Source organism: Electrona antarctica, assembly GCF_951216825.1.
Source record: "Electrona antarctica genome assembly, chromosome: 21".
In the NCBI taxonomy this organism is placed as follows: domain Eukaryota; kingdom Metazoa; phylum Chordata; class Actinopteri; order Myctophiformes; family Myctophidae; genus Electrona; species Electrona antarctica.
The window spans coordinates 2811900-2956078 of NC_136802.1; the positions used below are offsets into that span (position 1 = coordinate 2811900).

General features: G+C 44.9%; 2 protein-coding genes across 2 annotated transcripts in view; one reads left to right on the plus strand and one right to left on the minus strand.

Annotated features, from left to right (window-relative positions):
* Window positions 1-813: 813 nt before the first annotated feature.
* camk1a (calcium/calmodulin-dependent protein kinase Ia) lies at window positions 814-109261 on the minus strand (the record flags this gene model as incomplete). The annotated part of the gene is made up of 11 exons (XM_079490963.1): window positions 814-917; window positions 6995-7166; window positions 7777-7864; window positions 13374-13452; window positions 14420-14532; window positions 16035-16110; window positions 21517-21643; window positions 22962-23100; window positions 26928-27002; window positions 35829-35960; window positions 109176-109261. 11 exons carry the CDS (start codon window positions 109259-109261, stop codon window positions 814-816), a joined length of 1191 nt encoding a protein of 396 aa, XP_079347089.1.
* A 21076-nt stretch (window positions 109262-130337) lies between these two features.
* LOC306913801 (protein polybromo-1-like) overlaps window positions 130338-144179 on the plus strand; it is an 89718-nt gene continuing 75876 nt past the window's right edge. Inside the window, exons 1-6 of the mRNA XM_079490614.1 lie at window positions 130338-130465; window positions 134509-134667; window positions 136367-136464; window positions 140352-140499; window positions 141751-141903; window positions 143278-143394. Coding sequence (XP_079346740.1) covers window positions 134530-134667; window positions 136367-136464; window positions 140352-140499; window positions 141751-141903; window positions 143278-143394 — 654 coding nt within the window. The 5' untranslated portion in view covers window positions 130338-130465; window positions 134509-134529. The remainder of the gene's footprint in view (window positions 130466-134508; window positions 134668-136366; window positions 136465-140351; window positions 140500-141750; window positions 141904-143277; window positions 143395-144179) is intronic.

Here is a 144179-nt window from a genome sequence, read left to right on the forward strand (position 1 = left end):
CATTCCCTTCTGCCACCTGATGTGAACTGGACACACTGAGCAGAAACCCATATATATATACAGTATATATACAGTACAGGTACGTTGTTGGACTGGGGGGGGGGGTCTTCAGGGCTCTGTACTTGGTCCCTTCCTTTCCCCCCTCCGTCAACACCAAGTCTCTTTGCCCTGTCTACAGGCCTGTTGTGAGGCTTGTAGACTCATGGCTACTTTCGCCGAATATAGGCGCATTTCGCCTACAATGACATGCTCAGAATAACGATAAGGGTTAGATAGATAAGGGTTCTTATTGTGACTAACATCGTTCTGCAAAAAAGAATAAAAACCAGGACACTGGTCTTCATCCAGGAGGCGTTTGGTTTTGTTCCTGCGTTGGACTCGTAGTGGACGCTGCCTCAGACTCCAGGCTCCATTTACACTATCAGTTGAACGCTGGTGTTGCATGCCGTAAAAAAAACAAAAATAGCAGATCTACAAGCTCACAACGCGTCACGTCCGTGACGCGTTGTGAGCTTGTAGATCTGCCATTTGAAACCGAGCACGAAACCGGCACGCAACTAAAAAAGTATACATCAGGCTTTTAAATGTATACTCTGGCATTCCTTCCTTCCTTCCTTCCTTCCTTCCTTCCTTCCTTCCTTCCTTCCTGGCCCGAATGATGGGTGGGTGTGCTACGGGGGAGGGGCAGGGGGGGTGGGCGGGGCTAGGACAGAATCGGGGCCTCCGGGCGGCGGGTAGAAGGGAGACGTGATGTCACCACCGCAGTGACCCAATAAGGACGGAGGCTGTATTAGTGTAAGCTCCTCCTCCTGGTCAGACCCGGCTAGCGGGTCGGCAGCAGTAGGTGCAGCTCCGCAGGCTGTCCCGGTCCACGCTGCCCTCCGCGCTGCCGCGGCGGACCTCCTCGCAGCGGGACACTGTGGGGGGGGGGGGGGGGGGGAGGGGGCAGAGGGGACAGTACGACAGGTTGAGACAACAACTTTTTTCACCTAAACGTCATCATTGATGTTCATTGCAATGCCATTGGTCATGATATTTGCATATAAATACCCCCCACAGAGGCTGAAATTCACACAAATTAAAAATGTCTGTAATTTTGAACAATTTTGAACATATGACATTTGACCTTTAATCCTGATAAAAGTAAGTCAAATAACTAATGTTTTTTTTGTGATCATTAGAATGTCTAGAACATGTTTTATTCATTATCGTGAAAGATATATCCCCCAAATGTAAATTATTAATGTGTTATTATTCTTTTAATTATTATTATAAATGTGCATAAAATGTCACAAAGTAGTAGTAAGGTTGAAATCTCTTCAATTCTGAGCGATTCCGATATCATACAGAGGACCACAATGGAAACAAGCCTATAGGCCCTGTAGGGGCTTAATTGGCTCAAAGCCTGTTAATAAAGTATTCAATCAATCAATCAATAAACAGCCTGTACTCTTTTCCAAGTGTCTGTTTTCACAACTGAATGAGACGAGTACACATTAATTAAATGTAGAAAAATGTAAAGTTTGTTTTTACTTAAGATTTTACATCATATTTGATGTGGCTTTTGTTCTAGACCAGAGGTACTAGAAACCTTAGATTTATATTGAACTCATTGATGATTCTTTACCTTTTTCATTTTTATTTATTTTCGCTGGTGAAAAAGGTCCTAAAACCTGATCATAATAGAGCACCGAAGTCCTGACGTCACTGCCCTCTACTACCAGTAGAGGGCAGTGAGCGCCATGGTTCATGTATGTTTTTATAAGCATTGTACTCTCCATAGGGGGATTTTAGATCGCCTCATATAAGAACTGTGTTTGAAAAATAAACCGATCACCCCGGCCTTTTCACTCATATGGATATGAAGCATCGACTGAAGGTGGAAATGTACAAATATACCCAAAGAGTAACAAAATAAGCGTTAGAAACGAGCCAAACAACCCAGAGACTACATTTCCGGGTAGGCTGCTTCTGCCCGCAGCCCGTCGCACAACAGAAACTGAACGTTAATTACATTTATTTTTATTTTTATTTTATTGATATATAATGTATCGTGGTTAGTACGAGTCGAGTCACCACCAGCTGAGCTTACGTCAACAAGGAATCTCAGGAACGCAATATGTTGACAGCTGGGCGTGACGTATATGCTCAGCGACATTGCATTCATATGTAGTTTCAAGGCTTTTGCGGTCACATTAATTCCATTTTCTCTAGAAACTGGCTGTATCAAATATGAATGGACATCATTAACGACGCACAGCCACTCCCCTGACAGAAACGCCGAGGTGGTCGGTTTATTTTTCAAACACAGTTCTTATATGAAGCGACCTAAAATCGCCGTTTGGGGATCTCAATGCAAATAAAGAAATACATGAACCTGGAGATTGACGCCCTCTACTGAAAGTGACGTCAGACTTCGGAGCTCTATACACTAACTACTACAGCAGCGTATTTATTTAAAGACCTTATAAGCGTCGTACGAAGCCAACTCGAGTTGTGACAAATCATGACAACAAACACAATATTTAAGACCAAACAAATAATTACAAAGAAGAAAAACAAGCATCAACAGCAGCAGTCGGATCCATAATAGTTTTGAGCTCAGCTACCTTTTTTTCTTATTTGAATCCTAAAACGTAACTGTGTTTTTTGAACATACTGTATGAGGTTTCCACTCGAATGAGACGACACACAATCTGATACAAATCACCAACAATATACCAGACGCAAAAATAGGTATTATTATTTTCATAAAGAAAGAGAGGGGAGGGAGGAGGGGCAGAGGGAGGAGGGGCAGAGGAAGGGGCAGAGGGAGGAGGGGCAGAGGAAGACACCATCTGAGGGGAGGGAGGAGGGGCAGAGGAAGACACCATCTGAGGGGAGGGAGGAGGGGCAGAGGAAGACACCATCTGAGGGGAGGGAGGAGGGGCAGAGGAAGACACCATCTGAGGGGAGGGAGGAGGGGCAGAGGAAGACACCATCTGAGGGGAGGGAGGAGGGGCAGAGGAAGACACCATCTGAGGGGAGGGAGGAGGGGCAGAGGAAGACACCATCTGAGAGGGGAGGGAGGAGGGGCAGAGGAAGACACCATCTGAGAGGGGAGGGAGGAGGGGCAGAGGAAGACACCATCTGAGAGGGGAGGGAGGAGGGGCAGAGGAAGACACCATCTGAGAGGGGAGGGAGGAGGGGCAGAGGAAGACACCATCTGAGGGGAGGGAGGAGGGGCAGAGGAAGAGGAGGAGGGAGGGGAGGGAGGAGGGGCAGAGGAAGACACCATCTGAGAGGGGAGGGAGGAGGGGCAGAGGAAGACACCATCTGAGGGGAGGGAGGAGGGGCAGAGGAAGAGGAGGAGGGAGGGGAGGGAGGAGGGGCAGAGGAAGACACCATCTGAGGGGAGGGAGGAGGGGCAGAGGAAGACACCATCTGAGAGGGGAGGGAGGAGGGGCAGAGGAAGACACCATCTGAGAGGGGAGGGAGGAGGGGCAGAGGAAGACACCATCTGAGGGGAGGGAGGAGGGGCAGAGGAAGACACCATCTGAGGGGAGGAAGGAGGGGCAGAGGAAGACACCATCTGAGGGGAGGAAGGAGGGGCAGAGGAAGACACCATCTGAGGGGAGGGAGGAGGGGCAGAGGAAGACACCATCTGAGGGGAGGAAGGAGGGGCAGAGGAAGACACCATCTGAGGGGAGGGAGGAGGGGCAGAGGAAGACACCATCTGAGGGGAGGGAGGAGGGGCAGAGGAAGACACCATCTGCTCGCTGCCGGGAGTGTGACTGATTAACCCATTCTCTACGGGAACCCCTTTTGGTGTTTTAAGCATTATGTTATACTTTAGCTATTGAAAAATAGCACATCTACAAGTTCATAGAACTTGAACTTGTAGTTCTGTTATTTTTGAAAAATGGCGCAAATCTTTGAATATATATTCTTTCAGAGCGAACGTTTTTTAACTCAAATCTTTGCTTCTGGGGTGGGTCCCTGGAACAACATATTTTCAGATGGGGGTCGGCAGCCAATTACACAAAAAACTTGGGGGTCCTTGACATGAAAATGTTTGAGAACCACTGACATAGAAACATAGTTTTTTCAGAGAATTGTCATGATTTAGAAGACTTTTTTTTTATTTCGACGTCAGGTCGAAATGGGTTAACTCAGCATGGAGGTTAGAGTTATCTGAGTCCAGGTGGAATCTGAGGACATCTGCTTTTTTTATTTTATTTTTAGGTCAGTGTTGAATGTGGATTTCCTGCTGTCTCTCTCTCGTCTCTGTACTACTGTATCACTGTTGAAAAATAGCAGATCTACAAGCTCACAGTGCGGCACCGAGTGCCGCACTGTGAGCTTGTAGATCTGCTATTTTTGAAAAAATCGTGAAAATGTGGCCCAAATGTTTGAATATATTGTTTCAGGGCAAACGTTTTTAAAGGACCACTTCACCACTTTTCAACCTATCTTCATATAATAGGTCGTCACTAATAATCATGATAAAATGGCACGACTTTTTTCTACTCAGTCTGTGTCTCATAGAAGGGCTGTGGGCAGTTTAGAAACCGTCTTCCAGTGACATCATCATTAGGCAGATTTTTTTTCGCATTGCAACTTTTCAGGACTAGAAAGCTTCTATTAGCTTGGATTCCCCATCGATGATGTCACTGGAAGACGGCTGTCTGCTCTCTAGGTTATATAGATAGAGCACCGAAGTCTGACGTCAATATCGGTAGAGGGCGCTAAATCCACGTGTTCGTGTACTTTTTATGTGCATTGTAATCCCCATAGGGGGGATTGTAGATCACCATATAAGAACTGTGTTTGAAAAATAAACATAAATCATCCCGGCCGTTTCACTCATATGGATACTCATCCATCGCCAAGGACTTATTTAACTTCTTTTTCATGATGTCCTGGAGCGCCAAGGACGTGTTTTTCGTGTTTTATAACATGGTAAAAAAAATATTTTTTTTTTTAGACTTTTTTTTTTGAAAAAAATAAAAAATATATAAAATAAAATAAAAGATATATGGTGGCGGTCAGGGCCTTTTGGCGCCCCCTAGTGGCGATGGATGAGTTTTAAGAATCAACTGACTGAGAGAAAACGCTATTGTTACTGCTGCTGAATTAGTTACATTTTCGCTAGAAACAGACTGTAGGCCTATATCTATTATATGAGTGACTGACTGTCGCAAACGATTCAGAGACAATGACAATAACGCCGAGACACCTTGTTTATTTTTGTTATTGTCCATAGAGAAATCCTCTTCGATTTCGACTGATACCTGTCCATTTAAACTCTAGACGGGCCTGTTGACTGATACCTGTCCATTTAAACTCTAGACGGGCCTGTTGACTGATACCTGTCCATTTAAACTCTAGACGGGCCTGTTGACTGATACCTGTCTATTTAAACTCTAGACGGGCCTGTTGACTGATACCTGTCCATTTAAACTCCAGACGGGCCTGTTGACTGATACCTGTCCATTTAAACTCTAGACGGCCCTGTTGACTGATACCTGTCCATTTAAACTCTAGACGGGCCTGTTGACTGATACCTGTCCATTTAAACTCCAGACGGGCCTGTTGACTGATACCTGTCCATTTAAACTCTAGACGGGCCTGTTGACTGATACCTGTCTATTTAAACTCTAGACGGGCCTGTTGACTGATACCTGTCCATTTAAACTCCAGACGGGCCTGTTGACTGATACCTGTCCATTTAAACTCTAGACGGCCCTGTTGACTGATACCTGTCCATTTAAACTCTAGACGGGCCTGTTGACTGATACCTGTCCATTTAAACTCCAGACGGGCCTGTTGACTGATACCTGTCCATTTAAACACCAGGCGGGCCTGTTGACTGATACCTGTCCATTTAAACTCTAGACGGGCCTGTTGACTGATACCTGTCCATTTAAACTCTAGACGGGCCTGTTGACTGATACCTGTCCATTTAAACTCTAGACGGGCCTGTTGACTGATACCTGTCCATTTAAACTCTAGACGGGCCTGCCCCAAAGTTATTTGTGCAGCCTCGTCCGGCAGCCGGCGAAAAACTAGAGTTCTCAACAGGCCCGAAAATTAAGGCCCGGCCGGCCCTATACCTGCCCTCATCAAACCCTGTACACTCAAGACACTGCCACCGCTGTCACCCTTAGATCTCCATATATGGAGCTGACCTGTTCCATATGTTGATCTGACCTCATCAAACCCTGTACACTCGAGACACTTTCACCGCTGCCACCCTTACATCTCCATATATGGAGCTGACCTGTTCCATATGTTGATCTGACCTCATCAAACCCTGTACACTAAAGACACTGCCACCGCTGCCACCCTTACATCTCCATATATGGAGCTGACCTGTTCCATATGTTGATCTGACCTCATCAAACCCTGTACACTCAAGACACTTTCACCGCTGCCACCCTTAGATCTCCATATATGGAGCTGACCTGTTCCATATGTTGATCTGACCTCATCAAACCCTGTACACTAAAGACACTGCCACCGCTGCCACCCTTAGATCTCCATATATGGAGCTGACCTGTTCCATATGTTGATCTGACCTCATCAAACCCTGTACACTCAAGACACTTTCACCGCTGCCACCATTAGATCTCCATATATGGAGCTGACCTGTTCCATATGTTGATCTGACCTCATCAAACCCTGTACACTGAAGACACTGCCACCCTTAGATCTCCATATATGGAGCTGACCTGTTCCATATGTTGATCTGACCTCATCAAACCCTGTACACTCAAGACACTGCCACCCTTAGATCTCCATATATGGAGCTGACCTGTTCCATATGTTGATCTGACCTCATCAAACCCTGTACACTCAAGACACTGCCACCATTAGATCTCCATATATGGAGCTGACCTGTTCCATATGTTGATCTGACCTCATCAAACCCTGTACACTCAACACGCTCCATATATGGCCAGTGCTTGTCGCCCTCAGGCGTCGTACTGGTATACAATACAGTATAACTCACGTCTCTCCTCTTCGCCCTTCCCCAGGTCCTCTTCGTCCTCCTCCTCTTCCTCGGGGAGCAGGTGAGCAGCGTGACAGGGGCTGGCGGGGTGACCGCAGGCTCCGCCCTCCAGGTTGGTGGTCAGCTGGAGCCTCCGCATGTGACGCACCACCGCCGTGGCGTTGAAGGCTTGCTGTGGGGGGGGGAGGGAGGGGGTCATGCAGAGCAGTGTTAAAACCGTTTGACCGCCAGCATTAATTAATCTATCTATTGCGCATTGCCAAGGTTTTATCGCACGCAACCCTTATTATGGAGCCAAATATCCGTAACCGGATGTTATGTTGTGACAACATGCTGTGTGTGGTGTCTTGACCGGTTGTTGTTCTCTCGGTCGGTGGTGGAAAAACCCGACCGCGAGTATCACAGTCGGCCGTTGAAAAACCTTGTTTTGACCAGAAACGACATTCATTGCGTCGATTTGGAGATGCAGGCCTTTGAAAGCAGCACGTAGAGTGCAAGTGGATGCGCGCGCATCATCAAAATTGCCGCGGCCACTAGGTGTCGCACTTGTCCCACTGTTATGCTAACAAACGGCAGCTAACGATACGATCGGATCAAAACATGGATTAAAGAATATAAACCCTGGAAAACGTAGCTACGGGTCTGGCAGGCTAGGCGATTAATTTAATCCCACGGTTACTACGGTTCTGGCGGGCTGCGTGTTTTAAATGTGTCGACTAAAACCGTCAAAATAATGTTCGGCGACTACCGTATTTTCGCTGGCAAAGATGAAATACACTGACCTTCCATTTACTTTTGGCAAAGTTCTTCTTGATCTGAGCGCTGACGGACTCTGCGATGTTCTTGTCCAGAGCCGTGTCTCCGCAGATCCTACAGAGATAGACAGTGAGGTTTAGACATGGGACTCTTATAGGACTGTTATTCTCCCCCCAGAACATTCTGCAGTCTGGATCTGCATTGAGAATATCTGTTATTATGAACATAATAATAATATACATGAAACACTGTAATGTAAAACATGTTTGTTACCTTGGTTTATACAGTACCGTCTCCCTATAGCTGTATTGATGATGCTTCTTGGTTTATACAGTACCGTCTCCCTATAGCTGTATTGATGATGCTTCTTGTTTTCTTTTCTTTTACCTCGTTATGCTGACTGTACACGACAGTACTTTTTCTTTGTCATACTCTTACCTTTTATCTCTGTAACCTTGTATCTATAGCCCGTAGCACTTGGACTGGACTCCTCTGAAACAGGTTGATGACTACAAGTATTTGGGTTCATGTATATCTTCTTCCCAAAAGGACTTTCAAACTAGGAAGCGTATGGCCTGGTCAGCCTGCAATGACATGTATACGATCTGGTCATCCCAGCTTAGCAAGATGTTCAAAGTAAAAATATTTAGGACGACCGTTGAGACGATTCTACTCTATGGCTCCGAGACATGGACACTTTCAAAGGAATTAGAGAAACGGCTGGATGGCACTTACACCCGCCTTCTAATGAGAGCACAAAATCTCTCTCGGAAGAGCCATCCATCAACTAATCTAATATACGGCAACCTTCCCCGTGTTTCTTCACTAGTCCGATCCAGAAGAACACAGTTTTCCGGCCACTGCTACAGAGCTGACAATGAGGTTATATCTTCCCTTCTTCTCTGGAATCCTGGCCTCAAAGCAGACCAGAGGTAGAAAACTGTAGTTCCCTGATGTCATCGCTAGGGACACAGGCATCAGTAAGCAGGAACTGGGGATGGCAATGAAGGACCGGGAGGTCTGGCGTGGCATTGTGACATCCATGATCTCGACCGCGCTCGAAAAATGATGATGATGATGGACCTTACTGGCGTATGCAACGGCTAAACTTATGTCATTTAGATATCATGTAATTTAGATTGGTAGATACTTTCAGATATTCTGTATGTATGTGTGTAATGTTATTGTGCTTTAATGTTTGTTTGCAACACAGTTAATGTTGGCCGGTGCTCAAACGTGACTCCTCTGGTTGCTTACGGTCTAGATGAATATTGGGATAACTAAGTTTGGAATAATTTGGACTAACGTACTTTGGTGAAGAGGGTAAGACATGAGCTCCAATGGGAACCTTTCCTTCCACTGTTATCACTGAGCTATATTAGCTCAGAGATGACAGCGCCGGGTGCCGGAAAATAACGACACCGGCGAATATTAGCCAATATTGTTGATTCTTGGTATTATTGAATCTTGAATATTGATTTCGCAGCCGAGTGTACGGCCGGCTGGGATGAGGATCAGCGTCTCCGAATCTGAGGCCATGCAGGTTCTCAGCAGGAAACCGGTGGATTGTGCAGTCTGGGTAGGGAATGAGACATTACCCCAGGTGAAGGAGTCTAAAGTATCTGTAGGGAATGAGGCATTACCCCCAGGTGAAGGAGTTTTAAGTATCTGTAGGGAATGAGACATTACCCCAGGTGAAGGAGTTTAAGTATCTCAGGGTCTTGTTCACGAGTGAGGGGAGTACGGAGAAGGAGATCAGCCGGAGCGTCAGAAGGCGGTATTGCAGTCGCTGTACCGCACTGTTGTGACGAAAAGAGAGTTGAGCCAAAAGGCAAAGCTCTCTGTCTACCGAGCAATCTTCGTTCCTACTCTCACCAATGGTCAAGTGTGGGTCATGACCAAAAGAATAAGGTCGCGAATACAAGCGGCCGAAATGAGTCTTCTTCGACGGGTGGCTGGCATCTCCCTTAGAGATAGGGGGAGAAGTTCAGTCACACGAGAGACTCGAAGTAGAGTCGCTGCTTCTTCGCCTGGAAAGGAGCCAGCTTAGGTGGTTAGGGCATCTGGTAAGGATGCCTCTCGGGCGCCTCCCTAGGGAGGTCCTCAACGCACGTCCCACTGGGAGGAGACCCCGGGGCAGACCAAGGCGCAGTTGGAGGAAACACATCGACTCACTGGCTTTGGAACGTCTCGGGATCCCCCAGGAGGAAGTTACTACTGTTGCTGTTGAGAGGGAAGTCTGGAGCTCTCTGGTGGAGCTGTTGCCCCTGCTACCCGACTACGGATAAGCGGTTGAAGATGGCTGGATGGATGTTGATTCTTTTTTTTCAATTTTATTCACCCAGTGTCAATTATCTAATGTAATCCTGGGCTATAGACTCTCTCTGCCAACCTGGGGAGAGCAACAGACTGACCTCATGCTTCCTTCTATGCATTAGGAGTTCTTTTCACCTGGCAGGGGGGAGTTCCCCCCCCCCCCCCCCCCCCCTAAGAATCAACCATATTGACCGGTGTTGTTGTCATCTGCCGGCACCATGACGCTAGAGCTCTTCACGGGCCCCCTGATTCCGAAAAATAACCCGAGACCCGTGACACGGGTCGCACCCGTGTTTTATCAGAATCACTCGATCGGGGGCCGGGTCGGAATCGAACAGTATATCCCGCAGAACTCGGGTCTGTTTATCAATAAGTGACTCGTTCGGATGACATGAGGCTTCTGGGAAATTGAGGCCCAAAGCACTCCAATGGCGGCACTCTGTTGTTGTTGTTCAGCACTTTGTTGGATTATTTTTCAGCCGAAAAGGACAAAGGATTTTAAGGATCACACCATTTTAAGGCGGATTTCCATGAAAAGGAACAACGATGCCAGCGCGGTCGTTCTTCAGAGGTTCGTGAAATATAGTCAAACAGAAGACCTGCAACCTAGTGTCTGCGTCTGCGTCTGCCCTGATGAAAGAGAAACCCAATGAACATGCTGTTTAACTTTGTCTGGTTTGATTCATTGATTGAATAGTTTTATTAGACAGAAATGTGAAACAGTCAAACAGTCAAACAGTCAAAACACTTCATGGTCTTAAACGGATAGCACCAAAAATAAGCCCTTGCGGTCTTTAGTTTCCATTCAGGACACTGCAATCAATTCATAGACATCATGACATGACAAAATACAAGATCATCACAGAAAAATAAAACACTATTATATAGGCCTATATGTACAAAGTGGAAGAAAAATAATCACACCTGTGTGAAGTGAGGGGCGCTCTTATCATCATCATCATGACGTAAAATAAACACTATGCCTATATATTTGCTCAGACAATATGACGTAACATTCTCCATTCATTGTCAATGGGAATATTTTGTGTAGGACAAAAATAGACACTTAGACGATTTGCTCAGACACTATGACGTAAAATTCAATGTTTGTGTAGGACGAAAATCTACTATATAGCTGAATATAGGAGGGGCTAGCGCCCCCTCAAAAATATATATATATATTTTAAAGAGGTGGGGTGATCACCCGTCTTCCGTCTAAGGGAGAAGTGATCATTTCCTCTCCCTGTCAGGCCAGCTGAAAGGTGGATTTTCAGGCCTGTTTTAAAGGATGCCAGTGATCTGGTTCAGGATCATGATTAGCCTATAGAGCGTACCAAAATCTCCTTGAGGGGGCGTCAACATATGTGTCACGTGGTGGTAGCGGCCGCCATACTTCTGGGATTGTCTGGTTTGTTTACACAGTGAGCGACTATCCGTGTGCGTTCTTTTTTTTAAACACCAGAGGGAGTTCAACAAACGACATCTCACAATGGTGCCCTGTAATGCTTGTAAGGTATTATTATTGTATTTCACAGTGGGTTTAAAAAACACACCCCTTAAGGCTAAACCCCACCCTTTCGCCTGAAAGGTTTTGAAAGGTACCTATCAAAATCTTGGAGGAAGAAACGGACAGAACTGGACTGTATGTCGAGCCCGACGTTTTTTTTCCATCCTGGTGTTGGCTCACTGGGTTGTCGCCAGGAACGAGCTCAATGTTTACAAAAACAGACCACCGTCACTCTATTCTGAGTGATGTGGGCTAGAGTTTAAATCCCACAAAAATGGCGCCGCACGACCAAATGAAACGTTGAGCTACACAATGCACGCGTAGCGTACTACATGGTACTACATGGTACTACATGGTACAGTACGCTGACATACTGCAAGGCCAGCCGCAGCTGCCACTGCCTGCCTGGGTGATTAGAATGGAAAACACCGGCGTTACAATCATGGCTTTACTCGTCGGGTGTTTAAAATCGGAAAAAACAAATCAGGTCCGTAAGAAGATAAAACAAAGTCTGGACGGCTCGCAATCGGACCAAACTGTCACGGGTTGTCCACTCTGGGCTCGGTGCCGTCGCATCTGAAAGAAATCTCTGAAAGGGGTCGGAATCGGGGGCAAATTTCACAGGTCCATTTCGGGTTGGGGTCCATTTTGGTTTTTTGACCCGTGAAGAGCTCTCTGTACCGACCAGACGCTGTGGAACCTCATCATCTCTGAGCTCTCTACAGCGGAGGGAGATGGAGGTCCCAAACGGGCCTGGTCTCTGTATTACCATCATGGGTTCTGAAACATGACTATAATGTGACCAGATTGGACTGAGGGACTGCCATCCTGCAGCCTCCGGAAAAACTGATTTTGTTGTATTTATTTATTTTTATCCAAAATGAGATAATGGCACCGGCAGACTCTTCACATATACTACTAGAGCATGTCTGAAATAAATATCAGAGCTGAAATAAATGCTTAGTTAATGTAGCTAGGTGTAATGTTAGAGACCCCAGAAGTGAACCTTTTCAAGCCTGTATCCTCAATGTCTCTGCAAGACATTACTCTATACGCCATATCTCCAAAACTGGTGGGTCAAACTGAACAACCAATATGTCAATTTGAAGCTATGATTCCCTGCTTTCAAAATATCCAATGGCAGCCTCTCAGTCAAATTTGGTCCATGGGTGCTGGAATGTGACTCTATTCGGTATTTAAGTCCGACATCATTTTGTAGTCCTACGTTACGTCCGGGTCCAAGTGGCACCAGCTCCCGTCCGCTTCTCATTGTAAATAGCAATATAACGTTATTTTTCAGAAAGGAAGCCATTGAGGGTTAAAATGGGTCTTAATGCATCCAACTCGAGTAGAAGTTGAAGGTGGTAACAGTCCATTTGCTCAGTGCAATATGTCAGGTGCATATTTAGAATGTGTGCAGGGTTGAGTACAGTACGTTGAATCTAGTTTGCATAAACACGAACGCTAATGGAGGATTCAGTTGACACAATGAAATAAAATGGCGGTAGTATTCCGTGTGGGGCAGACGGCCTGTCAGCCAGATTTGTGAGACCAGTATCTTCGTTGTTGCAAGGAAAGGAAAGCGGTAAAATGAGTCTTCTCCGTGGTTGTTTTAGTCTCATATTTAGTCCGACGGAGCGACACAGTGTAACTCTATGGAGACACAGTATAACTCTATGGGGACACAAAAGCGACACAAAAGCATAGGACCCGGAAGTATCTCTGGAGGGGGGCGCTTACGTGACGTCAAATACTGAATATTACCATGAGGGGGCGCTTACGTCAAATACTGAATATTACCATGGATGCTGCAGGGCCTGGTCACACGTGTTTCGCTTCAACGGGTCCTTCTCCATCAGGTGGCAGATAAAGTCTTTGGCTGCCGAGAAAAAAATAATAATAAGGTAATTTTGTTCTCACTAAAAACACACACGACCTGCTATAGAGCGTCGCAGTCCCGCCCCCTACCACCAGGGCCCAGGAAATGATTCCCTGTTCATTTTCCTCATAGACATTTCAAAAAGTATTTATTTTAAGACCTTTTGAGCCCTCGTACAAAGCCAACTCGAGTTGTGACAAATCATCACAACAAACACAATTTTTCGGGCCGAACAAAATAATTAGAAAGAAGAAGAAAACGGCAGGTTTAATACAACACTTTTTTGTTGTTTTTCTTCTTTGTAATTCGGCCCAAAATGTTGTGTTTGTTGTCATGATTTGTCACAACTCGAGTTGGCTTTGTCCGCGGCGTATAAACGTCTTTAAATAAATACTTTTTGAAAAGCCTATGGAGAAAATAAACAGGGAATTCACCTCTGGGTCTCACGTTGCCATGAAAGGGGGCGGGACTGCAACGCTCCATAGCAGAAACACAAGATGTCTGCTATAGAGCGTTGCAGTCCCGCCCCCTTTCATGACGACACCAGGCCCAGGAAATTAATCCCAATGCATTTTTCCTCATAGACATTTCGAAAAGTATTTATTTAAAGACCTTTTAAGCGTCGTACGAAGCCAACTCGAGTCGTGACAAATCATGACAACAAACACAATATTTTGGACCAAACAAATAATTACAAAGAAGAAAAACAACAAGAAAAAGTTTTTTCTAATTATTTGTTTGGCCCAAAACATTGTGTTTTTTGTCACGATTTGTCACGACAAGAGTTGGCTTTGTCCGCGGCGTAAACGTCTTTAAATAAATACTTTCTGAAAAGATTATGAGGAAAATGAACGGGGATTTCTTTTCCGGGTCTCTCGAGGGGGCGGGGCTGCAACGCTCCATAGCAGAAACACAAGATGTCTGCTTCAACAACACGTCTCAGAGATCCATGAATGGTTATTATTACCTGAATCTGAGATGTCGTCCCAGTACGGGGAGTCAAACTCGTACTCTGCCTTCAGGATCTGCTCAAACAGCTTGGAGTCGTTTTCGTCGTAGAACGGCGGGTAGCCACACAACCTGGCGGAGGCGGAAAAACACACCGTCTAAACATCGTCTAAACACACCATCTAAACATCGTCTAAACACACCGTCTAAACATCGTCTAAACACACCATCTAAACATCGTCTAAACACACCGTCTAAACATCGTCTAAACACACCGTCTGAACATCGTCTAAACACACCGTCTAAACATCGTCTAAACACACCATCTAAACATCGTCTAAACACACCGTCTAAACATCGTCTAAACACACCATCTAAACATCGTCTAAACACACCGTCTAAACATCGTCTAAACACACCATCTAAACATCGTCTAAACACACCATCTAAACATCGTCTAAACACACCGTCTAAACATCGTCTAAACACACCGTCTAAACATCGTCTAAACACACCGTCTAAACACACCGTCTAAACATCGTCTAAACACACCATCTAAACACACCGTCTAAACACACCGTCTAAACATCGTCTAAACACACCGTCTGAACATCGTCTAAACACACCGTCTAAACATCGTCTAAACACACCATCTAAACATCGTCTAAACACACCGTCTAAACATCGTCTAAACACACCATCTAAACATCGTCTAAACACACCGTCTAAACATCGTCTAAACACACCATCTAAACATCGTCTAAACACACCGTCTAAACATCGTCTAAACACACCGTCTAAACATCGTCTAAACACACCGTCTAAACATCGTCTAAACACACCGTCTAAACATCGTCTAAACACACCGTCTAAACATCGTCTAAACACACCGTCTAAACACACCGCCTAAACATCGTCTAAACACACCGTCTAAACATCGTCTAAACACACCGTCTAAACATCGTCTAAACACACCATCTAAACATCGTCTAAACACACCGTCTAAACATCGTCTAAACATCAGATTCCTGTTTCTGTGATCACAGAACCACAGATTCCTGTTTCTGTGATCACAGAACCACGGATTCCTGTTTCTGTGATCACGGAACCACAGATTCCTGTTTCTGTGATCACAGAACCACAGATTCCTGTTTCTGTGATCACAGAACCTTGGATTCCTGTTTCTGTGATCACGGAACCACAGATTCCTGTTTCTGTGATCACGGAACCACAGATTCCTGTTTCTGTGATCACAGAACCAGGGATTCCTGTTTCTGTGATCACAGAACCACAGATTCCTGTTTCTGTGATCACAGAACCACAGATTCCTGTTTCTGTGATCACAGAACCACAGATTCCTGTTTCTGTGATCACAGAACCACAGATTCCTGTTTCTGTGATCACAGAACCACAGATTCCTGTTTCTGTGATCACAGAACCACGGATTCCTGGGGGGACTATTTTTGGGTCATTACGTGCATAGTCTGTGACTATGTATGTTTATCTAAAAAAGGACATTATGTGGATGACGTAACAAATTTGAGTTTCGGACGGACGGACGGACGGACGGACGGACGGACGGGACGGACAGACAGACAGACAGACATCTATAGACAGATAACTGTTGGACTCACAGAATGTAAGAAATGACTCCTATGGACCAGCAATCCACCGCTTTACTGTAGGGCTTCTGGGCCAGGACCTCAGGGGCTGCAACACACACACACACACACATGCACGCACGTACATGCACGCAGCACACGCACGCATGCACACATGCACGCACGCGCGCACACACACACACACACACACACACACACACACACACACACACACACACACTGCTCAGGTCACCGTATAGCCTGTGTGTGTGCAGATCTAGACTTAGATAGTATAGACTTAGATAGCATTTTATACACACTTATAGGATGTTATGTAGACATACAGTAGCACTTTATAGTATATGTACTGTTTCCTTATATAGATATTCCACTGTTATGTTTTTAGCTTACGCATGTTTCATGATAACTACTTATCATGTTATGTATGTGATGTACAGTATTGCCATGCTTTTTTGTTCTTGCTTAATGTAAATCGCTCTGGATTAAGTGCCTAAATTAAATGCCTAAATTGTAAATTGTAGATCTATATGCAATTAACTGGCTTATTGCCACCCTAATTAACAGTGGATTGTGCCTTCTACCTGCACTATTCATATGTTTAATTAACAGTGGATTGGTCCTTCTACCTGCACTATTCATATGTTTAATTAACAGTGGATTGGTCCTTCTACCTGCACTATTCATATGTTTAATTAACAGTGGATTGGTCCTTCTACCTGCACTATTCATATGTTTAATTAACAGTGGATTGAGCCTTCTACCTGCACTATTCATATGTTTAATTAACAGTGGATTGGTCCTTCTACCTGCACTATTCATATGTTTAATTAACAGTGGATTGGTCCTTCTACCTGCACTATTCATATGTTTAATTAACAGTGGATTGTGCCTTCTACCTGCACTATTCATATGTTTAATTAACAGTGGATTGGTCCTTCTGCCTGCACTATTCATGTGTTTAATTAACAGTGGATTGGTCCTTCTACCTGCACTATTCATGTGTTTAATTAACAGTGGATTGGTCCTTCTACCTGCACTATTCATATGTTTAATTAACAGTGGATTGGTCCTTCTACCTGCACTATTCATATGTTTAATTAACAGTGGATTGAGCCTTCTACCTGCACTATTCATATGTTTAATTAACAGTGGATTGGTCCTTCTACCTGCACTATTCATGTGTTTAATTAACAGTGGATTGAGCCTTCTACCTGCACTATTCATATGTTTAATTAACAGTGGATTGAGCCTTCTACCTGCACTATTCATATGTTTAATTAACAGTGGATTGGTCCTTCTACCTGCACTATTCATATGTTTAATTAACAGTGGATTGGTCCTTCTACCTGCACTATTCATATGTTTAATTAACAGTGGATTGGTCCTTCTACCTGCACTATTCATATGTTTAATTAACAGTGGATTGGTCCTTCTACCTGCACTATTCATATGTTTAATTAACAGTGGATTGGTCCTTCTACCGGCACTATTCATATGTTTAATTAACAGTGGATTGTGCCTTCTACCTGCACTATTCATATGTTTAATTAACAGTGGATTGGTCCTTCTACCTGCACTATTCATATGTTTAATTAACAGTGGATTGAGCCTTCTACCTGCACTATTCATATGTTTAATTAACAGTGGATTGGTCCTTCTACCTGCACTATTCATATGTTTAATTAACAGTGGATTGTGCCTTCTACCTGCACTATTCATATGTTTAATTAACAGTGGATTGTGCCTTCTACCTGCACTATTCATATGTTTAATTAACAGTGGATTGGTCCTTCTACCTGCACTATTCATATGTTTAATTAACAGTGGATTGAGCCTTCTACCTGCACTATTCATATGTTTAATTAACAGTGGATTGGTCCTTCTACCTGCACTATTCATATGTTTAATTAACAGTGGATTGGTCCTTCTACCTGCACTATTCATGTGTTTAATTAACAGTGGATTGAGCCTTCTACCTGCACTATTCATATGTTTAATTAACAGTGGATTGGTCCTTCTACCTGCACTATTCATATGTTTAATTAACAGTGGATTGTGCCTTCTACCTGCACTATTCATATGTTTAATTAACAGTGGATTGGTCCTTCTACCTGCACTATTCATATGTTTAATTAACAGTGGATTGGTCCTTCTACCGGCACTATTCATATGTTTAATTAACAGTGGATTGGTCCTTCTACCTGCACTATTCATATGTTTAATTAACAGTGGATTGGTCCTTCTACCTGCACTATTCATATGTTTAATTAACAGTGGATTGGTCCTTCTACCTGCACTATTCATATGTTTAATTAACAGTGGATTGGTCCTTCTACCTGCACTATTCATATGTTTAATTAACAGTGGATTGGTCCTTCTGCCTGCACTATTCATATGTTTAATTAACAGTGGATTGAGCCTTCTACCTGCACTATTCATGTGTTTAATTAACAGTGGATTGAGCCTTCTACCTGCACTATTCATGTGTTTAATTAACAGTGGATTGGTCCTTCTACCGGCACTATTCATATGTTTAATTAACAGTGGATTGGTCCTTCTACCGGCACTATTCATATGTTTAATTAACAGTGGATTGTGCCTTCTGCCTGCACTATTCATATGTTTAATTAACAGTGGATTGGTCCTTCTACCGGCACTATTCATATGTTTAATTAACAGTGGATTGTGCCTTCTACCTGCACTATTCATATGTTTAATTAACAGTGGATTGGTCCTTCTACCGGCACTATTCATATGTTTAATTAACAGTGGATTGGTCCTTCTACCTGCACTATTCATATGTTTAATTAACAGTGGATTGGTCCTTCTACCTGCACTATTCATATGTTTAATTAACAGTGGATTGGTCCTTCTACCTGCACTATTCATGTGTTTAATTAACAGTGGATTGGTCCTTCTACCTGCACTATTCATATGTTTAATTAACAGTGGATTGGTCCTTCTGCCTGCACTATTCATATGTTTAATTAACAGTGGATTGGTCCTTCTACCGGCACTATTCATATGTTTAATTAACAGTGGATTGAGCCTTCTACCTGCACTATTCATATGTTTAATTAACAGTGGATTGTGCCTTCTGCCTGCACTATTCATATGTTTAATTAACAGTGGATTGGTCCTTCTACCGGCACTATTCATATGTTTAATTAACAGTGGATTGGTCCTTCTGCCTGCACTATTCATATGTTTAATTAACAGTGGATTGGTCCTTCTACCTGCACTATTCATGTGTTTAATTAACAGTGGATTGGTCCTTCTACCGGCACTATTCATATGTTTAATTAACAGTGGATTGGTCCTTCTGCCTGCACTATTCATATGTTTAATTAACATTGGATTGGTCCTTCTGCCTGCACTATTCATATGTTTAATTAACAGTGGATTGGTCCTTCTACCTGCACTATTCATATGTTTAATTAACAGTGGATTGGTCCTTCTGCCTGCACTATTCATATGTTTAATTAACAGTGGATTGGTCCTTCTGCCTGCACTATTCATATGTTTAATTAACAGTGGATTGGTCCTTCTGCCTGCACTATTCATATGTTTAACAGTGGATTGGTCCTTCTACCTGCACTATTCATATGTTTAATTAACAGTGGATTGGTCCTTCTGCCTGCACTATTCATATGTTTAACAGTGGATTGGTCCTTCTACCTGCACTATTCATATGTTTAATTAACAGTGGATTGGTCCTTCTACCTGCACTATTCATATGTTTACTTCATCATTTTAATGCCATAGAAAAATCTGTGACATACACACTACATCTCATTTTAACATGGTAATCCTATAGTATTATACCCAGTCCTGATGATGGCGGTAACTTCACCATTATGACGATTTTTTTAGCGAATCTGGCGATATCACTTCCGGTTCAACAGATCACAACATCCGCTAGCTTTTTTCACTGTGTTGTGTTGTCAGATGTCCGGGATGCTAAGCTATCATCGTTTATTTTAATAACTAAGTCAAATTAAGCTCTAAAGCCCCAAAGATCGCATTTTACGCAGCGATGCACATAAAGACCGCGCGCGTGCGTGCGAGAGAGTGCACTCGCGGATTTCGGCTGGTTTTAGGTAATTACCGGCCGTTAGCCAAACAAGCTAGATGTTGCTACATTTTGCTACATTAAGCCCCCGATTACAGGGAATGAAACAATTACGTCAATAGCGTCAGTGGCCATGAGGGATTTATTGATTCATTACGTCAATAGCGTCAGTGGCCATGAGGGATTTATTGATTCATTACGTCAATGGCGTCGAGGGCCATGAGGGATTTATTGATTCATTACGTCAATAGCGTCGAGGGCCATGAGGGATTTATTGATTCATTACGTCAATAGCGTCGAGGGCCATGAGGGATTTATTGATTCATTACGTCAATGGCGTCGAGGGCCATGAGGGATTTATTGATTCATTACGTCAATAGCGTCGAGGGCCATGAGGGATTTATTGATTCATTACGTCAATAGCGTCAAGGGCCATGAGGGATTTATTGATTCATTACGTCAATAGCGTCGAGGGCCATGGGGGATTTATTGATTCATTACGTCAATAGCGTCGAGGGCCATGAGGGATTTATTGATTCATTACGTCAATAGCGTCAGTGGCCATGAGGGATTTATGGATTCATTACGTCAATAGCGTCGAGGGCCATGAGGGATTTATTGATTCATTACGTCAATAGCGTCGAGGGCCATGAGGGATTTATTGATTCATTACGTCAATATCGTCGAGGGCCATGAGGGATTTATGGATTCATTACGTCAATAGCGTCGAGGGCCATAAGAGGGTTGAGACCAATAGGCTATTTGAAGCGCTGACTCTGGTCAACAGCAGAGTCTCTACGTCTACACACTCCTCATTCACTGGAAAAGAGCTACACTAGCTGGAGCTACACAGCACTGGCTACCTTTTCAGGACACGAGCCCCCAAACTGTATTTGAACCCCAAACTAATCATATTTGAACTGGGGACCCCCTGAACAGGCTGAATTAATCATATTTGAACTGGGGACCCCCTGAATTAATCATATTTGAACTGGGGACCCCCTGAACTAATCATATTTGAACTGGGGACCCCCTGAACAATCATATTTGAACTGGGGACCCCCTGAACTAATCATATTTGAACTGGGGACCCCCTGAACTAATCATATTTGAACTGGGGACCCCCTGAACTAATCATATTTGAACTGGGGACCCCCTGAACTAATCATATTTGAACTGGGGACCCTCTGAACTAATCATATTTGAACTGGGGATCCCCTGAACTAATCATATTTGAACTGGGGACCCCCTGAACTAATCATATTTGAACTGGGGACCCCCTGAACTAATCATATTTGAACTGGGGACCCCCTGAACTAATCATATTTGAACTGGGGACCCCCTGAACTAATCATATTTGAACTGGGGACCACGTATCCAGGCGTACCGCAGGTCTCTAACCCACGTATCCAGGAGTCTTACCAACGTATCCAGGAGTTCCGCAGGCCGTGGACATCACGCTGCCCGTGTCCTCGATCTTGGACAGCCCGAAGTCACTGATCATGATCTTGGAGTCTTCCTCCATGCTGTAATACAGCAGGTTCTCTGGCTGCAGGGAGAGAAGGGGTTAACGTTATAATACAGCAGGTTCTCTGGCAGGGAGAGGAAGGGGTTAACATTATAATACAGCAGGTTCTCTGGCAGGGAGAGGAAGGGGTTAACATTATAATACAGCAGGTTCTGCAAGGAGAGGAAGGGGTTAACATTATAATACAGCAGGTTTTCTCTGGCTATACAAGGTTGGAGACGTTTGTGAGCTTGTAGATCAGCTATTTTCAGCATGTAACCATGTGTAAAATTACTTTTGTCTTTTACTTATACTGGATCTCTTGTCCACTATAGTACCTTCCTAACATTTTAGTCTAGTCTTTTATTTGTTGATGAAATTGTCTATAGAGGGAATGCGCGTGACATCATCATCATACCCGGAAGTTATGCGGGAACGCCTAATGAGTGGCAAAAAAACTACATTTTGTCCTTGACAGCCCATACATCACAACAGAAAAGTCCTATCTGATTGACAGCCCATACATCCACACAGAAAAGTCCTATCTGATTGACAGCCCATACATCCACACAGAAAAGTCCTATCTGATTGACAGCCCATACATCCACACAGAAAAGTCCTATCTGATTGACAGCCCATACATCCACACAGAAAAGTCCTATCTGATTGACAGCCCATACATCCACACAGAACAGTCCTATCTGATTGACAGCCCATACATCCAATCAGAACAGTCCTATCTGATTGACAGCCCATACATCCAATCAGAACAGTCCTATCTGATTGACAGCCCAGACATCCAATCAGAACAGTCCTATCTGATTGACAGCCCATACATCCAATCAGAACAGTCCTATCTGATTGACAGCCCAGACATCCAATCAGAACAGTCCTATCTGATTGACAGCCCAGACATCCAATCAGAACAGTCCTATCTGATTGACAGCCCATACATCCAATCAGAACAGTCCTATCTGATTGACAGCCCATACATCCAATCAGAACAGTCCTATCTGATTGACAGCCCAGACATCCAATCAGAACAGTCCTATCTGATTGCATTAGACGATGTTAAGCGACGTTAAACTCACTTCTCCACTCGATTTCCCATTCCCTTTATGCATGCACATACCCTCTATATACCCTCTATATACCCTCTATATACCCTCTATATACCCTCTACATACCCTCTACATACCCTCTATATACCCTCTATATACCCTCTATATATTTAGTCTTACTTTTAGTCATCATAGCGTCGTTTTTATGTAGTTTCCATTTAGTTTTAGTCTGTGAAAAAAGGTAGTCGACAAAATGGCCGTGTGAACTATATGGCCATGTGGTGTTGGTACCACCATACCTTCAAGTCTCGGTGGACGATGCCCATGTCGTGCAGGTACTTGACGGCGTCCAGGATCTGGCGGATGAGCTGGCTGGCGTCTCTCTCCGTGTAGAAACCCTTCTCCACGATCCTGTCGAACAGCTCTCCTCCCGACACCCTGCAACGCAACGCAACGTTAACGTAACAGCTCTCCTCCCGACACCCTGCAACGCAACGCAACGTTAACGTAACAGCTCTCCTCCCGACACCCTGCAACGCAACGCAACGTTAACGTAACAGCTCTCCTCCCGACACCCTGCAACGCAACGCAACGTTAACGTAACAGCTCTCCTCCCGACACCCTGCAACGCAACGCAACGTTAACGTAACAGCTCTCCTCCCGACACCCTGCAACGCAACGCAACGCAACGTTAACGTAACAGCTCTCCTCCCGACACCCTGCAACGCAGCGCAACGTTAACATAACAGCTCTCCTCCCGACACCCTGCAACGCAGCGCAACGTTAACGTAACAGCTCTCCTCCTGACACCCTGCAACGCAACGCAACGTTAACGTAACAGCTCTCCTCCCGACACCCTGCAACGCAACGCAACGTTAACGTAACAGCTCTCCTCCCGACACCCTGCAACGCAGCGCAACGTTAACATAACAGCTCTCCTCCCGACACCCTGCAACGCAGCGCAACGTTAACGTAACAGCTCTCCTCCTGACACCCTGCAACGCAACGCAACGTTAACGTAACAGCTCTCCTCCCGACACCCTGCAACGCAACGCAACGTTAACGTAACAGCTCTCCTCCTGACACCCTGCAACGCAACGCAACGTTAACGTAACAGCTCTCCTCCCGACACCCTGCAACGCAACGCAACGTTAACGTAACAGCTCTCCTCCCGACACCCTGCAACGCAACGCAACGTTAACGTAACAGCTCTCCTCCTGACACCCTGCAACGCAACGCAACGTTAACGTAACAGCTCTCCTCCCGACACCCTGCAACGCAACGCAACGTTAACGTAACAGCTCTCCTCCCGACACCCTGCAACGCAGCGCAACGTTAACGTAACAGCTCTCCTCCTGACACCCTGCAACGCAACGCAACGCAACGTTAACGTAACAGCTCTCCTCCCGACACCCTGCAACGCAACGCAACGTTAACGTAACAGCTCTCCTCCCGACACCCTGCAACGCAGCGCAACGTTAACGTAACAGCTCTCCTCCTGACACCCTGCAACGCAACGCAGCGCAACGTTAACGTAACAGCTCTCCTCCTGACACCCTGCAACGCAGCGCAACGTTAACGTAACAGCTCTCCTCCCGACACCCTGCAACGCAGCGCAACGTTAACATAACAGCTCTCCTCCCGACACCCTGCAACGCAGCGCAACGTTAACATAACAGCTCTCCTCCCGACACCCTGCAACGCAACGCAACGTTAACGTAACAGCTCTCCTCCCGACACCCTGCAACGCAACGCAACGTTAACGTAACAGCTCTCCTCCCGACACCCTGCAACGCAACGCAACGTTAACGTAACAGCTCTCCTCCCGACACCCTGCAACGCAACGCAACGTTAACGTAACAGCTCTCCTCCCGACACCCTGCAACGCAACGCAACGTTAACATAACAGCTCTCCTCCCGACACCCTGCAACGCAGCGCAACGTCACGGCCAGCGTTCATTTAGACGGAACATCTTCATTTAGTTTATATAGAGAAAATAAATGCTTTTTTTATCAACTAGTGTTACTAGTCAACTAGTACCAACAAGGTCAACTAGTGGATTTACTAGTCGACTAGTTGAATAGTGGACTAGTTGAATAGTGGACTAGTTGAATAGTCGACTAGTTGCTTAAAGCCCTGGTATGTACTATGTGACAATAGCAGGGCTACAATATGCCGTTTAAAAAAAAACAATTGTTCATTAATCGCAATCGAGGCAAATGTTTGGAAATAGTGGTGATTATTGATTTAAAGTGTTATCGCCCAGCCCTGACCCTTGAGTATATCTGAATGTTTGCCTCCTTTAATAGTATATAAATCAGAAGTACATTAGGCAGAAACAAAGAGCAGGAGAGAGAATAGAGACTAGACTCACAGCTACATGACCAGATACACAGAGAATAGACTCACAGCTGCATAACCAGATACACAGAGAATAGAGTGTAGACTCACAGCTGCATGACCAGATACACAGAGAATAGACTCACAGCTGCATGACCAGATACACAGAGAATAGAGAATAGACTCACAGCTGCATGACCAGATACACAGAGAATAGAGTGTAGACTCACAGCTGCATGACCAGATACACAGAGAATAGAGTGTAGACTCACAGCTGCATGACCAGATACACAGAGAATAGACTCACAGCTGCATGACCAGATACACAGAGAATAGACTCACAGCTGCATGACCAGATACACAGAGAATAGACTCACAGCTGCATGACCAGATACACAGAGAATAGAGTGTAGACTCACAGCTGCATGACCAGATACACAGAGAATAGACTCACAGCTGCATGACCAGATACACAGAGAATAGAGTGTAGACTCACAGCTGCATGACCAGATACACAGAGAATAGAGTGTAGACTCACAGCTGCATGACCAGATACACACAGAATAGAGTGTAGACTCACAGCTGCATGACCAGATACACAGAGAATAGAGTGTAGACTCACAGCTGCATGACCAGATACACAGAGAATAGAGAATAGACTCACAGCTGCATGACCAGATACACAGAGAATAGAGAATAGACTCACAGCTGCATGACCAGATACACAGAGAATAGACTCACAGCTGCATGACCAGATACACAGAGAATAGAGAATAGACTCACAGCTGCATGACCAGATACACAGAGAATAGAGAATAGACTCACAGCTGCATGACCAGATACACACAGAATAGAGTGTAGACTCACAGCTGCATGACCAGGTACACAGAGAATAGAGTGTAGACTCACAGCTGCATGACCAGATACACAGAGAATAGACTCACAGCTGCATGACCAGATACACAGAGAATAGAGTGTAGACTCACAGCTGCATGACCAGATACACAGAGAATAGAGTGTAGACTCACAGCTGCATGACCAGATACACAGAGAATAGAGAATAGACTCACAGCTGCATGACCAGATACACAGAGAATAGACTCACAGCTGCATGACCAGATACACACAGAATAGAGTGTAGACTCACAGCTGCATGACCAGATACACACAGAATAGAGTGTAGACTCACAGCTGCATGACCAGATACACAGAGAATAGAGTGTAGACTCACAGCTGCATGACCAGATACACAGAGAATAGAGTGTAGACTCACAGCTGCATGACCAGATACACAGAGAATAGAGTGTAGACTCACAGCTGCATGACCAGATACACACAGAATAGAGTGTAGACTCACAGCTGCATGACCAGATACACAGAGAATAGAGAATAGACTCACAGCTGCATGACCAGATACACAGAGAATAGACTCACAGCTGCATGACCAGATACACAGAGAATAGAGAATAGACTCACAGCTGCATGACCAGATACACAGAGAATAGAGAATAGACTCACAGCTGCATGACCAGATACACAGAGAATAGAGAATAGACTCACAGCTGCATGACCAGATACACAGAGAATAGAGTGTAGACTCACAGCTGCATGACCAGATACACAGAGAATAGACTCACAGCTGCATGACCAGGTACACAGAGAATAGAGAATAGACTCACAGCTGCATGACCAGATACACAGAGAATAGAGTGTAGACTCACAGCTGCATGACCAGATACACAGAGAATAGACTCACAGCTGCATGACCAGGTACACAGAGAATAGAGTGTAGACTCACAGCTGCATGACCAGATACACAGAGAATAGAGAATAGACTCACAGCTGCATGACCAGATACACAGAGAATAGAGAATAGACTCACAGCTGCATGACCAGATACACAGAGAATAGAGTGTAGACTCACAGCTGCATGACCAGGTACAGGTGGGACGTGCTCTCAAAGATGTCCTCCAGCGTCACGATGTTGTGGTGCTTGATTCTGAAGGAGAAGAACAAGACGGTCTGTTATAGAGCAGTCTGTTATAGAGCAGAGCGGTCTGTTATAGAGCGGAGCGGTCTGTTATAGAGCGGTCTGTTATAGAGCGGTCTGTTATAGAGCGGAGCGGTCTGTTATAGAGCAGAGCGGTCTGTTATAGAGCGGTCTGTTATAGAGCAGAGCGGTCTGTTATAGAGCGGAGCGGTCTGTTATAGAGCGGAGCGGTCTGTTATAGAGCAGAGCGGTCTGTTATAGAGTGGTCTGTTATAGAGCAGAGCGGTCTGTCTGTTATAGAGCGGTCTGTTATAGAGCGGAGCGGTCTGTTATAGAGCGGTCTGTTATAGAGCGGAGCGGTCTGTTATAGAGCGGTCTGTTATAGAGCGGAGCGGTCTGTTATAGAGCAGAGCGGTCTGTTATAGAGCGGTCTGTTATAGAGCGGAGCGGTCTGTTATAGAGCGGTCTGTTATAGAGCGGAGCGGTCTGTTATAGAGCAGAGCGGTCTGTTATAGAGCGGAGCGGTCTGTTATAGAGCGGAGCGGTCTGTTATAGAGCGGAGCGGTCTGTTATAGAGCGGAGCGGTCTGTTATAGAGCAGAGCGGTCTGTTATAGAGCAGAGCGGTCTGTTATAGAGCGGTCTGTTATAGAGCTGTCTGTTATAGAGCGGAGCGGTCTGTTATAGAGCGGTCTGTTATAGAGCGGTCTGTTATAGAGCGGAGCGGTCTGTTATAGAGCAGAGCGGTCTGTTATAGAGCAGAGCGGTCTGTTATAGAGCGGTCTGTTATAGAGCAGAGCGGTCTGTTATAGAGCGGAGCGGTCTGTTATAGAGCAGAGCGGTCTGTTATAGAGCTGTCTGTTATAGAGCAGAGCGGTCTGTTATAGAGCGGTCTGTTATAGAGCGGAGCGGTCTGTTATAGAGCAGAGCGGTCTGTTATAGAGCGGTCTGTTATAGAGCGGAGCGGTCTGTCTGTTATAGAGCGGAGCGGTCTGTTATAGAGCAGAGCGGTCTGTTATAGAGCGGTCTGTTATAGAGCAGAGCGGTCTGTTATAGAGCAGAGCGGTCTGTTATAGAGCGGTCTGTTATAGAGCAGAACGGTCTGTTATAGAGCAGAGCGGTCTGTTATAGAGCGGTCTGTTATAGAGCAGAGTGGTCTGTTATAGAGCGGAGCGGTCTGTTATAGAGCAGAGCGGTCTGTTATAGAGCAGAGCGGTCTGTTATAGAGCGGTCTGTTATAGAGCGGAGCGGTCTGTCTGTTATAGAGCGGAGCGGTCTGTTATAGAGCGGAGCGGTCTGTTATAGAGCAGAGCGGTCTGTTATAGAGCGGTCTGTTATAGAGCGGAGCGGTCTGTCTGTTATAGAGCGGAGCGGTCTGTTATAGAGCAGAGCGGTCTGTTATAGAGCGGTCTGTTATAGAGCAGAGCGGTCTGTTATAGAGCAGAGCGGGCTGTTATAGAGCGGTCTGTTATAGAGCAGAACGGTCTGTTATAGAGCAGAGCGGTCTGTTATAGAGCGGTCTGTTATAGAGCAGAGTGGTCTGTTATAGAGCGGAGCGGTCTGTTATAGAGCAGAGCGGTCTGTTATAGAGCGGAGCGGTCTGTTATAGAGCGGAGCGGTCTGTTATAGAGCAGAGCGGTCTGTTATAGAGCAGAGCGGTCTGTTATAGAGCAGAGCGGTCTGTTATAGAGCAGAGCGGTCTGTTATAGAGCGGTCTGTTATAGAGCGGTCTGTTATAGAGCGGAGCGGTCTGTTATAGAGCAGAGCGGTCTGTTATAGAGCAGAGCGGTCTGTCTGTTATAGAGCAGAGCGGTCTGTTATAGAGCAGAGCGGTCTGTAATACAGCAGAGCGGTCTGTTATAGAGCAGAACGGTCTGTTATAGAGCGGTCTGTTATAGAGCAGAGTGGTCTGTTATAGAGCGGGGCGGTCTTTTATAGAGCAGAGCGGTCTGTTATAGAGCGGAGCGGTCTGTCTGTTATAGAGCAGAGCGGTCTGTTATAGAGCGGTCTGTTATAGAGCGGTCTGTTATAGAGCAGAGCGGTCTTTTATAGAGCAGAGCGGTCTGTTATAGAGCAGAGCGGTCTGTTATAGAGCGGTCTGTTATAGAGCGGTCTGTTATAGAGCAGAGCGGTCTGTTATAGAGCAGAGCGGTCTGTTATAGAGCAGAGCGGTCTGTTATAGAGCAGAGCGGTCTGTTATAGAGCGGTCTGTTATAGAGCAGAGCGGTCTGTTATAGAGCAGAGCGGTCTGTTATAGAGCAGAGCGGTCTGTTATAGAGCGGTCTGTTATAGAGCAGAGCGGTCTGTTATAGAGCAGAGCGGTCTGTTATAGAGCGGTCTGTTATAGAGCAGAGCGGTCTGTTATAGAGCAGAGCGGTCTGTTATAGAGCAGAGCGGTCTGTTATAGAGCGGAGCGGTCTGTTATAGAGCGGAGCGGTCTGTTATAGAGCAGAGCGGTCTGTTATAGAGCAGAGCGGTCTGTTATAGAGCAGAGCGGTCTGTTATAGAGCGGTCTGTTATAGAGCAGAGCGGTCTGTTATAGAGCAGAGCGGTCTGTTATAGAGCAGAGCGGTCTGTTATAGAGCAGAGCGGTCTGTTATAGAGCGGAGCGGTCTGTTATAGAGCAGAGCGGTCTGTTATAGAGCAGAGCGGTCTGTTATAGAGCAGAGCGGTCTGTTATAGAGCGGTCTGTTATAGAGCAGAACGGTCTGTTATAGAGTGGAGCGGTCTGTCTGTTATAGAGCAGAGCGGTCTGTTATAGAGCGGTCTGTTATAGAGCAGAGTGGTCTGTTATAGAGCGGAGCGGTCTGTTATAGAGCAAAGCGGTCTGTTATAGAGCGGAGCGGTCTGTTATAGAGCAGAGCGGTCTGTTATAGAGCGGAGCGGTCTGTTATAGAGCAGAGCGGTCTGTTATAGAGCAGAGCGGTCTGTTATAGAGCGGTCTGTTATAGAGCGGTCTGTTATAGAGCGGAGCGGTCTGTTATAGAGCAGAGCGGTCTGTTATAGAGCAGAGCGGTCTGTTATAGAGCAGAGCGGTCTGTTATAGAGCGGTCTGTTATAGAGCGGCGCGGTCTGTTATAGAGCAGAGCGGTCTGTTATAGAGCAGAGCGGTCTGTTATAGAGCAGAGCGGTCTGTTATAGAGCGGTCTGTTATAGAGCAGAGCGGTCTGTTATAGAGCAGAGCGGTCTGTTATAGAGCGGTCTGTTATAGAGCGGTCTGTTATAGAGCGGTCTGTTATAGAGCAGAGCGGTCTGTTATAGAGCAGAGCGGTCTTTTATAGAGCAGAGCGGTCTGTTATAGAGCGGAGCGGTCTGTCTGTTATAGAGCAGAGCGGTCTGTTATAGAGCAGAGCGGTCTGTAATAGAGCGGAGCGGTCTGTCTGTTATAGAGCAGAGCGGTCTGTTATAGAGCGGTCTGTTATAGAGCAGATCGGTCTGTTATAGAGCAGAGCGGTCTGTTATAGAGCAGAGCGGTCTGTTATAGAGCGGTCTGTTATAGAGCGGAGCGGTCTGTTATAGAGCAGAGCGGTCTGTTATAGAGCGGTCTGTTATAGAGCAGAGCGGTCTGTTATAGAGCGGAGCGGTCTGTTATAGAGCGGAGCGGTCTGTTATAGAGCGGTCTGTTATAGAGCAGAGCGGTCTGTTATAGAGCGGTCTGTTATAGAGCGGTCTGTTATAGAGCAGATCGGTCTGTTATAGAGCAGAGCGGTCTGTTATAGAGCAGAGCGGTCTGTTATAGAGCGGTCTGTTATAGAGCAGAGCGGTCTGTTATAGAGCGGAGCGGTCTGTTATAGAGCGGAGCGGTCTGTTATAGAGCGGTCTGTTATAGAGCAGAGCGGTCTGTTATAGAGCGGTCTGTTATAGAGCAGAGCGGTCTGTTATAGAGCAGAGCGGTCTGTTATAGAGCGGTCTGTTGTAGAGCGGTCTGTTATAGAGCGGAGCGGTCTGTTATAGAGCGGAGCGGTCTGTTATAGAGCGGTCTGTTATAGAGCAGAGCGGTCTGTTATAGAGCGGAGCGGTCTGTTATAGAGCGGAGCGGTCTGTTATAGAGCAGAGCGGTCTGTTATAGAGCGGTCTGTTATAGAGCGGAGCGGTCTGTTATAGAGCGGAGCGGTCTGTTATAGAGCGGTCTGTTATAGAGCAGAGCGGTCTGTTATAGAGCGGTCTGTTATAGAGCAGAGCGGTCTGTTATAGAGCGGTCTGTTATAGAGCGGAGCGGTCTGTTATAGAGCGGAGCGGTCTGTTATAGAGCGGTCTGTTATAGAGCAGAGCGGTCTGTTATAGAGCGGAGCGGTCTGTTATAGAGCAGAGCGGTCTGTTATAGAGCGGAGCGGTCTGTTATAGAGCGGAGCAGTCTGTTATAGAGCAGAGCGGTCTGTTATAGAGTGGAGCGGTCTGTTATAGAGCGGTCTGTTATAGAGCGGTCTGTTATAGAGCGGTCTGTTATAGAGCGGTCTGTTATAGAGCGGAGCGGTCTGTTATAGAGCAGAGCGGTCTGTTATAGAGCGGTCTGTTATAGAGCGGAGCGGTCTGTTATAGAGCGGAGCGGTCTGTTATAGAGCAGAGCGGTCTGTTATAGAGCAGAGCGGTCTGTTATAGAGCGGTCTGTTATAGAGCAGAGCGGTCTGTTATAGAGCGGAGCGGTCTGTTATAGAGCGGAGCGGTCTGTTATAGAGCGGAGCGGTCTGTTATAGAGCGGTCTGTTATAGAGCAGAGCGGTCTGTTATAGAGCGGTCTGTTATAGAGCAGATCGGTCTGTTATAGAGCGGAGCGGTCTGTTATAGAGCGGAGCGGTCTGTTATAGAGCGGTCTGTTATAGAGCAGAGCGGTCTGTTATAGAGCGGTCTGTTATAGAGCAGAGCGGTCTGTTATAGAGCGGTCTGTTATAGAGCGGAGCGGTCTGTTATAGAGCGGAGCGGTCTGTTATAGAGCGGTCTGTTATAGAGCGGAGCGGTCTGTTATAGAGCGGTCTGTTATAGAGCAGAGCGGTCTGTTATAGAGCGGTCTGTTATAGAGCAGAGTGGTCTGTTTTCCAGAAATAACACAAGGCTGAGTGAATTTGGCGATTGACCAATCAGAATACAAGCATTCAACCAAGCCCTGTACAGTAATAACTTGTTTCAGCACATGAATTCCATCCATTCTGTCGTAGGGGTGATGCATTCAGCATGTTGTGTGCGTCGTCATCCAACGTGCTTTAGTTTACGGATGACACAGTTTTCTGAAAAACCTCATGTTTCTATATCAGTGGTGCTCAATATTTCATGTCAAGGACCCCCAAAAAATATATTTAATTGGGCCACCGACCCCCATCTGAAAATATGTTGTTCCATGGACCTCCCCCCAGAAGCAAAGATTTGAGTTAAAATGTTCACTCTGTAATAATATATATTCAAAGATTTGAGGCACATTTTCACGATTTTTCAAAAATAGCAGATCTACAAGCTCGTAGCGCGGCACTCGGTGCCGCGCTATGAGCTTGTAGATCTGCTATTTTCCAATAGCTAAAGTATAACAATGCTTTAAAACACCAAAATGGGTTAACCATGCATGGAGGCCTTGATGGACCTGCTCATCAGCAGCAGGTGTGTTCAGTCACAGTGTCTCGCTCAGTGAGTAAAGGTCAATGTGGCCTTAACCCGTACACGGAAAGCCATGGGGGTGTGTCTTAACCGACCACTCATGTGTCTTAACCGACCACTCGTGTGTCTTAACCGACCACTCATGTGTCTTAACCGACCACTCATGTGTCTTAACCGACCACTCATGTGTCCACTCACTCTGTCTGTCTGTCTGTCTGTCTGTCTGTCTGTCTGTCTGTCTGTCTGTCTGTCTGTCTGTCTGTCTGTCTGTCTGTCTGTCTGTCTCATCCCCAGCCTGTCTGTCTGTGTGTATCTGTCTCACCCCCAGCCTGTCTGTCTGTCTGTGTGTCTGTCTGTCTCACCCCCAGCCTGTCTGTCTGTGTGTCTATCTGTCTCACCCCCAGCCTGTCTGTCTGTCTGTCTCACACCCATCCTGTCTGTGTGTCTGTCTGTCTCACCCCCAGCCTGTCTGTCTGTGTGTCTATCTGTCTCACCCTCAGCCTGTCTGTCTGTGTGTCTATCTGTCTCACACCCAGCCTGTCTGTGTGTCTATCTGTCTCACCCTCAGCCTGTCTTTCTGTGTGTCTATCTGTCTCACCCCCATCCTGTCTGTCTGTGTGTCTATCTGTCTCACCCTCAGCATGTCTGTGTGTCTATCTGTCTCACCCCCATCCTGTCTGCCTGTGTGTCTATCTGTCTCACCCTCAGCATGTCTGTGTGTCTATCTGTCTCACCCCCAGCCGGTCTGTCTGTGTGTCTATCTGTCTCACCCCCATCCTGTCTGTCTGTGTGTGTATCTGTCTCACCCCCATCCTGTCTGTCTGTGTGTCTATCTGTCTCACCCTCAGCATGTCTGTGTGTCTATCTGTCTCACCCCCAGCCTGTCTGTCTGTGTGTATCTGTCTCACCCCCAGCCTGTCTGTCTGTGTGTCTATCTGTCTCACCCCCAGCCTGTCTGTCTGTGTGTCTATCTGTCTCACCCTCAGCCTGTCTCTCTGTGTGTCTATCTGTCTCACCCCCAGCCTTGTCTGTCTGTCTGTGTGTCTATCTGTCTCACCCCCAGCCTGTCTGTCTGTGTGTCTATCTGTCTCACCCCCAGCCTGTCTGTCTGTGTGTCTATCTCTCTGTCTCACCCCCAGCCTGTCTGTCTGTGTGTTTATCTGTCTCACCCTCAGCCTGTCTGTCTGTGTGTATCTGTCTCACCCCCAGCCTGTCTGTCTGTGTGTATATCTGTCTCACCCCCAGCATGTCTGTCTGTGTGTCTATCTGTCTCACCCTCAGCCAGCCTGTCTGTCTGTGTGTATCTGTCTCACCCCCAGCCTGTCTGTCTGTGTGTATCTGTCTCACCCTCAGCCTGTCTGTCTGTCTCATCAGGGGACTCCACACACATGCTCCGCCTCTGTGAGCTGTTACCGTGGTAACAGGGACACTAAAAATAGGTCTATCTTCTTCTTTATGTTCCTGACATTTCTGGTGCACGCACGCACGCACGCACGCACACACGCACGCACGCACACACACACACACACACACACACTCAAGCACACACATTTTAGGCTGGCAATTGTATTATTGCAATTTATTTTTAAACTGCACTGAAAATAGCGGATCTACAAGCTCACAGCATGTGGCGCTGCGAGGCAGTATGAGCTTGTACATCTGCTGTGGGTGGCGTGCGATCCCAACAACCCCAACCTGGCAACCTCAATCTGTTCCTGATTGTTACTAAGCCGACCTCCCCATTCTGTTTAATACTGTACACACACACGCACACTCCACACGCATGCACGCATGCACGCACACACGCCCACGCCGCACGCACACACTGAAAATATGGAGATAAGAGTTTTCTGCCTGACAGCGATATCTTAACAGGGCTGAAATTAAGTGGTTTGAAGATATCTCTCTCTCTCTCTCTCTCTCTCTCTCTCTCTCTCTCTCTCTCTCTCTCCCCCTCCCTCCCTCTCTCTCTCTCTCTCTCTCTCTCTCTCTCTCTCTCTCTCTCTCTCCCTCCCTCCCTCCCTATCTCTCTCTCTCTCTCTCTCTCTCTCTCTCTCTCTCTCTCTCTCTCTCTCTCCCTCTCTCTCTCTCTATCTCTCTGTCTCTCCCTCTCTCTCTCTCTCTCTCTCTCTCTCTCTCTCTTCTCTCTCTCTCTCTCTCTCTCTCTCGCTCTCTCTTCTCTCTCTCTATCTCTCTCTCTCTCTCGCTCTCTCTCTCTCTTCTCTCTCTCTCTCTCTCTCGCTCTCTCTCTCTCTCTCTCTCTCTCTCCCTCCCTCTCTCTCCCTCTCTCTCTCTCTCTCTCTCTCTCTCTCTCTCTCTCTCTCTCTCTCTCTCTCTCTCTCTCTCTCTCCCTCTCTCGCTCTCGCTCTCGCTCTCGCTCTCGCTCTCTCTCTCTCTCTCTCTCTCTCTCTCTCTCTCTCTCAGACTCTATATAGCATTCAGGACATTGTGGAATAGTAACTGCATCGAAAGGTCAATGTATTTTAAATAGTTACTGTATCGATTTCAAATCATTGAATCGTATCGAATCGCCATATGGTCCATGTATCGTATCGTCAACCATGTAACGTGATACGTATCGTATCGTTGTCAACCCATTCTGGACGGGAACCCCTTTTGGTGTTTTAACTAAGCATTTTGTTATACTTTAGCTATTGAAAAATAGCAGATCTACAAGCTCATAGCGTGCCATTTTGTTATACTTTAGCTATTGAAAAATAGCAGATCTACAAGCTCTTGTACGAGCTTGTAGGTCTGCGATTTTTGATATCGTGAAAATGCGGCACACATCTTTGAATATATATTCAGAAGACTTGTTTTTTATTTCGACGTCAGGCCTAAATGGGTTAAAATGTATCCTTACACCCCTAGTTGTAGCCGATGTCTGTCTGTCTACGTGACACCAACCTGTGCAGAACGGTGATCTCGTTCTCGATGTTGTTCTCCTTCCCCTCCAGGGCCTTCTGTCTGTCTGTCTGTCTACGTGACACCAACCTGTGCAGAACGGTGATCTCGTTCTCGATGTTGTTCTCCTTCCCCTCCAGGGCCTTCTGTCTGTCTGTCTGTCTACGTGACACCAACCTGTGCAGAACGGTGATCTCGTTCTCGATGTTGTTCTCCTTCCCCTCCAGGGCCTTCTGTCTGTCTGTCTGTCTACGTGACACCAACCTGTGCAGAACGGTGATCTCGTTCTCGATGTTGTTCTCCTTCCCCTCCAGGGCCTTCTGTCTGTCTGTCTGTCTACGTGACACCAACCTGTGCAGAACGGTGATCTCGTTCTCGATGTTGTTCTCCTTCCCCTCCAGGGCCTTCTTGGGGATGCACTTGATGGCCACCAGTCTGTGGGTCCTTTTCTCCTCCGCAAGGACCACCTCACTGAACGCCCCTCTGTGGACACACACACACACACACACACACACACACACACACACACACACACACACACACACACACACACACACACAGTGTTAAGCTTGATGGCCACCAGTCTGAGCTTTAATATGGTAAATGGTAAATGGTGCATTTATATAGCGCCTTTATCCAAGGCGCTTTACATAGATTGTGCATTACATTCACCCATTCACACACACATTCATACACCGATTGCGGCGGAAGCCATGCAAGGTACCAACCAGCACATCGGGAGCAATTTGGGGTTCAGTGTCTTGTCCAAGGACATGTAGACAGGAGGAGCCGGGAATCGAACCGCCGACCCATGGATCATTGGACGACCTGCTCTACCTCCTGAGCCACAGCCGCCCCCAGCCCCCCATATTGTTTGCAGAGTATCCATGAAGGAACCTCTGTGTGATTCATACACAACGCATCGTCTGTCTGATACAAACTGGACCACAATGTCAACAAGCTGTGTCTTGTTTTCTGATTCATCCATGTTGGCGTATTACTGAGAACTACTCCAGTAACGTTCCCTTGTTTTTGAGTGGTGCTGCTAGTCTGTCTGTCTGTCTGTCTGTCTGTCTGTCTGTCTGTCTGTCTGTCTGTCTGTCTGTCTGTCTGTCTGTCTGTCTGTCTGTCTGTCTGGAGGAGTTGAAAGTCTCATGACAAATAAAACCAATATCAGACATCTGTATGATGTCATCTGTATGATTTCATCTGTATGATGTCATCTGTATGATGCGTGGATATTCTGGAACCTGTACAGCTACACATACTGTAGTTTGCATACTGTAGTTTGCATACTGTAGTTCGCCATATGCCCGTGCCTAGATCTGTTCTCAGCAAATCACCAAGAAATCCAGGGTTCCTCTGAGGTAACGGATAGCGTGAGATAGAGTCTTTATAAATAACACTTTCCCAGCCTGCCTTGGCCATCGTGCGTGCGTGCGTGCGTGCGTGCGTGCGTGCGTGCGTGCCTGCGTGCGTGCGTGCGTGCGTGCGTGCGTGCGTGCGTGCGTGCGTGCGTGCGTGCCTGCATGCGTGCGTGCCTGCGTGCGTGCGTGCGTGCGTGCGTGCACATGCATGAATAATTCACCATGGTGAACATCGGTGCTTTCAGGGATTTTACTTTAGAGTTTGGGAAGAAAACCTTTTCCCAAACGTTTTCATGGACCCTCAGATTGACCCTAATTAGCCCCGCGGACCGCCGGACCCCCGTTTGAAGAGATCTAGCAGTGATTCTCAACCCGTTTAATTTCAAGGACCCCCACAGTTTGACATGCATTACTGTACGGACCCCCATTTAATGGCATTTCTATCTCTGGGACCCCCAATTTATATTGTAAAATCAATGTTAATTGAACTCTGAGAGTGTACAAATGGAACCAAACGGACACGTTCCGTTTGGTTCCACAAGGGTCCTACAAGGGTGCATTTGGTTCCAAACTACTGTTCTATCCTATACTGACTCACCTCTACCAGTGAGGAGCCCCCACCGGGAGGACATACAGTTATAACCTTTACTGGCTCACTTGCCAGTGAGGAGCCCCCACCAGGAGGACGTACTGTTATATCCTTTACTGGCTCACCTGCCAGTGAGGAGCCCCCACCGGGAGGACGTACTGTTGTATCCTATACTGACTCACCTCTACCAGTGAGGAGCCCCCACCTCTACCAGTGAGGAGCCCCCACCGGGAGGACGTACTGTTATATCTTTACTGGCTCACCTGCCAGTGAGGAGCCCCCACCGGGAGGATGCACTGTTGTATCCTATACTGACTCACCTGCCAGTGAGGAGCCCCCACCGGGAGGATGTACTGTTGTATCCTATACTGACTCACCTGCCGGTGAGGAGCCCCCACCGGGAGGACATACTGGCTTAGACGCGCCACCACTCCAGTCCGGATGCATAGAAACCCTTGCTTAAGACACGCCCACCACTCCAGTCCGGATGCATAGAAACCCTGGCTTTAGACACGCCCACCACTCCAGTCCGGATGCATAGAAACCCTGGCTTTAGACACGCCCACCACTCCAGTCCGGATGCATAGAAACCCTGGCTTAAGACACGCCCACCACTCCAGTCCGGATGCATAGAAACCCTGGCTTAAGACACGCCCACCACTCCAGTGGTGGGCGTGGCCAAAATGTATAGGGTTAGTGGTTAATGTATGTTTTCTAATCAAAATTATAATCACCAAAGTAACTAGTAACTAAAGTTTTCAAATAATTGTAGTGAAGTGAAAGTACAAAGTTTGGCTCTGAGATGTAGTGGAGTAGAAGTAAAAGTACTGGAAATTGGAAATACTCAAGTAAAGTACAAATACCTCAACATTTTACTTAAGTACAGTACTTAAGTAAAAGTACTTAGTTACTTTCCACCACTGGTTTCCTTATAAGCAATTGTTTAATGTACTCATCATGACTCTTTGCGCTGCGTAAAATATTCCCTCCGTCTCCAACTGTGTTTCCTCGTCATGTAATCCGCCACATAGTTTGCTTCATTTCCTTTATTTGCTGCGGATTGCATTTTCACACCTGCACCGAATCGGAATCAAGTGCGATTGGAAGCGAAGCGAAACCCCCGTAGAATGTGGTTCTTTGATGCGCATTAAGGGATCGAATGAGGCTTCACACCTGGCAAAATTAAACAAAGTGCACTTTCCGACAATGTGCAGCAGGATTCGTTTTAATGGCAGTAAAGCTTTCTGGTGTGAAGGTGACCTAAGTGCACATTACTATACACACAAAGACACAAGGTCACAGAAACAGCGGTAAAGGTCACTACACTACAATAACAACCCTATTTGTATCCATAATGGATTCAAGTCAATGCAGCGAGCTCCTTTGTTGTTGCTTTTAGGGGTTGAAATGGACAGCATTATGGATCACTGGTGCCGGTATATACGACATGCTAATTTAACTTGGGAGGACCAAAGGGTCCATTTGGTTACATTTATACGTTCTACACAGTTACAAATGGAAAGATCAATGACTGGACTGCCCAGATAGCAAAAGATGTTAATTCAACGTTGACTTTTGGTCAGATTGGTTATTTTTGGTTGAGGTTGAAATACCTATGTTGATTCAATGTCTAATTACAGTTAACCATTTCAACGTTTGAAAAGCTGTTGTTGAATCAATGTATTATAGATGCTGATTTTTCAATGTTGAAATGCCCTACAATTAATTGACATTGTTTCAATCCTATGGTTTCAATTGTGCTGGGGGGGGGGGGGTAGGTTGAAATACCTATGTTGATTCAATGTCTAATTACAGTTAACCATTTCAACGTTTGAAAAGCTGTTGTTGAATCAATGTATTATAGATGCTGATTTTTCAATGTTGAAATGCCCTACAATTAATTGACATTGTTTCAATCCTATGGTTTCAATTGTGCTGGGGGGGGGGGGGTAGGTTGAAAAACCTATGTTGATTCAATGTCTAATTACAGTTATCATTTCAACGTTTGATTGATTGATTGATTGATTGATTGAAATATTTATTAACAGTTTGCAGAATTACAGTACATTTCAAGCACAACTCAATACAAAGACTGTCAACTGTGAGTGGACGACCCAATAACGCATTACACTTGTTTACAAGAGGGTCCACCTTGTTCAATTCATCAAAACATTTAGAGACATACGAATATACACTTCTATAAAGCCAAATTATATATTGTTGAAAAGCTATTGTTGAATCAATGTTGAAATGCCCTACAATGAATTGACATTGTTTCAATCCTATGGTTTCAATTGTGCTGGGGTGGGGTGGGGTGGGGTGTTAACGAGACCATGCGAGATCTCGCGGGACTTGAGTCAGTTCAAAGTTCACAATCACTTAAACACTGGTGGCTGGCGGGCTTTTGCAGTAGCAGGAACTTTTGGAACGTGGCTAAACGGCGTGTGAAATAAACAAGAAACAAACTGGTAAGTCGTTACGGAATATCATTTATTATCCCATTCAGATACCACCACTTCTTTTACCACTGTTTACGTTTGTATATTGTTATCATGCCGTAAAGTCCGAGGTTTTATGCTGGCTAATGTCTTAACTGGTGAGCCATGCTACTATTGTTTTATCCCGTTCAGATGCCATCATATGGCTGTCATCGTTTAAATACATGTTACTTACTTTTTGTAATTATCCCCGGACCCCGTGCCGTGAAAAGTTAGTCCGGAGTCTGTTGCTTGTAGGCCTACTGTGCATCCAATAGTAGATGGCATGCTAGTTATCCATGTTATCGCCGCCATTTTGCTAACGACTCTCGCGTTTAAAACTTACTTAATTTGTTTATATGTGCATATATGCGTATATATTATTAGCGTTTTTAATTGTTACATAAGCATTGATGTAACCAGCACCACGGTGAAGCAGTTCTTCATTTATAATGGTGAACAAAGCTGCGGTACCTCCATGGAGCTAATGCTAAGGAGAGTACTAGCCGCCATAACTGGCTGGGTTTAATTTGTTCCGGCCTAAAACGGATATGGATTAATACGGAAACGGCATGAGTTTGCATGCATGTGTGTGGGGAAAGTTTACCGGATATAGTCACATGAGACTCATCAAGGTGGCCTTACACTAGCCGATAATCGGGCATTTTTTGACGCTCGGTGGGTGCCCGACTCAATCGATCTGCTCGGGGCCGCTCAAAGCGCGATCGGGATCGGCCCGATCAACATCAAGAATGTTTGATATTTGCTCTGCCCCGCTCCGATTATCCTGTAGTGTGTGGTGCTATCAGATTTCAGATTGAAAAAAATCGGCTAGTGTAAGGCCACCTTAAAACTCTGTAATTCAAGTTTCATAACAATGTATGTTATTATAGTGAGCTTGTAGATCTCTCTTTTTTTAAGAACTACTTCTCAACCACGGTTCTTTCTGAAAAGCTTATAAATGGTGAATTGATATATTGTGTGGGTATAAAAATAAATATTATTAAGACACTATAAAATAATTGTTTGTGCAGTCATAGGACAGGCTGGTTTTGGATCGTCTCAACAGGTCTCAGACTGCAAGTCAAGTTTCATAACAATGTATGTTGCTATAATGAGGCTCTGAGCTTGTAGATGTGTTCTTTTAAAAAACTACTTTTAAACCATGGTTCTTTCCAAAAAAAAGCATATAAATGCTGCATTTATATATATTGTAATTTGGCTGTGTGTCTGTGTGCAGTCACAGGACACTACGGGCGCTGCAGGTGTTGGATCGTCACAGGACACTACGAGTTGGATCGTCTGTGTAAGTCAAGTTTATAAATGGTGCATTTATATATTGTGTACACACACACACAATATTTTATTCTTTGTTTCCCTATTTTTTTTTCAGGGTTGTGGTACAAGAGGACTACAAGCAATACACAAGGCCAAGTAAATTAATAGCAGCACCACCTCACTTTACCTACATTAATAAGAGATGGCCTCTTATTGGGCCAAAAGACGTAGAGTAGTCAAAACTGTAAGGGACATAGAGCGAGAGATCCTTCATGAATATGAGGAAACCATCTCACACATTTCCCAACTACCGGTAGATGCACCACCAGATTCCCATTTACACTTTGAAAATGACCTTATAGATGGCAGTGTAGCTGAAAATGACCCTATAGATGTAGCTTGCTACGATGTAGTTGATACAGAGTATGTACAAATGGAAAATTCTCATATTGATAGCAGTGTAGCTGACTATAATGAAGTTGAATCAGATCATGAGCAAATGGAGAATGATCATACAGATGATAGTGTAGCTGGAAGTGATGGAGATGATCTGAGTGATGTAGATGATCTGATTCATCGCCACTCTGACAGTGATGAGCATCAACCTAGTCAGGATCTGCTTATAAAGAGCCTAAGATATTGGGCATCCTCTTACTCTATCAGTCTGGTTGCTTTGTCTGCTCTGCTGTCCATCTTAAAGCTATTTCACCCTAGGCTCCCTAAAGACGGAAGAACTCTGCTTAGAACGCAATCCAAGGTTGCAACCACTCAAATGCAAGGTGGCGAGTACTATCATTTTGGATTGGTGCGAGGAATACTTTCACGATTGAAATGTCTGAGATTACCAGTGAACCTCAAAACTCTTACTTTACAGTTCAACATGGATGGTCTCCCCCTCTTTAAGAGTTCAAGACTTCAATTCTGGCCTATACTTGCAATGCTGAAATGTGATTACACGAAGTCCCCATTTATTGTCGGTATATTTTGTGGTTTGACCAAGCCAAAGTGTGTTGTTGAGTATCTGCTGCAATTTGTTAGCGACCTTAAAGATGTACTGGCTAATGGAATTATTCATAATGGTAAGCATTTGAATGTAGAGGTTTCCGCATTTGTGTGTGACGCTCCCGCCAGAGCCTACATTAAGAATATTAAGTCACATAATGGGTATTCCGGATGCGACAAGTGTGATCAAGAGGGTGTGTGGAGGAACAAAATGACGTATCCGGAAACAAATGTCAGGCTGAGGACTGACTTGAGTTATAGTGATATGATTGATGAGGGACATCACTTGAAACAGACACTCAGTCCTTTAACAGGGATTGTAAAGATGGTATCTTCATTTCCAATAGATTATATGCACCTCTGTTGTCTTGGGTTGATGAGAAAACTGTTGAATATCTGGTTAAAGGGCAATCTAGCCACTAGACTTCCTTCACACGTGGTTAACAGTATGACGAGCAAACTGTTGGTGTTGCATTCCCACACCCCTGTTGAATTCAATCGCAAGCCAAGAGGTTTGAACGAGCTTGATCGTTGGAAAGCTACTGAGTTCCGATCCTTTATGTTATACTGGGGTCCTGTAGTTCTGAAGGATTGCCTTCCCAGTGAGTTGTATGACAATTTCATGTTGTTTTCAGTGGCCATGTATTTGTTTTTGTCACCTGAAATTTCTGGCCAAATGGTTGAATTTGCCCATAAGTTGACCATTTCCTTTGTGGAACACTTTGGAAAACTGTATGGTAGAGATCAGATTGTGTTCAGTGTTCACCAGCTTATACATTTAGCAGAGGAATACAAACGATTTGGACCCTTGGATAATGTTTCTGGATTCCCTTTTGAGAATTATCTTGGCCAAATAAAGCATCTGTTACGCAAGCCAAACCAACCTCTACAGCAGGTAGTCAAAAGATTATCAGAAAAGCCACAGGTTGAGTTTCCATTAGCAACAGATGAACCAGTATTACAGAACATCCATACTGATGGTCCACTTCCTCGGCATTTCAGTGCTGCTCTACAGTATAAAAAGGTCTCCAATAGTCGTTTCACCTTGTCTACAAAGCAAGGGGATAATTGTATTCAGGTGGGAGATACTATTGCAGTAGTACAGAATATAGTCCAGGAAGAAAACGAGGTCTATGTGATATACAGAGCCTTCAGACAGCGTGAATCATATTACACTTATCCCTGTGAGTCCTCATGCATAGGCACATATAAGGTCAGAGAGTTGTGTGACAATATTGGGGTTGGTAAACTTAGCTGTATTAAACGTAAATGTGTTCTGTGTCCAGAGGCTGAGGGAGATGGCCTCATAGCCATTCCAATAGCTCATATGCAGTAGCATAGCAAGTTTATGATTTGATTAATGTATGTAAAAAATACCAACCCCAATATCATAATATTTATATTCTAATGTCATTTATTGTACAGAATGGAAAGGGAGGTGGTGCTGTGGGCCGTGGTACAATTTCCTAATGGAGGAACTGCTACAGTTCCTTCCAGTTGGTTCAATCCAAAGGATAGTACCTTGTTCTGGCCCCCAAAAAACATCAACTTTTCGAAGGCCCTCAAAGAAAAAATGATGCCTCAAAACGGATGGACCATGCATGAAAAAGTTCGGCTCTTAATTTCTTGTGGTAAGTAGACACTGCATCATTGTCTAATGTGAATTATATCCACATCTAGGGCTTGTCAATCAGATCCATTTATTTTCCATTCTGGTCTAGTAGGAGAACCATAATTGTGGGTGTGAGGGGGTAGAGTATACGTGGTAAGTGGTGCATTTATATAGCGGTTTTATCCAAGGACACTTCAACACAAATTCAGGGGGACCCCGGGATCAAACTGCACTTTCCGGTTCCCAACCGACAACTCTACCCCTGAGCCACCGCCAACTATTGGTAGTTGCCTCATTTAGCAGATGGTATTCTGGTTGCCATTTTCAAAACCCTGTTTATATTGCATTGTTTAAGTATTAGTCACACTTCTTTAAATGGCATACTGTATTTCCGACTTGTTTTACAGACTCACTTGAAAAGGCCAAGCAACATGAAGACAAGTATGTAACTACTGGATGTCCGACCACTGATTTAGAATCTGAGGAGGAAACGGATGCACGGCGTAAAAGACGAATAAGGTACAGTGCCCACACTGAGATTAGGAGGCCAGGGTTTCCATCTCTGGCCGAGTCAGAGAGACTAATCCGTTCCTCACTGCTTGGAACTCTGCCTCGAGGGTTGGATTAGATGTCTGTCCTGTGATGGACTAGTGTCATGTCTGTGTGCTTGTACGTCAAGCTGTCTCATTTTACAGAAAAGGGCGATGGGCTCCTGACCCGAGAACAGTGCATCTCAAGGCTTGCTCATTTAATGTAATTATACTGATAAATGTTTATTTAATTTTAAGGCCAAATACTGTGTACATGGAGTCAGATGAGGAGCCAGAAACCATCAGTGCTAAGAGAAGATTTGCCAAGCCACCTGCTATTCATTTTTCAGGTACAGTGGCACTGTCAGTTATGACACTAATGGCTACCCATTTAAGTATTTGCATGTATAATTCTTTCTACTTTGTTAATCCAGTGCTGCCCGACTCCAATGTACCAACACCCAACCAGTACCCACCTGCACCAATACCAGTGCGGCAAACTAACCAGTCTGTACCAACCCCTAGTGCAATCAGTGGTATGTTATTACAATTTAAATTTGCAAGCATGTAGTTCCTCTGTCAATACATGCAAACATATCAGTCATGTGATATGTGTTAAAGTTTCTGTCTTGTGTTCCCTTTTAGCCTCTGAAGGAAGGTGCTTGGAGGACGTGCAGACATTTGACCAGCCTGATAATGGTAACCACTTCACATTACTACCGGGGTATGTGCTTTGTCAGAGTTATAACTTTCATAGTTCATGTTTTATGTTTTCATTTTAGGCTTTTGTGGAAGCTACTTGGAAGAGCTACAGTCAAGAGACCTCTTTAATGATGGTAAGTACTAATGGGCTACATATATGTGATGCCCTGATCGGCCACTCTTATTGCGTGTAAAGTCTGTTTAGATGGGAGGTGGTATTGGGGGATTAATACTACTACGTTACAGGAGAAGACCTTATTGACTGGAAATGTTAATTCAATTTAAAACGTTGAGTTGATAATACAGTAGCTTATTCAGTGACTCACTATTTTGCAAGGAGCTGTTTGTGTTGGCATGATATCATGACTTCATACGAGTTATTTTACCTTGACTAATTAGGTTTATTTGTATTCATTTCAGGAGGGCACCATAGTGGACAAGCAAGAAATGGTATGTCCGTTGTCTGTCAAGAGCCTGTTATAACAGTTGTGCCGTTGCTGTGCTATTGCACCATGACATACAGTAACTAACTTATTAGAGACTGAAATATTTCAACTTCTAGCTCTTTTTTCTTTACTCCCAAGTTAAATCCCCTTGAATAATTTGATTGTTCTCTTTTTTTTTGGTTCACCCCCCCCAAGGCTATCCCCAAGATCAAGGTGAGTCTGAATACAGACAGTATTACCAGAAACAAAATAGTGATAGCCTGAATGACGATAAAAGGTCTGTAACTGAGTGTTCAAATGGACTTGTAAGGGTCCATTTGGTTCCATTTGTACACTGAGTTAAGGGGGTAGTACTAGTGGGGAACTATTCTTCAACTATTCACTTGGTAGTCGAGTGTGTTCATCCCACATCTTCTAAAACTGGAAATTGATGGTGCTCATTCATAACAATACAAGATTGATGGTGCATATTTCTTTTATTTCTCTAGGAATGCCAATGTATACCAGCCCCTACCACACTGTGCCATCAGAGCAAGCAAGGAACAGTATGTATTTCTCATCCCATTCAGGACAGGAACCCCTGTTGGTGTTTTAAGCATTGTTATACTTTAGCTTTTGAAAAATAGCAGCAAAATAGCAGCTTGTAGATCTGCTATTTTTGAAAAATTGTGAAAGTGTGGCGCAAATCTTTGAATATATTTTAGAGCAGACGTTTTTAACTCAAACCTTGCTTCTGGGGGGTCCCTGGAACAGCATATTTTCAGATGGGGATCGGTGGCCAAATACAGATTATTCTGGGGGTCCTTGACATGAAAACATTTGAGAACACTGAGATCTGCCTCAGGTCTAAATGGGTTAAATGTTGTTTGTGCAATATTCCACAAATCATGTTCAATGATGCGTCCTTTCTTTTAGCCTTCAGTCCCAGCTATGCAAATGACGCCAGATCAGCTGGAGTCAGGACACCTGACCAGGGTGCAAATGGCACCAGATCAGCTGGATTCAGGACTCCTGACCAGGGTAAAGATACCTATATTCCCCCCCACACACAGAATTACATAATGACCTATGTGCAATGTCATGTCTGATCCCATGTTGTCTGTTTCTTAAAGCTTCAATGCCAGAAACGCCACAGAGAAGAGAGTCAGAGAGAAGAGTGCATGGAGGGGAACCCAGCCAGATGTTGCAAGGCAAGTATCATTTTCTGATCAATGTCTTAACCTTTCTGATGACATCTGAATTGACAAACATGTCCCTTCGTCTTTACTGTCTTTGTTAAGCATTTAATGGTTACTATAAGCGAGGGGTCATTTGTCATTTGATTGAAAATGGTCAATCTATCCTTGAAATTTAATGTCAAATTGTTTTTCTTCCAAGACCTTTCTTCCCAGAAAAACACAAAAATGCTGGCAGAGATACTTATGGAGGTGAGGCAGATGGGGAGGGACATTCAATTCCTCAAAACCGAAATGGCCACATTGAATATACGAGGTGTTCCTGAATCCCAGCGAGAGGAGCCCTTCCCCATCAATCTGCCTCTCTCCAACGAGGAGCAGTTTGATCAGGCGGAAGCTGCGCTGCGGGAGGAGGGAGTCCGTCGCAAGATGGTGAGCCATAGGCCTATTTATTTTTTGTTGTGTGGAGTGGAGGCATGAAATTAGTTTTTCACTTAGATGTGTTTGGCATAGAAATATTTAAGTTTAGATCGCCATGTGATAGGTTGAATGATTCTTTCTTGGACAATATTTGACTTTCTTTTGCCAATTTTTGGCATTGTTTCATATTTGAAACTAATGGTCTTAGGTAATAGAACATCTTAATTCAATACGTTGTCGATTTGACATGGCATGTTCTACACTTGAGCACACTAACTATTTTATCTCTCTGTTTAAGATTGCACGCCTGGCATTAGTCGGCGGGACCAATAATGAGAACATGATCCGGCGAATGCTTGGCGCCACCCTGACAAACAACCTGGCATGCCTTTTCAACTGGGCTGGCAAGGGAGAGAAGAGGGCCTTCAAAGACACCCTACTTCAGGACTGCATTTTTGGTGAGTCTGCAGATCAAAATACTTGGAGTTGTTGTTGTTGAGGCATTCAATTTGACTCTGTAGATTGGCTATTTTCACAATATTTCTGTGGAACTCTTATCGGACCATAGGCCTGATTGACACCGCAGGAGTGATTGATTTGGCCAATGTTTGACCAGTTTTATAGTATAAATTGACTTTTCTAATGGTATTTATTTTTAATTTCTGAGGTATTCATTATTCTTCACTGTCATCTGGGGACACCCCATATTCATGTGGGGGCGACCCACAGGTTGATAACTACTGCTCTAATGCTCACAATTAGACTGCACAATTTGTCTACTCGCTCTGCATCTCAGAGGTGGTCTGTGCCTGTGTACAGTTAAGAATGTCACTGGTAGGCAGGTTTCAGAACTGTCCACTGCCCTCTGAGACAGAGTAGGCAAACTGACATTTATTTAATGAGCATTAGTGTGGATCAATTGTATGTAGGTTCCTGCCTGAACCTAGTACACAATGGACATTTATGTCACTTTGAATGGAACTGCAGCTTTATTTATCTTTTATTTAGGAACGCCTGTTTTCTTTGTTTCAGCGGCTGCTCGTCAATTTGACCGCAAGTTGACCGAATTGCAGTACAAGGATGCACTGCAGAAGTGGCTGCGTTATGCACCCGAGAGGAGTGGCGGGGTATCCAGGAAAGACAAGGTTGCCACACCCGCAGGTCCTTAAAGTCTTTAGGCCTGTCGTCAAAATTTAAAAAATGTCTTCTAAATGACAATGTTCTGAAAAACCTCATGTTTCGGTGTTGGTTTCTGTGTGGTTCTCAATATTTCATGTAAAAAATGATATGTAATATCAGAAGCAAAGATTTGAGTTAAAAACTCAACGCACCTGTCACTTATTCATGCGTTTCAATCTAATAAATAAGTAAATGAATAATGGTCTGTTTTGTTTTTGTTCATAGAGAATATATACCATTAATTGATTAATTGATTCTTTTTTTTAATGAGACATATTAGGCTTACAGAGGAAGGTTGAAATGGCCCTTTAATAATAGCATTGTTTCAATGTATGATGGATGGATGGATGTATAGTTGAATCAATGTTGATGGATGGATGGATGTATAGTTGAATCAATGTTGATGGATGGATGGATGTATAGTTGAATCAATGTTGATGCAATTCTACGTTCTTTCAATGTTGATATAGTCATAGTTGAATCAAGGTTGATTCATTGTCACAATTGGTTGGACGTGCAACATTATTTCAATGTGGATCATAGCGAGCACTTTCAACATCTTCTCAATACCTGGCATCAATGTTGATTGCAACCATCATGGCTGACTAATATCACAACGTTGATTCAATCATCATTTGCTATCTGGGTGTGCATGGGATGATTGCCCAAAGCACTCCTCGAGCAAGCAGACTTTATGTTCTCACCGTCGGGACCGAGTCGCTTGCCAAAGACACAGTGTTCAAGTGAAAAACACAGCTTTTCATGTTTTTATTTCTTTAGAGTAGAAACTTAGTTTCACTTTTCTTCTCCCAAATGTATTTGTCGTCCAAATTAATTCCTGCCCACACATTTCTGCATTACTTGCCACTGCTGTGTGTGGCAGTGAGGAGCCCCCACCGGGAGGACGTACTGTTGTATCCTATACTGACTCACCTGCCAGTGAGGAGCCCCCACCGGGAGGACGTACTGTTGTATCCTTTACTGACTCACCTGCCAGTGAGGAGCCCCCACCGGGAGGACGTACTGTTGTATCCTATACTGACTCACCTGCCAGTGAGGAGCCCCCACCGGGAGGACGTACTGTTATATCCTATACTGACTCACCTGCCAGTGAGGAGCCCCCACCGGGAGGACGTACTGTTGTATCCTATACTGGCTCACCTGCCAGTGAGGAGCCCCCACCGGGAGGACGTACTGTTGTATCCTATACTGGCTCACCTGCCAGTGAGGAGCCCCCACCGGGAGGACGTACTGTTGTATCCTATACTGACTCACCTCTACCAGTGAGGAGCCCCCACCGGGAGGACGTACTGTTGTATCCTATACTGACTCACCTCTACCAGTGAGGAGCCCCCACCGGGAGGACGTACTGTTGTATCCTATACTGGCTCACCTGCCAGTAAGGAGCCCCCACCGGGAGGACGTACTGTTGTATCCTATACTGACTCACCTCTACCAGTGAGGAGCCCCCACCGGGAGGACGTACTGTTGTATCCTATACTGACTCACCTCTACCAGTGAGGAGCCCCCACCGGGAGGACGTACTGTTGTATCCTTTACTGGCTCACCTGCCAGTGAGGAGCCCCCACCGGGAGGACGTACTGTTGTATCCTATACTGACTCACCTGCCAGTGAGGATCCCCCACCGGGAGGACGTACTGTTGTATCCTATACTGACTCACCTGCCAGTGAGGAGCCCCCACCGGGAGGACGTACTGTTGTATCCTATACTGACTCACCTGCCAGTGAGGAGCCCCCACCGGGAGGACGTACTGTTGTATCCTATGCTGACTCACCTGCCAGTGAGGAGCCCCCACCGGGAGGACGCACTGTTGTATCCTATGCTGACTCACCTGCCAGTGAGGAGCCCCCACCGGGAGGACGTACTGTTGCATCCTATACTGACTCACCTGCCAGTGAGGAGCCCCCACCGGGAGGACGTGCTGTTGTATTCTATACTGGCTCACCTGCCAGTGAGGAGCCCCCACCGGGAGGACGTACTGTTGTATCCTATACTGACTCAACTCTACCAGTGAGGAGCCCCCACCGGGAGGACGTACTGTTGTATCCTTTACTGGCTCACCTGCCAGTGAGGAGCCCCCACTGGGAGGACGTACTGTTGTATCCTATACTGACTCACCTGCCAGTGAGGAGCCCCCACCGGGAGGACGTACTGTTGTATCCTATACTGACTCACCTGCCAGTGAGGAGCCCCCACCGGGAGGACGTACTGTTGTATCCTATACTGGCTCAAATGCCAGTGAGGAGCCCCCACCGGGAGGACGTACTGTTGTATCCTATACTGACTCACCTGCCAGTGAGGAGCCCCCACCGGGAGGACGTACTGTTGTATCCTATACTGACTCACCTGCCAGTGAGGAGCCCCCACCGGGAGGACGTACTGTTGTATCCTATACTGACTCACCTGCCAGTGAGGAGCTCCCACCGGGAGGACGTACTGTTGTATCCTATACTAGCTCACCTGCCAGTGAGGAGCCCCCACCGGGAGGACGTACTGTTGTATCCTATACTGACTCACCTCTACCAGTGAGGAGCCCCCACCGGGAGGACGTACTGTTGTATCCTATACTGACTCACCTCTACCAGTGAGGAGCCCCCACCGGGAGGACGTACTGTTGTATCCTATACTGGCTCACCTGCCAGTGAGGAGCCCCCACCGGGAGGACGTACTGTTGTATCCTATACTGACTCACCTGCCAGTGAGGAGCTCCCACCGGGAGGACGTACTGTTGTATCCTATACTGGCTCACCTGCCAGTGAGGAGCCCCCACCGGGAGGACGTACTGTTGTATCCTATACTGGCTCACCTGCCAGTGAGGAGCCCCCACCGGGAGGACGTACTGTTGTATCCTATACTGACTCACCTGCCAGTGAGGAGCTCCCACCGGGAGGACGTACTGTTGTATCCTATACTGGCTCACCTGCCAGTGAGGAGCCCCCACCGGGAGGACGTACTGTTGTATCCTATACTGACTCACCTGCCAGTGAGGAGCTCCCACCGGGAGGACGTACTGTTGTATCCTATACTGACTCACCTGCCAGTGAGGAGCTCCCACCGGGAGGACTTACTGTTGTATCCTATACTGACTCACCTGCCAGTGAGGAGCTCCCACCGGGAGGACGTACTGTTGTATCCTATACTGACTCACCTGCCAGTGAGGAGCTCCCATCGGGAGGACGTACTGTTGTATCCTATACTGGCTCAACTGCCGGTTAGGAGCCCCCACCGGGAAGACATACTGGCTTAGACGCGCCACCACTCCAGTCCGGATGCATAGAAACCCTGGCTTAAGACACGCCCACCACTCCAGTCCGGATGCATAGAAACCCTGGCTTAAGACACGCCCACCACTCCAGTCCGGATGCATAGAAACCCTGGCTTAAGACACGCCCACCACTCCAGTCCGGATGCATAGAAACCCTGGCTTAAGACACGCCCACCACTCCAGTCCGGATGCATAGAAACCCTGGCTTAAGACACGCCCACCACTCCAGTCTGGATGCATAGAAACCCTGGCTTAAGACACGCCCACCACTCCAGTCTGGATGCATAGAAACCCTGGCTTAAGACACGCCCACCCCTCCAGTCCGGATGCATAGAAACCCTGGTTTAAGACACGCCCACCCCTCCAGTCCGGATGCATAGAAACCCTGGCTTAAGACACGCCCACCCCTCCAGTCCGGATGCACAGAAACCCTGGCTTAAGACACGCCCACCACTCCAATCCGGATGCATATAAACCCTGGCTTAAGACGCGCCCACCACTCCAATCCGGATGCATATAAACCCTGGCTTAAGACGCGCCCACCACTCCAATCCGGATGCATATAAACCCTGGCTTAAGACGCGCCCACCACTCCAATCCGGATGCATATAAACCCTGGCTTAAGACGCGCCACCACTCCAGTCCGGATGCATAGCAACCCTGGCTTTAGACACGCCCGCCACTCCAGTCCGGATGCACAGAAACCCTGGCTTAAGACACGCCCACCACTCCAATCCGGATGCATATAAACCCTGGCTTAAGACACGCCCACCCCTCCAGTCCGGATGCATAGAAACCCTGGCTTAAGACACGCCCACCCCTCCAGTCCGGATGCACAGAAACCCTGGCTTAAGACACGCCCACCACTCCAATCCGGATGCATATAAACCCTGGCTTAAGACGCGCCCACCACTCCAATCCGGATGCATATAAACCCTGGCTTAAGACGCGCCCACCACTCCAATCCGGATGCATATAAACCCTGGCTTAAGACGCGCCCACCACTCCAATCCGGATGCATAGCAACCCTGGCTTTAGACACGCCCGCCACTCCAATCCGGATGCATATAAACCCTGGCTTAAGACACGCCCACCACTCCAATCCGGATGCATAGCAACCCTGGCTTAAGACACGCCCACCACTCCAGTCCGGATGCATATAAACCCTGGCTTAAGACACGCCCACCACTCCAATCCGGATGCATAGCAACCCTGGCTTAAGACACGCCCACCACTCCAGTCCGGATGCATATAAACCCTGGCTTAAGACACGCCCACCCCTCCAGTCCGGATGCATAGCAACCCTGGCTTAAGACACGCCCACCACTCCAGTCCGGATGCATAGAAACCCTGGCTTAAGACACGCCCACCACTCCAGTCCGGATGCATATAAACCCTGGCTTAAGACGCGCCACCACTCCAGTCCGGATGCATAGCAACCCTGGCTTTAGACACGCCCGCCACTCCAGTCCGGATGCATAGATTTGTTTTCTACTATTGTTGTATTGTTTATTGGATCTTGTTTAGTCGATACACTTAATTGTTTTAGCTCATGCTCATTTGATTTAGCTATTTTGTCTCATCTGTTTAAGGAAATAGGTAGCTGATATATTGCACTTTTACCTTAGCGCTAGGTATACTCTTGGTTGCTTGTTTTTGCAGAAAATGCACTAAAGACTTCTGGTGATTAGTAGTTTTTGTTCCCTACCTATGTTGAATACACCTATTGTAAGTCGCCTTGGATAAAAGCGTCTGCTAAATGACTGTAATGTAATAGAAACCCTGGTTTAAGACACGCCCACCACTCCAGTCCGGATGCATAGAAACCCTGGCTTTAGACACGCCCACCACTCCAGTCCGGATGCATAGAAACCCTGGCTTAAGAAACGCCCACCACTCCAGTCCGGATGCATAGAAACCCTAGCTTAAGACACGCCCACCACTCCAGTCCGGATGCATAGAAACCCTGGCTTAAGACACGCCCACCACTCCAGTCCGGATGCATAGAAACCCTGGCTTAAGACACGCCCACCACTCCAGTCCGGATGCATAGAAACCCTGGTTTAAGACACTCCAGTCCGGATGCATAGAAACCCTGGCTTTAGACACTCCCACCACTCCAGTCCGGATGCATAGAAACCCTGGCTTAAGACACGCCCACCACTCCAGTCCGGATGCATAGAAACCCTGGCTTAAGACATGCCCACCACTCCAGTCCGAATGCATAAATTAAGTGAATAAATAAAAAGCTGGCAGCTCTTTCCTAGCTGGAGGCGTTTGGACAGAACGGACCTGATGCTCACAGAGGAGGAGGAAGATGTCCTCGGATTGGTTACCTAACCTATTAACCCATTTTGGGCGGGAACCCCTTTTGGTGTTAGCATTATGTTATGCTCTAGCTATTGAAAAATAGCAGATCTACAAGCTCGTAGCGCGCCACCGAGTGGCGCGCTACGAGCTTGTAGGTCTGCTATTTTTGAAAAATCGAAGAACGACTGACATAGAAACATAGCTTTTTCAGAAAACTGTCAGGATGTAGAAGACATTTTTATAATCTGAGACCTGAGCCCTACTCTGTGCCAAAGCACAATATAATACCCTGTATGTGTCTCTGAGATGCTAGAAGTATACGGGATAGAGGAATTGGAAATCCTCCAGAAAAGTAAAAGTATACCTAGGTCTGAAGTGGTTAGTGTATTTTGTAATAATAATCCAAATCTACAAAGTACCGGCAACAATTTACAATTTACAATTTAGGCATTTAGCAGACGCTCTTAATCCAGAGCGACTTACAATAGGCAAGAACAAAAAGCATGGGAATACATCACAACTATAGTGCAATGCCCAGGGATTCAAACTCGGGTCTCCCGCATGAAAGTCCAACATCTTAACCACTAGACCAAAGGGATATCCTAGGGATTTGATTTCTGATTTGTATTAAGGATCCCCATTAGCTGGTGCCATAGCAACCAGCTAGTCTTCCTGGGGTCTACATACGAATAAACATTACAGTAGACATACAATTACAATTACAAATACACATTTGTTAAAAAGTCAGTATTCAACTTGCATTAGTTCTGATAAAATAACAATCAAAAATGCTAAGATTACAAGTGAGAGCGTGAAAACAACAACAAAACAAAAACAAAACACACAACACTTCACTGTATCAAATGGAATTTTAGATGCTTTTTAAACGTTAATTTACTGTAAATGCAACAGAGGTTTCGAGGCAGGTTATCCCAAAGTGTCAATGATCTATAAATAAAATTAATGATCTCTTTAGAAAATTATACTTTGGGCGAGGTAACACAAGCTGACCATTACTGGAACCTCTAGTGTCATGATCATGCACAGTATTACTAAAAACAATCTGTGAATTTATGAAAACAGGAGTTTTACTACTCTTGACTGTTTTGAACAACACAAGAGTATTAAAAGATAACCTATTCTCAACTGTAAGCCAGGAGAGGCAGGCATGCATACGACTCAACAGGTGACTCAACGGGTGACTCCCGGGAGATCCAGGGGAGATATTAGACTTTTGAGGCCATCAGGTTGAGGCTCTGATCCACTCTGCTACACTTGCAACTACAGTTTTCACATAATCGTAGTGGAGTAATAATAGCACCGTATTTATCTCTGAGATGTAGTGCTAGTATAGAAGTAAAACTATATAGAGGAATTGGAAATACTGTCTCCAGCAAAGTAAAAGTATACACAGTCAAAATTCTACTTAACCCGTTCTTTACGGGAACCCCTTTTGGTGTTTATGTTATACTTTAGCTGTTGAAAAATAGCAGATCTACAAGCTCATAGCGCGGCACCGAGTGGCGCGCTACGAGCTTGTAGGTTGTAGATCTGCTATTTTGTTTTAAATAAAATAAAATATGGCACAAATCTTTGAATATATATATTCTTTCAGAGCGAACGTTTTTAACTCAAATCTTTGCTTCTGGGGGAAGGTCCCTGGAACAACATATTTTCAGATGGGGGTCGGCGGCCAATTACATATATATTTGGGAGTCCTTGACATTCAAATGTTTGAGAACCACTGACACAGAAACATAGGTTTTTTTCAGGAAACTGTCAGGATTTGAGTTAAAATGTTCACTCTGTAATAATATATATTCAAAGATTTGAGGCACATTCAAAAAAGATCTGCTATTTTTCAATAGCTAAAGTATAACATAATGCTTTAAACACCAAAAGGGGTTCCCGTACAGAACTGGTTAAGTATTTAGTATTTACACCGCCACTGACTGACTGTGTACCAGTGTGTGGTTCGCGTGCAGCCAGCCCCGCCCCCATGGGAACAGCTTGCATGTCAGAAGGAACACGTTCTTATCTCAGCTGTAGAGAAGAAACCACTTAACTCCAGAATGTAACATTTTTTTCATGAAATGAAAAATATAAAAACAAATCAGGAAATTGAGAAAACCTTATATTTTGAAAACAAAGCAATAATGCCTCATCAAAATTGGTGTTGTGACTTTATATATTGTCAATTACGTGCATGAGAGGCAGGGGGAGATCGAGGTGGTGGAGTTAGTTGATTTAGCAGACAGTTTGAGAGGGGGAGAGGTGGTGGAGTTAGCTGCTTTAGCAGACAGTTTAAGAGGGGGAGAGGTGGTGGAGTTAGCTGCTTTAGCAGACAGTTTGAGAGGGGGAGAGGTGGTGGAGTTAGCTGCTTTAGCAGACAGTTTGAGAGGGGGAGAGGTGGTGGAGTTAGCTGCTTTAGCAGACAGTTTGAGAGGGGGAGAGGTGGTGGAGTTAGTTGATTTAGCAGACAGTTTGAGAGGGGGAGAGGTGGTGGAGTTAGTTGATTTAGCAGACAGTTTGAGAGGGGGAGAGGTGATGGAGTTAGTTGATTTAGCAGACAGTTTGAGAGGGGGAGAGGTGGTGGAGTTAGCTGCTTTAGCAGACAGTTTGAGAGGGGGAGAGGTGGTGGAGTTAGTTGATTTAGCAGACAGTTTGAGAGGGGGAGAGGTGGTGGAGTTAGCTGCTTTAGCAGACAGTTTGAGAGGGGGAGAGGTGATGGAGTTAGTTGATTTAGCAGACAGTTTGAGAGGGGGAGAGGTGGTGGAGTTAGCTGCTTTAGCAGACAGTTTGAGAGGGGGAGAGGTGGTGGAGTTAGCTGGGTGTTCAATAGCACTGATTTATGAAACAACACACAGACGTAAAGGGTGTTCAATAGCACTGATTTATGAAACAACACACAGACATAAAGGGTGTTCAATAGCACTGATTTATGAAACAACACACAGACGTAAAGGGTGTTCAATAGCACTGATTTATGAAACAACACACAGACGTAAAGGGTGTTCAATAGCACTGATTTATGAAACAACACACAGACGTAAAGGGTGTTCAATAGCACTGATTTATGAAACAACACACAGACGTAAAGGGTGTTCAATAGCACTGATTTATGAAACAACACACAGACGTAAAGGGTGTTCAATAGCACTGATTTATGAAACACACAGACGTAAAGGGTGTTCAATAGCACTGATTTATGAAACAACACACAGACGTAAAGGGTGTTCAATAGCACTGATTTATGAAACAACACACAGACGTAAAGGGTGTTCAATAGCACTGATTTATGAAACAACACACAGACGTAAAGGGTGTTCAATAGCACTGATTTATGAAACAACACACAGACGTAAAGGGTGTTCAATAGCACTGATTTATGAAACAACACACAGACGTAAAGGGTGTTCAATAGCACTGATTTATGAAACAACACACAGACGTAAAGGGTGTTCAATAGCACTGATTTATGAAACAACACACAGACGTAAAGGGTGTTCAATAGCACTGATTTATGAAACACACAGACGTAAAGGGTGTTCAATAGCACTGATTTATGAAACAACACACAGACGTAAAGGGTGTTCAATAGCACTGATTTATGAAACAACACACAGACGTAAAGGGTGTTCAATAGCACTGATTTATGAAACAACACACAGACGTAAAGGGTGTTCAATAGCACTGATTTATGAAACAACACACAGACGTAAAGGGTGTTCAATAGCACTGATTTATGAAACAACACACAGACGTAAAGGGTGTTCAATAGCACTGATTTATGAAACACACAGACGTAAAGGGTGTTCAATAGCACTGATTTATGAAACAACACACAGACGTAAAGGGTGTTCAATAGCACTGATTTATGAAACAACACACAGACGTAAAGGGTGTTCAATAGCACTGATTTATGAAACAACACACAGACGTAAAGGGTGTTCAATAGCACTGATTTATGAAACAACACACAGACGTAAAGGGTGTTCAATAGCACTGATTTATGAAACAACACACAGACGTAAAGGGTGTTCAATAGCAACTGATTTATGAAACAACACACAGACGTAAAGGGTGTTCAATAGCACTGATTTATGAAACAACACACAGACGTAAAGGGTGTTCAATAGCACTGATTTATGAAACAACACACAGACGTAAAGGGTGTTCAATAGCACTGATTTATGAAACAACACACAGACGTAAAGGGTGTTCAATAGCACTGATTTATGAAACAACACACAGACGTAAAGGGTGTTCAATAGCACTGATTTATGAAACAACACACAGACGTAAAGGGTGTTCAATAGCACTGATTTATGAAACAACACACAGACGTAAAGGGTGTTCAATAGCACTGATTTATGAAACAACACACAGACGTAAAGGGTGTTCAATAGCACTGATTTATGAAACAACACACAGACGTAAAGGGTGTTCAATAGCACTGATTTATGAAACAACACACAGACGTAAAGGGTGTTCAATAGCACTGATTTATGAAACAACACACAGACGTAAAGGGTGTTCAATAGCACTGATTTATGAAACAACACACAGACGTAAAGGGTGTTCAATAGCACTGATTTATGAAACAACACACAGACGTAAAGGGTGTTCAATAGCACTGATTTATGAAACAACACACAGACGTAAAGGGTGTTCAATAGCACTGATTTATGAAACAACACACAGACGTAAAGGGTGTTCAATAGCACTGATTTATGAAACAACACACAGACGTAAAGGGTGTTCAATAGCACTGATTTATGAAACAACACACAGACGTAAAGGGTGTTCAATAGCAACTGATTTATGAAACAACACACAGACGTAAAGGGTGTTCAATAGCACTGATTTATGAAACAACACACAGACGTAAAGGGTGTTCAATAGCACTGATTTATGAAACAACACACAGACGTAAAGGGTGTTCAATAGCACTGATTTATGAAACAACACACAGACGTAAAGGGTGTTCAATAGCACTGATTTATGAAACAACACACAGACGTAAAGGGTGTTCAATAGCACTGATTTATGAAACAACACACAGACGTAAAGGGTGTTCAATAGCACTGATTTATGAAACAACACACAGACGTAAAGGGTGTTCAATAGCACTGATTTATGAAACAACACACAGACGTAAAGGGTGTTCAATAGCAACTGATTTATGAAACAACACACAGACGTAAAGGGTGTTCAATAGCACTGATTTATGAAACAACACACAGACGTAAAGGGTGTTCAATAGCACTGATTTATGAAACAACACACAGACGTAAAGGGTGTTCAATAGCACTGATTTATGAAACAACACACAGACGTAAAGGGTGTTCAATAGCACTGATTTATGAAACAACACACAGACGTAAAGGGTGTTCAATAGCACTGATTTATGAAACAACACACAGACGTAAAGGGTGTTCAATAGCACTGATTTATGAAACAACACACAGACGTAAAGGGTGTTCAATAGCACTGATTTATGAAACAACACACAGACGTAAAGGGTGTTCAATAGCACTGATTTATGAAACAACACACAGACGTAAAGGGTGTTCAATAGCACTGATTTATGAAACAACACACAGACGTAAAGGGTGTTCAATAGCACTGATTTATGAAACACACAGACGTAAAGGGTGTTCAATAGCACTGATTTATGAAACAACACACAGACGTAAAGGGTGTTCAATAGCACTGATTTATGAAACAACACACAGACGTAAAGGGTGTTCAATAGCACTGATTTATGAAACAACACACAGACGTAAAGGGTGTTCAATAGCACTGATTTATGAAACAACACACAGACGTAAAGGGTGTTCAATAGCACTGATTTATGAAACAACACACAGACGTAAAGGGTGTTCAATAGCACTGATTTATGAAACAACACACAGACGTAAAGGGTGTTCAATAGCACTGATTTATGAAACAACACACAGACGTAAAGGGTGTTCAATAGCACTGATTTATGAAACAACACACAGACGTAAAGGGTGTTCAATAGCACTGATTTATGAAACAACACACAGACGTAAAGGGTGTTCAATAGCACTGATTTATGAAACAACACACAGACGTAAAGGGTGTTCAATAGCACTGATTTATGAAACAACACACAGACTTAAAGGGTGTTCAATAGCACTGATTTATACCAACAACAACAAAAAAATCTAAAACCTACAAAATGGAGTTAGGAGGTTTCCTCCCGACAGCAGCGTTATGTAAAATGCAACTGTTCCGTGTTGTTGTTCTGTTCTGTAGCTCACGTTGCAGATCACGATGATGCGAGGGCGGTTTACTTGGACGGCATCGTGGCTGATGCCTTCACTTAATACCCATTGACACAATATTTGCCACACAAGCAAGCAAAGTCTCGGGATTCGTGCTCGCAACCGCCTTTATGCCAACACCAGATCTCTCGGGTTTGTTTCATGTAATTTAATCCAGAATATTAATAGGATTTTATTTACCGTTTTTTTTTAGCATCCATCGTTAGCCTCCGGTGGCTCCCATGTGGTGTGTAGTCAATCCAATATCCCAAATCTCCTCGTGCACGCACGCACGCACGCACGCACGCACGCACGCACGCACGCACGCACGCACACATGCGATCTAAAGCATTTTAGGGCTCAGATTGAGATAAAGGACCATGTTTAGAGCTTAATTAAACATGAACCTATTTAGGCCTGACGTCGAAAATTTTAAAATGTCTTCTGTGTCAGTGGTGCTCAATATTTCATGTCAAGGACCACAAAAATGATATGTATTTGGCCGCCAAGCCCCATCTGAAAATATGTTGTTCCAGGGACCTCCCAGAAGCAAAGACTTGAGTTAAAATGTTCACTCTGTAATAATATATATTCAAAGATTTTCACGATTCAGACCTACAAGCTCATAGCGTGGCACTCAGTGCCGCGCTATGAGCTTGTAGATCTGCTATTTTTCAATTGCTAAAGTATAACATAATGCTTTAAAACACCAAAAGGGGTTCCCGCCCAAAATGGTTTAATAAAACATTAATTTGTGGTCGACTGGTCGCGCTATGAAAACTAATAGTCCGGTTGGCAGATCATGGCCGTGAGAGAGCCTGGCGGCCAAATGGAGGGCAATCACTTCCGGGTCGGACCTTTTGACCCTGTGAGGAAACAGGTGTATAAATATTGCACACAAAAAGAGGCAGACTTCTCATGTTTGAAATGATTCCGCTACTAAATCACTGCATCTTAAAATGATTCCACTACTAAATCACTGCATCTTAAAATGATTCCACTACTAAATCACTGCATCTTAAAATGATTCCACTACTAAATCACTGCATCTTAAAATGATTCCACTACTAAATCACTGCATCTTAAAATGATTCCACTACTAAATCACTGCATCTTAAAATGATTCCGCTACTAAATCACTGCATCTTAAAATGATTCCGCTACTAAATCACTGCATCTTGAAATGATTCCACTACTAAATCACTGCATCTTAAAATGATTCCACTACTAAATCACTGCATCTTAAAATGATTCCACTACTAAATCACTGCATCTTAAAATGATTCCACTACTAAATCACTGCATCTTAAAATGATTCCACTACTAAATCACTGCATCTTAAAATGATTCCACTACTAAATCACTGCATCTTAAATGATTCCACTACTAAATCACTGCATCTTAAAATGATTCCACTACTAAATCACTGCATCTTAAAATGATTCCGCTACTAAATCACTGCATCTTTAAATGATTCCACTACTAAATCACTGCATCTTAAATGATTCCACTACTAAATCACTGCATCTTAAATGATTCCACTACTAAATCACTGCATCTTAAAATGATTCCACTACTAAATCACTGCATCTTAAAATGATTCCGCTACTAAATCACTGCATCTTAAAATGATTCCGCTACTAAATCACTGCATCTTGAAATGATTCCACTACTAAATCACTGCATCTTAAAATGATTCCACTACTAAATCACTGCATCTTAAAATGATTCCACTACTAAATCACTGCATCTTAAAATGATTCCACTACTAAATCACTGCATCTTAAAATGATTCCACTACTAAATCACTGCATCTTAAAATGATTCCACTACTAAATCACTGCATCTTAAATGATTCCACTACTAAATCACTGCATCTTAAAATGATTCCACTACTAAATCACTGCATCTTAAAATGATTCCGCTACTAAATCACTGCATCTTTAAATGATTCCACTACTAAATCACTGCATCTTAAATGATTCCACTACTAAATCACTGCATCTTAAATGATTCCACTACTAAATCACTGCATCTTAAAATGATTCCACTACTAAATCACTGCATCTTAAATGATTCCACTACTAAATCACTGCATCTTAAAATGATTCCACTACTAAATCACTGCATCTTTAAATGATTCCACTACTAAATCACTGCATCTTAAAATGATTCCACTACTAAATCACTGCATCTTAAAATGATTCCACTACTAAATCACTGCATCTTAAATGATTCCACTACTAAATCACTGCATCTTAAATGATTCCACTACTAAATCACTGCATCTTAAAATGATTCCACTACTAAATCACTGCATCTTAAATGATTCCACTACTAAATCACTGCATCTTAAATGATTCCACTACTAAATCACTGCATCTAAAAATGATTCCACTACTAAATCACTGCATCTTAAATGATTCCACTACTAAATCACTGCATCTTAAATGATTCCACTACTAAATCACTGCATCTTAAAATGATTCCACTACTAAATCACTGCATCTTAAATGATTCCACTACTAAATCACTGCATCTTAAAATGATTCCGCTACTAAATCACTGCATCTTAAAATGATTCCACTACTAAATCACTGCATCTTAAAATGATTCCACTACTAAATCACTGCATCTTTAAATGATTCCGCTACTAAATCACTGCATCTTTAAATGATTCCGCTACTAAATCACTGCATCTTAAAATGATTCCACTACTAAATCACTGCATCTTAAAATGATTCCACTACTAAATCACTGCATCTTAAAATGATTCCACTACTAAATCACTGCATCTTAAAATGATTCCACTACTAAATCACTGCATCTTAAAATGATTCCACTACTAAATCACTGCATCTTAAAATGATTCCACTACTAAATCACTGCATCTTAAAATGATTCCACTACTAAATCACTGCATCTTTAAATGATTCACTAAATCACTGCATCTTAAAATGATTCCACTACTAAATCACTGCATCTTAAAATGATTCCACTACTAAATCACTGCATCTTAAATGATTCCACTACTAAATCACTGCATCTTAAATGATTCCACTACTAAATCACTGCATCTTAAAATGATTCCACTACTAAATCACTGCATCTTAAATGATTCCACTACTAAATCACTGCATCTTAAATGATTCCACTACTAAATCACTGCATCTAAAAATGATTCCACTACTAAATCACTGCATCTTAAATGATTCCACTACTAAATCACTGCATCTTAAATGATTCCACTACTAAATCACTGCATCTTAAAATGATTCCACTACTAAATCACTGCATCTTAAATGATTCCACTACTAAATCACTGCATCTTAAAATGATTCCGCTACTAAATCACTGCATCTTAAAATGATTCCACTACTAAATCACTGCATCTTAAAATGATTCCACTACTAAATCACTGCATCTTTAAATGATTCCGCTACTAAATCACTGCATCTTTAAATGATTCCGCTACTAAATCACTGCATCTTAAAATGATTCCGCTACTAAATCACTGCATCTTTAAATGATTCCACTACTAAATCACTGCATCTTAAAATGATTCCACTACTAAATCACTGCATCTTAAAATGATTCCACTACTAAATCACTGCATCTTAAAATGATTCCACTACTAAATCACTGCATCTTAAAATGATTCCACTACTAAATCACTGCATCTTAAAATGATTCCACTACTAAATCACTGCATCTTTAAATGATTCCACTACTAAATCACTGCATCTTTAAATGATTCCACTACTAAATCACTGCATCTTTAAATGATTCCACTACTAAATCACTGCATCTTTAAATGATTCCACTACTAAATCACTGCATCTTTAAATGATTCCACTACTAAATCACTGCATCTTTAAATGATTCCACTACTAAATCACTGCATCTCGAAAAAGTGGCAATGTGTGAAAACAGGCGGACACGCTCTCTCTCTGTGTGCGTGCGTGCGTGCGTGTGTGCGTGCGGGTGTGCGTGCGTGCGTGCGTGCGTGCGTGCGTGAAGCAGAAACGACTACATGCTAAAAGGGCTTCATTGTGCACATCGCTCGCGGGAAAACAGCCGATCTCCAAGCTCTCGACACGTCGCGCCGCGTCGCGCGGATCGCTTGTAGATCGGCTATTTTCGGGGCATGAAACGGCACTCAACTATAAGCAAAATCAAGCCTTAAGGCTGACTCCAAGACAGAGAGAGAGACGCACACACACACACACACACACACACACACACACACACACACACACACACACACACACACACACACACACACAGAAGAGAGAGAGAGAGTGTGTCAGCCTATTTTCGCTGTGTTTAAAATGATTCCGCTACTAAATCACATCTCGTCTCATCGACCAATGAGAAGTCTGCCTCTGTTTTTTGGGGGGAATGTTTTTCTTTCTTTTTTCCATCACAGGGTCAAAAGGTCACCGACGCTTCGTTTACTGGTCAGTGGAAATCCATTTAGACCTCTGGTTTTCAACCCTGTTCACATCAAGGCCCATTATGTATTCTGCATTTGAGCCACTCAGACCCACAACTACAGAATATGTACACATCTCCATGCTGTATGGACTGATGACCTTCTGCATTCTCTAATCGTGTAGACTGAACTTAAGTAGACTGAACTTAAGTAATGCAGATGTTTAACAATAATTTAACTCTACACTCTCAAGAGTTAAAGATCTATGAGGGTCCATTTGGTTACCAACTCTCCATCATTTAGCTGCATGGGGACCACCTGGAACCCCCTCATGGACCACTGGTGGTCCCCAGACCACATGGGGACCACCTGGAACCCCCTCAAGGACCACTGGTGGTCCCCAGACCACATGGGGACCACCTGGAACCCCCTCAAGGACCACTGGTGGTCCCCAGACCACATGGGGACCACCTGGAACCCCCTCATGGACCACTGGTGGTCCCCAGACCACATGGGGACCACCTGGAACCCCCTCAAGGACCACTGGTGGTCCCCAGACCACATGGGGACCACCTGGAACCCCCTCAAGGACCACTGGTGGTCCCCAGACCACATGGGGACCACCTGGAACCCCCTCAAGGACCACTGGTGGTCCCCAGACCACATGGGGACCACCTGGAACCCCCTCAAGGACCACTGGTTGAAAACCACTGATTTAGAGCATTATTCTAAGAGCATCTTGGAAGCCTCTGTGTCACTTTATATAGTTTCAATCATTTTAACCACTTATTTTATACTTTAGGCCTTTTCAAAAACAGCAGATCTACAAGCTCATACTGTAGCAAATCTTTGAAAATATATATTTTAAAAAAGAAATTCAAGCAAACATTTTTAAGTCAAATCTTTGCTTCTGGCCGGAGTCCCTGTCTGGCACAAACTATCTTGAAGGGGTCGGACTCGCAAAATACAGAGAGAACCACTGATGTAGAAACATTAGGATTAATTTTCCCTAACCCCTAACCGCCCCCTCAGGTCCTCCACTGCTGGCCTGCTTGAAGTGCCTAAAAAAATGTGCACAAAAAAATATGGTGAGGCAGCTTTTTGCTTCTACGGCCCAACAGCCTGGAATAAATTACCATTCCAGCTCAGACACGCACCCTCTGTAGACATTTTTAAATCTCAACTCAAGACTCACCTCTTCACTCTTGCTTTTAGTTGAGTTTTAATATCTGGGTTCCTACTCTGTCCTGACTGATTTGCTGCATGTTGTGTTTTTATTTATTTTTTCTCTATGTTTTTATTATTTGTATTATTTTATTTTGTTCTTTGCCATTGTTCTATCATTTTAACTACTTGACTGTGTTTTATTGTATTCTATTTTTGTGTCCTGCCCTGTGAAGCACTTTGAGCTGCATTTATGTATGAAAGGTGCTATACAAATAAAGTTTATTATTATTATTATTATTATTTTATATATTATATAATATATATTATTATATATTTTTTCATATTTTAGAACCACTGATGTAGAAACATTAGGATTCAGAAGACATTTAGCAGAATCAGCCTCATGTCCTGAGCAAAGACAGCACCTCTAGCACAACACACACACAGACGGACGGATGGACGGACGGACGGACCGACAGAGAGGGTCAGAGACAAGCTGCAGGGACGTGCACACATAGACATCAAAGGGGGCTTCAACCCCTGCCCTTTTACCCGTCTGTAAAACAACTGCCCTTTCCAGACCATGAATGCAGCATTTACTACATGGTGAAAGACATGCAAATGCCACTCCTCTCCTTTCCATGCCATGCCGGAAGGAAGGCAGCATTCAGGAGAATTGCTTTTTTCCCAAAGTCTCCTGAGGTTGAACACAGCATTTTGCATTGAACAAATTTGTTTAGAAATCCATGTCGTTACACCTGCATCTCCACCAGCTAAAGAGTGCTGAGTTGAGCCCCGAAAATAGCTGATCTACAAGCTCACAACGCGTCGCAGCGTTGAGAGACGGGCGCCGTCCGTCCGTCCGTCCGTCCGACAGACAGACAGACAGACAGACAGACAGACAGACAGACAGACAGACAGACAGACAGACAGACAGACAGACAGACAGGAGACAAGCCAACACAGCAGAATGCTCAGTCTTGTGCTGACTGTGTGGAGAGCAGAGGTTATGACCGTGCACAATAATGATGTCTCAGGACAGGCCGTGAGGACGCTGCAAGTGGACCGCCGCCAAACTAATGGAACACACAATGAAGCCATATTCCACCAGAGGGGGTGCGTTACTGTCATTAATGGAACGCCTGCAATGCTGCAGGAACGAGACCAAGGCGAGTTCTGTAAGCAGCGCAGAAGTTACCCTTAAAACTAAGATAATCGCTAAAAAATCATATATATTTTTAACCCATTTAGACCTGAGACCAGATTCTACAAAATGTCTTCGAAATCATGACAGTTTTCTGAAAAAACCCATGTTTCTATATCAGTGGTTCTCAAACTATTTAATGTCAAGGACCCCGACAATTATACGTAATCGGCCGCGGACCACCATCTGGAAATATGCTGTTCCAGGGACCCCCAGCAGATATTTGAGTTAAAAACGTTCGCTGTGAAAGAATATATATTCAAAGATTTTCGCCAAAGATTTTCGGCTCGTAGTGCAGCACTCGGTGCCGACCACAAATGTCCCAAGAAACTAGCTAGCCTAACCACCCAGTCTGCTCTCTGGGAGAACAGAGCAGCTGCATTCTAGGCCTATGTTTTAATTAGCCGTTCCATCGTGCTGGTTTGAAGCACGGCTAGAAGGCTGTTTCAACCAATCAGATTGCTTCCTCGAAACGACCCGTTGTATCATTCGTATTCACAAAGCCCAAAAAGGCAAAACAGAACTGTAATTTGTATAGTTGTATGTTCCAATGTCCAATACAACAAAAAAAAACACATTAATCACAACAACAACAATAAATCGCCAAGATACATTACATGATCGTGACAGGCCTAATTATAGAACATGTAGGGTGGCTGATCATGGCTGCAAGCGGTCACACCTGGCCTGAGCCAATTAAGACTCTGCAGCTGGACACAAGTTGTGCATGGAACGCATGGTTCAGTCATACACATACACGCACGCACGCACGCAAGCACGCACACTCGCACGCACACACAGACACACACACACACACACACACACACACACACACACACACACACACACACACACACACACACACACACACACACACAGAGAGAGAGAGAGAGAGAGGGAGATTCAGTGTCAAGATGACAGCACATATTATCGTCTTCCCTGTAGCAGTGTGTTTGTTCTGTGTGTAAAGATACACTTTATACTTCATCAGTTTAACCCATTAAGCCCTGAGGTCCGTTCAACACACGTCTCCTCTGTTCTGAATCACTGTAGTTCTCTCTACAGCCATCAGTCCAGTTCACCGTAGAGTCAGACAATTTACATTCACAATGTAGGCATTTATCAGACGCTCTTAATCCAGAGAGATTTACAGTAAGCAAGAACAACACATAGAAACAGAACAATAGAACAACACATGGTGATACATCACATACATAGAAACAGAACAACAAGAACAACACATGGTGATACATCACATACATAGAAACAGAACAACAAGAACAACACATGGTGATACATCACATACATAGAAACAGAACAACAAGAACAACACATGGTGATACATCACATACATAGACACAGAACAATAGAACAACACATGGTGATACATCACATACATAGACACAGAACAATAGAACAACACATGGTGATACATCACATACATAGAAACAGAACAACAAGAACAACACATGGTGATACATCACATACATAGAAACAGAACAACAAGAACAACACATGGTGATACATCACATACATAGAAACAGAACAATAGAACAACACATGGTGATACATCACATACATAGAAACAGAACAATAGAACAACACATGGTGATACATCACATACATAGAAACAGAACAACACATGGTGATACATCACATACATAGAAACAGAACAACAGAACAACACATGGTGATACATCACATACATAGACACAGAACAACAAGAACAACACATGGTGATACATCACATACATAGAAACAGAACAACAAGAACAACACATGGTGATACATCACATACATAGAAACAGAACAATAGAACAACACATGGTGATACATCACATACATAGAAACAGAACAACAAGAACAACACATGGTGATACATCACATACATAGAAACAGAACAATAGAACAACACATGGTGATACATCACATAAATAGACACAGAACAATAGAACAACACATGGTGATACATCACATGCATAGAAACAGAACAATAGAACAACACATGGTGATACATCACATACATAGAAACAGAACAATAGAACAACACATGGTAATACATCACATACATAGAAACAGAACAATAGAACAACACATGGTAATACATCACATACATAGAAACAGAACAATAGAACAACACATGGTAATACATCACATACATAGAAACAGAACAATAGAAAAACACATGGTGATACATCACATACATAGAAACAGAACAACAAGAACAACACATGGTGATACATCACATACATAGAAACAGAACAATAGAACAACACATGGTGATACATCACATACATAGAAACAGAACAATAGAACAACACATGGTGATACATCACATACATAGAAACAGAACAACACATGGTGATACATCACATACATAGAAACAGAACAATAGAACAACACATGGTGATACATCACATACATAGAAACAGAACAACAAGAACAACACATGGTGATACATCACATACATAGAAACAGAACAACAAGAACAACACATGGTGATACATCACATACATAGAAACAGAACAATAGAACAACACATGGTGATACATCACATACATAGAAACAGAACAATAGAACAACACATGGTGAATCATTGTTGTTGTTGGCCGCCATTTTGCGTGAACCCTGAACTTTGAACTGACTCGGACCGGGAGGCCGTACTACATTGCACAATATATATGGATCACAACAGCGCCCTCTCTGGTCTGGGGGTCCTCTATCCTAGCAGGGCTGACTCATAGTGTTTTCTCCCTAGCTGTTGTGGATGCAATGCAACACACAGAGCTGACTCAGTCATTGACAACTGAACTTTGCAAAACGTACATTGGATATTACATTATTTTTGTTGTAAATCATTATCTTTTGGACTGAAGGTTACCCCCCCCCCCCCCCCCCCCCGTTTTTTTTTTTTTTTTTTAATATAATTATATCTGATGCCTACTTAACTGTTTACACTTTGGGTTGATTGTGTGTGTGTGCGTGCGTGCGTGCGCGCGTGCGTGCATGTGTGTATGCATGTATATATTATAATTTTTGTTATCACTAATACTATTACTTTTCTGCTTCAATTATTGAACACTTATATATAAATATTATTTTTTATTTTCCCTACAAACTACTGACCAACCTGTGCGTGCGTGCGTGCGTGCGTGCGTGCGTGCGTGCGTGCGTGCGTGCGTGCGTGCGTGCGTGCGTGCATTTACCTACCTCATCATTTGTTAAACTATGAATGGGCAAATGTATGTACTTCGTTCTCTATTGTTATTTGTGCATTCTGTTCATTATTGTTATAGCTATTACAATTATTTGGGTTAATGATATATATATTTATTATTTAATTTTTATTTTAATTTTAATTTTTTATTTCTTTCTCATTTCTAGAGGCACTTTTACTTATGGGAGTATGGCTCTGAGCGGGAGTGAAGCAATGGTTAGGTTTCACGAAGTTAGAAGAGCTTGCGACTGTCTAGCACAGTTGCTATCTGGGCTATGGCCTTTCCGTCTAACATTTTTTCTGTCTCTCAATTTTATTCTTTATTCGGAAGGGCTTGGGGGGGTGGGGGGGGGGGGGGGAGGGAAAGGATGGTTGTTTTTTCAAATTCTGACATACAAGCAGATTATTCAATGTCATCGTTGTGGTTGGTGTGGTCGAGCGGGTGCGCCGCACGGTGCTCGCCTTTTTTCTACTTATTTTTTCCACCATACACTTTACTTAAATAATGACTAGACAACTTAACGTGGTAACCTGGAATGTTAAAGGGCTGAATCATCCGGTTAAAAGGAAAAAGGTTTTCTCTCATCTTAAACAATTCAATCCAGATATTGCGTTCCTGCAGGAGACTCACCTTCGCTCATCTGACAGCTCCAGACTTTTAAAGTGCTGGGCGGGGCAGCATTTCCATTCTAATTTCGAGGCTAAGGCAAGGGGAGTATCTATCCTTATATCTAAAGACGTGCTTTTCGAATCAACTAAAGTTACAGCTGACAAAAATGGGAGATATGTTATTGTCTCGGGCAAACTATTTAATACAAATGTCATTTTAGCCAGTGTGTATGCCCCGAATGTGGAGGATGTCGGTTTCTTTGTTCGCTTGTTCTCTCACCTCTCTGATCTGGGCTCACATTACTTGATACTTGGCTCGGACCTCAACCGATGTTTGGACCGCGTTCTGGACCGCTCCTCTACCAGACCTGTTGCAGTGAGTAAATCTGTCACATATATTAAATCCTTCCTCTCCGAGTGTGGGGTCTCAGACGTATGGAGGGAACTCAACCCTAACGACAGAAAGTACTCCTTCTTTAGTCATGTACACCGTTTGTACTCTAGAATCGACTATCTATTGATGGACAAGAGATTAATACCCCAAGTCCGCTCCTGCGCATATCAAAGTATTGTCATTTCGGACCATGCACCTCTCGTAATGGCATTATCTCTCCCGGGCGTGCCACGTCCTACAAGGCGCTGGCGTTTCAATTCTACGCTACTCTCGGATGACGACTTTGTAAAGTATATAGAGCAGGAAATAACCTTTTTTCTCGAAACCAATAATACTCCTCAGATGTCCGGTCTCGTGGTCTGGGATGCAATGAAGGCCTACTTGAGAGGGCAAATTATATCTTTTTCGGCTAGAAAGAGAGCACAATCGACAAGGGAACGCTTGGATCTCTCCGCCAACATCTCAGACATTGATAGACAGTACGCACTGCAACAAACTCCAGAACTTTACAATAGACGACTGGAGCTGAAAACAAGGTTCGATATTCTCACCACCCATCAAGCACAGGGCCTTCTATTGAAGAGTAAAAGCACCTTCTACGAACATGGCGAAAAGACGGGCAAATTGCTGGCCGACCAACTAAAAGCGCGGAGAACCAAACAAATTATAACGTCAATTCGGACTGCAAATGGAGAAATCACTACTGACCCAGTTCAAATTAACAACGCATTTAAAGATTTCTACTCTAATTTATATTCATCCCAGGACGTTGACGACGTGGCAATTAACACCTTCTTGGATCCGCTGCCTATTCCAACTGTCCTCCCGGCTTTGGTGGAAAGACTGGAAACACCCATAACTCAAGCAGAAATTGCCATAGCCATATCATCAATGCAATCTGGGAAGTCACCGGGACCGGATGGGTTCCCAGCTGAATTCTTCAAGAGGTTCTCTGCGCACCTCTCTCCACAACTAGCGGCCGTCTTTGCTGAGTCCCTTGAGCGGGGCACACTTCCTCCCACCTTAAGTGAGGCCTGTATAACACTCATAGCCAAAAAGGGGAAAGACCCCATAGACTGTGCCTCATACAGACCAATTTCATTGTTGAATTTAGACGCTAAGGTTCTAGCAAAAGTCATAGCACGCCGACTAGAAGAAGTTCTCCCCCAAGTAATTTCTGAAGATCAGACTGGTTTCATTAAGAATCGCTACTCCTTCTTCAATGTCAGGCGGCTTTTTAATATACTATATTTGCCATCTGGAGAGGTGCCTGAGTGCGTCGCGTCGCTGGACGCAGAAAAAGCATTTGACCGTGTTGAGTTTGGGTACTTGTTTGCAGTTCTGGAAAAATTCGGTTTTGGACCAAAGTTTATTGCTTGGATTAGGTTGCTCTATGCGTCTCCCACCGCAGCTGTACAGACCAACGGTGTGTTCTCTCAGCCTCTCGCCTTGGGCCGTGGGACCCGCCAGGGTTGCCCACTAAGTCCGTTCCTCTTTGATCTGGCAATCGAGCCTCTTGCGATTTCTTTGCGCCAAAATGCCGACATTGTGGGCATTCAGAAAGGTGATAAAGAGCATAAAGTGTCCTTGTATGCAGATGACCTGCTGCTGTTTGTCTCTGACCCATTAACCTCCTTGCCAGCAGCTATATCATCACTTGACCAATTTGGTCGTATTTCTGGCTACAAAATAAACTTAAATAAAAGCATAATATTTCCAGCCAATGAAGCTGCATCTGACCTAGATTATAGTCACATACCCTTTAAGGTTGAGAAGGGTCAATTTACCTACTTAGGCGTATCGGTTACGCGCAAATTTAAGGATCTTTTCCCAAAAAACTTTGTCTCTCTTGTAAACAGAGTTAAGGAGTCATTACAGCAGTGGTCGCCTCTTACAATGTCCCTCGCTGGCCGCATAAATTCAATCAAAATGAATGTTCTTCCTAAATTCACATACCTCTTTCAATGCATCCCAGTGTTCATTCCAAAATCGTTCTTTTCCTCTTTAGACTCAACAATTTCATCATATATTTGGCAGAATAAGAGGCCGCGCGTGAGCAGAATGTTACTTAAAAGGGTAAAGAGGGATGGAGGCATGGGGCTCCCCGATTTTCGTCATTACTATTGGGCTGCTAACATCCGGTGTCTTGCCTTTTGGAATCATTTCTACCTTAAGCCTAATTGCCCGGAATGGACATCTCTGGAGCTGAAGTCGTGTAGGGATCTATCACTTCCAGCTATTCTTAGTACACCGCTTGGCCGCCCCCTGCCTGATTCAATAACTAACCCGGTGGTGCGTCATACGCTGAGAGTGTGGGCCCAGTTCAGGAAAACTTATAATTATAGAGACCTCTCCCTGGTCAGTCCTGTTGCTTCCAACCACCTTTTTGTTCCATCAACGCAAGACATGACCTTTCAGAGTTGGCATGGAAAGGGCATCAAATGGTTTAAAGACCTGTTTATAGAGGGGAGCTTTGCATCCTTTGATCAAATTTCAAAGAAATATAGTCTACCTAGACCACACTTCTACAGATTTTTGCAGGCCCGACATTATGTGAGCTCTATACTACCTGACTTCCCTAATAAGCCTAATGCTAACCCTATTGATGAATTTCTGTCTTTTGACCCGACGATTAAGGGCGCCATTTCAATATTATATGATATCATTTCAAATTCGAGGCCAGCGCCCTTAGATAAGATAAAGGCTGACTGGGAACATGATCTGGGCCTCACACTGTCTGATGAAGTTTGGGATTCTATTTTTTCTTCTATACATAAGTCTTCTCTTTGTGCACGACATTGCTTAGTGCAGTTTAAAATAGTCCATAGAGCTCATATGTCTAAGGCTAGACTGGCTAGTATTTATCCTGACGTAACTCCTACCTGTGACAAGTGCAAGAGCGGTGATGCAACTTTGATCCATCAGTATTGGATGTGTCCTAAATTACAACCATTTTGGGGGAATGTGTTCAATACTCTATCCAACATTCTACATCAAAATCTAGACCCAGATCCCTTAGTGGCTCTCCTTGGCACTGCTGGAAGGGATGACCTTCCTCTAACACGCATAGAGTGTCGTATGGTCGACTTTGCCTTGTTGCTCGCTAGGCGTGCCATTCTGTTCAAATGGAAGGATGCTGCCCCGCCCGTGCTCCGTCAGTGGCTTCGTGATATAATGTCCTGTCTTGAGTTGGAGATGTTAAGGTTTTCAATTGCCGGCTCTGAGAAAAAGTTTTACAAGACCTGGGGCCCGTTTATGACATTCTACCACAACACACAAACTGCATAGTGTGCCGTGCCTATGCCTCGGCCAACGCCAAACCACAACAGAAACAAAATCTGCTCTATGAAAAATCTGCTTTTTTTATTTTATTATATTTTTATTTTTTGTAATTATGTATGCATGTATTTTGTGTATGTGTGTATGTATATATATATATTTTTTATTTCCTCCAGACTGTTCCGACTATCCTTGGGATTGTGGGTGGGGGGAGGGTGGGATAGGGGATTGAGTTTTATTTTTATATTTTATGTGTCTGTCTAATACTTGCCCCTGGGCTATTGTCGAAAAACCTGAATAAAAAGATTTTGAAAAGAAAGAACAACACATGGTGATACATCACATACATAGAAACAGAACAATAGAACAACACATGGTGATACATCACATACATAGAAACAGAACAATAGAACAACACATGGTGATACATCACATACATAGAAACGGAACAATAGAACAACACATGGTGATACATCACATACATAGAAACAGAACAATAGAACAACACATGGTGATACATCACATACATAGAAACAGAACAATAGAACAACACATGGTGATACATCACATACATAGACACAGAACAACAAGAACAACACATGGTGATACATCACATACATAGAAACAGAACAATAGAACAACACATGGTGATACATCACATACATAGAAACAGAACAATAGTACAACACATGGTGATACATCACATACATAGAAACAGAACAATAGAACAACACATGGTGATACATCACATACATAGAAACAGAACAATAGAACACATGGTGATACATCACATACATAGAAACAGAACAACAAGAACAACACATGGTGATACATCACATACATAGAAACAGAACAATAGAACAACACATGGTGATACATCACATACATAGAAACAGAACAATAGAACAACACATGGTGATACATCACATACATTCTGACTGCAATGGGAAGTTCATTCCATAGTTTAGATTGGGAGTGAGTCTGTAGTTCTGACTGCAATGGGAAGTTCACTCCATAGTTTAGATTGGGAGTGAGTCTGCAGTTCTGACTGTAATGGGAAGTTCATTCCATAGTTTAGATTGGGAGTGAGTCTGCAGTTCTGACTGCAATGGGAAGTTAATTCCATAGTTTAGATTGGGAGTGAGTCTGTAGTTCTGACTGCAATGGGAAGTGATTCCATAGTTTAGATTGGGAGTGAGTCTGTAGTTCTGACTGCAATGGGAAGTTTATTCCATAGTTTAGATTGGGAGTGAGTCTGTTGTTCTGACTGCAATGGGAAGTTCATTCCATAGTTTAGATTGGGAGTGAGTCTGTAGTTCTGACTGCAATGGGAAGTTCATTCCATAGTTTAGATTGGGAGTGAGTCTGTTGTTCTGACTGCAATGGAAAGTTCATTCCATAGTTTAGATTGGGAGTGAGTCTGCAGTTCTGACTGTAATGGGAAGTTCATTCCATAGTTTAGATTGGGAGTGAGTCTGCAGTTCTGACTGTAATGGGAAGTTCATTCCATAGTTTAGATTGGGAGTGAGTCTGCAGTTCTGACTGCAATGGGAAGTTCATTCCATAGTTTCTGACAAACGTGAACAACATGACAACACGCAGCGTTTATTATCAAAACGAGGTGTGATTGTTCACAGTTTGATATGCAAATATTCACTGAACGCAATTTCATTTAGTAGAACCACTTTACTATATTTGTGGGGACACTTGCAACCTCACATGTATAATGCAAGTACACGCACGCACGCACGCACGCACGCACGCACACAGGGTGACTGGGGGTGGAAAAACAGCACTAGAGGGAGATGTGCCTGTGACTACTGTATATGCACACACACACACACACACACACACACACACACACACACACACACACACACACACACACACACACACACACACACACACACAGATAGCTCCAGTGTTGCAGTGTGCCACATATTGTAATTACCATCTAAGTGTGTCTTTCTCTCCTTGGAGACACAGAGAGTGTCTGACTGAGGGAGGGGGGGGGGGGGGGGGGTGCTCAGTGTTGCCATGTCGGCTTATTGTAAGCCTCTCTCTCTCTCTCTCTCTCTCTCTCTCTCTCTCTCTTGCCCACCACTTTAGTCTCTATCTTGACAACATGGACTAGGCTATAATGAAAGTACTCTCAGTCAGAGTTATGTATACATTGTGTGATAGTTATTTTTATTTTCTGAGTGGTGGAGCAACCACTCCCAAGGAACAGCAATGTCTGTCACTCACTCACTCACTCACTCACTCACTCACTCACTCACTCACTCACTCACTCACACACACTCACTCACTCACTCACACACTCACTCACTCACTCACTCACTCACTCACTCACTCACTCACTCACTCACTCACTCACTCACACTCACTCACTCACTCACTCACTCACTCACTCACTCACTCACTCACACACTCACTCACTCACTGACTGGGCTTGTTTTCATGCTTATGTATCTCACACTAATCTGGCAACACTGGAGCGGGGGCTTTAAGAAGCTACAGCGGGGGGGGGGGGGGGGTGGATAACAGGGGGATGGAGCTGTCATGATGCTTTCAGTTATCTACATATGGGTGGGGGGGGGGGGGGGGTCCCTGGAACAACCTATTTTCAGATGGGGGTTCGGTGGCCAATTACATATAATTTGTGGGGTTCTTGACATGAAATATTGAGCACCATGCACTGATATAGAAACATAAGTATTTCAGAAAACTGTCATGATTTAGAACAGGGGTTCTCAACCCGTGGGTCGCGACCCCTCGGGGGGTCCCGAGACATTGCCAAAGCATTTCCGGGGGGTCCCCGGCCAAAAACGTTGAGAACCCCTGATTTAGAAGACATTTTTTAAATATCGATGTCAGGTGGGTTAATTGGGGACTAGAGACTATTTGACATTCAATGTTTTGTTTCCAGAAATGAGTCTTGAAAAATGGCGGGTCGTCTTATAATCAGAGTTTGTCTTATATTCAGAACAATACGGTATAGTTACTTTGCACCATCCACTGCCATCTGTCCTCCATGAGCAAACACTGTGTGACACCTCCTGCTAATGCTGTCACAGTGTCTCAGTGAGTGACACCTCCTGCTAATGCTGTCACAGTGTCTCAGTGAGTGACACCTCCTGCTAATGCTGTCACAGTGTCTCAGTGAGTGACACCTCCTGCTAATGCTGTCACAGTGTCTCAGTGAGTGACACCTCCTGCTAATGCTGTCACAGTGTCTCAGTGAGTGACACCTCCTGCTAATGCTGTCACAGTGTCTCAGTGAGTGACACCTCCTGCTAATGCTGTCACAGTGTCTCAGTGAGTGTTGTACGCGTTGCGCAAACAGTGAACCACTTGTTGATGCCTATAGAGCGTCGCAGTCCCGCCCCTTTCATGACAACGCCAGGCCCAGGAAATGATTCCCAATGCATTTTTCCCATAGACATTTCAAATTTTTTTTATTTAAAGACGGTTACGCCGCGTACGAAGCCAACTCGAGTCGTGACAACTCATGACAACAAACACAATATTTTGGACCAAACAAATAATTACAAAGAAGAAAAACAACAAAAACCGTGTTGTAACCTGACGTTTTTTTCTTCTTTCTAATTATTTGTTCGGCCCAAAAAATGGTGTTTGTTGTCATGAGTTGTCACGACTCGAGTTGGCTTTGTCCGCAACGTAAACGTCTTTAAATAAATACTTTTTGAAATGTCTATGAGGAAAATTAACGGATAATCATTTCCTGCATGGGCCCTGGTAGGGGGCGGGACTGCGACGCTCTATTGATAGATGCTCTTTTTTTTTTTATATAATTTTTTGGGGTGGTGTATTACCATGTTTTTTCATATTGACCCATGTAATGTTCGCCTATAGTGTTATAAAATAAAATGCATGATAGCACTCATAAAGCTACCACTGGTGCAATGCTATCTGCTATCACATATTGTCTAACTCTAGACATGCATGTATACCTTCACAAAAATCACTATGAGCCTTATTGGGCCAGATGGTACCCCCCCCCCCCCCCCCCCCCCCAAAAAAAAGTCAAATAAGTCACATGTCAAATAAGTTATACCCATATAACATCATAGAAACCGTATGCGATCCATTCTACCACAATGCAGAAATACTCCGGAATTGTATTTGTACCAAAATATATACTTAAAGTACAAAAGTGAAAGATATTCATTATCTGTCACACCCTGCTCCTCTGCCTTTGTATTTGCACCGTGACTATATGGCTCCAAACAGGCCCGGTTCTTCCTACAGGCCGACGAAGCGGCGGCTTCGAGCGCCATGGGGGAGGGGCGCCAAAAAAAAAGAAAAAAAAAGAAAACTTTTTTATTTATTTTTACTCTGTCCCAACTCTGTCTGCCCAGTGTCCCCCCAGTGCCCCCCCAGTACCTCCCCAGTGCCAGTGTCCCGCCAGTGCCTCCACAGAGCCTTCCCAGTGTCCCCACAGTGCCTCCCCAATGGACCCCCAGTGCCTCCACAGTGTCCCCACTGTCCCCCCAGCGCCGCGAAAAATCCTGCTTGGGGCGCCAGATTGCTCAGGACCGGCCCTGGCTCCAAACCCTGAACTATTATGGCATGGCCATTTTCTGTTTCTTGTTCTGTAATGCCTTGGATGTTGAGAAAGGAAGTGTTGCCTTTGTTCACTGGTTACAGTCATTGTTAGGTTAGGGTTAAAGGAAGTGTTGCCTTTGTACACTGGTTACAGTCATTGTTAGGTTAGGGTTAAAGGAAGTGTTGCCTTTGTACACTGGTTACAGTCATTGTTAGGTTAGGGTTAAAGGAAGTGTTGCCTTTGTTCACTGGTTACAGTCATTGTTAGGTTAGGGTTAAAGGAAGTGTTGCCTTTGTACACTGGTTACAGTCATTGTTAGGTTAGGGTTAAAGGAAGTGTTGCCTTTGTACACTGGTTACAGTCATTGTTAGGTTAGGGTTAAAGGAAGTGTTGCCTTTGTACACTGGTTACAGTCATTGTTAGGTTAGGGTTAAAGGAAGTGTTGCCTTTGTACACTGGTTACAGTCATTGTTAGGTTAGGGTTAAAGGAAGTGTTGCCTTTGTACACTGGTTACAGTCATTGTTAGGTTAGGGTTAAAGGAAGTGTTGCCTTTGTTCACTGGTTACAGTCATTGTTAGGTTAGGGTTAAAGGAAGTGTTGCCTTTGTACACTGGTTACAGTCATTGTTAGGTTAGGGTTAAAGGAAGTGTTGCCTTTGTACACTGGTTACAGTCATTGTTAGGTTAGGGTTAAAGGAAGTGTTGCCTTTGTACACTGGTTACAGTCATTGTTAGGTTAGGGTTAAAGGAAGTGTTGCCTTTGTACACTGGTTACAGTCATTGTTAGGTTAGGGTTAAAGGAAGTGTTGCCTTTGTACACTGGTTACAGTCATTGTTAGGTTAGGGTTAAAGGAAGTGTTGCCTTTGTTCACTGGTTACAGTCATTGTTAGGTTAGGGTTAAAGGAAGTGTTGCCTTTGTTCACTGGTTACAGTCATTGTTAGGTTAGGGTTAAAGGAAGTGTTGCCTTTGTACACTGGTTACAGTCATTGTTAGGTTAGGGTTAAAGGAAGTGTTGCCTTTGTACACTGGTTACAGTCATTGTTAGGTTAGGGTTAAAGGAAGTGTTGCCTTTGTACACTGGTTACAGTCATTGTTAGGTTAGGGTTAAAGGAAGTGTTGCCATTGTACACTGGTTACAGTCATTGTTAGGTTAGGGTTAAAGGAAGTGTTGCCTTTGTACACTGGTTACAGTCATTGTTAGGTTAGGGTTAAAGGAAGTGTTGCCTTTGTACACTGGTTACAGTCATTGTTAGGTTAGGGTTAAAGGAAGTGTTGCCTTTGTACACTGGTTACAGTCATTGTTAGGTTAGGGTTAAAGGAAGTGTTGCCTTTGTACACTGGTTACAGTCATTGTTAGGTTAGGGTTAAAGGAAGTGTTGCCTTTGTACACTGGTTACAGTCATTGTTAGGTTAGGGTTAAAGGAAGTGTTGCCTTTGTTCACTGGTTACAGTCATTGTTAGGTTAGGGTTAAAGGAAGTGTTGCCTTTGTACACTGGTTACAGTCATTGTTAGGTTAGGGTTAAAGGAAGTGTTGCCTTTGTACACTGGTTACAGTCATTGTTAGGTTAGGGTTAAAGGAAGTGTTGCCTTTGTACACTGGTTACAGTCATTGTTAGGTTAGGGTTAAAGGAAGTGTTGCCTTTGTACACTGGTTACAGTCATTGTTAGGTTAGGGTTAAAGGAAGTGTTGCCTTTGTTCACTGGTTACAGTCATTGTTAGGTTAGGGTTAAAGGAAGTGTTGCCTTTGTACACTGGTTACAGTCATTGTTAGGTTAGGGTTAAAGGAAGTGTTGCCTTTGTACACTGGTTACAGTCATTGTTAGGTTAGGGTTAAAGGAAGTGTTGCCTTTGTACACTGGTTACAGTCATTGTTAGGTTAGGGTTAAAGGAAGTGTTGCCTTTGTTCACTGGTTACAGTCATTGTTAGGTTAGGGTTAAAGGAAGTGTTGCCTTTGTACACTGGTTACAGTCATTGTTAGGTTAGGGTTAAAGGAAGTGTTGCCTTTGTACACTGGTTACAGTCATTGTTAGGTTAGGGTTAAAGGAAGTGTTGCCTTTGTTCACTGGTTACAGTCATTGTTAGGTTAGGGTTAAAGGAAGTGTTGCCTTTGTACACTGGTTACAGTCATTGTTAGGTTAGGGTTAAAGGAAGTGTTGCCTTTGTACACTGGTTACAGTCATTGTTAGGTTAGGGTTAAAGGAAGTGTTGCCTTTGTTCACTGGTTACAGTCATTGTTAGGTTAGGGTTAAAGGAAGTGTTGCCTTTGTTCACTGGTTACAGTCATTGTTAGGTTAGGGTTAAAGGAAGTGTTGCCTTTGTACACTGGTTACAGTCATTGTTAGGTTAGGGTTAAAGGAAGTGTTGCCTTTGTACACTGGTTACAGTCATTGTTAGGTTAGGGTTAAAGGAAGTGTTGCCTTTGTTCACTGGTTACAGTCATTGTTAGGTTAGGGTTAAAGGAAGTGTTGCCTTTGTACACTGGTTACAGTCATTGTTAGGTTAGGGTTAAAGGAAGTGTTGCCTTTGTACACTGGTTACAGTCATTGTTAGGTTAGGGTTAAAGGAAGTGTTGCCTTTGTACACTGGTTACAGTCATTGTTAGGTTAGGGTTAAAGGAAGTGTTGCCTTTGTACACTGGTTACAGTCATTGTTAGGTTAGGGTTAAAGGAAGTGTTGCCTTTGTACACTGGTTACAGTCATTGTTAGGTTAGGGTTAAAGGAAGTGTTGCCTTTGTACACTGGTTACAGTCATTGTTAGGTTAGGGTTAAAGGAAGTGTTGCCTTTGTACACTGGTTACAGTCATTGTTAGGTTAGGGTTAAAGGAAGTGTTGCCTTTGTACACTGGTTACAGTCATTGTTAGGTTAGGGTTAAAGGAAGTGTTGCCTTTGTTCACTGGTTACAGTCATTGTTAGGTTAGGGTTAAAGGAAGTGTTGCCTTTGTACACTGGTTACAGTCATTGTTAGGTTAGGGTTAAAGGAAGTGTTGCCTTTGTACACTGGTTACAGTCATTGTTAGGTTAGGGTTAAAGGAAGTGTTGCCTTTGTTCACTGGTTACAGTCATTGTTAGGTTAGGGTTAAAGGAAGTGTTGCCTTTGTTCACTGGTTACAGTCATTGTTAGGTTAGGGTTAAAGGAAGTGTTGCCTTTGTACACTGGTTACAGTCATTGTTAGGTTAGGGTTAAAGGAAGTGTTGCCTTTGTACACTGGTTACAGTCATTGTTAGGTTAGGGTTAAAGGAAGTGTTGCCTTTGTTCACTGGTTACAGTCATTGTTAGGTTAGGGTTAAAGGAAGTGTTGCCTTTGTACACTGGTTACAGTCATTGTTAGGTTAGGGTTAAAGGAAGTGTTGCCTTTGTACACTGGTTACAGTCATTGTTAGGTTAGGGTTAAAGGAAGTGTTGCCTTTGTACACTGGTTACAGTCATTGTTAGGTTAGGGTTAAAGGAAGTGTTGCCTTTGTACACTGGTTACAGTCATTGTTAGGTTAGGGTTAAAGGAAGTGTTGCCTTTGTACACTGGTTACAGTCATTGTTAGGTTAGGGTTAAAGGAAGTGTTGCCTTTGCACACTGGTTACAGTCATTGTTAGGTTAGGGTTAAAGGAAGTGTTGCCTTTGCTCACTGGTTACAGTCATTGTTAGGTTAGGGTTAAAGGAAGTGTTGCCTTTGCACACTGGTTACAGTCATTGTTAGGTTAGGGTTAAAGGAAGTGTTGCCTTTGCACACTGGTTACAGTCATTGTTAGGTTAGGGTTAAAGGAAGTGTTGCCTTTGCACACTGGTTACAGTCATTGTTAGGTTAGGGTTAAAGGAAGTGTTGCCTTTGTACACTGGTTACAGTCATTGTTAGGTTAGGGTTAAAGGAAGTGTTGCCTTTGTTCACTGGTTACAGTCATTGTTAGGTTAGGGTTAAAGGAAGTGTTGCCTTTGTTCACTGGTTACAGTCATTGTTAGGTTAGGGTTAAAGGAAGTGTTGCCTTTGTACACTGGTTACAGTCATTGTTAGGTTAGGGTTAAAGGAAGTGTTGCCTTTGTACACTGGTTACAGTCATTGTTAGGTTAGGGTTAAAGGAAGTGTTGCCTTTGTACACTGGTTACAGTCATTGTTAGGTTAGGGTTAAAGGAAGTGTTGCCTTTGTTCACTGGTTACAGTCATTGTTAGGTTAGGGTTAAAGGAAGTGTTGCCTTTGTACACTGGTTACAGTCATTGTTAGGTTAGGGTTAAAGGAAGTGTTGCCTTTGTACACTGGTTACAGTCATTGTTAGGTTAGGGTTAAAGGAAGTGTTGCCTTTGTACACTGGTTACAGTCATTGTTAGGTTAGGGTTAAAGGAAGTGTTGCCTTTGTACACTGGTTACAGTCATTGTTAGGTTAGGGTTAAAGGAAGTGTTGCCTTTGTACACTGGTTACAGTCATTGTTAGGTTAGGGTTAAAGGAAGTGTTGCCTTTGTTCACTGGTTACAGTCATTGTTAGGTTAGGGTTAAAGGAAGTGTTGCCTTTGTACACTGGTTACAGTCATTGTTAGGTTAGGGTTAAAGGAAGTGTTGCCTTTGTACACTGGTTACAGTCATTGTTAGGTTAGGGTTAAAGGAAGTGTTGCCTTTGTACACTGGTTACAGTCATTGTTAGGTTAGGGTTAAAGGAAGTGTTGCCTTTGTACACTGGTTACAGTCATTGTTAGGTTAGGGTTAAAGGAAGTGTTGCCTTTGTACACTGGTTACAGTCATTGTTAGGTTAGGGTTAAAGGAAGTGTTGCCTTTGTACACTGGTTACAGTCATTGTTAGGTTAGGGTTAAAGGAAGTGTTGCCTTTGTACACTGGTTACAGTCATTGTTAGGTTAGGGTTAAAGGAAGTGTTGCCTTTGTTCACTGGTTACAGTCATTGTTAGGTTAGGGTTAAAGGAAGTGTTGCCTTTGTTCACTGGTTACAGTCATTGTTAGGTTAGGGTTAAAGGAAGTGTTGCCTTTGTACACTGGTTACAGTCATTGTTAGGTTAGGGTTAAAGGAAGTGTTGCCTTTGTTCACTGGTTACAGTCATTGTTAGGTTAGGGTTAAAGGAAGTGTTGCCTTTGTACACTGGTTACAGTCATTGTTAGGTTAGGGTTAAAGGAAGTGTTGCCTTTGTTCACTGGTTACAGTCATTGTTAGGTTAGGGTTAAAGGAAGTGTTGCCTTTGTACACTGGTTACAGTCATTGTTAGGTTAGGGTTAAAGGAAGTGTTGCCTTTGTTCACTGGTTACAGTCATTGTTAGGTTAGGGTTAAAGGAAGTGTTGCCTTTGTACACTGGTTACAGTCATTGTTAGGTTAGGGTTAAAGGAAGTGTTGCCTTTGTTCACTGGTTACAGTCATTGTTAGGTTAGGGTTAAAGGAAGTGTTGCCTTTGTTCACTGGTTACAGTCATTGTTAGGTTAGGGTTAAAGGAAGTGTTGCCTTTGTTCACTGGTTACAGTCATTGTTAGGTTAGGGTTAAAGGAAGTGTTGCCTTTGTACACTGGTTACAGTCATTGTTAGGTTAGGGTTAAAGGAAGTGTTGCCTTTGTACACATGGTTACAGTCATTGTTAGGTTAGGGTTAAAGGAAGTGTTGCCTTTGTACACTGGTTACAGTCATTGTTAGGTTAGGGTTAAAGGAAGTGTTGCCTTTGTACACTGGTTACAGTCATTGTTAGGTTAGGGTTAAAGGAAGTGTTGCCTTTGTACACATGGTTACAGTCATTGTTAGGTTAGGGTTAAAGGAAGTGTTGCCTTTGTACACTGGTTACAGTCATTGTTAGGTTAGGGTTAAAGGAAGTGTTGCCTTTGTTCACTGGTTACAGTCATTGTTAGGTTAGGGTTAAAGGAAGTGTTGCCTTTGTACACTGGTTACAGTCATTGTTAGGTTAGGGTTAAAGGAAGTGTTGCCTTTGTACACTGGTTACAGTCATTGTTAGGTTAGGGTTAAAGGAAGTGTTGCCTTTGTACACTGGTTACAGTCATTGTTAGGTTAGGGTTAAAGGAAGTGTTGCCTTTGTACACTGGTTACAGTCATTGTTAGGTTAGGGTTAAAGGAAGTGTTGCCTTTGTACACATGGTTACAGTCATTGTTAGGTTAGGGTTAAAGGAAGTGTTGCCTTTGTTCACTGGTTACAGTCATTGTTAGGTTAGGGTTAAAGGAAGTGTTGCCTTTGTACACTGGTTACAGTCATTGTTAGGTTAGGGTTAAAGGAAGTGTTGCCTTTGTACACTGGTTACAGTCATTGTTAGGTTAGGGTTAAAGGAAGTGTTGCCTTTGTTCACTGGTTACAGTCATTGTTAGGTTAGGGTTAAAGGAAGTGTTGCCTTTGTACACTGGTTACAGTCATTGTTAGGTTAGGGTTAAAGGAAGTGTTGCCTTTGTACACTGGTTACAGTCATTGTTAGGTTAGGGTTAAAGGAAGTGTTGCCTTTGTTCACTGGTTACAGTCATTGTTAGGTTAGGGTTAAAGGAAGTGTTGCCTTTGTTCACTGGTTACAGTCATTGTTAGGTTAGGGTTAAAGGAAGTGTTGCCTTTGTACACTGGTTACAGTCATTGTTAGGTTAGGGTTAAAGGAAGTGTTGCCTTTGTTCACTGGTTACAGTCATTGTTAGGTTAGGGTTAAAGGAAGTGTTGCCTTTGTACACTGGTTACAGTCATTGTTAGGTTAGGGTTAAAGGAAGTGTTGCCTTTGTACACTGGTTACAGTCATTGTTAGGTTAGGGTTAAAGGAAGTGTTGCCTTTGTACACTGGTTACAGTCATTGTTAGGTTAGGGTTAAAGGAAGTGTTGCCTTTGTACACTGGTTACAGTCATTGTTAGGTTAGGGTTAAAGGAAGTGTTGCCTTTGTACACTGGTTACAGTCATTGTTAGGTTAGGGTTAAAGGAAGTGTTGCCTTTGTACACTGGTTACAGTCATTGTTAGGTTAGGGTTAAAGGAAGTGTTGCCTTTGTACACTGGTTACAGTCATTGTTAGGTTAGGGTTAAAGGAAGTGTTGCCTTTGTACACTGGTTACAGTCATTGTTAGGTTAGGGTTAAAGGAAGTGTTGCCTTTGTTCACTGGTTACAGTCATTGTTAGGTTAGGGTTAAAGGAAGTGTTGCCTTTGTACACTGGTTACAGTCATTGTTAGGTTAGGGTTAAAGGAAGTGTTGCCTTTGTACACTGGTTACAGTCATTGTTAGGTTAGGGTTAAAGGAAGTGTTGCCTTTGTTCACTGGTTACAGTCATTGTTAGGTTAGGGTTAAAGGAAGTGTTGCCTTTGTTCACTGGTTACAGTCATTGTTAGGTTAGAAGGGAAGTGTTGCCTTTGTTCACTGGTTACAGTCATTGTTAGGTTAGGGTTAAAGGAAGTGTTGCCTTTGTTCACTGGTTACAGTCATTGTTAGGTTAGAAGGGAAGTGTTGCCTTTGTTCACTGGTTACAGTCATTGTTAGGTTAGAAGGGAAGTGTTGCCTTTGTTCACTGGTTACAGTCATTGTTAGGTTAGAAGGGAAGTGTTGCCTTTGTACACTGGTTACAGTCATTGTTAGGTTAGGGTTAAAGGAAGTGTTGCCTTTGTACACTGGTTACAGTCATTGTTAGGTTAGGGTTAAAGGAAGTGTTGCCTTTGTTCACTGGTTACAGTCATTGTTAGGTTAGGGTTAAAGGAAGTGTTGCCTTTGTACACTGGTTACAGTCATTGTTAGGTTAGGGTTAAAGGAAGTGTTGCCTTTGTTCACTGGTTACAGTCATTGTTAGGTTAGGGTTAAAGGAAGTGTTGCCTTTGTTCACTGGTTACAGTCATTGTTAGGTTAGGGTTAAAGGAAGTGTTGCCTTTGTTCACTGGTTACAGTCATTGTTAGGTTAGGGTTAAAGGAAGTGTTGCCTTTGTTCACTGGTTACAGTCATTGTTAGGTTAGAAGGGAAGTGTTGCCTTTGTTCACTGGTTACAGTCATTGTTAGGTTAGGGTTAAAGGAAGTGTTGCCTTTGTTCACTGGTTACAGTCATTGTTAGGTTAGGGTTAAAGGAAGTGTTGCCTTTGTTCACTGGTTACAGTCATTGTTAGGTTAGGGTTAAAGGAAGTGTTGCCTTTGTTCACTGGTTACAGTCATTGTTAGGTTAGGGTTAAAGGAAGTGTTGCCTTTGTTCACTGGTTACAGTCATTGTTAGGTTTTGGACTTATTCTGTGTTTTCAGTATGTTCTGTATTTTGGTTACTTTTTACTCTGTTGTGTTTTTGGTTGTCTTATTTTGTAGTATTGTTCTGTGCCTTCCTGCCCCCTCTTGTTGGTGTTTCCTGTTGTCTTACCTACCTGATTATTGTATCCTAGTCACCTGCAAGGACAGTCTAAGAAGGATGAGACGCGAAGACCGTACGGGCGACGCCATGTTGCTTTGGAAGGAAAGAAAAATGCGCAGTTGAGACCAAGGAAGCTGAACGCGGAAGTGTTGGCTGCATATAGCCCATTGCGCATGTTTCTTTCCTTCCAAAGCAACATGGCGTCGCCCGTACGGTCTTCGCGTCTCATCCTTCTTAGACTGTCCTTGGTCACCTGTGTTTTGTTAGCCTATCCTGTGTTTGATTGTATTTTGAGTTCACCTGTGTCCTGTTACCCCTGTCTATTTAAGCCCTTTGTTTGCAGTGTGTCCTTGTTGGTCCATAGACCTCTGTCAAGTGAGTGTATGTGCATTCCTGACATTATCATGCAGAATGTGCTTTTTCAAAAGTTTTCAAATATATGAAAATCTTTTGAAAATAGCAACTCTACACAAGGCCTCAATTAGCTTGTAGATCTTCTATTTTCAAATGGCCCGAAATGTATATAGGGTTGAAGTGGTTAATGCATGTCTGTAATAATAATAATAATAACAATAATAATCAAAATCTAGTTTTCAAATAATTGTAGTGGAGTAAAAGTAGATTTGCCTTGAAATAATCAAGTAGAGTAAAACTGCCTCGAAATGTTACGTATTAAGTAAGTTTACTTCATAGGCTTAATGTCCCTCATGTATTTAGTAACTTCGCACGCACGCACGCACGCACGCACGCACACACACACACACACACACACCACTGCAATAGTCTTTGACTGCTATCCCAAGAGCCCTGCTGCAAATATGGGACAGAAAAACCAAACAAAAGAGATTGCTCTAAAAACAGCATGAAAGCATCCATGCAGAGACTTGGTGATCGTATTGATCACATTACAATATAACTTATAGGCATCGTATTGATCACATTACAATATAACTTATAGGCATCGTATTGATCACATTACAATATAACTTATAGGCATCGTATTGATCACATTACAATATAACTTATAGGCATCGTATTGATCACATTACAATATAACTTATAGGCATCGTATTGATCACATTACAATATAACTTATAGGCATCGTATTGATCACATTACAATATAACTTATAGGCATCGTATTGATCACATTACAATATAACTTATAGGCATCGTATTGATCACATTACAATATAACTTATAGGCATCGTATTGATCACATTACAATATAACTTATAGGCATCGTATTGATCACATTACAATATAACTTATAGGCATCGTATTGATCACATTACAATATAACTTATAGGCATCGTATTGATCACATTACAATATAACTTATAGGCATCGTATTGATCACATTACAATATAACTTAGGCATCGTATTGATTTCGCTACATTCGCAATTTACAATCCAGGCATTTAGCGGACACTCTTAGTCAGATCATCTTACAAGCGTCAATGCACCGTGATCGCATTAACCTGTTTAGATCTGAGACCAGATTCTACAAAATGTCTTCGAATTTATGACAGTTTTCTGAAAAACCTGTTTTTACAGCAGTGGTTCTCAAAAATGGACCCCAAAAATTATATGTAATTGGCCCGCCGACCCCCCCATCTGAAAATATGTTGTTCCAGGGACCCCCCCCAGAAGCAAAGATTTGAGTTAAAATCGTTCACTCTGAAAGAATATATATTTTGCGACACATTTTCACGAATTATGAAAAATAGCAGATCTACAAGCTCGTAGCACGGCACCGAGTGCCGCGCTACGAGCTTGTAGATCTGCTATTTTTCAATAGCTAAAGCATAACATGATGTTTAAAACACCAAAAGGGGTTCCTGCCCAGAATGGCTTAACTTAAGAGTCTGACCGAAATACCATATTGGATCTTATCTCCCACCACAGAGAGCTTCTGATGGATTCAAACAATTTAGTTGTTAAATATAGAACATTGGTTGGCTATTCAAAAATAGCAGATCTATAGTAAATCTGCTATCTGCTGTATAGTAGATCTGCTATATTTAAAAAAAAAAAATCTGTGCAAATATTTGAATATACCGGTAGTATTTTACTAAATGATTTGCTTCATGGGAGGCTCCCTGGAACAATATATTTTGAGATGGTGGTCCGCAGCCACATACATATCATTTCGGGGGTCCTTAATTGACCTGGAAAGGTTTGAGAAACACCGATATTTTTGTTCTTTCAGAAAACTTTTTAGAATAGAATATTTTTGTTCTACAGTAGAGGACTATCAACCAGACAGACAGACAGACAGACAGACAGACAGACAGACAGACAGACAGACAGACAGACGGAGGAGTTTCCCTGCCGTTCCAGCCTGCGCTGCGAGAGGCCTGCACGAGAAGAGCTTTCTTTTTATAGCAACCTAATCCATTCTCGTAACCGCAACTACTCTGTGTGTGTGTGTGTGTGTGTGTGTGTGTGTGTGTGTGTGTGTGTGTGTGTGTGTGTGTGTGTGTGTGTGTGTGTGTGTGTGCGTGTGCGCGTGCAAGTGCATGCGCACGTGTGCACGTGCATGCGTGCTTGTATTACTCGTGAGAGTAATACAACACGACACTAGACAATATTCACTTTACACGCATGGGTTTCGAAATATACACAAAATATTCACTATGGGTTTCGGTAATTTTGTAGCCACACTCGTCCTCTTTCACCCAATGTCACAACCACAGCCCAGATACATACAGAACGTGAACTACAGCCCTGAAAGCGACAGGTGTACCATCATAATGTGTCATACAGGTGTACCATCATAATGTGTCATACAGGTGTACCATCATAATGTGTCATACAGGTGTACCATCATAATGTGTCATACAGGTGTACCATCATAATGTGTCATACAGGTGTACCATCATAATGTGTCATAAACTCCATGTTAACTGCCTGAATGCATCAGCAATTTTTTCATCACAAACACAATTCTTAACTCGCTCTTATAACCACGTTTTTTATCGTACCAATACCACGATCGCACACAGCGTACCTCAATGTCTCGGGTCACTCACAACGAAAACAAAAATCGCATTCGACTTTTACTTTTTTTGCCGGTCATTGTATTGCTTATGGGTTGTTTTTTTTCTTTTTTGCTATCGATCCCTGATTTTGCATAGCTAGGGTGTTTTAGAGAAGGGAGAAGAGTCTGGGACGTGTGGAGCGGTGTCCAGGGTGTTTTAGGGAAGGGAGAAGAGTCTGGGACGTGTGGAGCGATGTCCAGGGTGTTTTAGAGAAGGGAGAAGAGTCTAGGACGTGTGGAGCGTTGTCCAGGGTGTTTTAGAGAAGGGAGAAGAGTCTGGGACGTGTGGAGCGATGTCCCGGCTGTTTTAAAGAAGGGAGAAGAGTCTGGGACGTGTGGAGCGTTGTCCAGGGTGTTTTAGGGAAGGGAGAAGAGTCTGGGACGTGTGGAGCGTTGTCCAGGGTGTTTTAGGGAAGGGAGAAGAGTCTGGGACGTGTGGAGCGATGTCCAGGGTGTTTTAGAGAAGGGAGAAGAGTCTGGGACATGTGGAGTGTTGTCCAGGGTGTTTTAGGGAAGGGAGAAGAGTCTGGGACGTGTGGAGCGATGTCCAGGGTGTTTTAGAGAAGGGAGAAGAGTCTAGGACGTGTGGAGTGTTGTCCAGGGTGTTTTATAGAAGGGAGAAGAGTCTGGGACGTGTGGAGCGTTGTCCAGGGTGTTTTAGAGAAGGGAGAAGAGTCTGGGACGTGTGGAGCGTTGTCCAGGGTGTTTTAGAGAAGGGAGAAGAGTCTGGGACGTGTGGAGCGTTGTCCAGGGTGTTTTAGAGAAGGGAGAAGAGTCTGGGACGTGTGGAGCGATGTCCCGGCTGTTTTAAAGAAGGGAGAAGAGTCTGGGACGTGTGGAGCGTTGTCCAGGGTGTTTTAGAGAAGGGAGAAGAGTCTGGGACGTGTGGAGCGTTGTCCAGGGTGTTTTAGAGAAGGGAGAAGAGTCTGGGACGTGTGGAGCGTTGTCCAGGGTGTTTTAGAGAAGGGAGAAGAGTCTGGGACGTGTGGAGCGTTGTCCAGGGTGTTTTAGAGAAGGGGGAAGAGTCTGGGACGTGTGGAGCGTTGTCCAGGGTGTTTTAGAGAAGGGAGAAGAGTCTGGGACGTGTGGAGCGTTGTCCAGGGTGTTTTAGAGAAGGGGGAAGAGTCTGGGACGTGTGGAGCGTTGTCCAGGGTGTTTTAGAGAAGGGAGAAGAGTCTGGGACGTGTGGAGCGTTGTCCAGGGTGTTTTAGAGAAGGGGGAAGAGTCTGGGACGTGTGGAGCGATGTCCAGGGTGTTTTAGAGAAGGGAGAAGAGTCTGGGACGTGTGGAGCGTTGTCCAGGGTGTTTTAGAGAAGGGAGAAGAGTCTGGGACGTGTGGAGCGTTGTCCAGGGTGTTTTAGGGAAGGGAGAAGAGTCTGGGACGTGTGGAGCGTTGTCCAGGGTGTTTTAGAGAAGGGAGAAGAGTCTGGGACGTGTGGAGCGTTGTCCAGGGTGTTTTAGAGAAGGGAGAAGAGTCTGGGACGTGTGGAGCGTTGTCCAGGGTGTTTTAGAGAAGGGAGAAGAGTCTGGGACGTGTGGAGCGTTGTCCAGGGTGTTTTAGAGAAGGGAGAAGAGTCTGGGACGTGTGGAGCGTTGTCCAGGGTGTTTTAGAGAAGGGGGAAGAGTCTGGGACGTGTGGAGCGTTGTCCAGGGTGTTTTAGAGAAGGGGGAAGAGTCTGGGACGTGTGGAGCGTTGTCCAGGCTGTTTTAGACAACACTAGCGGGGGTCTGCACTGGAACCTGCTATGTGGCATATCCTCTGGACAGCCCGTTTTGGGCTGCGATAGGAAATCATACTTGATTGATACCCAGGGGTATCCAGTTTGGGCTTCAGTGATTCAACGGGAGTGTATGAACACTTACAATAAGAGAATTGTGAGCCTAATGTGGTTTGACATAGCTGTGGGTTGTTGTGGCATAACCCTGGTTGTATAGACAAACATTAGCGAGCAATTCGCTGCGTGGCCCTTAATTCTCGCTTGCTAAAGCAGAAGAAAAATGTCACCAATTGGCGATCAGTGACTGAGTGCACTCACTAGTACCCCTGAGGGGAGGAGCTACGCACTACGTCATGACGCAAAGAAAAAGCCCAGACTCTTGGAGAGTGTGAGTTTATGTGAAGTTCTGTCTAATATGTCTTAAGAAGCCATATTACCCAATACCCGAGGCGGGGTTGGCGAAAGGGCCTTTCTGTGCGGAGTTTGCATGTTCTCCCCGTGTCCCCTAGGGTAGGTACCCTCACAAAAACATGCAGTAATCCTGGTCTCTAAACTGCCTCCCCCTGGCCAGCCGGGGCGCCTGATGGAGGGGAAAGGAACTGGTTGGAATAACGTGTTCCTTCCACGTGTTACGTCCAACCAGGGAAACTCCCCCCTGTCACGTGTAAAGGAGCAACTTGGACACTCAGGCAGGAAGGAAGCATGAGTTCAAGTCCGTTGCTCTCCCCATGTCCCCCATATATGGGGACTAGGTTGGCGGAGGGTGTGTAGAGAGCCCAGGATCACATTAGATAATTGGCACAGGGGTGAAAAAATGGGTTACAAAATCGAGGGATACATTTTAGAGATAAAAGAAGCCATATTACTTTCTACTTTAGGCCATATTATTTTAGACGACACAGTACAACCGCAACCCCGTTACCCCACACAGTGCCAGCTCCACCGGTGGCTGTATAGCTGTACTATACCGAGGACTCGAGGAGGTCGTGCTCAGCCTGCGGCTGCAGACAACCTCACATCATAAACACACCGATTAATATACACTCCCATGAGAGATTTATATTTCTCCGCCACTATTTAGTTCAGTGTAAACACACTGTTTATTTATATTACCACACACGCACGCATGCACTGACCTTTACGCTTGGCAACACAGAGTGCTTCACAGACACTATAGCCTCCGAGCACAGCAGCGTGCCTTCACTGTTGCCGGGCAGAATCCTTGTATCTCCATATTTAAACTTTTCACGCACACACACACACACACACACACACACACACACACACACACACACACACACACACACACACACACACACACACACACACACACCTCTGCAGTGCTTTATTTCTCACCAAAAAGCCCTTGAATATGCTGGAATGTGATTAAGAATTACTGTCATTATGGTAAGCTCACATTTCATAACCCCCCCCCCCCCCCCCCCCCCCCCCCCCGCGCGCCAAACTCTGCAGGCAGCATGGAGAGGAGGCAGCAGTAGAAATGAAATGCTTACTTTTCTCCCCATAATGTAATTATATAACTCTAAAAAAAAAAGTAGTGCACTGTCAGCCAGGCTGGATGGTTGATGTGAACCAGTCAAGACATTCAGGCTGACGGCCTTTCAACTGGCTGACACGCCACCCTAGGGGACGACATGGGTACCTCACCATGCCACCCTGCTATAGGCTGGGAGGACATGGGTACCTCACCATGCCACCCTGCTATAGGCTGGGACGACATGGGTACCTCACCATACCACCCTGCTATAGGCTGGGATGACATGGGTACCTCACCATGCCACCCTGCTATAGGCTGGGATGACATGGGTACCTCACCATGCCACCCTGCTATAGGCTGGGATGACATGGGTACCTCACCATGCCACCCTGCTATAGGCTGGGATGACATGGGTACCTCACCATGCCACCCTGCTATAGGCTGGGATGACATGGGTACCTCACCATGCCACCCTGCTATAGGCTGGGACGACATGGGTACCTCACCATGCCACCCTGCTATAGGCTGGGATGACATGGGTACCTCACCATGCCACCCTGCTATAGGCTCATGGACTAAAAACCAAAAAGAACTGAACCGGTTCCCATTGTGAACCAACCGGTGGAAAAGGGGCCTCAGAGTTACAGACCCATATGAGGGTCTGGTGGGTCTGGGTGGGTCTTGGTGGGGTCTGGGTGGGTCTGGATGGGGTCTGGGTGGGGTCTGGTGGGTCTGGGTGGGTCTGGTGGGTCTGGGTGGGTCTGGGTGGGTCTGGGTGGGGTCTGGTGGGTCTGGGTGGGTCTGGGTGGGTCTGGTGGGTCTGGGTGGGGTCTGGGTGGGTCTGGTGGGTCTGGGTGGGTCTGGATGGGGTCTGGGTGGGTCTGGATGTGGTCTGGGTGGGTCTGGATGGGGTCTGGGTGGGTCTGGATGGGGTCTGGGTGGGTCTGGATGGGGTCTGGTGGGTCTGGATGGGGTCTGGGTGGGTCTGGGTGGGTCTGGATGGGGTCTGGATGGGGTCTGGTGGGTCTGGATGGGGTCTGGGTGGGTCTGGATGGGGCCTGGGTGGGTCTGGATGGGGCCTGGGTGGGTCTGGATGGGGCCTGGGTGGGTCTGGATGGGGTCTGGGTGGGTCTGGATGGGGCCTGGGTGGGTCTGGATGGGGTCTGGTGGGTCTGGATGGGGTCTGGGTGGGTCTGGATGGGGTCTGGGTGGGTCTGGGTGGGTCTGGGTGGGTCTGGATGGGGTCTGGGTGGGTCTGGGTGGGTCTGGATGGGTCTGGGTGGGTCTGGATGGGTCTGGGTGGGTCTGGATGGGTCTGGGTGGGTCTGGGTGGGTCTGGGTGGGTCTGGGTGGGTCTGGGTGGGTCTGGATGGGTCTGGGTGGGTCTGGGTGGGTCTGGGTGGGTCTGGATGGGTCTGGGTGGGTCTGGGTGGGGTCTGGGTGGGTCTGGATGGGGTCTGGGTGGGTCTGGATGGGTCTGGGTGGGTCTGGATGGGGTCTGGGTGGGTCTGGGTGGGGTCTGGGTGGGTCTGGATGGGGTCTGGATGGGGTCTGGGTGGGTCTTGGTGGGTCTGGTGGGTCTGGATGGGGTCTGGGTGGGTCTGGGTGGGTCTGGATGGGTCTGGGTGGGTCTGGGTGGGTCTGGATGGGTCTGGATGGGTCTGGGGGGGTCTGGGTGGGTCTGGGTGGGTCTGGATGGGTCTGGGTGGGTCTGGGGGGGTCTGGGGGGGCCTGGGGGGGTCTGGATGTGTCTGGGGGGGTCTGGATGGGGTCTGATGGGGTCTGGGGGGGTCTGGGGGGGTCTGGGTGGGTGTGTCTGGGTGGGTCTGGGGGGGTCTGGATGGGGTCTGGGTGGGTCTGGGGGGGTCTGGATGGGTCTGGGGGGGGAGAACAGGCAGAGATACAGTCTAATCCCTTTAGGAAATCTATGTTTCTACTGTATCAGTGGTTCTCAAAGCTTTTCATGTCAAGGACCCCCAAAAACTATATGTAACTGGCCCTTTGACCCCCGGAAACTATATGTAACTGGCCCTTTGACCCCCAAAAACTATATGTAACTGGCCCTTTGACCCCCAAAAACTATATGTAACTGGCCCTTTGACCCCCAAAAACTATATGTAACTGGCCCTTTGACCCCCAAAAACTATATGTAACTGGCCCTTTGACCCCCAAAAACTATATGTAACTGGCCCTTTGACCCCCAAAAACTATATGTAACTGGCCCTTTGACCCCCAAAAACTATATGTAACTGGCCCTTTGACCCCCAAAAACTATATGTAACTGGCCCTTTGACCCCCGGAAATATGTTGTTCCAGGGACCCCTCCCCCCCGCCCCCCATGAAGCAAAGATTTGAGTTAAAAACATTCGCTCTGAAAGAATATAATATTCAAAAATGTGCGCCATATTTTCACGATTAAAAAGAAAATAGCAGACCCACAAGCTCGTAGCGCGGCACTCGGTGCCGCGCTACGAGCTTGTAGATCTGCTATTTTTCAATAGCTAAAGTATAAACACAATGCTTATAAAACACCGAAAGGGGTTCCCGTCCAGAATGGGCTAATCCGAGTCAACCTTGAGGGGAAAAAAGGTTGTCCTAAATCTGCCTCCAAACCGTCTGGAAGGAAGCCCACACTGAGCAGGAGGAGAATAGCAGGGATTATATGATTATATGCTCTGGATGTAACGTTTGAACATCAATCAATTAACTTCCACATCGCAGCAGTGGATTCCTGCACGGATAAAAGCCTGTTGTGTAAGCTTCTCTCTTCCTGCAGCATAAGGAGCTTTCTGTCAACACATGACTCCATTAAGACTTGAGACCACAGACCAGATCCTACCAAAACATGTCTCCCAGTTTTCTGAAAACAAACGTATCGGTGGTGCTCAAACCTTCTCATGTCAAGGTACCCCCAAATATTATCTGTATTTGACCGCCGACGACAACCCATCTGAAAATATGTTGTTCCAGGGACCCCCAAACCCCCCCCCCCCCCAGGAGCAAAGATATATGAGTTAAAAACGTTCGCTGTGTATTATATATATATATATATATATATATATATATACGATTTATATACGATTTATATAGCGCTTTTCTAGGTACCCAAAGTCGCTTTACAGAACAGAAGTACAAACAAAAAACTAGAAATCAAAATCAAAGTGGACAAACAATTAGGGTGTGTGTGTGTGTGTGTGGGGGGGGGGGTAGGAGGTTAAGTCATAGAGTATATAAAGGATAGAGACCGAACTGGAGCACTAGCCCCGCCCCCAAGCTATTCATTTCGATGAAGTTGCTCAGTGGCGTTTTGAAGCACCCGGAAGACTGCCGGAAGTACCTCCTCCGGACCTCAAATTTGAGGTTCGGGGTGACGTAGGGAGTGATGGTCCTACGTGTTAAAGCCCAGCTGCACGGGGTTTCCTCGTCATGAATCCACGGGTCCGCCTGCAGTCCTTCCTCGTACCACTAGGGCCCAGTGCTTCAACGCGCTGGCCCCCTTGGGTTAAGTAGGGAAAGCCAGTCTGAAAACTCATATATTGAAAGATTTGCTCTCTCTCTTGGGATACTGTCCACGTCACATGTACAGTATACAGTAACGCTGTACAGTACAGCGTCACCGCGGCACAAACAGCCACGGTGTTGTTTGATACCGTGAGATTTCACAGCTCAACACGACAGCCTTTGGCTCGTCGTGTTGAGATCAGGTCAGATGGGATGAGCCCCAGACGCTGTGAGGATGTTCGAGTGGGCCCTGACCCCTGACCCCTGACCCCTGACCCAGAAACCACCGCTCAAAGTCATTGTTTCCCAATCAGTGAGTTTTATCTGAGGTCGTGAGTACATTATTATTGAAAATCACACCCGTGTGAAGTGAGGGGCGCTCTTATCATCATGGATCATCTCATACTGGCCAATCAGAATGCCTGTTGCTTGTGATTGGTTAGCTGATATGACGTAAGTTTTCCCTTCAATGTCAATGGCGTTTAATGTTTTGATGTTTAATTTACATTCATATTTAGCGGAATGCTGACGTCATTTCTCTGTTCATTGGCAAATCTTGAGACGGGCGGGGACAAAAGCTGTTTATAGGAGGGGCTAGCGCGACGCCCCTTACAAATCACACCTGTGTGAAGTGAGGGGCGCTCTTATCATCATACATCATCACATTCCGCCCAGTCACAATTGGCGTTGTCACTTTTCTTTTTATCCTCAATATGTACATTGCTCAGCCAATCAAAACATCGCTATGGGGTGCTCAGCCAATCAAAACATCGCTATGGGGTGCTCAGCCAATGAAATCATCGCTATGGGGTGCTCAGCCAATCAAATCATCACTATGGGGTGCTCAGCCAATCAAATCATCACTATGGGGTTCTCAGACAATCAAATCATCGCTATGGGGTTCTCAGCCAATCAAATCATCACTATGGGGTACACACACAGACACACAAAGCTGGGAATAGGAGGGGCTGGCGCCACTCCTAAAACAGCCATGGCCAATCGCAGACGCCTGGTTCGTTATAGAAGGATGCATAGATTTCCTTTAACCCATTCTGGGCGGGAACCCCTTTTGGTGTTAGCTATTGAAAAATAGCAGACCTACAAGCTCGTAGCGCGCCACCGAGTGGCGCGCTACGAGCTTGTAGATCTGCTATTTTTGAAAAATCGAAGAACGACTGACATAGAAACATAGCTTTTTCAGAAAACTGTCAGGATTTAGAAAGACATTTTTAGAATCTGATCTCAGGTCAAAAAGGGTTAAAGGCATCTTGCAGCATCCGTGTTTGTTTATATCAGGTTGCCATGGTTACCCAATATTCCTGTGAAGGACATTTGTGGAGGCGTGTGGAACTCCATGTTTGGGAGGTCAGATTTCAATCAGTTCGGCTTAAAAGCTGATTACACAGAGTGTGAGGAGCATTAGTCAAAGAGAAGAGAGAGAGAGACAGACCATAGAAAGATAAGCCCTAACAACTACATGTATGCTGTAATCACATCACTGGTTGAAGACACCCCAGAACCGCTAGTTAAGAGACCTATAAGAGACCAAACGTATCTATCAATAGTTTTGTGTCTGAAATGGTTCGCCGTTCAGGAATCATGAGTGGAAAGAAGAATATGAAGCAAAGACAGAGGCGGAAATCCAGACAATGATCCAGGAGAGACAAGTGGATATTCAGGAGGTCAAACGCTCAGTAGAGCTCAGCAGGAAAGATGCAGACGCAGTGATAGCAGACAGTGTGCAGGTCTTCGCTGCTCTGATCAGCTGTATTGAGAGAAGCCAGGCTGAGCTCATCGGTGTGATCGAAGGAAAGCTGAAAACCACAGAGAAACAGGCTGAAGGCTTCATCGAAGATCTGAAAAATGAAATCACTCAGTTGGAGAAGAGAAGCTCTGAGCTGAAACAGATCTCACTCACTGAAGACCACCTCCACCTCCTCCAGAACTTCACATCCATCAACGCCCCTCCACCCTCCAAGGACTGGACGAAGGTCAATGTCCATCAGTCTTCACATGTGGGGACCGTGAGGGCAGCTGCGGCTCAGCTGGAGAAGACATTCACTCGAGAGATGGCAAAGCTGTGTGATGCTGAGCTGAGGAGGATTCAACAATGCACCGTGAATGTGACGCTGGACCCTGATACAGCACATCCCGACCTCATCCTGTCTGACGAGTGAGTCATGGAAACATATGGAAGAATCTCCCAAGTAACAAAGAGAGATTCTCTTATTGTGTCTTGGGCAAACAAAGCTTCTCCACAGGAAGGTTTTACTACGAGGTTCAGGTTAAAAGGAAGACCGGGTGGACTCTAGGAGTGGCCAGCGAGTCCATCAACAGGGAGGGACTAATCAATGTGAACCCTGACGATGATTACTGGACTGAACGTTCAGGAATGGAGATGAGTTCTATGCCTGTGCTAACCGTTCCGTCCTCCTCCCTGTAAGAGAGGAGCTCCAGACAGTGGGACTGTTTGTGGATTATGAGGAGGGTCTGGTCTCCTTTTATGACGTGGAGACCAGAGTCCACCTCTACTCTTTCTCTGGCTGCTCCTTCACCGAGAGACTATATCCTTACTTCAGTCCCTGTGTTAATAATGGTGGTAGAAACTCTGCTCCTCTGATCATCTCTCCTGTCAACATGGACGTTGTTCCTGGTGGGGACGGAGGGAACATAATGTCCCCTCCAACGTCAACTTGGTGAGGACGGAGGGAACATAATGTCCCCTCCAACGTCAACTTGGTGAGGACGGAGGGAACATAATGTCCCCTCCAACGTCAACTCGGTGAGGACGGAGGGAACATAATGTCCCCTCCAACGTCAACTTGGTGGGGACGGTGGGAACATAATGTCCCCTCCAACGTCAACTTGGTGAGGACGGAGGGAACATAATGTCCCCTCCAACGTCAACTTGGTGAGGACGGAGGGAACATAATGTCCCCTCCAACGTCAACTCGGTGAGGACGGAGGGAACATAATGTCCCCTCCAACGTCAACTCGGTGAGGACGGAGGGAACATAATGTCCCCTCCAACGTCAACTTGGTGAGGACGGAGGGAACATAATGTCCCCTCCAACGTCAACTTGGTGGGGACGGAGGGAACATAATGTCCCCTCCAACGTCAACTCGGTGAGGACGGAGGGAACATAATGTCCCCTCCAACGTCAACTCGGTGAGGACGGAGGGAACATAATGTCCCCTCCAACGTCAACTCGGTGAGGACGGAGGGAACATAATGTCCCCTCCAACGTCAACTCGGTGAGGACGGAGGGAACATAATGTCCCCTCCAACGTCAACTCGGTGAGGACGGAGGGAACATAATGTCCCCTCCAACGTCAAAGAGAAGAAAAATATGACATTGCCCAGTCCAGTAAATACATTTTTAAATAAATGATGCACATAGTCAATATAAGCTAAATAAACAAATAAAATACATGAAATAAAAAAGTGCATTTAAGTACAGTATGTGAGCCTGACAGTACATGTCTGTATTATTAATTTACAGGAGTGCTCTTATCATTATACATCATCATATGTGACCAGATTTGACTGAGAGACTGCCATCGCGCAAATTACAGCTTTTCACCAGAGGAGAAAGTTTTTTTAAATGAGTTAATAGCACAGGCAGACTCTTCACATACTAGAGCATGTCTGGAATAAATGTCAGTGCTGAAATCGACATGTAAATATGAAATAAATGCTTAAACATGTAGCTAGGTGTAATGTAAGAGTCCACAGAAGACATGTAAATATGAAATACATGCTTAAACATGTAGCTAATGTTAGAGACCACAGAAGACATGTAAATATGAAATAAATGCTTAAACATGTAGCCAGGTGTAATGTTAGAGACCACAGAAGTGAACCTTTCAAGCCTGTTTTCTCAACTTGCTGTTTTCTGCAAGACATTACAATTTACAATTACAATTTAGGCATTTAGCAGACGCTCTTAATCCAGAGCGACTTACATTAAGCAATAACAAAAGCATGGTTGTTTGTTTGTGTTGCCACAAATTTACGTCATATTTATTTTTCTCCTTTATTTACCCAGGGTACTTAGTAGCTGTAGATCTGCTATTTTTCAATAGCTAAAGTACAACAACATGTGGGGAGTGGACCTAAGGGTCCTTGTCAACATGTGGGGAGTGGACCTAAGGGTCCTTGTCAACATGTGGGGAGTGGACCTAAGGGTCCTTGTCAACATGTGGGGAGTGGACCTAAGGGTCCCTGTCAACATGTGGGGAGTGGACCTAAGGGTCCTTGTCAACATGTGGGGAGTGGACCTAAGGGTCCTTGTCAACATGTGGGGAGTGGACCTAAGGGTCCTTGTCAACATGTGGGGAGTGGACCTAAGGGTCCTTGTCAACATGTGGGGAGTGGACCTAAGGGTCCTTGTCAACATGTGGGGAGTGGACCTAAGGGTCCTTGTCAACATGTGGGGAGTGGACCTAAGGGTCCTTGTCAACATGTGGGGAGTGGACCTAAGGGTCCTTGTCAACATGTGGGGAGTGGACCTAAGGGTCCTTGTCAACATGTGGGGAGTGGACCTAAGGAGTGGACCTAAGGGTCCTTGTCAACATGTGGGGAGTGGACCTAAGGGTCCTTGTCAACATGTGGGGAGTGGACCTAAGGGTCCTTGTCAACATGTGGGGAGTGGACCTAAGGGTCCTTGTCAACATGTGGGGAGTGGACCTAAGGGTCCTTGTCAACATGTGGGGAGTGGACCTAAGGGTCCTTGTCAACATGTGGGGAGTGGACCTAAGGGTCCTTGTCAACATGTGGGGAGTGGACCTAAGGGTCCTTGTCAACATGTGGGGAGTGGACCTAAGGGTCCTTGTCAACATGTGGGGAGTGGACCTAAGGGTCCTTGTCAACATGTGGGGAGTGGACCTAAGGGTCCTTGTCAACATGTGGGGAGTGGACCTAAGGGTCCTTGTCGGAACATTAAAAACATTACTCTGTAAGCCATATCTCCAAAACTGGTGGGTCAAACTGAACAACCAATATGTAAATTTGAAGTTATGATTCCCTGCTTTCACATGACATGAAAAAAAAACGAAAATTCAAAAGTCACTGTATATACATCATCTCATGAACAACTGAATTCATGTGATTGGTCAGCTGATTTGCTCGTCTACATACAGTATGACGTCAATCTTCCCTTCACTGTCAACGGCATCTAATGTTTGTGTTGCCACAAATTCACGTCATATTTGGCGGACATTTGATCTAATTTCTCCCTTCATTGTCAAAGGCAAATATTGAGAGGTGTGAGGACAAAAGCTGTATGACGTCTACATATATGATTTTCCCTTCATTGTAAACACGGCATCTAATGTTTGTGTTGCCACAAGTTTACGTCATGTTTATTTCTCTCCTTTATTTACCCAGGGTACTTAGTAGCTGTAGATCTGCTATTTTTCAATAGCTAAAGTACAACAACATGTGGGGAGTGGACCTAAGGGTGGACCTAAGGAGTGGACCTAAGGGTCCTTGTCAACATGTGGGGAGTGGAGCTAAGGGTCCTTGTCAACATGTGGGGAGTGGACCTAAGGGTCCTTGTCAACATGTGGGGAGTGGACCTATGGGTCCTTGTCAACATGTGGGGAGTGGACCTAAGGGTCCTTGTCAACCTGTGGGGAGTGGACCTAAGGGTCCTTGTCAACATGTGGGGAGTGGACCTAAGGGTCCTTGTCAACCTGTGGGGAGTGGACCTAAGGGTCCTTGTCAACATGTGGGGAGTGGACCTAAGGGTCCTTGTCAACCTGTGGGGAGTGGACCTAAGGGTCCTTGTCAACATGTGGGGAGTGGACCTAAGGGTCCTTGTCAACATGTGGGGAGTGGACCTAAGGGTCCTTGTCAACATGTGGGGAGTGGACCTAAGGGTCCCTGTCAACATGTGGGGAGTGGACCTAAGGGTCCTTGTCAACATGTGGGGAGTGGACCTAAGGGTCCTTGTCAACATGTGGGGAGTGGACCTAAGGGTCCTTGTCAACATGTGGGGAGTGGACCTATGGGTCCTTGTCAACATGTGGGGAGTGGACCTAAGGGTCCTTGTCAACATGTGGGGAGTGGACCTATGGGTCCTTGTCAACATGTGGGGAGTGGACCTAAGGGTCCTTGTCAACATGTGGGGAGTGGACCTAGGGGTCCTTGTCAACATGTGGGGAGTGGACCTAAGGGTCCTTGTCAACATGTGGGGAGTGGACCTAAGGGTCCTTGTCAACATGTGGGGAGTGGACCTAAGGGTCCTTGTCAACATGTGGGGAGTGGACCTAAGGGTCCTTGTCAACATGTGGGGAGTGGACCTAAGGGTCCTTGTCAACATGTGGGGAGTGGACCTAAGGGTCCTTGTCAACATGTGGGGAGTGGACCTAAGGGTCCTTGTCAACATGTGGGGAGTGGACCTAAGGGTCCTTGTCAACATGTGGGGAGTGGACCTAAGGGTCCTTGTCAACATGTGGGGAGTGGACCTAAGGGTCCTTGTCAACATGTGGGGAGTGGACCTAAGGGTCCTTGTCAACATGTGGGGAGTGGACCTAAGGGTCCTTGTCAACATGTGGGGAGTGGACCTAAGGGTCCTTGTCAACATGTGGGGAGTGGACCTAAGGGTCCTTGTCGGAACATTAAAAACATTACTCTATAAGCCATATCTCCAAAACTGGTGGGTCAAACTGAACAACCAATATGTAAATTTGAAGTTATGATTCCCTGCTTTCACATGACATGAAAAAAAAAACGAAAATTCAAAAGTCACTGTATATACATCATCTCATGAACAACTGAATTCATGTGATTGGTCAGCTGATTTGCTCGTCTACATACAGTATGACGTCAATCTTCCCTTCACTGTCAACGGCATCTAATGTTTGTGTTGCCACAAATTCACGTCATATTTGGCGGACATTTGATCTAATTTCTCCCTTCATTGTCAATGGCAAATATTGAGACGTGTGGAGACAAAAGCTGTATGACGTCTACATATATGATTTTCCCTTCCTTGTAAACACGGCATCTAATGTTTGTGTTGCCACAAGTTTACGTCATGTTTATTTCTCTCCTTTATTTACCCAAGGTAGTTAGTAGCTGTAGATCTGCTATTTTTCAATAGCTAAAGTACAACAACATGTGGGGAGTGGACCTAAGGGTGGACCTAAGGAGTGGACCTAAGGGTCCTTGTCAACATGTGGGGAGTGGGCCTAAGGGTCCTTGTCAACATGTGGGGAGTGGGCCTAAGGGTCCTTGTCAACATGTGGGGAGTGGGCCTAAGGGTCCTTGTCAACATGTGGGGAGTGGACCTAAGGGTCCTTGTCAACATGTGGGGAGTGGACCTAAGGGTCCTTGTCAACATGTGGGGAGTGGACCTAAGGGTCCTTGTCAGAACATTAAAAACAAAGAGCAAGACTTTGAAATCAATCCTGTATCGCACAGGCAGCCAATGGAGGGAGGCTATAGTACAGGGCTGATGTGGTCTCGCTTACGAGTGCCTGTAAGCAAACTATAGCAGAGCGTTCTGGACTAGCTGTAAGCAACCTATAGCAGCGTTCTGGACTAGCTGTAAGCAACCTAGCAGCAGCGTTCTGGACTAGCTGTAAGCAACCTATAGCAGAGCATTCTGGACTAGCTGTAAGCAACCTATAGCAGAGCGTTCTGGACTAGCTGTAAGCAACCTATAGCAGAGCGTTCTGGACTAGCTGTAAGCAACCTATAGCAGCGTTCTGGACTAGCTGTAAGCAACCTATAGCAGAGCGTTCTGGACTAGCTGTAAGCAACCTATAGCAGCGTTCTGGACTAGCTGTAAGCAACCTATAGCAGCGTTCTGGACTAGCTGTAAGCAACCTATAGCAGAGCGTTCTGGACTAGCTGTAAGCAACCTATAGCAGAGCGTTCTGGACTAGCTGTAAGCAACCTATAGCAGCGTTCTGGACTAGCTGTAAGCAACCTATAGCAGAGCGTTCTGGACTAGCTGTAAGCAACCTATAGCAGCAGCGTTCTGGACTAGCTGTAAGCAACCTATAGCAGCGTTCTGGACTAGCTGTAAGCAACCTATAGCAGAGCGTTCTGGACTAGCTGTAAGCAACCTATAGCAGAGCGTTCTGGACTAGCTGTAAGCAACCTATAGCAGAGCGTTCTGGACTAGCTGTAAGCAACCTATAGCAGAGCGTTCTGGACTAGCTGTAAGCAACCTATAGCAGAGCGTTCTGGACTAGCTATAAGCAACCTATAGCAGCGTTCTGGACTAGCTATAAGCAACCTATAGCAGCGTTCTGGACTAGCTATAAGCAACCTATAGCAGAGCGTTCTGGACTAGCTGTAAGCAACCTATAGCAGAGCGTTCTGGACTAGCTGTAAGCAACCTATAGCAGAGCGTTCTGGACTAGCTGTAAGCAACCTATAGCAGAGCGTTCTGGACTAGCTGTAAGCAACCTATAGCAGAGCGTTCTGGACTAGCTGTAAGCAACCTATAGCAGAGCGTTCTGGACTAGCTGTAAGCAACCTATAGCAGCAGCGTTCTGGACTAGCTGTAAGCAACCTATAGCAGCGTTCTGGACTAGCTGTAAGCAACCTATAGCAGAGCGTTCTGGACTAGCTGTAAGCAACCTATAGCAGAGCGTTCTGGACTAGCTGTAAGCAACCTATAGCAGAGCGTTCTGGACTAGCTGTAAGCAACCTATAGCAGAGCGTTCTGGACTAGCTGTAAGCAACCTATAGCAGAGCGTTCTGGACTAGCTGTAAGCAACCTATAGCAGAGCGTTCTGGACTAGCTGTAAGCAACCTATAGCAGAGCGTTCTGGACTAGCTATAAGCAACCTATAGCAGCGTTCTGGACTAGCTATAAGCAACCTATAGCAGCGTTCTGGACTAGCTATAAGCAACCTATAGCAGAGCGTTCTGGACTAGCTGTAAGCAACCTATAGCAGAGCGTTCTGGACTAGCTGTAAGCAACCTATAGCAGAGCGTTCTGGACTAGCTGTAAGCAACCTATAGCAGAGCGTTCTGGACTAGCTGTAAGCAACCTATAGCAGAGCGTTCTGGACTAGCTGTAAGCAACCTATAGCAGAGCGTTCTGGACTAGCTGTAAGCAACCTATAGCAGAGCGTTCTGGACTAGCTGTAAGCAACCTATAGCAGAGCGTTCTGGACTAGCTGTAAGCAACCTATAGCAGCGTTCTGGACTAGCTGTAAGCAACCTATAGCAGCGTTCTGGACTAGCTGTAAGCAACCTATAGCAGCAGCGTTCTGGACTAGCTGTAAGCAACCTATAGCAGAGCGTTCTGGACTAGCTGTAAGCAACCTATAGCAGCGTTCTGGACTAGCTGTAAGCAACCTATAGCAGCGTTCTGGACTAGCTGTAAGCAACCTATAGCAGAGCGTTCTGGACTAGCTGTAAGCAACCTATAGCAGCGTTCTGGACTAGCTGTAAGCAACCTATAGCAGCGTTCTGGACTAGCTGTAAGCAACCTATAGCAGCGTTCTGGACTAGCTGTAAGCAACCTATAGCAGAGCGTTCTGGACTAGCTGTAAGCAACCTATAGCAGAGCGTTCTGGACTAGCTGTAAGCAACCTATAGCAGCGTTCTGGACTAGCTGTAAGCAACCTATAGCAGAGCGTTCTGGACTAGCTGTAAGCAACCTATAGCAGAGCGTTCTGGACTAGCTGTAAGCAACCTATAGCAGAGCGTTCTGGACTAGCTGTAAGCGAGAGATGGAGACCTGGTTGACTCCAATATACAGGACATTACAGTTTAAGGGATGTCATGATAAAAGCATCATTACAGTTTAAGGGATGTCATGATAAAAGCCTGCATTACAGTTTCGAACACTAGAGCGGGAAAGACAAGATTTAATCTTTGCCATGAAGCCTCCTAAACTGGAAGAAGCTCTTTCTGACCGTTTCATTAATCTGTTTGTCCATCTTTAGATCAGAGTCGATTTCAACCCCTAGATTGGTGGCAGTTGGCTTTAACCCATTCTGGGCGGGAACCCCTTTTGGTGTTTTAAGCATTATGTAGTACTTTAGCTATTGAAAAATAGCAGATCTACAAGCTCATTTTTGAAAAAACTTGAAAATGCAGCACAAATCTTTGAATATATATTCTTTCAGAGCGAACGTTTTTAACTCAAATCTTTGCTTCTGAGGGGAATAACATATTTTCAGATGGGGGTCGGAGGCCAATTCCATATAATTTTTGTGGTGCTTGACATGAAATATTGAGCACCACTGATACAGAAACATAGGTATTTCAGAAAACTGTCAATTTTTTTAATTCCAACGTCAGGCCTAAAATTTAGGCCTGACGTCGGAATTAAAAAAAATTACAGTTAGGCGATGATCTTAACCCATTTAATGGGTTAAGATCATCACCTATAGATCTGCATATATATGGAGCCGGTCAGCAACTCTACATCTGACCTCACTGACCCCAGATTAATAGTTTAACTTCTTAACTGGGCCGTATTAAAAACAAACTAGAAAAAGTGCCCTTCTGGGCACAGGTCTCCACCAGGAGGATAGGAGTGTGTGTGTGTGTGATGTTTGGCAAAATGTTTAGGAGCAATATAAATTGCGTGTGTGTGTGTGTGTGTGTGTGTGTGTGTGTGTGTGTGTGTGTGTGTGTGTGTGTGTGTGTGTGTGTGTGTGTGTGTGTGTGTGTGTGTGTGTGTGTGTGTGTGTGTGTGTGTGTGTGACGCGGCTTGGCCTGTTGTAGCGCCGCCCACCATGAGGCTGATTTGAAAACTGTCAATTGGCATTTCTTCCAAAGCCTAGTGGGAATATGCATGCACAGTTTCACCACAATCGGACGCTGAGTTGAGTAGTTGTGGCGATTTGTACAAAATGGGTACAAAGCGGGCTACTCCTGAAAAGTTTAGAAGCCAATCGTAGCTAATGAGGGTGGATTATGAGAAATCAAACAAACCCGTCTTGATCACATGACTATGAAGAGCATGTGTACCGATTTGCGTGAAATTTGGATAAAATCTGAAGGAGTAATATTACAAAATGTGTTTTACATATGTCGGCCTCCTGGTGGCGCTATAAAGAGCAGATGTGAAAAATTCCAGAAAAAGGTTTTTCCTTGGCCTCTAGGGAGTTGGCATACAAAGTTATCCACAGATCCGTGCAGTTAGAGGTAAAAACACTTTTCGGCCAGTTATAGCGCCACCATGAGGCTGAGTTGAAAATGTTCATTTGGCATTTCTTCCTCGGCCTAGTGGGAATGTGTGTGCACAATTTCACGGAAATCACACGATGTGTTCATGATTTGCAGCATTTTGTTTGAAACTGAGCACTCCTGCGAACTTTGGAAGCCAATCTTAGCCAATCAGGATGGAGTCTGAGAAATCTGAAAGACCCGTTTCGTTGAATGGCTCTAGAGAGACTGTGTACCAATTTGCGTGATGTTTGGACAAAATCTGTAGGTGTACTGTCCAAAAACCTGTTTTGCACAAAGCGGCCTCCTGGTGGCGCTATAACAGGCCGTTCTGGAAATTTTGGGGCAGAGGTTCATTGTTGGCATCCAGGGAGTGTGAGTGCAAAATTTGGCATCGACCGGGTTAACGGTGCCGGAGATTAGCTGGTAACGGACGGACGGAAGGACGGACGGAAGGACGGACGGACACACGGACGGACACACACACACACACACACACACACACGGACGGACGGACGGAGTGCAAAACATACTCTCTCCCCATGCCTTCGGCCTGGTGGAGACAATCACACTCCTGTGAAGTGAGGGGCGCTCTTACATCATCATACATCATCTCATTCCGGCCAATCAACTACATACTCACTTTTCTCTCCTCACTTCTTAAGCCCTCGGCCAATCAAATCATCGCTATGGGGTACACAAACACACGCCCACACGCACACGTGCACGCATGCGCACACGCACACGCACACAGACACACAAAGCTGGCCGTAAGAGGGGCCCCTCAAAAAGCAATACGACAAGCTTGACATACACACATCCACACATCCACACGCACACGCACACACACACACACACACACACGCACACACACACACACACACACACACACACACACACACACACACACACACACACACACACACACACACACACACACACGCACACGCACACAGTGACTTACGTTCCCAGCACTTCTTTGAAGTCATAATGTTCTTTGATATCTGAGGTCTTTTTCTTCCACGAGACTTCGTCCTCTCCGAGGGGCATCCTACAACGATGGTCGGATCCGCCACGCCACTGTACTGCAACGCACACACACACACACACACACACACGCACACACACGCACACACGCACGCACGCACGCACGCACGCACGCACGCACGCATGCACGCACGCACGCACGCACACGCACAAACAGAAAGTATACCTTCAGTCAAAATGTTCTTTCCATCAAAGGTTGTTGTCAATACTGGAATATGCCACCAAAATGTGGAACGCCCTACCAACAAATCCCTTGACTCCTTCAAAACCGATCTCAAAGGGCACCTACGGACGGCTGCAATTCGAAACTGGCCCCCGTAAAATCTGAATCCCCCCCCAGACTCTATATAACATTCAGGAGATTGTAGAATAGTCTATTTACGCGAGACTAAGCCCTGTGGGACACCAGTCAATGGGGTTTAAGTGGTTATTCTGTTTAACGATTTATAGATTTATCACCGATGATGTGCCTGAAAGGTGTGTGTGTGTGTGTGTGTGTGTGTGCGTGCGTGCGTGCGTGCGTGCGTGCGTGCGTGCGTGCGCGCGTGTCATCATGAGGGAATAGTGTGTGCTACTATTAGCCACACATATCGTGTTCGTTTATCCCCTTCAGAGAATCCCCCTGGAGTATGGGACTAGTAAAAACATCCCCCTGGAGTATAGGACTAGTGAAAACATGACAACAAGGTCAGAGTGCTTAACGTCGGGGGGGTTTTGGGAGCCGTTAATGACAACGCAAACCGCAAAGCCTTTCAGTCTTAATGGAACAGTCAGTGACAGCCCGACGCTAATTGGACCGCCGAACATTGACAAAATACTTAGGAGAGAAAACATCCCCCCATTAGCAGCCTGCCCTTGTTAAGCGCGTGCGTGCGTGCGTGCGTGCGTGCGTGCGTGCGTGCGTGCGTGGGTGTGTGTGTACATGTGTGTGTGTGTGTGTGTGTGTGTGTTGGGGGAACTACTTAATTAGTGGTTTTAGCTGCGGTGATGAAGGAAAAGATTACATCGTCCTTTTAGACGAGGAAATAAAACCAGGGAATACACGGTAGAATCCAGACTGGCGTGTTCCTCCATGGTCTATAGTGCAGATTCTACTGTTATGGCAGGGTCCTAGTGCTCACTAGGTTATCTGGTTTTTTTAAACGCTGTGATTGAATTGAAAAGAGACCGTATATCTGACAGATTGAAAACTATATACGTTTCAATGAATTATTCATCAGAGTAGAGACCCTCTGCTTCTTCGCTTCATGGAAAGGAGCCAGCTAGCTTAGGTGGTTCGGGCATCTATAGTAAGGATGTCTCCCGAGCTGTTGCCCCCGCAACCCGACTCCAGATAAGCGGTTGAAGGATGGATGGATATTGTCATATTGATAATTAAGTATCCTCTCTCTCTTTTGTTCACCCTATAGACGTGCAACACCATAATAAAGAGGAGTACTTCTAAATGGGGCGGCGGTGGCTCAGGGGTAGAGTGGCCGGATGGCAACCGCAAGGTTGCCAGTTCGATCCCTGTGGGCTCCCCCAGAGTTAGTGTCGAAGTGTCCTTGAGCAAGACTCTGAACCCCTGATTGCTCCTGATGTGCAGGTTGGTGCCTTGCATGGTTTCCTCCGCCATCGGTGTGTGCATGTGTGGGTGAATGTAATGCACAATCTCTGTAAAGCGCCTTGGATAAAGGCGCTATATGCACCATTTACCAAATGCAGACCTACTGTCACAATTTACAATTACATTAAATAATTACATTTAGCCCTGTGAGGCACCCCCCCCCCCCCCCCGAGCCACAGCGTTGTTTTCGTCGACTAAAACTAAGACGAAAAATGTCGTCGACTACCTTTTTTCACTGACGAAAACGAACTGGAAACTAAATGAAAACTAAGCTACAGTATTATGACTAAAACTAAGGTAAATGTATTGACAATTTCGTCAACAAATAAAAAATAGACTAAAATGTTAGGAAAGGACTAGTGGACATTGCTTAAAGCAATAAGCCACAAGAGGTCTCAGGTTACCATGGATTTTACAATGGGTGGGAGGCTTGGTGAGACACGAGCCAATGGGTGAGAGGCGTGGTGAGACACGAGCCAATGGGTGAGAGGCGTGGTGAGACATGAGCCAATGGGTGAGAGGCGTGGTGAGACACGAGCCAATGGGTGAGAGGCGTGGTGAGACACGAGCTCCAACCCTCTCACCCATTGTGGCTTATTGCTTTTCTAAAACGGTTACAAACATATTATAGCAATGAATATTCACCTCAAAACTATTACATTCACAAAAGTAGCTACACTTTGCACCACCAGAGCGAGCCACACTTCCTTGTTTTTGGTCAGCCAGTGTGACGGGGGAATAGGAGGCGCTTGATGTCTTTACGAGGGCGCCCCGGAGCTACACATTCACAGTCATACGAGCGTGGGCGGTGCTTAGAAAATCAAGTGCTCCCCTCCCCAGTACAGCTACAGAGCTGCGGGATCAGATGGGAATGATATGAAGTGATTGAAGGTGTGGATTATCGGTGAGATTTACAACTGTCACGTGACGGTAACCAGCCAATCAGAATCAAGTATTGGGACTAACCGTTTTAGAAAAGTCATTTTACACGTGGTTGCATGCTGAAAATAGCAGATCTACAAGCTCACAACGCGTCGCAGCGCGACGCGTTGTGAGCTTGTAGATCGGCTATTTTCAACAAGTGTAAAATGAGCCATTACGACGGCATCAAGGCCCGCCAAAATACATTCTAGTCGACTAAATGAACTGCAGATTTAGTCGACTAAAGCTAGACTAACACTAAAACATTCCAGGTGACTAAAATATGACTAAAACTAAATGAAGTTTCATTCCAAAGACATATGACTATAGACTAAAATAGAATTTCGCTGCCTAAAACAACAACAGTGCTGAGCCATGCAGGCTTGAGGTGAGCGAGGGGGAGTGGCAGGCAGTGCCCTAGTGGACGGACGGTGCAACACCAACGTCCACCTCCTGCCGACTCAGCGCCGTTCGAGGTGCATACCAAGTAGGCAGAGGAGCGTTATACCCTTCCGTCCTCTTCGATGCCCATGGTGGTGCAACAAACAGGACCGGGCCGTCCTCCTCGATGCCCATGGTGGTGCAACAAACAGGACCGGGCCGTCCTCCTCGATGCCCATGGTGGTGCAACAACCAGGACCGGGCCGTCCTCCTCGATGCCCATGGTGGTGCAACAACCAGGACCGGGCCGTCCTCCTCGATGCCCATGGTGTGGTATCCTGGGATAATGGTTTAGCCCATATAATGGTTTAGCCCGGACTCATGTTAATGACGTCAGATACGGTGCCCGCCAGTTTCATGTATGTAACCTAAAGAGTGGAAGTAAACAAGAGAACCTTCAGCTACATTGTCATCGTGTGGACATTCATTATTTGTTCTGCTAGACACTAGGAGTGACGGCAGAACAGAAACATTACATGGTGTCAGAATTTTAAGCTTATTTTTTTTCTCGACCGAAGAAAAAAGAGAAGAGAATGGAAAGTTCGGGCGTTCCGATGCCGAGAATGGACTGGGACTCGTCCAACCTACCCGATGCATGGAGAAAGTTTCGCCAGCATGTGGAGTTAATGTTTTCGGGACCTTTGTCTGCAAAAGCAGAGGAGGCGAAATGCAGCTACCTACTCCTGTGGATAGGAGAGAAGGGCAGAGACGTCTTCAATACGTGGACTCTGTCGGCAGACGAAAGGAAGGTACTGAAGACGTACTATGACGGTTTTGAAGCCTATGTTATACCCAAAGCTAACCCCATTTTTGCACGTTATAAGTTCCACGAAAGGATGCAAGGCGACAGTGAGAACTTTGATCAGTTTGTAACTGAGCTTAAGCTGCTAGTGAAGGACTGTAATTACGATAAAAGTGACGAAATGGTCAGAGACAAAATCGTGTTTGCCACTAACTCTGTAAGAGTGAGGGAAAAGCTACTATGCTACGGTCCAGATTTGACGCTGGAGAAGACGATCGACATTGCAAGATCACATGAAGTTTCACAGCAACAACTAAAAACAATGGAGTGTGCGACTGTGAGTGGAGCTAATCAGTCTGTCCACGCAGTTAGCAGCAGGAGACCATTCAAACCGGACCAAGCACGTTATGGTCGCAAAGCAGTAAGCAAGGCTGACGTCATGCAGGAGGACTGTGGAGCATGCGGGAGAGAGCACAGCCGTGCTGAGGAATGTCCAGCTAAGGGACGTCAATGTAACAACTGCAACAAATTCAACCACTTTGCCAGGATGTGCAGGTCAGCACCACAGCGACGTCAGATCAAGCCACAGGCAAAGAGGATGCATGCTATATCTGACACTGGTGAGCAGCAAAGTGATGATGAACTGTACATTGACACTATAACAAAACAGCATGCAAACACAGACAAAGAACAAGCCTTTGCAGAATTACAAATTGGAAAACAGAGGCACAAGCTAAACTTCAAAATTGACACAGGTGCCCAGGCTAATGTAATACCAGCAAACACATTCCATGAGCTATTTGGAAATGTAGTATTAAGCCCACAAGCCAGCAAGCTCTCAGGCTATGGTGGGCATGTGCTTACTGTAAAAGGGGCCTGCAGGCTAACATGCAGATATAAAGAGAAGACAGTCATGCTTGACTTTGATATAATTGATGCCAACGCTCCACCTGTGTTGGGCATGAGAGCATGTCTAGACCTGAATTTGGTCAAAATAATCCATACGGTCGATGCACAGCCCAAACCACACATGAACATCATGGATGAATATGCAGATGTGTTTGAAGGCATTGGACTGTTTCCCGGTGAGTGTACCATTCACCTCAAACCTGACGCAACACCAGTGGTGTGCCCACCTCGCCGCATACCATACGCCCTACGTAGTCGGCTCAAAGATGAACTGGATGAAATGGAGAAAATGGACATTATCCAGAAGGTCACTGTGCCAACAGACTGGGTTAATGCACTGGTGGTTGTAGAAAAGCCCAAAACGGGAAAGCTTAGGATTTGTCTAGATCCCCGCCCCCTGAACAAAGCCATCCAGAGACCCTACTACCCGCTCCCTACTCTAGATGACATTACCCCAAAATTAGCGGGTGCACAGTATTTCAGTGTGCTAGACGCCAGGTCTGGGTACTGGACAATAAAACTCAGCCATGAGTCATCCGTTCTCACCACGTTCAACACCATCTATGGCAGATATAGGTTCAATAGACTCCCATTTGGAATCATATCTGCACAAGATGAGTTCCAGAGACGGGTGGATGAGGCCTACGAGGGACTCCCGGGCGTCGCCGCCATTGTCGATGACATCATTGTGTATGGCCGCACGAAAGAGGAGCACGATGCCAGCCTGCGTGCCATGCTAGAGAGAACCAGACAGATAGGAGTAAAACTGAACAAGGACAAGAGCACCATCTGTGTGACAGAGGTGAACTACTTTGGACACACACTGACACGAGAAGGTGTCAGACCTGACCCCAACAAGGTTTCGGCGATCAAGGACATGGCCGCGCCACGGAGTAAAGCAGAGCTGGAGACAATATTGGGCATGGTCACGTACTTGTCAAAATTTGCCCCCAGACTCTCAGAGGCAACAGCCCCGCTCCGTCAACTGTTGAAAGAGAGCAGTGAATTTGTATGGGACTCGAACCATGATGTTGCGTTCCAACAAGTGAAAAGCATCTTAACACAAGAGCCAGGTCCAGTACTTGCCTACTTTGACCACACAAAGGATGTGAAACTGCAGGTCGATGCCTCCAAATATGGATTGGGAGCAGTCCTACTGCAGCAAGAGAAACCAGTCGCATACGCATCCAGAGCACTGAATGAGACTGAAGTCAATTATGCTCAGATCGAAAAGGAGCTATACGCCGTGCTCTTTGGATGTAAGCGATTCCACCAATACCTGTACGGACGTCAGGTGATCGTCGAGTCAGACCACAAGCCACTGGAGACAATTATGCGCAAACCCCTTGCAGCGGCACCGCCAAGGCTCCAACGCATGATACTTCAGTTGCAAAGATACAGCATTAACATTGTTCACAAGCCTGGAAAGCAGATTCCAGTAGCAGACACACTATCTAGGAAGCCGCTAGTGTGCCGTGATGACTCACTGAGTGATGGCATGGACTCACAAATACACTCAGTTGTAAGCAGTGCTCCTGTGAGCGACCGGAAAATGGAAGACATCAGAACTGCTACAGCCAAAGACGAGCAACTCTCAGCCTTGAAGAAGATTATCCAATCAGGGTGGCCGGACACTGCAAAACAATGCCCCCCTGCCATCACTGAATATTGGAACCACCGGGATGAAATAACAGAAACGAATGGCATTCTGCTTAAAGGTGAGAAAATCATCGTGCCACACTCACTCAGAGCTGACATGCTTTCCCGCATACACACAGGCCACTTCGGCATGGAGAAGTGTAAGCAGCGGGCGAGAGATGTTATATTCTGGCCAGGGATGTGCAAACAAATAGAGACACTAGTTGGATCTTGTAGCATTTGCCTCGAACGACGCAACTCCATCCCCAAAGAGCCAATGCTGTCACACCCCATTCCAGACCGACCTTGGCAGGTGATAGCCACTGATCTGTTCAAATGGAACAACACTGACTATATAGTTGCAGTTGACTATTATAGTAGGTATTTCGAGGTAGAGAAAATCACTAGCCTCACATCCACCGCTGTGATCCAGAAACTCAAGGCCATGTTTTCCAGGTTCGGGATTTGTCAGAAATTGCTCAGCGACAATGGACCTTGCTATAGCTCGCAAGAGTTCAAGAACTTTGCGAATACATGGGATTTTGAGCACATCACAAGTAGCCCTCTGTACCCGCAGAGCAACGGGCTGGCTGAGAAAACTGTGCAAACAGCCAAAGCCATCATGGACAAAGCACATGCACAGAGGTCAGATCCATATCTCAGCCTATTGGAATACAGAAACACACCAGTAGACGGATTCAAGTCACCAGCACAGCTGCTGATGAGCCGATGTTTGCGCTCAATCCTTCCAACCACTGAGAAACGGCTGCGACCAGAACTTGCCTGTCGCAGTGCAGTTCTAGGCAGACGAGAACTGTGCCAAAAACGACAAAAGCAATACTACGACAGAAATGCCAGACCACAGCCTGCACTGCCAGTAGGAGCCACGGTCCGCTTCCAGCAACCAACAGGGACGTGGAAACCCGCCACAGTCGTCGGATCAGCAGGGACCCAGCGATCCTACAACATCATCACGGATGGGGGCCACTCGCTCCGGCGCAATCGGCGTCACCTCCTACGGACCACCGAGGGAGATGCAGGTCACGAAATTGCAACGGATGGTCAACAGGTCGAGCCTCAGGCCACTGAGACTTTACAGCAGACTGTTGCAAATTCCCCAACTGTGCCACCACAATGCACTACTACCAGGTCAGGCCGCTTAGTTAAGCCAAGAGCCGTTTTGGACCTGTGACTGTTATTACACTGATGTTGTAAAAAAAAAAAAAAAAAAAAGGAGGGAAAGATGTGATTTGCACTGATATTGAGTGACATACTTTTCATTGAGATTGATTGATGTTATGGTGTTATAATTGAATGCACTTATTTTGTTGCCTAACCCATTTGTTCTTCCCCAGTGAGTACACAAGACTGTCTGAAAAGTTGATAAGTTTTGTGCTTTGATTTTCAGCTATGTGTCATGCTTCTCCTTTAAAAGAAGGGGGATGTGGTATCCTGGGATAATGGTTTAGCCCATATAATGGTTTAGCCCGGACTCATGTTAATGACGTCAGATACGGTGCCCGCCAGTTTCATGTATGTAACCTAAAGAGTGGAAGTAAACAAGAGAACCTTCAGCTACATTGTCATCGTGTGGACATTCATTATTTGTTCTGCTAGACACTAGGAGTGACGGCAGAACAGAAACATTACACATGGTGGTGCAACAAACAGGACCGGGCCGACCGTCCTCCTCGATGCCCATGTTGGTGCAACAACCAGGACCGGGCCGTCCTCCTCGATGCCCATGGTGGTGCAACAACCAGGACCGGGCCGTCCTCCTCGATGCCCATGGTGGTGCAACAAACAGGACCGGGCCGTCCTCCTCGATGCCCATGGTGGTGCAACAAACAGGACCGGGCCGTCCTCCTCGATGCCCATGGTGGTGCAACAAACAGGACCGGGCCGACCGTCGGCCACACCGTTTTATGCCACGCTTTTGGGAGGGAGGGAAGGCTTTTCAACCTTGTGCGAGTTGCGACCCGATAGGCACAGAATATATAGTAAATCCTCGTCCTCGGCCCTACAATGAATGAACACAGCGGAGCGCTCCATATGTAGCAGAGTGGCTCAGAGCCTCTGCCTGATGGTGGCGCTATAGTGTAGCAGAGTGGCTCAGAACCTCTGCCTGATGGTGGCGCTATAGTGTAGCAGAGTGGCTCAGAGCCTCAGCCTGATGGTGGCGCTATAGTGTAGCAGAGTGGCTCAGAGCCTCTGCCTGATGGTGGCGCTATAGTGTAGCAGAGTGGCTCAGAACCTCTGTCTGATGGTGGCGCTATAGTGTAGCAGAGTGTCTCAGAGCCTCTGCCTGATGGTGGCGCTATAGTGTAGCAGAGTGGCTCAGAGCCTCTGCCTGATGGTGGCGCTATAGTGTAGCAGAGTGGCTCAGAGCCTCTGTCTGATGGTGGCGCTATAGTGTAGCAGAGTGGCTCAGAGCCTCTGCCTGATGGTGGCGCTATAGTGTAGCAGAGTGGCTCAGAGCCTGATGGCCTCAAAAGTCTAATATTTCCCCTGGTCCATGGGGATATCCCTTTGGTCTAGTGGTTAAGATGTTGGACTTTCACGCGGGAGGCCCGAGCTCGAATCCCCAGCGTTACACATACACAACTGGGAGGCGGGGCACGTGTGTGCGTAGTGTGTATATGGTGTGTGGCTGTGTGTGTGTAGTGTGTGTATGGTGTGTGGCTGTGTGTGTGTAGTGTGTGTATGGTGTGTGGCTGTGTGTGTGTAGTGTGTGTATGGTGTGTGGCTGTGTGTGTGTAGTGTGTATATGGTGTGTGGCTGTGTGTGTGTAGTGTGTATATGGTGTGTGGCTGTGTGTGCGTATAGTGTGTATATGGTGTGTGGCTGTGTGTGCGTAGTGTGTATATGGTGTGTGGCTGTGTGTGCGTAGTGTGTATATGGTGTGTGGCTGTGTTTGCGTAGTGTGTATATGGTGTGTGGCTGTGTGTGCGTATAGTGTGTATATGGTGTGTGGCTGTGTGTGTGTAGTGTGTATATGGTGTGTGGCTGTGTGTGTGTAGTGTGTATATGGTGTGTGGCTGTGTGTGTGTATGGTGTGTGGCTGTGTGTGTGTAGTGTGTATATGGTGTGTGGCTGTGTGTGTGTAGTGTGTATATGGTGTGTGGCTGTGTGTGTGTAGTGTGTATATGGTGTGTGGCTGTGTTTGCGTAGTGTGTATATGGTGTGTGGCTGTGTGTGCGTAGTGTGTATATGGTGTGTGGCTGTGTTTGTGTAGTGTGTATATGGTGTGTGGCTGTGTGTGTGTAGTGTGTATATGGTGTGTGGCTGTGTGTGTGTAGTGTGTATATGGTGTGTGGCTGTGTGTGCGTAGTGTGTGTATGGTGTGTGGCTGTGTGTGTGTAGTGTGGCTGTGTGTGTAGTGTGTATATGGTGTGTGGCTGTGTGTGTGTAGTGTGTGTATGGTGTGTGGCTGTGTGTGTGTAGTGTGTGTATGGTGTGTGGCTGTGTGTGTGTAGTGTGGCTGTGTGTGTGTGCTATAGCAGCAGCCACCACCAGGCACCACCGACCAAACTTTGATCAACTGCAGTCTGCCTGCAGTGCAATTAACTCATTTTGCATACAAAAAAAAAGAAAATCAGTTTTTCTTCCTCTCCTGAACAGTTAGTCTTGAACAGTCTCCTGAACAGTTAGTCTTGAACAGTCTCCTGAACAGTTAGTCTTGAACAGTCTCCTGAACAGTTAGTCTTGAACAGTCTCCTGAACAGTTAGTCTTGAACAGTCTCCTGAACAGTTAGTCTTGCCGCCATGACTGTCTCTGTATATATCATGAAGGAGAAAGCAAAAGCAAGCACTCGGTTGAGTATTTCCACGTCATAATGTCACGGGTGCACCGTGCACGGTTCTGGAAGATACAGGCTGTAGAGAAGAATACCAACACTACCGTGCACGGTTCTGGAAGATACAGGCTGTAGAGAAGAATACCAACACTCACGTTGCATGTATCCTGGAAGGATTTAAGCTTTAAGGCCCCAGATCCTTCCTCAGCGTAAATCTTTTACGCTGAGGAAGGCTCCTCGGGCCGAAACGTCCACACTGTTGTTTGCTGCTGTGGGGAAACAAAATAGAGCTTAAATCCTTCCAGTATAGAGCGTCGCAGTCCCGCCCCTTACCATAGACCAGGAAATGAATCCCAATGCATTTTTCCCATAGACATTTCTATTAGTATTTATTTAAAGACGGTTACGCCGCGGACAAAGCCAACTCGAGTCGTGACAACTCATGACAACACAAACAATATTTTGGACCAAACAAATAATTACATAGAAGAAAAACAACAAAAAAAGTGTTGTAACCTGCCGTTTTTTTCTTTCTAATTATTTGTTCGGCCCAAAAAATTGTGTTTGTTGTCAGGATTTGTCACGACTCGAGTTGGCTTTGTCCGCGGCGTAAATGTCTTTAAATAAATACTTTCTGAAATGTCTATGAGGAAAATGAACGGAGAATCATTTCCTGGTCCATGGTAGGGGGCGGGACTGCGACGCTCTATAGAGCGTGAGTGCTGGTATTATTTTCTACTGTCTCTGTATATCAAACAGAGTCACATATGAAGCTAGATTGAACCATGCAGGGTACCCGTGGTCTACATCGCTACAACGTTAGACGGATCTTCACGGTTCTCCTCATGGTAGAAATGCGGTCTTGTTGTATCAGTGCTTGTGGCAGCGGTGGCCGAACGGTTTGCGGAGCGGTCTTGATACCGGAAGGTCGCCAGTTCGTATCCCCGGACCGGCACGTTAAAATTACCACCGCTGAAGTGCCCTTGAGCAAGGCATTGAACCACTACCATGAAATGTTCTATGAGCAGGGCCTGGCTGTAAACAAGTATCTGATGCTTAGTCCAGTTACCCTGGGTAAATATAGTAACTTTGTATCTGATGCTTAGTCCAGTTACCCTGGGTAAATATAGTAACTTTGCTTTGCTTTGCTTTGCTTCGTTCCGTTGAGGAGAGACGCATGGAGGTTGAGCTGACTGCTGTCATTGTTACATAAAGCGTAATTAAGCCCGACACTGTGTTCCACGGCAGAAGAAGCGTAGGAATGACGTGACAGAGCGTGGAGGTGATATTTATCACCTGAGGGCGGATCAAAGACCACGCAATGTCACGTAAAAAAGGCACGACAAATCAAATCAATTTGATCGTGAGGTTATGGATGTACTTCTGTGTTCACGCCACTAGATGGCGCTCCCCATCGGCGATCCTCTAAGCGGAATGAGATTAATAAACGGAGGTTACTAAAGTAACCCAGAGTTACATAAAGCGTAATTAAGCCCTCGCGTATATCTTTGATGTCCACAACAACAACGACGTGCTTATATAGCTTATTATATCTGCTTTTCCTTACAGTTTGGGGAACGCATCTGTGTCGCCGTATAGTGTTTCACCACTTTAACCATTATTTTAAACTCTAGCTGATGAAAAATAGCAGATCTACAAGCTCATAGCGCGGCACCGAGTGCCGCGCTACGAGCTTGTAGATCTGCTATTTTTTGAAAAATCGTGAAGGTGTGGCACAAATCTTTGAATATATATTCTTCCTCTTAATTTAACGATTTTGTAACCCATTTTTTCCACCCAGTGTCAATTATCTTAATCATGTAATCCTGGGCTCTACACTTCCTCTGCCAACCTGGGGTTTGAATATATATTATTTCACAGTGAACATTTTTTACTCGTACATCTTTGTTTCGGGGGAAACATGTGTTCAGATGGGGGTCCCTGAAACATGTGTTCAGATGGGGGTCCCTGACACATATGTTCTGATGAGGGTCGCTGAAACATATATGTTCAGATGGGGGTCCCTGAAACATGTGTTCAGATGGGGGTCCCTGAAACATGTGTTCAGATGGGGGTCTCTGAAACATGTGTTCAGATGGGGGTCCCTGAAACATGTGTTCAGATGGGGGTCTCTGAAACATGTGTTCAGATGGGGGTCCCTGAAACATGTGTTCAGATGGGGGTCTCTGAAACATGTGTTCAGATGGGGGTCCCTGAAACATGTGTTCAGATGGGGGTCTCTGAAACATGTGTTCAGATGGGGGTCCCTGAAACATGTGTTCAGATGGGGGTCCCTGAAACATGTGTTCAGATGGGGGTCCCTGACACATATATGTTCAGATGGGGGTCCCTGACACATATGTTCAGATGGGGGTCCCTGACACATATGTTCAGATGGGGGTCCCTGAAACACATATGTTCAGATGGGGGTCCCTGAAACATGTGTTCAGATGGGGGTCCCTGACACATATGTTCAGATGGGGGTCCCTGAAACACATATGTTCAGATGGGGGTCCCTGACACATATGTTCAGATGGGGGTCCCTGAAACATATGTTCACATGGGGGTCCCTGAAACATGTGTTCAGATGGGGGTCCCTGACACATATATGTTCAGATGGGGGTCCCTGACACATATGTTCAGATGGGGGTCCCTGACACATATGTTCAGATGGGGGTCCCTGACACATATGTTCGGATGAGGGTCGCTGAAACATATATGTTCAGATGGGGGTCCCTGAAACATATATGTTCAGATGGGGGTCCCTGACACATATGTTCAGATGGGGGTCCCTGAAACATATGTTCAGATGGGGGTCCCTGAAACATATATGTTCAGATGGGGGTCCCTGACACATATGTTCAGATGGGGGTCGCTGAAACATATATGTTCAGATGGGGGTCCCTGAAACATATATGTTCAGATGGGGGTCCCTGACACATATGTTCAGAGGGGGGTCCCTGACACATATGTTCAGATGGGGGTCCCTGAAACATATGTTCAGATGGGGGTCCCTGAAACATATATGTTCAGATGGGGGTCCCTGACACATATGTTCAGATGGGGGTCCGTGAAACATATATGTTCAGATGGGGGTCCCTGAAACATATATGTTCAGATGGGGGTCCCTGAAACATATATGTTCAGATGGGGGTCCCTGACACATATGTTCAGATGGGGGTCCCTGACACATATGTTCAGATGGGGGTCCCTGACACATATGTTCAGATGAGGGTCGCTGAAACATATATGTTCAGATGGGGGTCCCTGAAACATATATGTTCAGATGGGGGTCCCTGAAACATATATGTTCAGATGGGGGTCCCTGAAACATATATGTTCAGATGGGGGTCCCTGAAACATATATGTTCAGATGGGGGTCCCTGAAACATATATGTCAGACCTAAATGGTTTAATTAATTAGGTGGATATTAGAAAGACCGACAGTTAAGTGTAAAGTCTCCACTTTTAACCACCAACTCAAACTGGGACAGCATCTCATGTGTCATTTATAGATCTGTGCGTTGGCTGTTCAAAGATAGCAGATCGATGTACAACTTCGCGGCGCTTTGTCCATTCATATGCTGGGTAATATTCTGAAATAGCAGATCTCTAAGCTCACGGTGCGTCGCTTCGTGCCGCGCTGTGGGTTTGTACATCTGCTATTTCTTTTTATTATTTTTTTGAAAAATCTTGAAAGTGTGAGAACTACTGATTTATAGAAGGCATTTGTGGAATCGGCCTCTTTTAATGGTTTAAACTAAACCGGAATCCCTCTCAGTCTGTCCTGTCCTGTCTCCCTCTCAGTCTGTCCTGTCCTGTCTCCCTCTCAGTCTGTCCTGTCCTGTCTCCCTCTCAGTCTGTCCTGTCCTGTCTCCCTCTCAGTCTGTCCTGTCCTGTCTCCCTCTCAGTCTGTCCTGTCCTGTCTCCTGTCCTGTCTCCCTCTCAGTCTGTCCTGTCCTGTCTCCCTCTCAGTCTGTCCTGTCCTGTCTCCCTCTCAGTCTGTCCTGTCCTGTCTCCCTCTCAGTCTGTCCTGTCCTGTCTCCGCTCTACATTAATCCCTCTCAGTCTGTCCTGTCCTGTCTCCCTCTCAGTCTGTCCTGTCCTGTCTCCTGTCCTGTCTCCCTCTCAGTCTGTCCTGTCCTGTCTCCGCTCTACATTAATCCCTCTCAGTCTGTCCTGTCCTGTCTCCCTCTCAGTCTGTCCTGTCCTGTCTCCTGTCCTGTCTCCCTCTCAGTCTGTCCTGTCCTGTCTCCGCTCTACATTAATCCCTCTCAGTCTGTCCTGTCCTGTCTCCCTCTCAGTCTGTCCTGTCCTGTCTCCGCTCTACATTAATCCCTCTCAGTCTGTCCTGTCCTGTCTCCCTCTCAGTCTGTCCTGTCCTGTCTCCGCTCTACATTAATCCCTCTCAGTCTGTCCTGTCCTGTCTCCGCTCTACATTAATCCCTCTCAGTCTGTCCTGTCCTGTCTCCCTCTCAGTCTGTCCTGTCCTGTCTCCGCTCTACATTAAATATCTTTGCTGAAACAATGCGGTACATCACAACATAAATATGTCTTTGGGGTTTGGATTAAGCGTTCCTCGTTTGGCTGAAGGACCCTGCAGGCCCGCCCGGATTGGACAGTCTGGCAGTTCTGACAGACGCCAGAAGGGCTGGGCAGTCAATCATTTGTCCGGGGCTGAGCCAAAACAATGAGACAAAGTCATACAAAATAGACTATAGTCTCGTCTTTGGGCCGGAGAAGACCACACATACCAGGAGAAGACCACACATACCAGGAGAAGACCACACATACCAGGAGAAGACCACACATACCAGGGCCGATGTTCTCTTTGGGCCGGAGAAGACCACACATACCAGGAGAAGACCACACATACCAGGAGAAGACCACACATACCAGGGTTAGAAGACCACACATACCAGGAGAAGACCACACATACCAGGGCCGATGTTCTCTTTGGGCCGGAGAAGACCACACATACCAGGGCCGATGTTCTCTTTGGGCCGGAGAAGACCACACATACCAGGGCCGATGTTCTCTTTGGGCCGGAGAAGACCACACATACCAGGAGAAGACCACACATACCAGGAGAAGACCACACATACCAGGAGAAGACCACACATACCAGGAGAAGACCACACATACCAGGGCCGATGTTCTCTTTGGGCCGGAGAAGACCACACATACCAGGAGAAGACCACACATACCAGGAGAAGACCACACATACCAGGAGAAGACCACACATACCAGGAGAAGACCACACATACCAGGAGAAGACCACACATACCAGGGCCGATGTTCTCTTTGGGCCGGAGAAGACCACACATACCAGGAGAAGACCACACATACCAGGAGAAGACCACACATACCAGGAGAAGACCACACATACCAGGAGAAGACCACACATACCAGGAGAAGACCACACATACCAGGAGAAGACCACACATACCAGGAGAAGACCACACATACCAGGGCGACCACACATACCAGGAGAAGACCACACATACCAGGGCCGATGTTCTCTCTCTGTGCCAGTCTGTGGCTGCCTGCAGGTCCCCATAAGGCCCAAACAGACAGACCCCACTTTGAGAGGCTGTTTTAAAGCATGCCTGAAATGACATATATGCAGCTTTTCAGCTGCTTACAATAGAAAGATCACACCCGTGTGAAGTGAGGGGCGCTCTTATCATCGTACATCATCATGCATCATCTCATATACTGGCCAATCAGAATGCCCGTTGCCTGTGATTGGTTAACTGATTTGCTCGTTTACACGTGACGTACATTATCCCTTCAATGTCAACGGCGTTTAATGTTTTGATGTTTAGTTTATGTCATATTTAGCGGAATTCTGACGTAATTTCTCTGTTCATTGTCAATGGCAAATCTTGAGACGTGAGCGGACTAAAGCTGTTCATAGAAGCCACGGGGCTAGCGGCCTTTTAAAAAGTCCAGTTTTAACTTGTAATCTCTCGCTGTGAGTTATTGTTCCGGTGTGAGTTTGAGGCAAACCCATATACAGTACAGTGAGCTGAATCAACCCATACAGTACAGTGCTGAATCAACCCCTCCGAGGGCCCTGCAAGGCCCTACAACACATCAAAAGGCCCCTTCACACGCATGTGATTATAGCCTAAATATATAAGAACAACATGTAACTCATGAAGGCTAATGGCCTCTGGTGGAGAGACTAAGAAAGACACACAAAACATGCATATATCCAATTTTGACCTGAGATCAGATTCTAAAAATGTTCTTCTACATCCTGACAGTTTTCTGAAAAAGCTATGTTTCCGTGTCAGTGGTTCTTCGATTTTTCAAAAATAGCAGACCTACAAAGCTCGTAGCGCGCCACTCGGTGGCGCGCTATGAGCTTGTAGATCTGCTATTTTTCAATAGCTAAAGCATAACATGATGCTAACACCAAAAGGGGTTCCCGTCCAGAATGGGTTATGCATGTTTTGTGTGTCTTTCTTAGTCTTAGAAAAAGCCATGAGTCTGCATGTTCATTGTCACGCTACATGCAGACTCATGGCTTTTTCGATGAATTGAGTATAGGCTACAAAGGACCCCGATGGAAACAAGCCATAGGCTTTCTTGGGTTTAAAATTAAATCAGTGGTTCTCGAACCTTATCGTGTCAAGGACCCCCAAAATGACACTCATTAGCCTGCGGACCCCCCCACCCCCACCCCCATTTGAAAACATATACCAAAGGACCCCCCATAAGAGAAGCTGTGTAGTGTTTACGGCTGTAGCAGTGCATTCTCAACCAGTTTAATTTCAAGGACCCCCCCCCCCCCCCCCCCCACCCCAGGTTTGACCTGAATTAGGCTACGGTCCCCTATTTCTCTCTGGGACCCCAATGTTTATTATTATTGTAAAATCAAATTTAATTGAAACCCTTATGGGTCTGTAACTCTGAGAGTGTACAAATGGAACCCATTTGTACACTCTCAGAGTTACAGACCCATAAGGGTCCATTTGTACACTCTCAGAGTTACAGACCCATAAGGGTCTATTTGTACACTCTCAGAGTTACAGACCCATAAGAGTCCATTTGTACACTCTCAGAGTTACAGACCCATAAGGGTCCATTTGTACACTCTCAGAGTTACAGACCCATAAGGGTCCATTTGTACACTCTCAGAGTTAGGGTCCATTTGCTGGGGACCCCCTGGAACTCCCCCAAGGACCCCTAGGGGTCCCCGGACCCCACTTTGGGAACCACTGCTTTAAGACCATGTATTGAACTGTATGCCTATAATTGGCTACTTCCCGTTCCCTTCCCTGCGCTTTTTTCTGCAAACTGCTAATAAAGAATTCAATCAATCAATCAATCAATCAATCAATCAATCAATGAAAGGCATAGCAAATATTTGAACATAAGACAAGTTTGGGTACCTAGAGAGAGAGAGAGAGAGAGAGAGAGAGAGAGAGAGAGAGAGAGAGAGAGAGAGACAGAGAGAGAGAGAGAGAGAGAGAGAGAGAGAGAGAGCATGAACTAAAGGAAAGCAATGGGCCAGACTCCAGAGTACCTGAATTTATTACATTTAAACCTACATCGTTTTGGTGAAATTTGAAAAGATCGGAAGCCACTATAGTGTCCAAGCATTGCAAAAAAAATAAAGCAAAAATAAATCATACACATAAGGCTATACTGTACAGCATACACCCCCCAAAAAAATAAAAAAATAAAAAAATAAAAAAAAAGAGATATCATGAAATCCCAATGATAGCATAATTTAAGCAAAGGAATTGAAGCCTTATTCCCATTGCATTCTTAACAACGAGCAAATAATAATAATTCAAGTGTATAAAATATGGTCAGCTACTACACCTAAAAATGATATCCTGTCTCTCCTCTCCTCTGGTAAACCATTGGACTATAGGATTAAATGTGTTTGTCGTGGAGCAGAGCAGTAGCAGCATGCTGCAGGCTGCAGCGTTCAAGGGTATATCCTACCGAACCGAACCAAACCAAACACAGCATCTCTGTGAGAAACCACTGATGGAGACAGACAGACAGAGACACAGACAGAGACACAGAGACAGAGACACAGAGAGACATGCATGCGATGCGACACACACACTATAGAAACATTAGTGTCCATTTATATCTATTTGATCAAAATGCTTAAATAAACAGACCTACCTCCTCAACGCGACGTGTGGTGATGCGTGCAGTGCTCTCTCTCTCTCTCTCTCTCTCTCTCTCTCGTGGTGCGAGGATGATGTGCTCGCCTCGCTCTGCCGTGTGTGTGTGTGTGTGTGTGTGTGTCACAGTGTGTGTGCGTGTGTGTGTGTGCGCGCGTGTGTGTGCGCGCGCGTGCGTGCGTGCGTGCACCAAAAAAGCCTCATCATTATTATAGCCTACACCTACAGCCTACTGCCTGCATGGCGCGACTGCGAAGGTGGCGTGACGTGACCAAAAAGAACGGCTTTCTAATCATCACCATCATCATCATCATCATCACAATAATTCACTCATAGTTCAGGTGCAAATAAATCTCTAGGACTATAATATCTACATTATCTAGTCATGTTTCAAAAATAGCCTGATCTGTTTTTGTATTGATTTATTGATTTATCGATTTAAGTGATTTAAGTGATTTCACTTAATTCAAATATCACTTATTTTTGAGTGGTGTAAACCACTCCAACAACTGGCTTTGTACCCGTGTACCCGTGTTCGTACCAAAAAAATGAGCATTACGTCAGACCACAGCTGATCGGGCTATATAAGACCCTGCACCACTCAGTTCACACAGGGGTGATTTTTTCTTATTTTTTTGGATATTCCTCCCTACTATAAAGTGTGCTGACCATATAAGGAGTTCCTCCCTGTCTCCAGTGAGCCCCTGGGGTCATAAAACCCTAGTTTCGGTTTGGGCTTTGGGTGGCAAAGCCTTCATCCAATCAGGATCGAGTGGGGCGGGCCTTGGTGTGCGTGCTGTTGTAGAGCGTGTGCATGTAGCCTACACATCTTGTTACCGGGGCGGACCGGGGTTTTACCGGGGGGGGACCAGATTGTACGGGGGCCAGTTTCGAATTGCAGCCATCCGTAGGTGCCCTTTGAGAGCAGTTTTGAAGGAGTCAAGGGATTCGCATGTCTTAATGACTGTTGGTAGGGCGTTCCACATTTTGGTGGCATAGGAGCTAAATTAATATTGAGTCCCTTGTTTGTTCCGAATCTGGGATTAATTTCATTCATTTGTCACAATGCAATGTATCACTGACAGAACTGGCCCTAATAAAAACAAACAGTGTGTATTGGCCTATTGTCTATATAGCAGTGGTTCTCAAAGTGGGCTCCGCGGGGACCCCCAGGCCCAGCGGTCCTTGAGGGAGTTCCAGGGGGTCCCCAGCTAAATGATATAGTTAGGAAGTTAGGAACCAAATGGACCCTTATGGGTCTGTAACTAACTCAACACATTTTATTGGCATATACCTGTAGGAGCTGAATAAATGGTAAATGGTGCATTTATATAGCGCCTTTATCCAAGGCGCTTTACATAGATGCATTGCATTACATCCACCCATTCACACACACATTCATACACCGATTGCGGCAGAAGCCATGCAAGGTACCAACCAGCACATCGGGAGCAATTTGGGGTTCAGTGTCTTGCCCAAGGACACTTTGTTCGACATGTAGACATGAAGGAGCCGGGATTCGAACCGCCGACCCATGGATCATTGGACGACTTGCTCTACCTCCTGAGCCACAGAATGAATTTAACCCCTTGTTTGAGCCTAATCTGGGTTGCACGAGGTTTGTTGAACTCTTGGTGGAGTATCTAATCAGACCCATTACAATGCTGTACTCTGTTGTCAACCCTACACCATTCTGTTGTCAACCCTACACCATTCTGTTGTCAACCCTACACCATTCTGTTGTCAACCCTACACCATTCCTGTCAAAATGGGCAGGGGAGAGGTGGGTTCGGGTAGTGAGGCCAAGTATAGGCCAAGTAGCCTGACCAGTTTGTTTTGGGAAGTCTGGAGCCTTGTTTTAAGGGCCTTTGGGGTGCTGTGGTACCAAGAGGTGCATTTTGTTGACCAGAGAGGAGACCCTGCAGTGTACAGCAATCTTGTTCTTTGGTTGACATTTTTGATTACGGATGTGTTTGGAAAAAGCCAACAAACGAACTGTTTGCGCGCGTGCACGCCCACTCACACGCACTGTGACGCACGCACACACACACACACACACATGTGCGCGCGCGCGCGCACACACACACACACACACGCACGCACGCACGCACGCACACACACACACACACACACACACACACACACACACACACACACAGGAGGATCTTGTGTTGTTTTTACAACCATGCACTCAGGGGAATATTCTAACGGGAACAGGATATGTGGCTAATAGTAGCAGACTATTCCCTACAGCACACACACACGCACATGCGCACGCACGCACATACACACACCTTTTCCATGCACATCGTCAGTGAATAAATAATAATAAATCTAATGATCAATGTATTGAACAAGGTGGACCCTCTTGTAAACAAGTGTAATGCTTTATTGGGTCGTCCACTCACAGTTAACAGTCTTTGTATTGAGTTGTGCTTGAAATGTACTGTAATTCTGCAAACTGTTAATAAATACTTAAATCAATCAATCATTCATATTAACCACTTTATAAATCCCATTTTTAGGCTATACTTGGGCAATTTGCAAGCACAGCTTTCGCTTTGTGAATTTTTGAAAAAACTGTTTTGAAGATTTTTGATTAATATAAAGTAAAAGTATCTTGAAACCTTAGTGAATGTTTACTCTGTCTCACAAATTGAAATTGTGTTTGTGTTGAAGCAGATTATGCTATTTTCTGGGCTAAAGTTCTCAATTAAAAAAAATGTATGAATCCAATCCAGTATAATCTATCACACAAAGATTTGGCAAGCATGATTTTAGGTGGTATACCACCTCTGTCCTGATAGTGGCGCTAATCTCTCTTTTTTTGTGTTGACTTCCTGCGCTAAGCACCAAGCCAACGCGAGAACTGAAGAAGCACAACTTCCGGTGCCGGGGCTTGTAGTTTTCAAAGTGAACAACAGGGCTAGCTGCTAGCCGTTAGCAACTACATTTCAACTCAGGGAACCAACTCAACGGAATATAAAGTTAATAAAGGTAATTTAACATCAACTACCGTATCTTTCATCACCACAGCTCGCTGTTTCCACCGGCTTTAGTTTGCATTTGGATTATAAATGGTATAAGAGTGGTAAAAACGGAGCTAGCATGTGGTGCTATAGCATCGAGGGCTTTGTTGTGTCTTCCATCCATCCATACAATGGAAGCTGGTGCTAACTGCTACATGCTAACGCTATGATAACAACATGGAGAAGTTTGGCGTGTTTTCACGCGTGCTCTTTTGTTGTGGTTTCTCCGTGTCGTTGTGTCGGGGTGTCCGTGTAGTTTAACTCTGCTGTAGTTGCTGTTCAATTAGGAGTCGCTTAATATACACTTTTCCATGTTGTTGTTGTAGTTAGCATCTATCAGCTATCAGGCTAGCTTGCTGTGCAGAGCAGAGGCAGGCAGACAGACAGTGAGACAGGTGCATTTTTTTATTGATTGAATATACTTTATTGACAGTTTGTTTGACACTGGTGGAAAAGTAACTGGTATTAACTTAAGTAGTACCGTACTTATGCTGGAGTATTTACAAATTTCTGTACTTTTACTTCTACTCCACTACATCTTTTCTGATGAATTGGAAAAGGTGGACCCTGTCCTGTTCTGCAAACTGTTAATAAATACTTCAAACAATCAATCTCGGAGGCAAATCCCCCTTTTCCCCCTCACTGTATATGTTTCTTTTCCCTTTTCCCCTCCTTTTATGATGAATTCCTGTTCTGTTCTTTGACTATATAGAAGTGTCTATTTGTACGTCTCTAAATGTTTTGATGAATTGAACATGGTGGACCCTCTTGTAAACGTAAGTGTAATGCTTAATTGGGTCGTCCACTCAGTTTTTGTATTGAGTTTGTGCTTGAAATGTACTGTGATTCTGCAAACTGTTAATACATATTTCAATCAATCAATCAATCGATCAATCAAATATAAAATATTGTACTTTTACTCCACTGTTATCTGACAGCTCTGTATTACTCCAGCTAGCCTCGCAGAGCCAGCCTTCATCTGACAGCTCTGTATTACTCCAGCTAGCCTCGCAGAGCCAGCCTTCATCTGCCTTTGACAGCTCTGTATTACTCCAGCTAGCCTCGCAGAGCCAGCCTTCATCTGACAGCTCTGTATTACTCCAGCTAGCCTCGCAGAGCCAGCCTTCATCTGACAGCTCTGTATTACTCCAGCTAGCCTCGCAGAGCCAGCCTTCATCTGCCTTTGATCTGACAGCTCTGTATTACTCCAGCTAGCCTCGCAGAGCCAGCCTTCATCTGCCTTTGCAATGCATATTTATTGCCCCTGATATTAGTATCGCTACGCAAGGCTAGAGGTTGTAGATCTGCTATTTTGACTGTATGCGTTTTTCTTTCTTTCAATTTAAACGCATTCATAATCATAGCCGCAATTTGCAACTCTAGATTTTTTTTATAATGGGATGAATCTAGAGTTGCAATACCCTCCATTGACTCCCCACTCATCATTTTGCGTTTGCGATCTGCTGGTCTTAAACGACGTTAAACTCACCAACATTGCAGCTGTAGTCCAAGCTTGAATTATTCTCTTTCAATCTGCAAAGCTTGTTTTTCATAAAAATCCCCCGTAGACATGTTATGAGCTACTTTTCTGTCAAGAAGAAGAAATGTTGGAGTTTGGAAGCGCTCGTTTGTATTAAGGGGTCGCGCTGCTGCCTCCTGCATTATGTGCAAATGCGAATCAGATGCATGCAGGGACGTTCAGTGACTTACGACGAGCGCTTCCAAACTCCAGCACTTAGAAAAAGAATCACTTGCACAGAATTTCTTGACAGAAAGTAGCTCATAACATGTCTACGGGGGATTTTTATGAAAAACAAGCTTTGCAGATTGAAAGAGAATAATTCAAGCTTGGACTACAGCTGCAATGTTGGTGAGTTTAACGTCGTTTAAGACAAGCAGATCGCAAACGCAAAATGATGAGTGGGGAGTCAATGGAGGGTATTGCAACTCTAGATTCATCCCATTATACAAAAATCTAGAGTTGCAAATTGCGGCTATCATAATCATACATAAGAAGTGAAATGACGGTGACAGGTCTGGACCCAAGCGCTGGGTGGCAGTAACTTTTTACACACGAAAATGTGAATTTAACGCTGCAACTAGGCGTGCTTGTGATGATTATAGCTCGCTATGGACCAGAAGAGCACTGGTTATTGTTTTTCATTCCAAGGAGTGGACCCCCTAGCTGAGAGAGAGATTAGATGAAGCAGGGACCCCCCCCCCCCCACACACACACACTACATGTTCAACAATAATTGTGTTGCAGATTAAACTCTTTCATAGATGGCTTTATGTTAATGCTGCTATAGGCAATAATATGTCAACATTTTAATGACCTTTTTATTTTTTTGGTATTCAGACAGCCAGCAATGGGTAGAACGCTCCCAAAAAATGTAGTCTCTGTGACACATCTAGGGGCCGCTATCTGCATTCAAAGATTTTCCTAGAAGCTTTGTCATTGGTCAATTTGCCTGTCTGCTTCCTGATTGGTTGGTCACTGCGACCAGGTTTTTTTCGACCAATGACAAAGCTTCTAGGAACATCTTTGAATGCAGATTGTGGCCCCTAGATGTGTCACAGAGACTACATTATTTTTGGGAGCGTTCTACCCATTGCTGGCTGTCTGAATACCAAAAAAATAAAAAGGTCATTAATATTTTGACATGTTATTGCTTAATACAGCTTTAATGTGTATTTTCAGACATCACACAGCGATTAGGGGTTCAGTGTCTTGCTCAAGGACGCTTCGACACTAAACTCTGGGGGAGCCCACAGGGATCGAACCGGGAACCTTTGGTTGTAAATCTAAAGTAGCCACTCCATCCCTGATCCACTGCCTATCACACACAGATATGGCATCCTCCCCTGTAGTAGTAACTCTGAGGACCCACTAGGGGTCACTCTGTGTTGAAGTCCCCTCAAATAAAGTTTTGAATGATTCCTTCTTTCCTAGCTTGCAGCAGAGCAGAAGATGATTGTTTCCCTGAGATTAAAACAGGGTGCATTTTGCATCCCAAATTGCAGTTTATAGATAACCCATTTAGGCCCGACGTCAAAATAAAAAATTGAAAGAATATATATTCAAAGATTTGTGCCGCATTTTCACGATTTTTCAAAAATAGTAGCTGGCGCGCTATGGGCTTGTAGATCTGCTATTTTTCAATAGCTAAAGTATAACATAATGCTTAGTTAAAACACCAAAAGGGGTTCCCGCCCAGAATGGGTTAAGGGACACAATAAAACAACGACCTCGGCATCCACGGGATGCACTACTGTACTGTTTTTTATTCTAGTTAATTTTGCTAGCTTTAGTTATAATAATAATAATGTCTTACATTTTCTAAAATAGGAGTTAAATGCTGCAATTTGTAAAAATGGCAAAATATGACTCCTAATGTCGTTGAAGTGGGACTCATAAAATGTCCCTGGGACTAATTTCTAAAAGACCATCCCTGCATCCCGGGACTCATTACATTGAAAACATATTTATCACTGGTTTCCTATGTGTCCTATCTATGTGTCCTATCTGTCAGCGGATCAGAAGATGATTGTTTCCTATGTGTCCTGACTCCTAGCTTGCAGCAGAGGAACAGACGATGAGTGTTTCTTATGTGTCCTATCTATGTGTCCTGACTCCTATCTTGCAGCAGAGGAACAGACGATGAGTGTTTCCTATGTGTCCTATCTATGTGTCCTGACTCCTATCTTGCAGCAGCGGATCAGACGATGAGTGTTTCCTATGTGTCCTATCTATGTGTCCTGACTCCTATCTTGCAGCAGCGGATCAGACGATGAGTGTTTCCTATGTGTCCTATCTATGTGTCCTGACTCCTATCTTGCAGAGGATCAGAAGATGATTGTTTCCTATGTGTCCTATCTATGTGTCCTGACTCCTATCTTGCAGCAGCGGATCAGACGATGAGTGTTTCCTATGTGTCCTATCTATGTGTCCTGACTCCTATCTTGCAGAGGATCAGAAGATGAGTGTTTCCTATGTGTCCTGACTCCTAGCTTGCAGCAGCCAATCAGAAGATGAGTGCGTCCAAGCGGAGAAGAGCCACCTCTCCGTCCAGCAGTGTGAGTGGAGGAGACTTTGACGACGCCTCCTCGTCCACTCCTGGAAGCGGCAGGAAGAGACGGAGGACGTCCAACGTCCCCACCGTAGACCCCGTAAGTCCCCCACCGTAGACCCCGTAAGTCCCCCACCGTAGACCCCGTAAGTCCCCCACCGTAGACCCCGTAAGTCCCCCACCGTAGACCCCGTAAGTCCCCCACCGTAGACCCCGTAAGTCCCCCACCGTAGACCCCGTAAGTCCCCCACCGTAGACCCCGTAAGTCCCCCACCGTAGACCCCGTAAGTCCCCCACCGTAGACCCCGTAAGTCCCCCACCGTAGACCCAGTAAGTCCCCCACCGTAGACCCAGTAAGTCCCCCACCGTAGACCCAGTAAGTCCCCCACCGTAGACCCCGTAAGTCCCCCACCGTAGACCCCGTAAGTCCCCCACCGTAGACCCCGTAAGTCCCCCACCGTAGACCCCGTAAGTCCCCCACCGTAGACCCCGTAAGTCCCCCACCGTAGACCCCGTAAGTCCCCCACCGTAGACCCAGTAAGTCCCCCACCGTAGATTTTAGAGCCGAATAAAAGTCGGTTCGGCTCTGTAGAGCCTACAATGTGACGTCATTTGAGGTTCGGGTTTGGGGGGGGGGGGGGGGGGGGGGGGGGGGGGTACCGTCCTAAAGTCGGCTCTTCGGTGCTACTGCCAACAGCCTGGAATAAATGACCACTGCGGATCAGACAGGGAACCCTCTATAGACATTTTTAAGACACAGTCTAAGACTCACCTTTTTACTCTTGCTTTTAGTTGAGTTTTAAAACATCTGTTCTTATCTTTGTACCACTGCCTTTGCCTGATTTGACACTGCGCTGTTGTCCCATTTGTTTTAACTGCATGCCTGTTTTAATGCAGTTTTGTTTTGTTTTGCTTTTGTTTTTATTATCTTTTCTGCTCTATAAAGCACGTTGAGCTACATTTATGTATGAAAGGTGCTAGATAAATAAAGTTGATTATTATTATTATTATTACTGAAAATGTCTGACGAGCCGAAATAATTTCGGCACTACAGTGGTAAAATAGGAGTATGAATCGGCCCTTACTCTTACTCTTCAATCTGGATTATTGTCTTTTTTTTGTGTGTGAAAAATCAGTTGTTTTTGACAGCAATTTTTTGTTTTAGTCATAGTCCTTTGAATAGTTTTCATTTAGTTTTAGTCACATTTTTGTCACCTGGAATGTCTTAGTGTTAGTCTAGTTTTAGTCGACCAAATATCTTAAGATTTTAGTCGACTTTACAGTTACAGTTGATTTAGTCGACTAAAATGTATTTTGGCGGGCCTTGATGCCGTCATTTTACAACCAAGTGTAAAATGACTTGTATTTTATTTATACTGGATCTCTTGTCCACTAGTCCCCATCTAACATCTTAGTCTAGTTTTTATTTGTTGACGAAATTGTCAATATATTTAGCAAACTGTTCATGAAATAAATCAATCATATCAATGCAACTCAGGTCCGTTTAAGAATAGATGCTTTAACCCATTCTGGGCGGGAACCCCTTTTGGTGTTAGCATTATGTTATGCTTTAGCCATTGAAAAATAGCAGATCTACAAGCTCATAGCGCGCTATTTTTGGAAAATCGAAGAACGACTGACATATAAACATAGCTTTTTCAGAAAACTGTCAGGATGTAGAAGACATTTTTAGAATCTGATCTCAGGTCAAAATGGGTTAAGAATGGATGCTTTAAGTGGTTGACGTAATGATGTCCTTTCCTGCAGATCGCTGTATGTAATGATGTCCTTTCCTGCAGATCGCTGTATGCCACGAGTTGTTCAACGCCATCAGGGACCACAAGGATGACCAGGGGAGACACCTTTCTGATTTCTTCATCAGGGTACCAAAGAGAAGGTAAAAATCACACCTGTGTGAAGTGAGAGGTGCAACTGTAGTGTGTGGGGGGTCCCCGGGGGCAACATCCAGACAACCAGGAATGCGCCCAGTGGGCTGGCCCTGTTCCGGCGAGCTTTCCCGCGTCCGAAACGGTCAAGAAATGACAGAGTTACCGGGTGGGGTCCCCCGGGGATCCCCGGATCATCCGGAACATCCGGAACACCAGGAACATGGCCAGGTTCTGGCCGGCCGGCCTTTGTTTTTAATGTCGTGGTTTGTTTTTAACCGTTTCCGTCCATCCGACGTGTCAGCACGTCCTAGGGGTCCCAATCGACGCGTACATCCGACGTGTGAGGACGTCTTAGCGCATCCTCAATGATACGGGGCGAGATAAGAATATTCTGAATTTTTTGTCATTTGTCAGTTCGCCTTTCGGCTACCGTATGCTACACCATTGACTTAGCCGTTAGCACGGCGGAAAGAATGACTCGTCTCTCCTAATCCAGGGCGCTCTCCGTGGTGTTGAACGGATCGATATACTGGCGCTTCATTTCTGCTCCTCATCCGTCTCTCCCGCAAAATATGAACGCTTTTTGGATCATATATCGTATAAACTAAAACGATCGCAATGTAAGCTAGCTATGTAAAGTAAACTTTTTTTTAGTGGATTGTTTCCGGGTCATGGGTTTCCGAGTAAAAGCGGCCATGTTGTTCCGGCACCCCAGCCCCCTTTTTGAAACTAGCTCCTCGCCACTCGCCCTACACACTTCCACTCGGTTTGAGCATAGATATATAAATAATAGAGACGGCACCGGAATCCCCCTCCCATCCACTTGCATTGCATTGCGTCTCGGTTATTTATATATCTATGCTCAAACCGAGTGGAAGTGTGTAGGGCGAGTGGCGAGGAGCTAGTTTCAAAAAGGGCCCAGAGCTCCTATTTTGAAGGACTTCCGGCACTGATTGTGTTAATGTCGTGGTAAGACGTGACACTCAGAAGTTTACTGTCTGGCAGACAGTCAATGACTGGCTGCTAATTATATATTGTTATTTCACTACATAATGTTATCAAATAAATAACGGTAATGGGTCGCACACATCAAGACTGCATTTCAATCATTTATTCTTGCATTTTGAAAACAGGAGACAAACGTTTTGAACAGGAGACAAATGTTTTGAACAGGAGACAAACGTTTTGAACAGGAGACAAACGTTTTGAACAGGAGACAAACGTTTTGAACAGGAGACAAACGTTTTGAACAGGAGACAAACGTTTTGAACAGGAGACAAACGTTTCGGCAATCCAGCCTTATTTATTTGATATGAATTTGAACAGGTAACACGGCTAAAGTCAGAGCGCGGTGGTCACATGAAGAGTACTACATAATGTTATATCATTGACCTAAAGTCAGAGCGCGGTGGTCACATGAAGAGTACTACATAATGTTATATCATTGACCTAAAGTCAGAGCGCGGTGGTCACATGAAGAGTACTACATAATGTTATATCATTGACCTAAAGTCAGAGCGCGGTGGTCACATGAAGAGTACTACATAATGTTATATCATTGACCTCAAGTCAGAGCGCGGTGGTCACATGAAGAGTACTACATAATGTTATATCATTGACCTAAATGATGTTATATCAACATGATATAACGGATATGATTAAAAAAAGCGTACCCGTATGTCTGTAATCAGAAATGACTTTGGACGGGTGGAAAACTTAACTTGCAACGTGATGTATTACTTTATAATGGGTTACATCTTCTGATAGTTGCTGAATGTTGACATGAAATAAAAATAAACACTGTTTAGTGTTTAGTGTTTCATTAGTGTTTCATTAGTGTTTAGTGTTTCATTAGTGTTTCATTAGTGTTTAGTGTTTCATTAGTGTTTCATTAGTGTTTAGTGTTTCATTAGTGTTTCATTAGTGTTTAGTGTTTCATTAGTGTTTAGTGTTTCATTAGTGTTTAGTGTTTCATTAGTGTTTCATTAGTGTTTAGTGTTTCATTAGTGTTTAGTGTTTCATTAGTGTTTCATTAGTGTTTAGTGTTTCATTAGTGTTTAGTGTTTCATTAGTGTTTCATTAGTGTTTCATTAGTGTTTAGTGTTTCATTAGTGTTTAGTGTTTCATTAGTGTTTAGTGTTTGTTTAGTGTTTCATTAGTGTTTAGTGTTTCATTAGTGTTTAGTGTTTCATTAGTGTTTAGTGTTTCATTAGTGTTTCATTAGTGTTTAGTGTTTCATTAGTGTTTCATTAGTGTTTAGTGTTGCATTAGTGTTTCATTAGTGTTTAGTGTTTCATTAGTGTTTAGTGTTTCATTAGTGTTTAGTGTTTCATTAGTGTTTAGTGTTTCATTAGTGTTTCATTAGTGTTTAGTGTTTCATTAGTGTTTCATTAGTGTTTCATTAGTGTTTCATTAGTGTTTAGTGTTTCATTAGTGTTTAGTGTTTCATTAGTGTTTCATTAGTGTTTAGTGTTTCATTAGTGTTTAGTGTTTCATTAGTGTTTAGTGTTTCATTAGTGTTTAGTGTTTCATTAGTGTTTCATTAGTGTTTAGTGTTTCATTAGTGTTTAGTGTTTCATTAGTGTTTAGTGTTTCATTAGTGTTTAGTGTTTCATTAGTGTTTAGTGTTTCATTAGTGTTTAGTGTTTCATTAGTGTTTAGTGTTTCATTAGTGTTTAGTGTTTCATTAGTGTTTCATTAGTGTTTAGTGTTTCATTAGTGTTTAGTGTTTCATTAGTGTTTAGTGTTTCATTAGTGTTTAGTGTTTCATTAGTGTTTCATTAGTGTTTAGTGTTTCATTAGTGTTTAGTGTTTCATTAGTGTTTAGTGTTTCATTAGTGTTTAGTGTTTCATTAGTGTTTAGTGTTTCATTAGTGTTTCATTAGTGTTTCATTAGTGTTTAGTGTTTCATTAGTGTTTAGTGTTTCATTAGTGTTTAGTGTTTGTTTAGTGTTTCATTAGTGTTTAGTGTTTCATTAGTGTTTAGTGTTTCATTAGTGTTTAGTGTTTCATTAGTGTTTCATTAGTGTTTAGTGTTTCATTAGTGTTTCATTAGTGTTTAGTGTTGCATTAGTGTTTCATTAGTGTTTAGTGTTTCATTAGTGTTTAGTGTTTCATTAGTGTTTAGTGTTTCATTAGTGTTTAGTGTTTCATTAGTGTTTCATTAGTGTTTAGTGTTTCATTAGTGTTTCATTAGTGTTTAGTGTTTCATTAGTGTTTAGTGTTTCATTAGTGTTTCATTAGTGTTTAGTGTTTCATTAGTGTTTCATTAGTGTTTAGTGTTTCATTAGTGCAAATGTGACAAATAAAAGTAGGACGGCTTGTTGTGACGCCTCTGATCATGAACTAAGGCTACAATAAAGATGTCAAGGATTCAACAACGAAGAGCTCGGACTCCAAGCTGTTTATAAACCACAGTGACATCATGACATCGCTGACCAATCCTCTGTATTAGTATCTTCATTTGACCGAGTCAACTTCTCTCCACTGGAAGGTGATTGAAGGTTATTATTATATTCATCCCGGCCGCCTTCTCGCATACCGGACGGTGTTGCTTGTCCCGTACCAGTGGTTGGGAAACCAGAGCGTTGAGGAAATGTAACCATATTCATAATTTCATAAATGTTTATTTTATTTTTCCTCCCCTGGAATGAGCTGGTGTCTCAGCCCATTGACATGACGAATTATCTCTCCAGGAACCAGGCTGATTACTACGAGGTGGTGTCTCATTGTATTTCCTCCCCAGGAACCAGCCTGATTACTATGAGGTGGTGTCTCATTGTATTTCCTCCCCAGGAACCAGCCTGATTACTATGAGGTGGTGTCTCATTGTATTTCCTCCCCAGGAACCAGCCTGATTACTACGATGCGGTGTCTCATTGTATTTCCTCCCCAGGAACCAGCCTGATTACTACGATGCGGTGTCTCAGCCCATCGACATGACGAAGATCCAACAGAAGCTGAAGTCGGAGGATTACCAGGAGGTGGAACAGCTCACTGCAGACTTCCAGCTCCTGTTCAATAATGCCAAATCATACTACAAGGTAGGAAGGATGTGATCAATAATGCCAAATCATACTACAAGGTAGGAAGGATGTGATCAATAATGCCAAGTCAGGGCGCCCAGCGATTTGCAGCTATGGAGCCCATTTCAAGGTGCACCAGGCACCATATTGGATGTAGCTGAAGTAGCTAGAAGTAGCCAAAACACCTCCGAGGGGATGGACAACAACGGGAGGTTTGGTTAATTCTAACACGACTAGCGACAGGACCGCGATGGGCCGTCTAACACATAATCTTTGATGAGAATTGGACGGATTGTTTTAGATAAAGATCTCATCCGCTAAAATGGGGGGGAACATTTTCGATGACGTCCCAACCGGAAATGACATTGAATGTTGCGCAACAGGCGCTCCCAGCCTGTGGAGCGATGCAATCGGTTTTGATATCAATAAATCTCCGTCCTTTTATTAATCTCCGTCCTGAGCGCTGGGCGTTACTATTTGATAGGACGGAGAACTCTGTTTATGCCGCTCGGGGTGTTAATCTACGTGCATGGTTTCATCCTCCTCAGCCAGACCGTGAGGAGTACGTGGGTGCTGCATTGTGGGTGGTGTACTGTGGGTGGTGTATCTTATCATGTCTTTAACCTCCCTCCTCAGCCAGACAGTGAGGAGTACCAGGCTGTGGGTGGTGTATCTTATCATGTCTTTAATCTCAGCCTGACAGTGAGGAGTACCAGGCTGCCTCCAGGCTCCTGGTGGTGCATTGTGGGTGGTGTATTGTGGGTGGTGTATCTTATCATGTCTTTAATCTCAGCCAGACAGTGAGGAGTACCAGGCTGTGGGTGGTGTATCTTATCAAGTCTTTAACCTCCCTCCTCAGCCTGACAGTGAGGAGTACCAGGCTGTGGGTGGTGTATCTTATCATGTCTTTGACCTCCCTCCTCAGCCTGACAGTGAGGAGTACCAGGCTGTGGGTGGTGTATCTTATCATGTCTTTGACCTCCCTCCTCAGCCTGACAGTGAGGAGTACCAGGCTGTGGGTGGTGTATCTTATCATGTCTTTGACCTCCCTCCTCAGCCAGACAGTGAGGAGTACCAGGCTGTGGGTGGTGCATTGTGGGTGGTGTATCTTATCAAGTCTTTAACCTCCGTCCTCAGCCAGACAGTGAGGAGTACCAGGCTGTGGGTGGTGTATCTTATCAAGTCTTTGACCTCCCTCCTCAGCCAGACAGTGAGGAGTACCAGGCTGTGGGTGGTGTATCTTATCATGTCTTTGACCTCCCTCCTCAGCCAGACAGTGAGGAGTACCAGGCTGCCTCCAGGCTCTGGGTGGTGTATCTGCAGACCAGGAATGAGTTTGTTCAGTCCGGAGACGGAGACGACGAAGAGGAAGACGCCGCTGACGACACGCTGGACAACACCGGCATGTCCACCGAAGACGAGGTACGTACGGTATCTGTACAACGACTCAAAGAAAATATAGAGATTTCCTGCAATGGTCAAGAGGTGCGCCGTCGCACATTCCACACATTTCAACGGGTGCAGGATCCAAAAGAGTAACTAAGAAAGGAAAGAGGAGATCCGCACAGCGTTTTAAAAGCTCCCAAAACATTTTGGGAGCTTTTAAAACGGTTTTAAAAGCTACTATAACGGTCTCTCTTTCCTTTTTTAATACAGTGATTTTCCCCCACATTTATTTGAACAAGAAAGTATGATTACGCCACCTTTAAGAGCTGAGGTATAGTTGTCTGAAGGACATCTTGTCCATGTGTCTGTCTGTCTCCCATCTAGACGTCAGTGGGTTGTCTGAAGGACATCTTGTCCATGTGTCTGTCTCCCATCTAGACGTCAGTGGGTTGTCTGAAGGACATCTTGTCCATGTGTCTGTCTCCCATCTAGACGTCAGTGGGTTGTCTGAAGGACATCTTGTCCATGTGTCTGTCTCCCATCTAGACGTCAGTGGGTTGTCTGAAGGACATCTTGTCCATGTGTCTGTCTCCCATCTAGACGTCAGTGGGTTGTCTGAAGGACATCTTGTCCATGTGTCTGTCTCCCATCTAGACGTCAGTGGGTTGTCTGAAGGACATCTTGTCCATGTGTCTGTCTTCTATCTAGACGTCAGTGGGTTGTCTGAAGGACATCTTGTCCATGTGTGTGTCGCCCATCTAGACGTCAGTGGGTTGTCTGAAGGACATCTTGTCCATGTGTGTGTCTTCTATCTAGACGTCGGTGGGTTGTCTGAAGGACATCTTGTCCATGTGTGTGTCTTCTATCTAGACGTCGGTGGGTTGTCTGAAGGACATCTTGTCCATGTGTCTGTCTCCCATCTAGACGTCAGTGGGTTGTCTGAAGGACATCTTGTCCATGTGTCTGTCTCCCATCTAGACGTCAGTGGGTTGTCTGAAGGACATCTTGTCCATGTGTGTGTCTTCTATCTAGACGTCGGTGGGTTGTCTGAAGGACATCTTGTCCATGTGTGTGTCTTCTATCTAGACGTCGGTGGGTTGTCTGAAGGACATCTTGTCCATGTGTGTGTGTCTTCTATCTAAACGTCGGTGGGTTGTCTGAAGGACATCTTGTCCATGTGTGTGTCTTCTATCTAGACGTCGGTGGGTTGTCTGAAGGACATCTTGTCCGTGTGTGTCTTCTATCTAGACGTCGGTGGGTTGTCTGAAGGACATCTTGTCCATGTGTGTGTCTTCTATCTAGACGTCGGTGGGTTGTCTGAAGGACATCTTGTCCATGTGTGTGTCTTTTATCTAGACGTCGGTGGGTTGTCTGAAGGACATCTTGTCCATGTGTCTGTCTCCCATCTAGACGTCAGTGGGTTGTCTGAAGGAGATCTTGGAGCAGCTGTTGGAGGCTGTGGTGTCTCACACGGACCCAGCAGGACGTCTCTGCAGTGAACTCTTCCAGAAGCTTCCTTCCAAAGTGGTACAGTACATACTGAGCATATATGTGACTACATTTGACTGAGGGACTGCCATTGGATTGTTTTGAATTTTCATACATTTTTCATGTCGTATAAAAGCAGGGAATCATAGCTTCAAATTGACACATTGGTTGTTCAGTTTGACCCACCAGTTTTGGAGATATGGCTCATAGAGTAATGTCTTGCAGAGAAACAGCGAGTTGAGAAAACGGGCTTGAAAGGTTCACTTCTGTGGTCTCTAACATTATACCTAGCTACATGTTTAAGCATTTATTTCATATTTACATGTCTTCTGTGGACTCTAACATTACACCTAGCTACATGTTTAAGCATTTATTTCATATTTACATGTCTTCTGTGGACTCTAACATTACACCTAGCTACATGTTTAAGCATTTATTTCATATTTACAGCTCCGACACTTATTTCAGACATGCTCCAGTATGTGAAGAGTCTGCCTGTGCTATTAACTCATTTTGGAGAAAAACTAAACGTTTTTCTCCTCTGGTGAAAAGTTTGCTCGATGGCAGTCTCTCAGTCAAATCTGGTCACACATTATCTGCCTTCCAAAGTGCTACGTACATACTTGAGAACACATTATCTCCATGGATATTAACCCATTTTGGGCGGGAACCCCTTTTGGTGTTAGCATTATGTTATGCTTTAGCTATTGCACGCCACCGAGTGGCGCGCTACGAGCTTGTAGGTCTGCTATTTTTGAAAGATCGAAGAACCACTGACATAGAAACATAGCTTTTTCAGAAAACTGTCAGGATGTAGAAGACAT